The following is a 144,179-nucleotide window of genomic DNA, read 5'->3' on the forward strand; positions in this document are numbered from 1 at the left end:
TGTTGCCAGCTTTAATATGGCATGATTTTTTAAAAAATCCCTCCAGGTTCATATTACATCTGAAAGATCAACACATTTATTATGGCATGAGTTTTCAAAGGCAAAAATCGGCTTCATCGTATGATGTTTTCTACTACACAGTGACTTGTTGTACACTCTATGCATTCATACATATAAACCAAGTATGTCAGAACTTTGTAAGTAGGGTTGCTCAAACACCCTTCATTTGGATTGTATTCTGCTTGCCATTCATGAGCCTAGAGATTATTTTTCATAAAGCAGTTTGGCTATTCATGAGCAGCTTGACTCTTGTTTCTCAGATTAATATTTATGTATTCAAACAGTATAGTACAGCGGACAGTATTTCACATAGGCACATTTGAACATGGGCTAGTGGTGGTCCCAGTTGGAGAATCTGCACCTGACTGCCTGGTTGCTAAATCCAATGAGCAACCCTTCTCCAAGTGAGTAAGGTCAGTTCTTCCTAATGCTTGTAGCCCTTCAATTAGGCCTTCCTATTCATACAAATGGAAGCATTTCATCCTTTGGCTGGAACACAAAGAGTTCTCTCCTACTAACTGTCCACTGTTGCTGGTTTTGGAATATTTGCTGTCATTAAAGAGTGCAGGTCTATCAGTATCATCTGTTCAAGTCCATTTAACAGCAATCTCTGCCTTTCATGCTCTGGTAGATGGGAAGTCTGTCTTCTCACATGAGATTTTGAAGAAGTTCCCCCAGGGCCTTGGCAATCTGTATCCTCCTGATGACTGGGGAAGGCAATGGCAAACCACACCATAACAAAAAGTCTGCCAAGAAAACGTGATGTGATGTCACCTCATGAGTTGGTAATGACTTGGTGCTTGCACAGGGGGCTACCTGTACCTTTAGGACACCCATTGTGCTTCGGTGGTCCCTGCCCCAAGAACTAACTAACCTAAGGCAAGCTCCCTTTGAGCCTTTAGCCACCCGCTGTCTTAGGCTTCCCAATTCCCAGGTTGCTGTTTTACAGGCTTCCCACCCCACCGCCCCCAGTCAGCTGGCTGGTGGGGGGGAAGTCCCGCCTCCACAGCCACCATGTACTTCTAGAACTTCGGCAGGTCCCATTTTAAAATGTGTGTGTCTGTTTCTGTGCCTTTAAAGCTGAGCTGGAACCAGGAAACCGGAAGCACTTCATGGGGAAGGGTCAGTTTGTTTTGCTTTCATTTTCAGAGCAAGTAACCAGACCCAGTAAGTGTGTGTGTGTGTGTGTGTGTGTGTGTGTGTGTGAGAGAGAGAGAGAGAGAGAGAGGGAGGGTTGCTAATCCCCAGGTGGGGACAGGGAATTCTCCGGTTTGGAACCCCCCCTTCCACTTTAGAAAGCTTTAGAAAGTGGGGGGGATGTCTACTGGGCACTCTATTATTCCCTATTGAGAACGATTCCCATAAGGAATAATGGGAAATTGATCTGGGGGTGTCTGGGGCTCTGAGGGGGGTGTTCTTTGAAGTAGAGGCACCAAATTTGCTGCATAGCATCTGATGCCTTTCCTCAGAACACCCTCCAAGTTTCAAAAGTATTGGACCGGGGGGGGGGGCAATTCTATGATCCCCCAAAGAAGGTGCCCCTATCCTTCATTATTTCTAATGGAAGATGGCAAAAACTTCCAAGTTCCTTTGTCAAACTAAGCCACCCTGAGCCTTCTTCGGCAGGGAGGGCAGAATATAAATCAAATAAATAAATAGGCTGGAGAAAAATTGCTGACCAACCCCGAAGTGGCAATCATCATTTCCCTGGATGTGTAAGAAAGTTGTCTCTGTGCAGGCACATATCCCTCCCTCCTACCCCACTGTGAGCTCCTTGACTCCATAATTGTTGGCTCATAGTAGTGGCCAAGAAGAACTGTGGGAGGGAGAGGGGCTTCTCCCTGGAGCACGTGACTGTGAGGCAGCGAAATGGCCCAAATGGCTACAACTGCTGCCCTTCCTGCTTTGTTACTAAGCTAGTTAGAAATCTTTTGGTGGCTGGCCTGTGTGCATGTACAGTCCCATGTGTGCCTGCACAGAGACAACTAGATGAACAACTGTTACAGGTAAGTGCAACACTGTTTTACATATGTGAATATCAGTTTTGGCCTTAAGGTATGAGCACCTGCTGGGGAATAAGCATCTCTTGAACTGGGATCCTGTTGTGATTTATTTCGATACCATGGGACAAGTCAACAAGCTTTTCTGCTATGGTTTCTTTATGTGAAATATGAGAATTTAGGATAGCCTGGATCTGAACTTCCAGGCTGTTAACATGGTGATCGACGTCTCCAGCCTTTAAAAAATTACTGTAAAAGTTGTGGTTCATTCATTTGTAGTGAATGGTGTTAAATGCTACACCAGTCCAGATGAGCCAAGAGAAAAGGCCAGGAGAGCAGGGAAGGGAATGCAATTCAGCTGGGGACAGCTGGGACTTAAGGTGAGGGCCTTTCTCAGTCACAGCAAACTCATTCTGGTTGCTTGAACAGCTGCAAATGGTTGGAGGGGATGTCGAGGAAGACCCAAAGGATGGTTTTTTCAGTGAAATGCACACACCACCACTTGCTTCTTGCCAATGGAAATGGACTAAACCTCTGCACAGGAAACAGCTGGAGACAATATCGGTCAGTAATTCGCTACTCGGTGTCCAGCTATTTCATCAGTGTGAAAGCACAAGAAGAATCACCATAGAGCATAATGGAAGGTTAAAGAGAGAATGATGATAGGGTACTTGGCACTCTTACAGTCTGATTTACTCAAAGGTGAGTTACAGTTATTTTGGTGGACAACTTTCATATAAGTATATTTAGGATTGTTGGCTTTGTGGGCACCAAAAAAGGCCTGCAACCTTTAATATATCTTGTATATGGGAAAGCAGAGGACACATGATCTTTATTCTATTTGAGTGCCAGTTCTTAATATGTATAAATGTCATGTTTTGCACCACTTGATGATTCTCAGTTCAGTGCATGAACTGACTAAAAGAAGAAGAGTTGGTTTTTATACCCTGCTTTTCTCTACCTTAAGGAGTAGCTTACAATTGTCTTCCCTTCCTCTTTGCAACAGGCATCTTGTGGGGGGAGGGGTTTAGAGAGTTCTGAGAGAACAGATGACTGGCCCAAGGTCACCTGGTAGGCTTCATGTGGAAGAGTGGGGGATCAGCCCTAGTTCTCCAGATTAGAGTTTGTCACTCTTAACCACCACACTCTGGCTCCCCAATTGTGTTGACCCAATTTGGTGTAGTGGTTAAGTGTACAGACTCTTATCTGGGAGAACTGGGTTTCATTCCCCGTTCCTCCATATGCACCTGCTGGAATGACCTTGGGTCAGTCATAAATATGTGAGAGCTGTTCTGGAAAGAGCAGTTTCTGTCAGAGGTCTCAGCCCCACCTAACTCACAGGGTATCTTGTTGTGGGGAGGGGAAGGGAAAGGAGATCATAAGCCACTCCTTCAGGTAGTGAAGGGTGGGATATAAATCCAATCTCCTCCCCCCCTTCTTCTTTCTTCTTTTTCCTGTTCTTGTTCTTCTCTTAGAAGCAATGCATATTGAATGAAATAAAAGTTCTATCTGTGGTGTTTGATCTGGAACGGCCCATTGATTTATGTAGATCACCTCAAGCTAATTTTACCATAGAGTTTTTTGCCCAAATGCCCAGAGCATTGCCCTGAAATCCCAGATGTGATGACATTACTTCTGGCTCACATGGGCACTGACATAGACATATTGCTGCGCATTGGATGGATCTCCCTCTTTTTCAGTGTAAGTTCTCCCCTGCTGGCCAGTCAACTGACAATGGGGAGGTGAGGACTGTAAGTGGGGGACTCCCATCTTCACTGGGAGTGGGGTCTGGCAACCCTAGATCCATGTTTACTAGACAGTTTGTGCCAAAGAGCATACTTCCTGTTCCTTTAAAACTTCAACTTGTGCAAAATCAATGAAGGCGATAAGGGCACCTTTGTATTTATGGCTTGAGAAAATGTATAAGTAATGGTTCTCAAGAGGTCGTGCAAACAAAAGGTCTAGCAGAAGAGAAGTGTATACGTCGGCAGTGAATATCAAATATACACAGAACTCACTCATGGGATCCAAGCTCCTGGTTTTGTGTACCAAAAACTGGAAAATATAAGCATTGCTCTTTTGAGAAAAAATGGCAATTGTACATAACCAAAATGGTCACATGTAGTATGCTTTCCCAATAACTGACACAAAAGGACCAGAAATGTGATGCTTGAAGAGGGTTATATAAAAGTGCAGAAATGAGATAACAGAAAGGAAAAGAGGGAGGGGGGGGAAGGGAAAGACAAAACATATAATTTATAAATAAAACGTATTTCTCCATTTGTTGGTTTATAATCCCTTCCATTTTCTCAATCCTAGGGAAAGAAACCCCAAATCACTATTCAGTTCATATCAATTACATTACGTATACATTTTCTCAAGTCATAAATACAAAGGTGCCCATATCGCCTTCAGATTTTTTTTGCCTGTTCTCTGTCAATAGGTTTGTAAGAACGTCCATCTCTGCTGTCTCCAGGAACGTCTCAATTAGTTCAGCTTTTGTTGGTATGTCCATTTTCTTCCAAACTTTCGCATACTGGATTCTGGCTGCAGTTACTAAATATATATACACATGTTTCAAATCCTTATCTCTTATATCTGGCATTATATTCAATAAAAAGAATTCAGGATCAAATGGGATTACAGTGTTATACATTTTTTGTATAATTTCATGCACCATCAACCAATATCTCTTTGCCTTCCTACAGGTCCACCACATGTGGTAAAAAGAGCCCTCTTTATCTTCACATTTCCAGCATAAGTGGGAAACTCCCTTGTACATTTTGGATAGTTTAACTGGCGTTAAGTGCCACCTGAAAAACCTTTTGTATATATTCTCTATGAGTGCTATAGATTTTGTTACCTTTAGATTTGTAGACCATACTTGGTCCCAGTGCTCCAATTGAATAGTATGACCCAAATTCTGTGCCCACTTAATCATCAGTTCATTTACCACCTCATCCTCAATTTTCAGCTATAACAAAAAGGCATACATTTTCCTAATTAATTTTTCATTCTGGCCACAAATAATTTTGTCAAATGGAAGTTGTTCTCTCTCAACCCCTATAATTTTATCCTTTGCATACCTCGAATCTGATTGCACTCTAGTCCACCAGTCTAGATTAATATTCTGCTCTTTCAATTCCTCATTAGTTTTTAATAGTCCCTCACCCTTTAGCAGCTCACCATAGGTTAAAGGCTTTTCCTTCTTTCGTAAATTTGGGTGAGAAACCCAATAAGGGATTTTGTTATATAATTTTACTTTCACTTTTCCCCACACTGACAACAATTAGTTTCTTATAATGTGATTCTTAAAACACCTATGGTTTTCTGCTTTGCGGTACCATAAGAAGGCATGCCACCCGAGTTGCAGGTCATGTTCTTCTAAGACCAGAACTCGTTTGTTTTGGATTTCAATCCAATCTTTCAGCCAGACCATTACACAAGCCCTATAGTACAGCTCAAAATTCGGGAGTCCAATTCCCGCTCTAGCCTTATCATCCTGTAATATTTTAAGCCTTATCCTAGGCTTTTTATTCTGCCAGATAAACTTGGAGACTTTTCTGTTCAGCTCTTGAAAGAATGTGTGTTTCATCGGAATTGGCAATGATTGAAAGAGAAACAACAGTCTTGGTAAGATATTCATTTTGATTGTAGACACTCGATCCAGTAGCAACAAATTTAAACTCATCCAATTACTTAAATCTCTATCAATATCTTTAACCAATTTTAGATAGTTATTTTCCCACAAAGAAATGGTTTTATATGTAAATTGGATCCCCAGATATTTAATTTTCTTCTCAATTTGCAAACAAGATTTCTTTTCCAATTCCATTTTCTGTTCTTTTGTCATATTCTTAATTAACATTTTGGTTTTTTGGTAATTGATTTTCAGTCCTGCTATCTGACCATATGTTTCTAAGGTTTCTTTTCAATTGACCATAGGAGGTCCTCCAAAATCAAGACCAAGTCATCTGTAAAGGCTAAAAGCTTATATTGTTCCCCTCTTATATTAAATCCTTCCCCCTTTTCCTTTCTGTTATCCCAAAAATGCAACTAAACTGTTTAAACCAAAAAAAAAAAATGCAGAAATGAGCAACCATTGAAAAAAGGGATCACTTAAAAAAAAATCATTTATTTATTTATTTTCGGATTGACCAATACATTGGTACGCTTCTGGCCCTGTCAAAGTTTAACCATCAACAGTATACATTACAGAAACCCAGAACAATCTGAAGACAGAGCAGCAAAGGAAATATAAATGACTATCCAAGATGCAAGATGACTGCAGCTTGTGTCAAAACAGTAATCGTAAATCCACTCTTGGGAGAAATGGAAAAATGCATGAGGAAGTTGTGCATAGTTTGGCATGTGTTTTTAAAGCCCTTGTAAGCAAGTCTATGGAAAAACTATCGAGTAAGTGGAAATGTATTGGTTTAACAGAGCACATCTTCAACAAGGTCAGCTAATTAGACTTAATATAACTTTTGGCACACAGAAAGCTCATTCTGTTTCTTATTTATGAGAATTCTTTGCTAGTCTTAATATGTGAGCTCCTTCACAACTAATGGCTAGCACAGGCCCAGCTTTCAAAAGTGGTCAGAGTGAAAGGTTAAGACACTGTTACATTTCCTTTTGCTTAATATGCACAGAACTTTTAATAGGGATAAAAGGGAACATTTTCTGACAAGGGTGTCATTTAATAGGGGTACCAGCTTTTAAATTGGTCCCTTTAGCTGTTCCTTTAATACTAGTTTGATCTTCAGCAATTATCAGGGAGTGTTATTTAGCTCCATGACATGAAAAGTTTCAACTGTTCCTTTTTCTGTATTCAACCGCTATTAAAGGGGCAGGGCATTTTCCCCTCAGCCAGTTGAGAACCTTAAATCAGCAAGATATTATAAGGACCTCACTTTACCTGCTTTCCCTGAGTATTCTTGAAGGAAGTGACAGAGAAGCCCAAAGTACAGACACTTGTGGTCCTTCTCTCCATGGTCACAAGGGCCTAAGGGGTGCTTTCTGGAACATTAATGAAGAAATTGTGCATAGTCCAAAATGTCCTAAATGGCAAACCAGAATATTAACTCCAGCTGAAACAAATGTATGAAGAACAGCCATAAAGTAGACCTAGATTTTAGTCCAGTAGCACCTTAGAGATAACAAAATGTATGGAGTACAAACTTTCAGCTGACTTTGAGACTTATAACAGAATCCAAGAAATATTGATGTCATCAGACCTGAATAACACCAGAATGTTATTAGCGCCAACTGTTTTAATTTTTAAAATTTTTAATTGATTTTATTATAATGATGCACTAACGTGTTAGTCTTTTATTGTTATTATGACTACTGTTGTAAGCTGCTCTGAGCCTGCCTCGGTGGGGAGGGCGGAATATAAATTTAATAAACCTATAAACCTATAAACTTCAAAGGGAGCTTTGACTCTTGGAAGTTTATACTCCAAAAATCTTGTTAGTTTCTAAGGTTCTACTAGATTGAAATCTAGCTCTTCTGCTGATCACTAACCCAGCTGCCCTCCTGAAGCCAAGGAACAATAGGATAACCCTGCATTAATCCCCCATCCTGCAAGTTAAGCAAGATGCATGAAAAAGCTCCAGCATCATCCTATGAACTCTGCGTCCAAAGCAGCAGCTCGTAAGACGAAGCCTATACATCCCAATGCTAATACGACAGGAAAACACATTTCCATCTGCTAAAGCTGGGTCCTAACCCCAGCCCAAGAGCTGAGGCAACAGCTGTCAGCTGCACCAGCATTTCTTGGTCTGCGTATTTATCCCAGCTATGCTATCCAAGAGTCTTGGAGAGGCAGCAATCCAGTTATTCTGTTCCTCCTTCATTCTGGTAAGGTGAGTGTATGGCTGTTGTGGCAGAACACTCTTCATTTGCTAAGTATAGCTCTATTTCGAACCCCTCACTTGTCCCTTTCTAACCTGTAACTTGCCACGTATAACAGACTTGGAGTTCTGCAGGCCATGCGGTGATTTCCAACTTCATGTGCTGCTGCCTCCAGAAAAGCCAATAGGGCAGGGGTGTCAAACTCATTTGTTATGAGGACCGGTTCTGACATAAATGAGACCTTGTTGGACCAGGCCATGTCCGGTTGGGCTGAGCCATGTTGGGCTGGTCCATGTGTGTACCTATTTAAGATTAGGTAGCAGAGATATAAATTTCATAAAGGATACAGACAAACACAATTCAATATTTATTTTTTAAAAACTTAAAACATCCTGAAAATATTAGCATTCGTTGGTCTTAAAGGTGCTTTCTTTGTATTTCTCCCTTAGGATCCAGGGAATTGGGCAAAGGAAGCTCTGGCTCTTTGCTTCCTTCCCCAGGGAACTGGGCAGGGGGAAGAGTCTCAGCCAATAGAAGGAAGAGAGGCTTGGCTAAGTAGCTTTGATGTGCGATTGAGAGAGCCTGGGAAAACAAGCTCTGCCTCCCCGCCCCCTTCTTCCCCAAGAGAGGATCCTCAGCCAATGGAGAGAATAGAGGTTTTGCTCTGTATCTCCTGTGCAATTGATCAAGCCTGGCAAAGCAAGCTGTTATGCAGAAGAGAGAGGGAGAAGGAAGCAGATGACAGTTAGCTGCTCAGGGGCCTGATAGGAGCCCTCTGGGGGCTCGATTTGGGCCCCAGGCCACATGTTTGACACCCCTGAAATAGGGGATATTTCACAACATTGCCAGACTCTGCTTGAGCTTGGGATCTAGGTGAGTCAATCTCTGTCCAGCATGGGATGGTGGTTATTGTGTTAAGACTAAGACCTGGGAGACCCTGGTTAAAAATCTCCATGCTGCCATGAAACTTGCTGGACAATCTTAGCTAGGGTTGCCAAGTCCAATTCAAGAAATATCTGGGGACTTTGGGGGTGGAGCCAGGAGACTTTGGGGGTGGAGCCAGGAGACATTGGGGTGGAGCCAGGAGCAAGGGTGTGACAAGCATAATTGAACTTCAAGGAAGTTCTGGCCATCACATTTAAAGGGCCCACACATCTTTTAAATCCCTTTCCTCCATAGGAAATAATGAAGGATAGGGGCACCTTCTTTTGGGGCTCATAGAATTAGACCCCCTGATCCAATCTTTTTGAAACTTGGGGGGTATTTTGGGGAGAGATACTGGATGCTATGCTGCAAATCTGGTGCCTCTACCTCAAAAAACAGCCCCCCCCAGAGCCCCAGATACCTGCGGATCAATTCTCCATTATTTCCTATGAGAATAAGTCTCCATAGGTAACAATAGAGTTCCCTCCCCCGTTTTCTCTCTCTCACTCACACACACGCTTAACTGTCTCTGGTGCAAGGGGGCAGCTGTGTTGGTCTGAAGCAGTAGAACAAAGCAGGAGTCTCTGGTGCCTCCACAACGAGGTCTGGAAAGTACAGGGGCTATGCTGCTCTTTTACACACACACACACACACTCACTTGTCCAAAATGAAAGCAAAACAAACAGAGGGGCTGCACTCTCACGAGGTCTGCTGTTGCTAACCCTTCCCCATGAAGCACTTCCTGCTCCGATTTAAAGGCACACACACATTTTAAAACCGGACCTGTTTGCAGGTCCTGCCAGAGATCTAGAGGTACATGGTGGGTGTGGGGGAGGGGCTTCCCCCACCGGCCAGCTGGCTGAGGGCGGGGGGGGGGAAGCTTTTAAAACCGGGGAATCCCCTGCTGGGACCTAACAAAGAACAAAGCAGGAGTCTCTGGTGCCACCTCCAGGTAGACACTGGTGATCTTCCAACCAGGTCTGGAAAGTATGGGGACTACGCCACTCTTTTACACTTACACTCACTTGTCCGAAAGGAAAGCAAAACAAACAGAGTGGCTGCACTCTCAGGAGGTCTGCCTTTGGCTCTCTGCCAGGCTACAATTGCAGCTCTTCCTTCCTATAATCAAGCATTTGGAGTGGACTAGCTCAACTTTTCCCATACAGGGTCAGGCAGTCTTACCATTCTTCAAACATACCTCTACACAACAGTGAGACTCATTTCCCACTCACCTGACACCGCTCTCACATTAGTCTTCTCAGCGTGGCTTCCTTCCGATTTCACACTATCTGCCCCAGGACTACAGCAAGCGTTGCCGTTTTCACCCAGCAAACAGAAACTGGCTTTTAGCGGTTTCTGTTTGCTGCACGAAAATGCCAACGTTTGCTGCAGCCCCAAGGCAGATAGTGTGAAATCAGAAGGAAGCCCTGCTTAGAAGACGAACGTGGGAGCGCCATAAGGTGAGTGGGAAATCGGTCTGAGAGTAAGCTGGTATATATCAGTGGTAAGAAAGTAGCCAAAGTAGCTTCTGCTTTAAGTCCTTCAAGACAGAGTACCAGAGAAAGTATCAGTATGAACTTTAATTTACTTTTACCCTTGCCACCACATAAATGAATTTCATTAAAATCTGGACATTTATGGGGAGGCGTGGTGACTGAGCTTCAGGCCAGTTGCATCCCTCCTACGCTCCTGCTATTCCTGCGGAAGATTAGCGACTACTCCCAGATAACACAGCCAAGTTTGGAAAGAACATCAGTCAAGTATGGGAAGGACCAGAGCAAAGAAAGGTACTAAAACCCCTCCCTATAGACCTCCTAGAAAAGGTAAAACTGACTTAGAAGAATCTGAAGATTCTGACTTGGAGGCTTCTCTGTTAGAGGAAATGGCGGCAGGAGGAAGTATCCCTCCCCTAAGCGAACAGACTGAGATACTGCATGCCCTAACAGAGATAAAGAATGAAATTAAGAAAGATATACGGTCTCTTAGTGAAGAGGTTGGACAATTAAAAAAAGAGCTTAGACTTATCAAACAGTCAGTCAAACCAATTAACAAGAAAATGGATGAACTCACTGCAGTATTGAAAACAACTGATAAGAAAGCTGAAGCTGCATATCAGAGGGCAAAAAAAGACAGCAGAGGATTTGAAAGACTTTAAGGATTTTGAGTCATAGGCCAAAAATAAGATCATACTTCAGGAGTTAAAACTGAGAGAAAGAAAGGCCAAGCTTTGTGGAATATCTGTAAATTTTGGAGAGACAGAAAAGCTTAATACAGCTTTAAATAGATGACTGAGTCAGATTCTTCTCACAGAAGGAGAACCAGAGTCTTTCCAAGAGATTGTTACCTCTGCCTTCTGATTAAACATTTCCAAAAAGGCTCCTGACAATGTTTTCCTGGACATCGTTGTTGAATTTAAGCAACTATAGATGAAGAACACACTTTTTAAAATCACCAGAGAAAAATAGGGACTGTGCCTTGAAGACACGATAGTTTTTTTATTTCCTGATATCCCAGCTAAAGTAATGAATGCAAGGAGGAGTCTGAGAGAAACTACGAAGATTCTACATGATAAAGGAATTCAGTATAGGTGGTTACTGCTAGATCATCTAGTGGTCAATACGGAAAATCAAGCTTTTACTGCATATAATGATGAAAAGAAGAAGAATTGCAGATTTATACCCCGCCCTTCTCTCTGAATCAGAGACTCAGAGTGGCTTACAATCTCCTATATCTTCTCCCCCACCAGCAGACACCCTGTGAGGTGGGTGGGGCTGAGAGGACTCTCACAGCAGCTGTCTTTTCAAGGACAACCTTTGCTAGAGCTATGGCTAACCCAAGACCATTCCAGCAGGTGCATGTGAAGGAGTGGGGAATCAAACCCAGTCCTCCCAGATAAGAATCCGCACACTTAACCACTACACCAAACTGGCTCTGGCAAGGAACTAATTGACAGTGTAATTAAACAAAAGTCTGGAAGAGTTTGAATCGGGAAATTATGTTTTTTTTGAGGAGAAGTTGAGAGCAATTAATAGGAGAATATGTATATAGTTAGAAGTTAGCTAAAGATCTGATAAATGGGAATGGAAAATGGAGATTGAATTGTTAAAGCCAATGGATTAGCAAGGAGGTGGTGGGTGTGCCCCCCCCTCCAGACCTCCGACTGTAGAGATTTTTCTGCAGGACCCAGCTTTGGAGGTAACCCTGTTCAGCTTTCTTTTGCAGGCACAAAAGAAGATAGTTAAAGTGTGCAAAGATGTAAGTGCGTGAAATAAGTAGTTTTGGAAACAAAAAGAAAATAATTAGGATTAGAACAAGAATAAGGAAAAGTGGTACGGGGATCGGGTGAAATTGGATATTTATTTATTTATTTAATTTATATCCCGCCCTACCCCACCGAAGCGGGCTCAGAGCGGCTCACAACACAGAGGTTCTAACAATGAAAGTCTAAGTTTAAATACAATAGGAATTTACATAATTAAAACATTAAAAATATTAAAAAACAATAAAATCAGTACATCAATCCAACAGTGTGCTATCTATAACTTCCTTCAGTATTTTGATGGTTTTGGTGCCGGTCAGTTATAGGCCAACCGGAAGAGGACTGTCTTACAGGCCCTGCGGAATTGTCCAATATCCCGCAGGGCCCTGACCTCTTCCGGTAACTGGTTCCACCAGCATGGGGCTGTTATGGAGAAGGCCCTGTCCCTGGTTGACTTCAACTAGGCCTCCTTTGGCCCGGGGATTACAAGCAGATTTTGGGAGCTTGATCGCAGTACTCTCTGGGGAACATATGGGAAGAGACGGTCCCTAAGGTAGGCAGGTCCTAGACCATATAGGGCTTTAAAGGTGATAACCAGCACCTTGTACCGGACTCGGTATATTATTGGCAGCCATTGCAGTTCCCGGAGGCCCGGCTGAATGTGCTCCCATCTAAGGAGCCCTAATAACAGCCGAGCGGTGGCATTCTGCACTAGCTGCAACTTCCGGGTTTGGCACAGGGGCAGCCCCATGTAGAGGGCATTACAGTAATCCAACCTTCAGGTGACCGTAGCATGGATCACTGTTGCTAGATCGTCCCGCTCTAGGAAGGGAGCCAACTGCCTCGCCCGCCTAAGATGAAAAAAAGCGGACTTAGCAGTGGCTGCTACCTGGGCCTCCATAGTTAAGGCAGGCTCAAGTAGTACCCCCAAGCTCCTGACCCTGTGTGCCATTGTCAGTGGCACACTGTCAAGGGCTGGAAGGGGAATTCCCCCCCCCCAGACCACGGCAACCCAAGCAAAGGACCTCTGTCTTCGCTGGATTTAGTTTCCGCCTACTCAGCCTGAGCCATCTAGCCACGGTAAGGAAAGGAAATAAGATAAAGAGGAAGGAGTTTATTTGTTATTAGTATTCAGTTTGATTTGTAGAAGATAAGCAAAAAATGAAATGTTTTTAAATGAGATGTATAAACATGTTGGTATATGTACACTTAATAAAATATTAATTTTTTTAAAAAATCTGGACATTTATTTCCATGTATGGTTTTAAGTCCAACCTAGGCAATAAGATTTGTCTGATATTTATAGTCAGGCAGCAGCAGCAGGGAATTAAGTTCCCAAATGTACCAGGGCCTGATTCAGATTGGGACTGAAGCACCGGGGGGGGGGGGGGGGATGACTTTAAACTCCACCCCCATTTTTCAAAAACTGAAATGTCTGTAGTCATACTCATAAGAACATAAGAGAAGCCATGTTGATTCAGGCCAATGGCCCATCCAGTCCAATACTCTGTATCACACAATGGCCTATACACACACACAAAAAAAAACAACTCTGTGGCTAATAGCCACTGATGGACCTCTGCTCCATGTTTTTATTCAATCCCCTCTTGAAGCTGGCTATGCTTGTAGCCGCCACCACCTCCTGTGGCAGTGAATTCCACATGTTAATCACCCTTTGGGTGAAGAAGTACTTCCTTTTATCCGTTTTAACCTGACTGCTCAGCAATTTCATTGAATGCCCACGAGTTCTTGTATTGTGAGAAAGGGAGAAAAGAACTTCTTTCTCTACTTTTCCCATCCCATGCATTATCTTGTAAACCTCTATCATGTCACCCCACAGTTGACGTTTCTCCAAGCTATAGAGCCCCAAGCGTTTTAACCTTTCTTCATAGGGAAAGTGTTCCAAACCTTTAATCATACTAGCTGCCCTTTTCTGCACTTTTTCCAATGCTATAATATCCTTTTTGAGGTGTGGTGACCAGAATTAGGCTCAAACCAAATTATATGTTTTGCCACATCAGGCTGAGGTTGCCTCGGGGGGCATTATTGGCCTCATGGGGAACTTACAGGCATTGATTATTATTTGTGCAGGGTCATGATGGGGCACATCATGCCCCCTGAGGAAACCTTAGACTGATGTGGCAAAACATATAATCTAGTTTGAGCCTAACAGATGGAATATGACAACAGAGTTTTGGCAAAATAGCAACAGACAACTGGACATTCCTAGAGATAATAAAAATATATTGGTCAAATATGTTTCTTGATGATTAGATTTTTGCAGAAAATGTATTTGTACTTGGTTGTTGATGAAAAATCACTAAAAGCATTAAGATGTGGGTAGTTATGACAGTGCTGTGATCTGGGTGGTGCAGGTCATCATATTGTAGAAGCTAAGCAGAGTCAGCCCTGGTTAGTACTTGAATGGGAGACCACCAAGGGAGTCCAGAGCTGCTATGCAGAAGCAGGCAGTGACAAACCACCTCTGAACATCTCTTGCCTTGAACACCCCACAGAGTCACTCTATGTCTGCAGTGAGTTGATGGCACTTTCCACCAGTTGAGATGGATAATACAACATGGATTCCATATCCTGAGGAAGAATCATAGAGTTGGAAGGTACCTCCAGGATCATCTAGTCCAACCCCCTGCAAAAATATTCAGGGCCAGCTCTGCCACTAGGCAAACTAGGTGATTGCCTAAGGTGCTAACCTTCTGGGGGTACCAAACTGGGTCCCCCCATGAGACTCTGTGACGTTATCAGTGTGTTGGGGGGTGCGAGAAGTTAGCCTTGCCTAGGGTATCAGTCTAGTGCTGACCCTGCAAATACCTTCCTCACACAAATACATTCCAAGTGACTCCTGTGCCATGCCCAGAAGATGGCAAAAACTTCCAGGATCCCTGGCTGAACTGGTCCAGGGAAAAATTGCTGACTGACCCCAAAGTGTCAATCAGCATTTCCCTGGGTGTGTAAGAAAGGACCACAAGAACTAAGCATTGATGCAACTCTTCATGCCCTCGTTCTCATGATCTGCTTAATTCACAGAGTCAGCGTTGCTGTCAGATGGCCATCTAGCTTCTGTTTAAAAACCTCCAAGGAAGGAGAGCCCACCACCTCTCCAGGAAGCCTGTTCCACTGAGGAACAGCTCTAACTGCCAGGAAGTTCTTCCTAATGTTTAGCCAGAAACTCTTTTATAGACTACCTATGAGATTTATTTTTTTGGTTAATTGACTGTATGAGTTATTTAGTCAGGCAATTCTTCCAGTTCTCAGATCCAGTCCCCTGGATGGAACCATCTATATAGTAGAAGAAATAGGGATGTTGATCTAGCATCAGCTTTTTGCTTGCTTCTACTTCCTTATTTATTTCTACACACTCTATGGTGGGAAAGATGTGGGAGTCAGAAATTGGAAACCTGCTAAATGGCTGTACTGTGAAAGCATTATGTTTTTCGCACCTTGATCACATGTCAGCCTTTCAAACAAATCCACCCTGTGGGATTTTCATCAACAAAAACCCACATTTGCCTTCTGCAAGTTGAATGGTCACCTGTAATGAACATGTGCTAATGGCTTCAGGGCTAAATCCCACTGAAACTCCTGATCACAGGCTTGTATTACTGAATGAAAGACTGGCCAGCTCAACACTATCACAGCTATTTTAGGACATCAAACAGCCATGATGGATATCAAGGATCTCTAGCAGTCTGTACAAAGAAAATTGCATACATTTGCAACTGAGATTTAGCTTGGGGTTGTGCAGGAAGGGAAGAGGTAATTTAATCTTTCAATCCCCTTATCTCTCAGTTTTGCTAACGGAAACTGCATGGTTGTACATATTGCTGATGAAAAGGTCTCCCCCCCCCCGGACTAATCTTCCCCCTTTAAAAACTGCTAATAACAGTCCAGAGAGTCCAATTTTCAAGGCTTGAAGAGCTAAATCCCCTCCTCTCTTCCTGCATGGTCCCAATTAAAATTTGCGTGTATTCTAAATTTACTGGAGATCTATGGTCTCTGTTAGAACTTTTACATTTGAAGCAAAGCACATTGAATCCATTGTACCCTGGTTGCTTATCACTACTCATTTATTTTGATTTTTAAACCCCCTCCCCCTTCTTAAATTCTTGGGATCAATTAAAATCCATCTTTATCTCTTATTCATTCCCACAAGGATGCATTGGCAAAATGTAACACACTTAGACCATAGTACGTTTGTTAGGCTTTAATCTGCAACAAGGGTCTTTGTTGTTAGGGTTGCCAGTCCTAGGGTATAATCCCAGGGTATAATGGAGAATTGATCCTTGGGTCTCTGGGTCTCTGGGGAGGCTGTCTTCTGAGGTAGAGGCACCAAATTTTCAGGATAGCATCCAGTGCCTCTCCCCCCAAAAAACTCCAAGTTTCAAAAATATTGGACAAGGGGGTCCAATTCTATGAGTCCCAAAAGAAGGTGCCCCTATCCTTCATTATTTCCAGTGGAGGGAAGGCATTTAAAAGGTGTGCGGTCCCTTTAAATGTGATGGCCATAACTCCCTTTGGAGTTTAGTGCTCCTGGCTCCACCCCAAAGTCTCCTGGCTCCACCCCCAAAGTCCCCAGATATTTCTTAAATTGGACTTGGCAACTCTATTTGTAGTTATGTAAGGTGGGTTAGGCTAGGAGGTAGGGTGATTCTTGCCATCCAGTGAGGTGAGGTGGGAGATGAAGAATTTGGCTATTAGCCCTGTGGCTCTTTGTTAAGCTGCTGTGCTGATAGTGTGGTCTGAATGAAGAACCCTTTCACATCAGAGCAATATTACATGTTGAGATGTTTGCTGATCTTCATCAGTGTAACTCTTGAATTTCCCTTCTTTATATTGACACCACACTGTTGAAATTTAATTTGCAAATTGGCAAGGGGTTCTCTGTAAAATGCATTGTTTGAGTTGTAATGAAATGATACCTAATAACATTACCCAGCAATCCAAGAGTCTTGGGGAGTCATCCTAAATACTTCATGGCCAACAAGCCTGTTCCAAGGATGAGACTATGACTGTTTTCGCACACAGCTCACCTCGCAGTCACAATCCTGTTCCCTCTGCAGCGTCTGTCGGATTTCCCACCATCTGCGCCGGAGTTACAGGAAGTGCCGCAGCTTTTGCATAGCAAACGTAAACCGCTAAAACCCAGTTTACGTTTGCTATGCAAAAGCTGTGGCACTTCCTGTAACTTTGGTGCAGATGGTGGGAAATCCGACCAGATGCTGCGGAGGGAACAGGATTGTGACTGCGAGGTGAGCTGTGTGAGAAAACGGTCTATAAGTAATTGTCTCAATATATACCAGAGGGTGGCACAACCTGTGCTTACATAATTTAGCAACAATGGTTGGTCCTTTTGAAAACTTCAAAAATTCACAAGCAGGGTAAATATTTTAAGCCAGAATGAGAGTAACAAATACTTAGACTTGTCAGCAAACCACAAAGGCAAAAGGGAACTTCAGGCTTGCTTCTTTGATCTGCTTCTGCAATGCAAATGGATGGATGAACTCAGAGGGCTAGATCCTATGACTCCCTTCCACTAAGCAGAATCCTATCCTTTCCTTCCACCAAAGAAAGACTTCCCCCCCCATCACATGAAGCTTTTCTGCATCATAAAAAGTCAGTCCTCACTGCAGCAAGTCTTTCTACTTCGAAAACGATTTAGCAGAAGAGGGATCCAGGTGGGCAGTTGTGTTGGTCTGAAGCAGTAGAACAAAGCAAGAGTCAAGTTGCACTTTTAAGACCAACAAAGTTTTATTCAGAATGTAAGTTTCCATGTAGTAAGGAATGGCAAGCAGTTCTAAATATAGAGAAAGTGAGCAGAGTAGTATGCTGAGTCATGGAAATGTTTTTAGCAGATTAAAAGAATCACAAGTTCCATTCCATACTATTGTCTGATGAAGTGTACTTAGAGCACACAAAAGCTTACATTCTGAATAAAACTTAGTTGGTCTTAAAGGTGCAACTTGACTCTTGCTTAGCAGAAGAGGGTCATAGGATCCAGGTTTGCCAAAAGAAGTCAAAGGTTCCAACCCAGTAAAATTCATTTTGTAGCAGATTCTCCAGCTATTCTCCAACTTTTTTCAGATTCATGGAAAAAGAAGGAGCAGGGTTAAACTCAGAAAGAATAGGGATCCTTCAATGGAAATGTTGAGCTTGTCTTAGAAGTACTGTAGTGCCAAAATGTGCATTGATGGCTAAAAAGAGGTTATACCATGGCAACAACATGCAACCGTCTGGGAGGTGCTGTGGCTCAGTGGCAGAGGATCTGCTTGGCATGCAGAAAGTCCAAGGCTCAACCCCTGGTTTCTCAAATTTAAAAAAAGGACCAGGTGGTAGGTGATGTGAAAGACCTCTACCTGAGAGCTTGAAGAGCTGTTGCTGCCAGTCTGAGTTGACAGTATTGACCTTGGTGACCAAGGATCTGATCCAGTTTAAGGTAGTTTAATGTGTTCATGTGTGTTGAGCCAACCAGCTGTACTCAAGATAGGCATGTGAAGAACTCCATCTGGAAACTTCTTCATATCACATTGAGGATTAATGTAAGACGTGTCTTCATGCCACCTCAATGCTATGGTCTTTGAAGTAAGGAAGGTTATTTAGAGAGCACCATACCAGGGACAACAGGACAGAGAGGCAGTTTATGGGTGACATTGACACCAACATATATTTATCTCAGCCATATTGTTTCTTCCTAGAAAGGTGGCAATTCCTTGGCTATTGCTGGGCCGTTGGCAGCCACAGTCATATTTGAAATGCTCTAAATTTGGGGCTGGGGAATTGCCATGGAATGCAATTACAGTGGTTGGGTATGGGCCAACTTTCCAGTTATTAAACTATTATGTTCACGAAATAACATGCTGCAATCTATTCAGCATGCTGCTAATTCTTTTCATCCAAGAAGATCCTCTAGCAGTGCAGCCCAAAGCACAGTCACACCCTTCGAAATCTATTAACTTCAACTTGGAAGGCTATAACTCTGTGCAGGATTGCACTGTAATTTTAGCATATTTTTAAGATGCTGCACAAGAAAGGGCTGAGTTTTGATGTATACATGGCACCTAACACACACCAAGCCACAGTTTTCTCTATGCATGTGAAAGCAAATTATGGTACATTTAATTGCACCAATCACTATATTACACCACCAAGAAATTGTCATTAACACTTAGTTTGGTGGTGGCATTATCATTGTTGATATAAATGGATGTGTTTTCATGAACACGAGATAGTACTGGATGCCTCTGTCACAAACATACAGGAAATCGGCATTAGTGTTACAATCCTTATTTAAGAATAAATCCAACTAAATGGGAACTTGGTTCTGAGTGACACTCAGGTGTCGTCAGTCCTTGTGTTGTGCACGCATAAAAATCTATCCTTATTTATCTGTCAATTGTTTATTCCTTGCTTTTCTCCCCACTGGGGATGCAAAACTGCTTACAACACCATCCTTCCTTGTCCATTTTCTGATGACAACAACTCTGTAAAATAAATCAGGCTGAGCTAACATGAAGCCTTCATGTTAGCTCGCTTTAATGTCCTTCCTTCTGCTGTGCTGAATAGGAGGTTTAAGAAAATTCCATATTCCAGCAGGTTTTGTGGTTGTGGTTCAAGGGATGTAGAAAATACTGAACATTTTCTCCTGCATTGTACATTTTACTGTGATATTCGTGCCATGTACTTAGATCCTCTTCTTCAAAATCATGAGGGACAATCTGATGGTGGTAAGACTCTCTTCTTATTGTCCTCTCATAACCCTGAGATTATTGTAGGGTTGCCAAGTCCAATTCAAGAAATATCTGGGGACTTTGGGGGTGGAGCCGGGAGACTTTAGGGGTGGAGCCAGGAACAAGGGTGTGACAAACATAATTGAACTCCAAGGGAGTTCTGGCCATCACATTTAAAGGGACAGCACACCTTTTTAATTGTTTTCCTTCCATAGGAAATAATGAAGGATAGGGGTCCCTTCTTTTGGGGCTCATAGAATTGGACCCCCTGGTCCAATCATATTGAAACTTGGGGGGTACTTTGGGGAGAGGCACTAGGTACTATACTAAAATTTTGATGCCTCTACCTCAAAAAACAGTTCCCCCAGAGCCCCTGAAACCTCCAGATGAATTCCCCATTATACCCTATGAGAATCGATCTCCACATAGGGAATAATTAAGTGCTCAGCAGACATTCCTCCCCTCCCCCCCCCCACCGTTTTCTGGCAACTCTGAAGTGAGGGCTTGGCCTCTCTACTCACGAGTTGCAGACAACTTCTCCCAAGTAACACAGACACCCCATCCCAAGAGAAAGCCTTTCCAATCGGAAACTGGAGCCTCCAGAGGCGAGAAAAAATCACATGGTGGCTTTGGGGGTGAGGCTTCCCCCCGCTGGCCAGCTGACTGGGGGTGGGAAGGAGACTGGGAAAGTGGAAGAACCCCTGCCGGGACCTGGAGATTGGCAAGCCAAAATTATTGAGACTGTGGCTAAATATTTGTGCTGTGCTTCTAAGAGGAGAGGAATGTTTCAAATGTTGGGGTAATATATATTTTCTCCCTTGCTGATTGTGCACATCCAGGGCATTCCTGTGCATTCCTAGTCAAAAAAAGCCCTGTTATGGTGTTATACCAATAAATGTTGTTGTTGTAAAATGAGGTTGAGACTGTCACCCATGGAACTTCTCTGGCAAAGCAGGGATTCAAACCCACTTTCCATAGGATCCTCATCCACTGTGACCTATGCAGTGAAAACAAAACCAAGTTAACTTGTTTCATCTTCTTGGCCTACCTAATAAGTCAAAGGCAGTTTTAGCTCAGCAAGGAAACAGATTTGTCAACCTTGGTAGAGCCCCTAATTATAGAATTGTAAGGTTGAAAAAGACAGAAAGACTGTGTATGCAGTCCATGCTTTCTGCTAAATGGAACACAATGCACAAGGCACACAACACATAGAGACAGTGAGGAATAAAACTAGTTCCCTGCCCTAGAACAGGATACTCTGTCAGCCCACAGTCTGTGCACGCATTGCATCTTTACAGATTAGCCACATGGATCCAAATTACAAATATAACCAAGGCCATTTTCTAGAACATTGCAAGTATGAACAGCTGTGGTGTTTCAGGCCAGGGTGGAAGCCACTCTCTAGATATGCCTGGGCATGTTGGGAAATCTTTACAATTATGTGAGATTTATTTCTTTTCTGACTCAGTTTCTTTATTCCTGTTTTTTTGTTTATTCATTTGTTCCTGTATTTTCACATTCCCACTTTCAGGCTGTTCATCCCCAATTGTACTGTGATTGCCATTTTGGTTTTGCTGCGGTTGCAAGAATAAACATTTTGGAAAATGCATGTTGTCTGCCATCTCTGTCTCCCCTATGGTTGCCAGCCTCCAAGTGGGGCTGAAGTTCTCCTAGAATTATATCTAATCTCCAGATGACAGAGATTGGGTCCCCTGGAGAAAATGGCAATTTTGCCTAGGCAGAACAGAGTCTAAAGTCTAGGCAAAACAGAAGGCTTTAGACTTCAGATACATTAGTTGAGATACAATCTTAAATTTAAAAGAAAAAATGAAACCCACAAAAAGCTATTCCCCATCTCACTGTGTTTTGACGACCTTTATGAACAGTATGGGAAGAAGCATGAGAGCTGTCACTTGAGTGGAAAATCCACCAAGCGACAAAATCCACCTTTCCTCTTATGCAAGCAGAAATAGGGATGCCAGCCTCCAGGTGGCGTAGGAAAGAAGCCCAAAGGCATCCACGCAAAAACAACCTCAATTATAGAAAACTTTATATAAATAACTTACTGCATGACCAACAAATCTAATAAATACAGTAACAAAGTACCCCGAAAACACAGTTCTCTCATTCAATACACAGTATATATCTTGATAGCAGAAGTCTGGGGAAAACCTTGCGAAGCCGTGAAGTGGAAGTCCAAGGTTATGGCGATTCTTTCAGCCAGGAAGGTATAGACGACAAGCGACACAGCGTTATTTTGCATTAGCAACACAGCACAATTCCATAATCCTTTCAGCCAGGAAGGTGTATACACGAAAAGCGGAACACTGCTATTTCGTATGAGCAGCACAGCACAATAAAGCAACAGGGAAGCGCATATAGCCCTGTTTCACCTGGGGCTTTAACAAGCTTCACATTTCCTGAATAATTCATACACAGCCATAGCTGAACTTTTTTTGGCAGATTAAACGGCCGTTTGATGGTCAGAATTGGAGATGTGGAAGCCAATTTCCCTTGGACTTGGACTTCCACTTCACGGCTTCGCAAGGTTTTCCCCAGATTTCTACTATCAAGATATATGCTGTGTATTGAATGAGAGAACTGTGTTTTCGGGGTACTTTGTTACTGTATTTATCAGATCTGTTGGTCATGCAGTAAGTTATTTATATAAAGTTTTCCATAATTGAGGTTGTTTTTGCGTGGATGCCTTTGGGCTTCTTTCCTGCTTTACTTTTCCACGTCACTCTTGTGTTTCTCTAGCCTCCAGGTGGGGCCTGGGGATCTCCCAGAATTACAGATCATCTCTAGACTACTAAGGTTAGTTCCCCTAGACAAAATGGATGCTTTGGAAGGAGGACTCTATAGCATTGTACACTGAGGTTCCTGTCCTCCCTAGGCTACACACCCAAATCATCAGTAGTTTTTCAGCCTGGAGATGCCAACTCAAACTCCCACACTCCTGCTACTGGCCAAGGGGGACCTAGCAACCCTAAGCAGAAGTATCTTCCACTCATACAAGGGCATTATTGGATTCAAACCTATGCCTTTAAATTGCTTCAGCACTTCAGGGTTTCTATGGTTTTTTGCTGGTCTTACAGTGCTAATTTGATCCTGTTTTAATGCACAGCTTTCAAAATACTTTTCAGTGTAGGAAGATATTTCTGTATTTCAGGAAGGAGACTGCTGGGCCAGATGCCCAATTGCTCCACTGATTGTCTGTGGAAAGACCGGACAGCTTGTTTCATGACAGACATGTTGCAAAGATCGTCCAAGAAGATGCATTAGCATAAATCCAGTAAACATTGCACGGTTGCTGGAGATAACTTAACATAATCATGCAGAAAACCTCACACGGCTGGATGCTGCAATTGTCCTGCTAATTACACTATGATTTCCTTATGGAGCTGGTAAAATGCAGAAGGAGTCTCAAGCCAACACATGTTCTGGACTGAGGCAAGACAATACAGTTCAGTTCACAGTTTTAATTTTGGTAATTTTATTTGAAAAAATGGATTTTTAAAGGCTTCCTGCATGTTAGCTTTGCCAACCCACAGCAGAAAGTAACAAAGCAATTATGATTAATCAGAAACAAATGGGATATTTCTGTAAGTAACTTAATAACAACCAGAACTATTTGTGTTACCACGTTGCACAGTTGGCCCATCCAAGCTTTTAGGTTTACATTTCTCCAGCACTTTTTTTTTTAAGCTCTCCATTGATTTATTTGCTTTTTAATACAGTACGTGACCCAGTTTGCTTGCCATGAGCTGTTTCTGGGTCATGTTGGTTATTAGACAGATGGATGTTTGACCCTATCCACCCATGTGTAAGAGCTAAAGTGCTACACTGGTGGTTTGAGTAGTTGATTAACTGCATATTCAGTTTTTCCTGAGGGCCTCTCTGGGTCCAAGCGATCAAATGTATATCAAGTTTGGTGTGGGGGATTTGGATCAGGACCATGCTGCACAGGGAGAGAGGGCTCCTGCCTTCCCCGTTGCATGGTTTTCTAACCCTAAAATAGTCTTGTGGTTGTTGTTTGTTCCTTTGGTGGCTCCAGGGCTTTTTTTGTAGCAGGAACTCCTTTGCATATTAGACCACACACCCCTGACGTAGCCAATCCTTCAAGAGCTTACAGGGCTCCTGGTACAAGGCCTACTGTAAGCTCCAGGAGGATTAGCTACATCAGGGGTGTGTGGTCTAATATGCAAAGGAGTTCCTGCTACAAAAAAAGCCCTAGGTGGCTCTGTATGTTGGTCCACGTAGATTTTCCTAGTGGGGCAAATGACCCCCCAAGTCATTTAAGGGTGGGAGCAAGCCTTAAATCCCCTTTGCTTGCATACCAGCCCAAGAAAGACCCAAGTAGGCTTCCCAACCCCCCCGCCCTGGCGGGGGACCCCCAAATTTGCAGCCTCCTCCCCCACTCTCCAAAAATCCGGACACGGAGGAGGGGAGAACATGCGTGTAGGCATCATGTAGTTGTAGAGCTCCTGATCAGTTTGTAAAATGTGTGCCTTTAAGGCTGCGCAGGAAATAGGAAGGGCTTCATTGGAAAGGGTCGGTAATAGTTTCCATGGAGAACGGCCCCTTCCTTTCTTTTGCTTTCATTTTCACAGCAAGTAAAGTTCTGCAGGAAGAAGATCTAGTAAGTATTTGTGTGTGAGAGAGAGGGAGGGGGCAGGGGATTCCCTGGTTTGGAGGCCCTCCCCGCTTTAGAAAGCGTGGGGGGGAGGGAAATGTCTACTGGGCACTCTATTATTCCCTATGGAGAACGATTCCCATAGGGAATAATAGGAAATTGATCTGTGGGTATTGGGGGCTCTGGGGGGGCTATTTTTTGAGGTAAAGGCACCAAATTTTTAGTATAGCATCTAGTGCCTCTCCCCAAAATACCCCCCAAGTTTCAAAACGATTGGACCAGAGGGTCCAATTCTATGTGCCCCAAAAGATGGTGCCCTTATCCTATGGAAGAAAGGCATTTAAAAAGGTGTGCTGTCCCTTTAAATGTGATGGCCAGAACTCCCTTGGAGTTCAATTATGCTTGTCACACCCTTGTTTCTGGCTCCACCCCAATGTCTCCTGGCTCCACCCCCAAAGTCTCCTGGCTCCACCCCCAAAGTCCCCAGATTTTTCTTTAATTGGACTTGGCAACCCTAGACCCAAGGGGCAATATAATATGTAGTTAGGCTCCCAGTCACAGCATGAAACTCACTGGGTTGCCTTGTACAGTCTTCAGTTCCTTGGAAGCAAGAGTGGTAATCAGATCATCTCCATCTAAGTCCATTTTTTTGTTTCTTAAAGGTGACCAGAAAGATTCCTTTGAAAAGCACATGACCTTGGCATATAGGTAACATGATGATCTCCATTTTTTTGTTTTTTAAAAGTGACCAGAAAGATTCCTTTGAGAAGCACATGGCCTTGGCATATAGGTAACATGCTGATCTCCATTTTTTTTTATTCAGAGGTATACTGCCTTTGAACTTGGGTGAATGACAGGATTTATTTAACTAAAAACAGTATTGATTCACTTCAGGTGTTTAAGTGTAATAAGTATTCAATAAATACATAAATTCAGGGCTTTTTTTGAGCAGGAATGCACAGGAACGCAGTTCCGGCTGGCTTGGTGTCAGGGGGTGTGCCCTAATATGCAAATGAGCTCATGCTGGGCTTTTTCTACAATAAAAGCCCTGCGTAAATTTACTTAGTGTATCCTCTGCCTTTCTTTCAATAACTAAATAAACATATAGTAAACATTACTGTTATACATCAAGAAAAAGCATATAACATAAAACCATTCCAAGACATAGTGAGTGTCAGAACCCACTAGGCCAGACCCAGACCCAGAAGAAGAAACATTGGTTTTTATATCCTGCTTTTCTCTACTCGAAGGAGCCTCAAGGCAGCTTACGTTACAATTGCCTTCCCTTCCTTTCCTCACAACAGATACCCTGTGGGGTAGGACTCAGCTGAGGATGCCAAGGATGAACCAGGGTCCATCCTGGAGGATAACTAGGAAGCTTAGGGGACACCTGACATAACATCACTAAAAAAAGAACTCAGAGCTCCCGAATCCTTAGGCTTCTGTCAAAAGACCTGCTCTGCTCATAAAAGCTCTGCTCAAAATGGTGTTGCCAGCATGCAGACTCCAGAGCACCAGTCCCTTGCCTCATAGCATCAGATCCCAGACCACCAGTCCCTCATGGTCACCTTCCACCCAGCAGGCGCAGCAGAGAGGGCAAGACTGTGCGGAGGCAGCACAGCAAGGACAAAAGACCAAGCTACGAAGCTAGATCACTGCCTGAGCACATGTAGTGCTTTGCAGGATCAGGTCTCAATCATGCTCTGGCTGGATGAAGACCAGGAATAGATGGGGCTTCTCCCCTCTAGACTATTTAAAGTTCTGGGCAAAGTATAGAGACTGGGGGGTTCTCCTGCTTCATGTGGCCAGTATGCTTCTGGGTTGGGAGGGTTATGAAGGGGCAGCATCCCAGAAGAAAAATCAAAAAGAAAGATAAGGCCTTTGTATGCTTACAAAAAGTTCTACCAGAGTTTGTGGTGATTCCTAGAGCTAACTGGAAGTGACAAAGGGTAGCATTAGGAATAATCAGAAACTCTGTGGTAAATAGGCAAATTTGAACCATGTGAGGGCTTCCATACAGATAAAAGAAATTGTCTAGCCACACAAATCACAGACATGGCAGCAGTGGAGTGTCATGGAACGATCTCAGAGCTAGGATTCCAGAGAGAAATTCTCAAGCACCCCTGTGTTGTCTACCACCTCTATATCTTTACAGTTTTTTTTAAAAAAAGACACCAGTTCTTTCTGACTAAGCATAGGCTGCTCTGGCACAATAGTATCTCCCTTCCATGCTATTGGAACAGATGCCACTATTGGAACAGATGCCACTAATCATCAAGTTATGGCCATTGGAGAAGAAGAAGAGTGTTTTTTTATATCCTTAAGGAGCCTCAAAGTGACTTGCCTTCCATTCCCCTCCCCACAACATACACCTTGTGAGGGAGATGGAGCTGAGAAAGTACTGAGAAAACTGTGACTGGCCCAAAGTCACCCAGCAGGCTTCATGTGGAGGAGGAGTGGGGAATCAAACCTGGTTTTCCAGATTAGAGTTTGTGCTCTTAACCACTGTGTAACTGCACCTCACTGGCATTCAAGACACTTCATAGGAGAGCTGTCATATTTGCCTTGAACAATTGGAGCCTCACCTCACAGCTTAGTGATTACAAAAAACACATTCAACATTCAAAAATAGTGCTGTTAACTGAAAGTCAGACTTGATTTAGAAGTTACACTGGAGGCAAAAGGGTAGTGAGCAAGGACAGGTGTGATTCAGATGACTGGCACACCATTAGCAGATTCTGAGTCCAAATTGAAAACAAACCATTACTAAGCAGGCTTTCCACAAACTCTAGATTGTGTGACTTGGCCCTAATGCTCTCGAATATAATAATCTCACTCCAAGAAGCAAAGGGAGCAGTCAGATTCAGCCTGCTAGTATCCTTTTAGAGCTGCACCACATCTATCAGCCAGGGATTTATGAGACACATTAAGACACTCAAGTGACATTGCTTGTGATTAACAGGAAGGAAAAGATATGCCTCCATCTTGCAGAATCAGGTCTGTTTCCAATTACAAGACTCTTAAAGTGAGCTCCTAGAGGTGTTAACATGGATATTGTAGCCACAAGCAACTGAAGCCTGGCAGTGAGACAGAATCCCACTAAATGAATGCGGAATCTCATGTTCCTGGTGTTGTATTCCTACAGCCTTTGCTTCACCTAACTCCAGCGATGTGTCTTCCATCTCTTTGGGTGAAAAACTTTGATCATTTCTTAATAGATCTTTAATACATGATTTAGAAAGTTTGGGGATACATAGTCACCAAAGAGCCAACACATGTACAAGTCTTCTTCCAAGGCTGGAGTGGGGTGGGGATGGGATGGGGAATCAGTGCATAGCATTGATTGGCTGGCACATCTGTGAGACACAAAGAAAATTCCCACCCACTTATATACACTGCTGATTGATAGGCCTTTTGCTACCTCTTCTTCCCGTGAGTGGTGATTTAAATGAAGTTTTTAAAAACACAATAAAGTACTGAATTAATATTAGAGTAGATACAGACACTTTGGGTGCTTGGAAGGGAAATAAAGGAGACAGCCAGCCTAAATTGGATTTGGAGACTTTTAATCCAGAGGCTGTATGTTTATCTATTGAGAAACAAAAGCAGGGGAGGCAGAGCTTTGTCCTACATCTGAAAAATTTACTTCCTTTTTGAAGGTGTATCTGTCTTAACTCTTCCACACACAGAGGAAGGCTAATTCATGCTATTGTCTTATGGTCAACTGACTAATTCATTCAAAGGAATAATTATGGTCAGACGCTAATTCATGCTATTGTCTTATGCAGGGGTCATTTTGTAGAAAAGTAGGTGGTGGAGCTCATCCAGGGATTGTTATGCAGCTGCAATACTATTCAATGGACAAGGAGGTGGAACTCTCAGAAGGAGGTGGAACTCACAGAAGGTTCAGGAGCTGTGCTCCTGTGGACTCCCACTGAATCTGAGGCCTGGTCTTATGGTCAAAGGACATTCAAGTTCCATGACAGAAACTCCAGAGGCGTAATTGGAGGGGTGCGGGTGGGAGAGATAGATTAGGGCAATAATCATAGCTAACTTTTCTGTACTGCACCTTTTCCTCATTAGTAATTACCCCATGGCTGCTTTAAGCCTTGATACGAAAACAGGACACCTTTATCTCTTGTGCTTACATATTTCCCTACCGAGGCTTAAATAAGAGGATGGATTTTCAATCACAGAAATAGGGTGGGTGACATTAACCCCTTCCCCTTTCCCAGCATCTTGGCTCTTATTTATTTACCCCCCTCCCTGCTTGCAGGAAAGGGTGGGATATAAATCTAAAAATTAAATTAAATTTAATTTAAAGACCAAATTACGTCTGTGGTGTTCCAGTTAAGAACCAACTCCTTAATAGTAGTTTGACCTTGTGGGTCACCTTAGAATCATAGAGTTGGAAGGGATCTCCAGGGTCATCTAGTCCACCTTGGAGGACTTTGCGGATGGAAAAGCAGGGCACTAATGTTTTAGATATTTAAAAAATGGACCAATTTTGAAAGGACTGACAACTAATACTTTTTAGATTATTACTTTGGTGCATTATAGCTGTTTTCTACACAGAATATACATCGCTAGCAGTGTTCCCTCTAAGCTGAGTTAGTGTGAGCTAGCTTACAGATTTTTAGACTCCAGCTCACACATTTTTGTCTTAGCACAGGAAGGAGGACCCCAGAGTACACTAATTTATGCAGTAACTCACAACTTTAATGCCAGTAGCTCACAACTCTAATACCAGTAGCTCACAAAGTAGAATTTTTGCTCACAGGACTCTGCAGCTTAGAGGGAACATTGATAGCTAGCTATGTGATACTAAACAACTGTTGACTGTATGTGACTGGCATAGCAACAAAAACAGTATCTTATCAGATTTTGTCTCAGGAAGACCCTTTCTGTTAATCAGGGCAATAAAAATGACCCACCTATCAAAATTTGCTATTTTGACCGTTTTTGTTGCACTGACCGACTAAACAGCCTCTTATTAGATATTACCACATGTGGGCATGTTCCATTATCCTAAATGCTTGTAATTGGCTGTATCTGAAAAAGTGAGCAGTAACTCACAAAAGCTCACACCCTGGCACAAATTTCGTCTGTCTGTAAGGTTCTATGGAGCTCTTGTTCTTTTCTGCTGCTACAGACTAACACAGCTATGCATCTTGTTCTTGCTATTAACAGGATGTTTTATAGCATAATAGAGTAAGTTTATAATTGTCTATTGAAAGCAGTTGCTTTACCTGGGAGGAAATTAACTACAGGAATAAGGGAGGGGGTAATTGGTCTTTCTGGTCATGGTAGAGTAAGTCCTAATTGCCTTCTGCAGGGATGCGACACAAGGATACTGCTACATTTCAAATTTGTGTTTCCACCATCTTACTAGGGATGTTCAAACACACACGGGTTTGGTTCACATCCTATTTGCCAGTTGCAAACAGGAAGCTGATTTTTCTGCAAACTGTTAGCTTGTTCAGCAACGTGTTCATGGCTGTTTGGCATATTGCCTTCCTGACAGTCCAGTCCAGTAGAACTGGGCATGCATGTTCCCACACGGCCCAGCTGAGTTCTACTCCCCTTCTTGTTATACTGCTGCTCCCATCAGCAAGAAATTACATTAAAAAGATAACATACAAATCATATAAATCAGCCGTGTGTGTGTTAAATGCCTCAAGTAACTTCCAACTTCTGGCAACCCTATGAATTATTGCCTCCAAAATGTCCTAACATTACAAGTCTTGTTCATGTTTTGCAAACTGAAAGCCATGTCCACCTTGATTATGTCAATCCACCTCATGTTGGGTCTTCCTCTTTTCCTGCTGCCTTCAACTTTTCCTAGCATTATTGTCTTTTCTAGTAACTTTTTCTTTCATAATGTGGAAAAAATAGTCTCAGTTTAGTTATTTTATCTTCTATAAATCAGTCATAAAACTTCTATTTTTTTAAAAAAAAATACTGTTCAGTGTATGTAGTGTCTTTAATGGCTGCCAGCATTCATGCACCGTTTTGATAAAACCTGATGGCATCTTACTCAACAGGCATTTGAGCGATCAATATCATGATTGATGGTTGCAGTTAAACATGAGAGCCAGTTTGGTGTAATGGCTAAGTGTGCAGACTCTTATCTGGGAGAACTGACTTTGATTCCCCACTCCTCCACTTGCACCTGCTGGAATGGCCTTGGGTCAGCCATAGCTCTGGCAGAGGTTGTCCATGAAATGGCAGCTGCTGTGAGAGGCCTCTCAGCCCCACCCTCCCCCCAGAGTGTCTGTTGTGGGGGAGGAAGATAAAGGAGATTGTGAGCCGCTCTGAGACTCCGAGATTCGGAGTGGAGGGTGGGATATAAATCCAATATCATGATAAATACAATGGTCAAAAATGTTCATGGAGAAATTTGTGGCATCCTACGTCTTGCATTTCCATCTGCTTTTGCAAAATGATGGCAGCAGATGCAGGATAGCATAAAGAATGGTATGTTTTGGCTGATAGAACACAAGATTTTCTACTGGGTACCAATTCAGATAGCAAAAAATTTGATGCTACAGCAAACTCACTTGGTGCTGGCAGGCAGCACAAATCTGGACATAGATCACATACTGGTGATACTCAGGACCTTTGACAATAGTCCTCCATATAGTCAGATCAGTAATTTTGTTTATTTTATTTTTGATTAATTGAAATATTTATACTCTCCCTTTCATCTTAGCTTAAGGCAGTGCCTTTCAGAATGAAGGTAAAATAGATTTGTAGAGATTTTCGCCTATTGTAGTAAACCTGTCATCTGGTATCTAGCTGCAATCCATTTACCATTGCGATGAACTACACACTGTAGCTCTGTCTGTTCAGTCCAGATTCTCAGTGTTCTCCTTTGGTCCTGTAAATTAGGCCATATACTTTACTATCCTGGTTTAAATAAAGCAAAGTGCTACTAATTTTCAAGGAAATTGATGACAAGATGGGCCTCAGGACAATGGAGGGAAAACCTGTGCTTTGTAAAACAAAAAACAAAGACATGCAAACATTAGCTTTCCTTCTTCCACCTTCTTAACTTTCCCAGTATAATTCCATTCCAATGTGATTTATATGCTTTCCCATTTGCCACAAATTATGTACATTTGAGAAATCCTTCATTTCCAAAAGCCTACAGAAAGCACCATTAAGCAGGCTGGGAAAGTCTGGACTTGGGTAAGGTACTTGTCCCTTCAACTTGTACTAAAGCAGGATAGAAATGTAGTGTGCAGCTGTCACAAGTTCAATGTTTGGAGGATTTGTCTGCTGCAGCAAGAAAAGTTTCTTAGACCTTGGCATTGATACTTCTTGGAAGATCTTTTCCCTCTGCCTTTCCTAGTTGCCTGCAATATAAGAAGGGCACAGTGCCTGCAGAAACACTGTGTTACATGGATTGGGGAACAAGAAGGCACTGCATGCCAAGCAAATTAGAGGTCAGAGAGCACTCCTCCAGATCTCTTTAATCCCCAGAGTTGGGAGTTTCCAAATCCCAGAGCTGTTTTATTTTGGACCCTCCCTCCCCTTCTTCTGTCTTGCCCAGATTTGGCTGGATTCACTTGGCCAAAAACTATTAACAAGGAGCACTCTCTTTCTTATGCATGTGCGCATGCTTAATATTAATCGACACATGTTGAAGCTAAACTGACCAGCACATAAACATTCTTAACTGTTTGGGTTAAAGCCCAGTGTTCTGGGAGAGTTTTTGTAATGGGTTCTTGAATGCAGAAGGAGGAAACAAAGAGATGGAAAAATGGAGGCGGGGGAAGAAGAGAAGGCACAGGAATAAAACAATAGACAGAAGGAAAGAACAAAAAAAAATTTACTTAATTAGTTCCTTGACAGGAAAAGGAACAACAAAAATCTGATGATTTAGGAGAGAGGCCCAAAGGAGTTTGAAAGCTACTGTGTGGCATTTACCAAATAGCTCATTGAGACAAATGAGTTGGAGGGACAAGGGGAAAATCAGCTTGAATGGGGGGAGTGAGAAAGTCTACGCAAGGTTGAAATAACAAGAATTCCCTTGCAAATCTCATTAGAGGGGCTTAAGCGTATATTTGGGAAGTAAGGGGAGTGGGGCAGCTTTTGGAAATATTTTCTCTGTCAGCCGATTAAAACGACAGTTTCTGCAAAGTTAATGAGGCCCATCTGGATCTCGGCTGTAGTCGGGAGTGTTAAATCAGAAACTATTCCATCAATAGTCAGCTTGGCCCAGTATGAAACATTTGCAGTGAATTGATGGCCAGAATTGGGGATGTGGAAGCCAATTGCCCTGACTTCTTTTCCAGAACTTCCAGAATACATTTGTCATTCTTGCCTTAAAGGGACAGGCTGTCTTTCCCCAGGAATGGCAGGGCACTAGACACGCACGAGCCTGATTTTACAGAACACAGCTTCCAGCAGACAAATAAATATTAGCATTTATGACCATGATAAAAGGCATATTTTAGCCCACTGGTTAATAATAATAGAACATCCTAAAGATGAGCACTCAAAGAGCTAAGATTTATTGGGTATTGTTTGTTTGTTTTGTTTTTGCTGTCAAATTGCAACCGACTTATGAAGACCCTTGTGATGGAACCGGCCTGATTCTGCCTTCAGACCCGGTCCCGTCAACTCCCTATTGAGTCGCCAACTCCTGGAGGGAGCTATTTCTCCTTCGGCCACTTGGGCTCGCTGCCACCACCTGCTCAGTCTAGGGGTTCAGATTGAGAGGAACAGGACTCCCAATCCCCCTCTCCAGCTATGAGGCCAGGCCTCAAGGTCCTCTGCCACCCTGTACTTGGGTGTCACAGAGACCACAGCACTTCTTCGGGGAACCCCTGGAGGATTGGCACCTTACCCAACTGCATGCCTTTTCCCTTCCCCGGGGCCCCCTTCTTAAAGCAGCGTGGTCTAAAACGATTGGGGATCTATGTGGTACAGAGTTTGACTGCCAGCATTCAAAACAGTAAAAAAAAATTAATTAAAAGAGAAAAAGAAAAGAAAAGAAGAACAAAACAAAAACAGTTGCATGTAAAAGGTTAGCACAGCACAGCACCTGCACAGCAAACAGCATGACAAATAAAAGGTGGTTTTAAACGCATCCTACTGTTCCTGGTCTAAACGTGCCCTGCCTTGTGGATGACTTACGTGGTCTGACTGCCTGGGGTCCTCCTCATCCTGAGTAGGCCTCTCCCACAGTCAGGAGTCCACAGACTCACAACCTCTCCTTTCGAAGGCCCGCTGCAAACTGCGTCTCTTCCTGCCTAACTCACATGCCAAGAACAAAAGAACTTCCTGCCGCTCTAGGAGGCTTTCCCCCTACAGTTGCTGGTTTGGCTCTGGAAGGGAGGGGGGACTGAAAGGAGGGCTAGGCCCCAAAGCCTGCTTAGCAGTTTCATGTTCCCTCCCAACTAAGATGGCGTTTCTCCACAACCCTGTAAGGTTTTCAAGGAAATAGATATTCAGAGATGATTTGCCATTGCCTACCTCTGTGTAGTGACCCTCATTTTCCTTGGTGGTCTCCCATCCAAATACTGACCAGGGATGTACTGCCCCGCCTCTTTGATGCTGGAAAATGCCATCACGGCAGTCAACATATAGCAACCCCATAGGGTTTTCAGGGCAAGAGACTTCAGAGGTGGTTTGCCATTGCCTGCCTCTGCGTAGCAACCTAGACTTTCTGGGTAGTCTCCCATCCAGGGCTTTTTTTGAGCAGGAACGCTGGCTTGGTGTCAGGGGGTGTGGCCTAATATACAAATGAGTTCCTGCTGGGCTTTTTCTGCAAAAAAAAGCCTTATGTGAAACAGTGGTGATATACAGGGTGTGTGGCCTAAGATGCACATGAGTTCCTGCTGGGCTTTTTCTACAAAAAGAGCCCTGCTCCCATCCAAGTGGTAACCCAGGCTGATCCTGCTCACTTTCCAAGATCCAATGAGACTGGGCCACCCAGGTTAGGGGCTGGGGTTCCTGCAATTCAGGATTTACCAGCTGATGCATAACTCTGTCTAACGGGACAATATTTCTCCATCAGTTGTAAGGAGTTGCATTGACTTCAGCCAAGAACAGCTTCATTTCTGGCAGTACTCACCAAGCAACTTTGTAAGCCAGGGGAGTATGGAGCATAAGGCAGGATACCACATTCATATATAATGTGAAACCATAATTAAAGCTAAGTGTGGTTAGTAAACCAGCTTCAGATCCTGGTTTTGTGGATCCTATAGAACCATAATTAGCCTGGTGGTAAGGATGATTAACTGACTAAGGATAGTTTAGTTAAACCATGGATTTGTATTACATTCGAACCAACACAATCAGTTTACATAAAGAAAGATGGAAGGTTTTGGTTTTTCTTAATGAAGCTTCAAGAGAGATTTGCTTAATTTTTGTTCCTTTTAAAAATGTGATATAAAGCCTGCATTATCTGGGATGCTTGTTCCCATCGCAAATGGTTTTCCTGCTTCAACTGTGAAAATGTATTTAAACCATTTACATTTTCCTCTGCAATCAAATCTGCTAGGCAAACGTCTTTTAAAAAACCTAAAAGAATGATTTACCAACCATTTATGTATAGTGTAAAGACTGAACTAGATTCAGTGATCAAGGATTTTCCCCACTTTTTTTTAGTCAAAGGCAGCTGTTCAGAGTTCCACATTGGATCAGGACTACATGTTTTTGGCCAGTGAAAAAAAATGCCTTGCAGCATCTATTTGCTAGAAGTGGGAGCAGCAGCTCAGAGAAGAGGGGAGGAAAGGAATGATCAGGTGGAGAACATATTGATAAAAACATTTGGGAAGACCAGGTTTCAGTGCCATGCCCTCCACAACTGCTTTTAAAGGCAACAAGAAAACATGACCTACCTGCATTCTTGTCTAATTACGGTAAACCTGACAGATTTCAAGCCAACATGAGGAACCGCTACTTAGAGTCAGCATGATGTAGTAGTTAGGATGCTGGATGAGGATCTGGGAGATCCAGGTTTGAATCCCCACTCCGCTTTTATAATTTGGTGGGTAACATTGGCCAGTCAGTCTCTCTCAAACTAACCTAAGTAACAGGCTGTTATTGTGGGGATAAAATGGAGGAAGGGAGAATGATAAAAACACATTTTTTCACCACTGCCATCCAAATGTGTTCCGTCTCCACAAAAGTAGGGCACAGTGGCATCATAAGAACATAAGAAGAGCCCAACTGCAGAGCCGGATTAAACCCTGTGGAGGCCCCTAGGCAATTGAAATCTTGGGGGCCCTCCTCACAAATTATCTCCTATTCAACCTATATGTTAATCTGGCCCTGCCTGGCCTTGTACACTCATCTACAAAAAACTCCCACTGAACATAGTTTAGAGCACACGAAAGCTTAAGTTCTGAATAAAACTAAGTTGGTCTTAAAGGTACAATTGACTCCTATTTTGTTCTACTACTTCAGACCAACACGGCTGCCTACTTGGATCTATGAACATAGCAGGATTTACTTTAACAAAAATACACGCAAGCCTCATTTTGGGCAGGAGATCACAGAAGCGGAGCTCCGGAACCTCTAAAATTTATTGTGCTCTTTCTTTCTTAACCCCCCTCCCCAAAAAAACTTGCTTCTGGGCTCCATTGTTCAAACCCCCTCTGAGAATTTTGCTGAACAACTGGACAAACTTTCTAATATTTCCCCCCACAAAAAATGGGAAAATAACCAAAACATACAAAGCAGGCAGATGGAAGTCTTCATCACGCCACTGTAGCCACATAGGAAAAACAAATTTTAAAAGGATGCTTCTTGAATTACAATTGTCATAATAAAACACTGTGTGGATGATGGGCGTAAGATTTTATTATGACAATTGTAATTCAAGAAGCATTTTAGGGTAGATGCTGAGCTGATATAATTCAGTACACCTTCTGGTGTTGTCAGAGGCCTGTAGCATATGCAAATGAGGTGCTAATGAGCTCTGGCACCTTTTTTCTATGAAATGACTCCTGAATATATGCAAAATCAGTCTGTGAATATGACAAGGATGAGAGAAACAGCTTAAATAATAAAAAAATTCTTCATTTAAATATGAAGAAAAACAATCATATTTTAATTGAAAAATTCACCATAATAGTAGTTTACATACAAGGTGGAGGAAAATACTTCCTACTCTTAAGAATATCACAACTATATTTAATTATTCTGTCCGTGAAAAGCATGGCACAGCCAACTTATGGTGACCCCAGAAGAGGAACTTTAAGGACAAGAGAGAAACAGGTGGTTTGCCATTGCCTTCCTCTGCAGAGCCTTCCTTGCTGGTCTCCCATCCAGGTACTGACCCTGTTTACCTTCAGAGAGGAGATCAAGCTATTCAATGTCTCTTTTTCACTCATGTAATGATTATAAAAGCAATACATTGTAAAAGGAAACTAGGCAATTCAACCTGCACAAAATGAAAAACAGCCCATATTGCCTGGAGAATTTCAAAGCCAGAATTCAACCATCTCAGCAAGTGAAGTGCTGGATTAACCAAGCAAACACTGCAATAATGTATAATTCTTTAACATTATACATTTACAAATGTTATTTTACATTTTTCTCACTGCATAATCAGTTGTCTTGTGTTCAGCTTTTAAGTAAGTTAGAGTCAATAACTAGGAAGCTTTAACACATATCAGAAAAATCTAGGTTGGCAGCCGTGTTGGTCTGAAAAAGTTGAACAAAGCAGGAGTCAAGTTGCACCTTTAAGACCAACAAAGTTTTATTCAGAACGTTTTATATCAGAAAACAACTTTTAAGCCTCATTGTGTTGTTTAGAATTAGTAGTGATTAGTGAAATGACAGAGTCCAGAACAGTTTTGTATCAACATGAATTATCCCACTTTCACAACTAACAAATCAACTGCTTGCACTACTAGAGACAATGGAAGAGGTACTAGCCATGCACTCTGAGTGCAGCACAACCACAGCTGGGAACTCAAATGATGCTGATCAGAGCAAGGGCTATTAGGTAAGCTAGGTGATTTTGGTGGTGAGCTCTATCAAGCCTTGACAGGAAAGGTGCCCTGAACTCTGTACAACAGAGCAAAGAGAAACACAGCACTGCTTCCTGTCACTCAGCCCAATCCCACCACACATCCAGAAAAGCAAAGGCACTGCACTCTGTTAAAAAAAACCCGCACAGGATCCTAGAGGATCAGGAGAAATGCGGCACTCCACCATGTTCAGTGGGTCTAGTCTTTTCTTGCCCCTCTGCCAGGCTCTTATCACATTCAGACGGGGAGGGAGGGTGGGAAGAGAGTGAATTGGGAGGGTAGGAAGGCTGAAACTGCAGTGAAGGAAGCGGGGAGAGCAGGCCCGCAGGCAAAAAATTTTGGGTGGAGGGGCCCAGGTGAAAAAAAAAATGGTGGGAGGACCGCAGGGCTTGGCTGCTTCTTCCCAGTTCTGCTTTCGACTTCCACCTGCCCCCAGGTGAGGATCACTTCCCCCTACTACTCAAGAGAAAGCCCATGCCTGCCTGAGCAGCCTGCAGCAGGCCAGAGTCCGACCGTGAGGTGGGGGGGAACAGGGGAATGCTAACAGGGAAGAAGCCCCCCCCCCACCTTGTCACACCTAGTATGTGCATTTGCAGCGCTCCTACAAAACCAGTTACATTGAAAGATCACAAATGACTAATTTTCAGTCTGCTATGGCAGGCAGCTAAAATCCTTGTACTGAAAAATGATGCTTTCCCCCATGAATTGCTTGGCAGTCCACAGAACAGTCAGCCGCTTACAGAAGTGGGATGGACCATTGATGGGCAGGGTTTAGGCTCCTAGCAATCCTCTCCATCTCCCCTCTGCTCAGGCAGTAATATTTGTTACTGCTCTCAGCCCTCTAAGAAGGTTGGGTTGGAACGTGCTATTATAGCAGGGAGGAGCAAGATATCGTGGTGTGTTTCAGTCCTTGGCAAAGTCGCTGTTGTTTTAACTAAGTCGCCAGTGCTGAGTGACAGCCACCAAGCAGTCATGCCATGCTGAGCAGACTTTCATTTGTTGCTGAGGGCTTCAGGAAGGACTCGCCCACCCCCCTTTTAGGATGCAAGTTGTTCAGCCCAATGGGCAACCACTTCCTCCTTCAGCTCATATGCCTTTCCAGATCTTTGCCGCTGCCTCAGAGGCAGAGGACAGTTTGGGAAAGGGCCTGTGGCAGCACGGAGCCCCTGTTCACGTGGGCCCCAAGATGTCTGAGGCATTTGCAGCCTCCAGGTGTTGTCGCTCTCTCTCACTCTCCCCCTCACTCTCTCTTGCTGTCCGTCTTTCTCTCGCTTCCCCCCCCCCCCGTGCGCTGTTGCTCTCTCTCTCTTTCTTGCTCACTCTCTTGCTGTCCCCCCCCTTTTAACTCGGCTTCACCACCTCCGCTCAGCAGACCCTGCTTGGAAAGAAAGTGCGTTGGGTTCCTAGAGGGTGGCTCCAATGGAGGGGCTCTATAGAGGGAAGGCAGGTTTAAACAGAGGGGCCGTGCCCCCCTCCCCATGCCCTAATGTAGCTACGGACCTGGGGGAGAGGCAGTGGCCAAGGAGGGAAAGCATCGAATTGAGAAGGGGGGAGGGGAGAGAGTGCGAATCGGGAGGGTGGGAAGGCTGGAGCTGGAGTGTAAGGAGGAGGTGGTAGAGGAGGGAAAGCAGCAAATTGAGAAGAGGGGGCAGAGAGAAAGCACGGGGAGAGAGTGAATCAGTCTCCAGGACCAGATTAAGTAGAGAGGCAAAGAATTTAATATCCAGACAGAACAAACTGTGTGTGGGGGGGAGCAGGCCTTGGCCCCCTAAAGGCATGGAGGCCCCTAGGTTGGTGCCTACTTGGCCTATTGGGTTAATCTGGTTCTGCCCAACTGGATCAGACCAACGGTCAATCTAGTCCAGCATCCTATCAACACAGCCAGTATCATAATGCCCCTTTATAAATCTATTGTGTGCCCTCATTTGGAATATTGTCTACAGTTCTGGTCACTGCATCTCAAAAAAGATATAGCATTCGAAAAAGGGCAGAAAAGGGCAACTAAAATTATTAAGAGGATAGAACACCTTCACTATGAAGAAAGTTAAATAGGTTAGGACTCTGGCTTTGAGAAACTATGATTGAGGGGTGACATGACAGAGGAGGTTTACAAAATTATGCATGGGATAGAAAAGGTAGAGAAATAAGTACTTTTCTTGCTTTCTCACAATACAAGAACTCATGGGCACTTAAAGAAATTAATGAGCAGTAGGTTTAGATCAGATAAAAGGAAGTACTTCTTCATCAAAGGAGTAATTAACATGTGGAATTCACTGCCACAGGAAGTGGTGGTGGCTACATGCATAGACAGCTTCAAGAGGGAACTGGATAAACATGGAGCATGGAATTAGATAAACATGCTCTGTATTTTTGTTGCTTGGGTGGGCTTCTGGAGTTCTGGCTCCATTGGTGGACCTGCTGATGGCACCTGGGTTTTGGCCACTGTATGACATAGAATGTTGGACTAGATGGGCCATTGCCCTGATCCAACATGGCTTCTTATACGTTCTATGACTATATCCCAGTTTAGATGCCTATAGTTATAGATGCAATTTCTAACTGAAATTTCAATTGCACAAGGTTTTACTCTGTATGATATTTTCATCTTTGGGTAAGTTTTCAGGAAGCTGTTAAACACCTCCAAACAGGCTCTGGAGTGAGCTTTGTTTTTGTACACAGCTGGAGGAGTTCTTGTCTAACATCTGCAAAATGGCGTGGTATGGATTTATTCCCTTAGTGCAGTCCAGAAAAATTGAGGTATTCTAGCCCCATTGAAAGTCATGGGATTCTGCCTCAGACATATGACTTTTTGGAAAATGGCACCCTCTGTTCATTGGTAATGTAATTATTATGCTGAGTAATGCTTTAATCCTCAAGTCTAAGGGCATTTTTAAATGCATAGGGGATGCCTCCAGCTGCTGGATACAAACTCCCAATTCTTTAAGATACTTTGAAGACCTTGTTGGTGGTCTCAGTTTGGAAAGACAAAATTAGCATGGCTTTGATCACTTGCCAGTCTAACTGAAGACTGAACCAAACTGTTTTCCAGTTTTATGCTAGATCTGCTGGTGCTAAATTTCAGGCAATGAAGGGAGGCAAAACCTTCTCAGGGGTGTTGAACTCATTTGTTATGAGGGCCAGATCTGACATAAATGAGATGTTATTCAGCCAGGTCACGTCAGGTTGGGCCAAGTCATGTTGGGCCCAGCCATGTGTGTACCTATTTAAGATTAGGTAGCAGAGATACAAATTTTATAAAGAACACAGACAAACAGAAATATTTATTTTTTAAAAACTTTAAAAAGATGCTTAAAATGTTAGCACTCGTTGGTCTTAAAGAAGCTTTTTTTGTATTTCTTCCGTGGGATCCGGGGAACTGGGCAAAGAAAGCTCTGGCTCTTTCCTTCCTTCCCCAGGGGCTGGGAGAGGGAGCCTCAGTCAATAGAAGGAAGTGAGGCTTGGCTCAGAAGCTTTGCTGTGCAATTGAGAGAGTCTGGCAAAGCCAGCTATTCCTCTCCCCCCTTCCCAAGAGAAGAACCTCAGCCAATGGAGAAAATAGAGGTTTTGCTCTGTAGATCCTGTGCAATTGAGCAAGCCGTGCAAAGCAAGCTGTTATGTAGAAGGAAGCAAGAGAGAGGGAGAAGGAAGCAGATGACAGCCAGTTGCTCGGGGGCCTGATAGGAGCTCTCTGGGGGCCTGATTCAGCCCCCAAACTGCATGTTTGACACCCCTGCCCTAGAAGCTGCTTTATTATGTTTTCCATCACACGATCACCACAGGGACTTGCAGCACAACACTGGCTTCCACTTCCCTATGAACATTCAATTTAGAATTGCTGCAGGGGCCAGATCTGGATCAGGACTGTAGCATGTGTCAAGGAGATCCTCCTGCATCTCCTTTGCACCATTCCCCAAAACTTAAATGGTCTTAGAGGTAGTATTAGCCTGTTGGAGGCTAGAGCTGCATGTAGAAACATTCACTGGAGATTAGAGAATAAGGACTTGAGGAATGGCACTTAGTTTACTTCTCTCAGGCTTTTGCTTTAGGCACTAGGTCCACCACATGGCATTTAAACTGTGGAGTTAAATTATTCCCAGGCTTTTCAGTATTTACGTATGACCATTGAAAGAGATTGAAGCTTTGGGTGTGGATATATTGGTTTTCAAATTAGCCTCAGGAAGCAGTTACCTCTGTGTTGGGCAGGTGTCTGGATGTAGTACTCAAGTGATGGAGGCAGAAAAAGATGAAGGTTAGATGGAGAAGAGGCGGGTTTTCTGGAGGGCACTGTGTTGCCTGCTTGGGGTGAGTCCTTTTGTCAGAAAAGCAAGTGACTAAGATGTTGCCATTTAGCGCAGAAATTATTTTTCCTTCTAAATTCAGCCAATATACTCACCTTACATTGTTCATGCTACATCATTCATGCTGTGGTAACTTCCAGGGCTGACTGTTGCAATGTGTTCTGTGTGGGCTCAGGGTTGGCCCTTCCACTAGGCAAACTAGATGATTACTGTAATGTACTGGGAGACGAGACGTGGTAAAGGCATTGGTCTTTAATCGCTGGTACATTACAGAACTGGGGAACACGCGGCCGGGTCCGCTAATATATACATGCACCCCGGATCAACCCCCCTGCTGGCCAGCCCAATCCTGGCCAGTTAAACTTCCCGCGCTTGGTCTTGATTGGCGGTGACTTTTCCCGCGCTGCGCCAGGTAACCCGAGGACGTCCCGGCTTGCGCGGCGCGGGTGCAGAGTCCGATACTCAACACTCCTCCCCCCTTAGTTTAAACCACATAGTCCCGGAGGTACGCCGGTGCTCTCCGTTCCCGTGTCGATCTCCTCGGGGTCGCTCTTGGTGCGGAGGCTGGTTCCGTTGTGGGCGATGCTGCTTCTGGCTGCGGGATGTTGGGGTCTGTTTCAGGCTCCGGCTCTGGTTCGGTGTCTCTGGGGGCGTCATAAGTGGGTAGTTCATGTATTGGCGAGCGCCCTTCCGGACCTTCGGTTGCCCGCGGTTCCCTATTCCCTACCTCCTCTGTTTCTTCGGGTAGGGTGCGGCGGCGCAGCTGATCTATGTGCCGCCTTAGTACCTGGCCCCCCTCGGTGGTCACCTCGTATGACCTGGAACCTGTCACCCTAAGGACTCTCCCCGCGACCCACTCGGGACCGCTTGCGAAGTTCTTCGCGTATACCGGGTCACCCGGAAAGAACCCCCGCACCGCCTCCCGGACCTCTGGGGACCCGCGGACCTCGGGGGCCCGGTCGGGGTGCAGCCTGTCTAGGCGTGTTGTCAGTTTCCTCCCCATAAGCAGTTCTGCGGGGCTGGATCCCGTTATAGGGTTTGGGGTGATCCTGTTGTGGAACAGGAAGGCTGAGAGGCGGTGGTCCCAATCCCCTTGTACTATTCTCCCCAGTGCTTCCTTGGTGGTCCGCACCATCCGCTCTGCCTGGCCGTTGGTGGCCGGATGGAAGGGTGCGGATCTTATGTGTCGTATGAGGTACCTCTCCGTGAACTCCCGGAATTCCCGGGAGGTGAATGCAGTACCGTTATCCGTCACCAGGGTGTCTGGGATCCCGTGCGTGCATAGGACCCTCCTGAGTGCCCGGACGGCTGCTGCTGTGGAGGTCGAGGCTACTGGAATCACCTCCAGCCATTTTGTGTAGGCATCCACAAGTATAAAAAAGATTTGGCCCTGATACGGGCCTGCAAAATCTAAGTGGAGGCGGGACCATGGTCGCCTGTTAGACTCCCATCTGTGGACCGGGGCTGATGGGGGATCGGGCCGGGATTCTTGGCAGGGTTGGCACCTCCTCACCCACCCCTCTATCTCCTCATCCATGCCCGGCCACCACACATAACTACGGGCCAGGGCTTTCATCCTCACGATGCCCGGGTGGGTCTCGTGGAGGTCTTCCAGCACCTGCTTGCGCAAGGGGGGGGGAACCACCACCCGGCTGCCCCAAAGCACACACCCCTTGTGGGTTGATAGCTCGTCCTTCCTGGACGCGAATGGCCTGAACGCGTCTTCGACTTTGCCTGATGGCCACCCCCTCCCCACCCAGTCCCTGACCCGTGCCAGGATGCGGTCCCTCCCTGTTGCCCGAGCCACCTCCGCCGCGTGCAGGGGGCGCTCGGGGAGCGATTCAATGAGCATTACCCCATGTGCAGGGGCGGGATCCGGTTCTGTCATGGGGAGCGGCAGGCGGCTGAGGGCATCGGCGTGTCCCATGGCTTTACCCGGGCGGTGGACCAGTTCATACGTGTAGGAGTTCAGGAACTGGTTCCACCTCAGGACCCTCTGGGATAGGATTTGGGGGGTCTGACGGTCTGGAGCTAGGAGGCCCAGGAGCGGCTTGTGGTCCGTGGCGATGGTGAAACGCCTACCGTAGAGGTAGTCGTTGAACTTGTGCACCCCCGCCACGATCGCCAAGGCCTCCTTGTCAATTTGAGCGTAGTTCCGCTCCGCTGGAGATAGAGTCCGTGAATAGTACGCGACTGGCACTTCCCTCCCGTCCGGGAGTTGGTGCCCCAAAACCGCTCCTACTCCGTAGGGGGAGGCGTCGCAAGCTAGGATCAGGGGTAGGTTTTCGTCGTAGTGGTGAAGTACCGCGTTAGAGACCAAGAGGTCCTTCACTGCTTGGAACGCCGCGGCTTGGCGTTGGCCCCAGACCCACGGGGCCTGTTTATCCAGCAAACGGTGCAACGGTTCCGCTACGGCGGCTTTGTGCGGTAGGAACGTGTGATAAAAGTTCAACAATCCTAAAAAACTCTGTAGTTCTGCCTTGCATTTGGGCGCAGGAGCCTGGACTATGGCCCTGGTCTTGTCCGCCGTCGGGTGTATCCCCGCCGCGTCCACGGCGAACCCCAGGAACTCCACTCGCGGGACCCCTAACAAACATTTCTCCTTTTTGACTCTCAGCCCCGCCGCTTGGAACCGCCTGAGGACCTCGCGCAGGCGGCAGCAGAACTCTCCTTCATTGGGGGCGGCGATTAAAACGTCGTCAAAGAAGGGTTGAACTCCGGGGATCCCTTTAAGGAGAGAGTCCATTATGCTCTGGAATATCCCCGGAGCCACACTGACCCCGAACTGCAGCCGTTTAACCCTGAACGCGCCCCTGTGGGTCACGATCGTCTGCGCCTCCGCTGTCTTAGCGTCGACCGGCAGTTGCTGGTATGCTTGTGCTAAGTCCAGCTTCCCAAAAACCTTCGCCCCGGCTAGCGCTGCTAGGACGTGGCTGACCACCGGGACTGGGTAGGGGTTGTCTTGTAGCGCCTTATTGATCGTGCACTTGTAGTCAGCGCAGATCCTCACCTCCCCATTGGGTTTGACGGGCGTTACTATGGGGGTTTCCCATTCCGCGTATGTTACCGGTTCTAGGACGCCCTGGGCCGTTAGGCGGTCCAGTTCTGCCTCTATTTTCGGCTTAAGGGCGAACGGGACGCGCCTCGCTTTAAGCCTTATGGGCCTGACCATTGGGTCAATCGGTAGGGTGATGGGCGGACCCTTATAGCTCCCCAAGGACCCATCAAAGACCTCGGGGAACTCTCGGCAGACCCCGTCGAAATTGCTTGCCTGCAAGTGGTCCACCCCCACCAGCTGAATCCCCAGGGGATTGAACCAAGCCAACCCTAGAAGTGTGGTCAGTTGGCGCTTGACCACTAGGATGTCCAGGGGCCCTCTGAAACCCCTTCTTTCCACATGCACCCGGGCCCACCCCACGATGTGTACTGGGTTCTTCTGAAAGTCCCTCAGTACGAAGTCCGCTGGCCTCGTTTGAAGGCGGCGGTGGGGGCATAGTTTCTTGAGGGTTTCCTCCGAAATGATGGAGATGGAGGAACCCGAGTCCACTTCCATGGTGCAGGGGGCGCCCTCGATTAGGACCGACATTTTGACCTTGTCTGGGGCCGATAGGGGCAAGTTCAATACCTGCAGAGTGGTGGATGCCGCCGTGTGGGTGTCCAGGGAGTCGTGATGCGCTGATGGTTGTCGGCGGCTGTTCTTGGCCCGGCAAGCCCGAGCGATGTGGCCCGTCTTTCCGCAGCTGCGGCAGTCCAGGTTGCGGTACGGGCAGTCCCGGCGCTCGTGGGGGTCGCCGCAGCTGGCGCACCTGGGACCGGTGGTGGCGGTGGCCCTCTCCGTCGCTCGCTGTCTAGTGGGGGCCCTTGTGTCCGTTCTTTGGGGCCGCCGGAGTTGAAACGCTTCTTCCTCCGTTCGGTCTTCTGGCTCCGTTTCCCCTTGGTGGACTGCTTCACCTCGTGGCTGGCCGAACGCCTTGGTGGCCCTCTCGAAGGCCGTTGCCTCGTTGAAGGCTTGTTGTAGCGTTAGCTCCTCCTTCGCGAAGAGCTTCTGCTGCAATCGCTCGTCGCGGAGGCCCCAGACGAAACGGTCCCGCAGGGCTTCGTCCCTTTTGTCAAAGTTGCAATTTCCGGCGATCTGCCGAAGGGCCGCCAGGTAGACCGCCGCTGTCTCCCCCGACTTTTGGTCCCTCTTGTGGAAGAGGAATCGGCGGGCGACGATGGACGGTTGGGGTGAAAAGTGGCCCGTGAGGAGCCTCACGACTTCCCGGTAGGTCCTCTCCGTCAGCTTAGCTGGAGCGGAGAGACCTCGTGCGATCTCGAAGGTCTCTTCGCCACAGACGCTCAGCAGGACGTCTCTCTTTCTCTCGTCATCGTCGATCAGGTTCGCCCGCAGGTAGCACTCGACCCTTTCGGTGTAGGTCTCCCATCTCTCGGGGTGCTCCGGGTTGAATTCCGCAAGATGGCCCGTCGTTACGCTCGAGTTCGCCATGGTGGCGGCGGGCTGCCCGATCCTGCAGTCTCTCGCCTTCCTCGTCTCCGGCCGGACCTATCTAGATCCCATCCTCGTCGCCAGTGTAATGTACTGGGAGACGAGACGTGGTAAAGGCATTGGTCTTTAATCGCTGGTACATTACAGAACTGGGGAACATGCGGCCGGGTCCGCTAATATATACATGCACCCCGGATCAACCCCCCTGCTGGCCAGCCCAATCCTGGCCAGTTAAACTTCCCGCGCTTGGTCTTGATTGGCGGTGACTTTTCCCGCGCTGCGCCAGGTAACCCGAGGACGTCCCGGCTTGCGCGGCGCGGGTGCAGAGTCCGATACTCAACAATTACCTAGGGTGCCAGCCTTCTGGGGGCACCAAATTGGGCACCCCTCTTGTGACTCGGTAATTTTATCATGGGGGAGGCACCAGAAGTTAGCCTTGCCTAGGGTGCCAGACAATCTAGGGATGACCCTGTGTGGGCTGCCCTTGCAGATTGCTCAAAAGATGCAATTGGTCCAAAATATGGAAGCTCGGTTATTAGCTGGGGCTAGACCATTTGTGTCTCTTACATCAGTCTTGAAGTCCTTTCATTGGTTGCCTGTTTGTTCCCAGGACAAATTCAGGATGCTGGCTCATACTTTTAAAAGCCTTCTCCACTGATTATGTGCCGGTAGGGCTCTCTCATCCTCTAAAAATCTGTGTGCGAGCTCTGTCATTCTAGTATGATCTACTTCAGGGTTGTCAGACATGTGGCCCAGGGTCTGAATCAGGCCCCCGGAGGGCTCCTATCAGGCCCCCAAGCATCTGGCTGTTATTTGCTTCCTTCTCCCTCTCTCTTGCTTCCTTCTGCATCACAACTTGCCAAGCCCCTCATCCTTCTATTGGCTGAGGCTCCTCCCCCTCCTGGTCCCTTGGGGAAGGAAGGAAAGAGACAGAGCTTCCTTTGCCTATTTCCCTGGGCCGCATGGGAAAGATACAAAGAAAGTACTGCAGAGGAGCTCCTGCTAGGAAAAGAGCCCTGTTTAAGACCAACGAGTTCGAATGTTTTAAGTAGGTTTTATTTAAAATCTGTGTTTGTGTCCTTTATAAAGTTTATATCTCTGCTACCTGGCATTACATTTTATGACACACATGGCGTGGCCCAACAAGGTCTCATTTATGTCAGATCTGGCCCTCATAACAAATGACTTTGACACTCCTGCTCTACTTTCTGTCCCCATCTGCAAGTTTGTAAGAACTGATGCTGCCTGATCTCAGGCATTTGCTGTAACTCCTCTCATATTATGGAACAACCTCAAGACTATTGAGAAGGCTAGGACCCTACTAACCTTTAGAAAGAACTCCAAGAATAGTTGGAGTTGAAATAGCTGTTCAAGAATAGTTAACTAGCAAGGAGGGCACTTCTATATTTTGGACTTTCTCTGTTTAATTATTGTTTTAGCCATTTTGTTGCTGGGATATTAAAAGCCTCTGCATTAATTTGCTTGTGCAGGATTGCCACCTCCAGGTAGACCCTGGTGATCTTCCAGAATTAAAAATGTTTTCTAGACTACAGGTGTTTTTACACTGACAGTTTGTGACTATCACCACATTGGAAACTCACCTTTTATGTTGCCTAAAGTTCTCACAACTGTTTTGCATCGTTGCTGCCCGAAGCAGCTACATTTGTTTTGGTGAGATGAGTTTCGGAGCTGCTGCTGCAACATTTTTCTCGACACTAGTTTTGATCTGGTCTTTTCTCTACAGGCGTTTCAAACTTGTATTGTAGAAGTTTGCATTCATTTTAAAAGACTCCCCCCAAAGCCACAAGGTGCAGTAATTTGCATGAGAACTGACAGCACTTGAAATTTTTACATATCATTGCTTGCTTCATCTAGTAATTTAAATTTGTACTGTTTTTGCAGTGTTGACACGATTTCCAAGCAATCGTATACATTTAACTAAGCACTGGTATTCCGGCTGCCCTCTGATCAGAGACACACACACACCCCAAATTGAAACGCTTAAATGTAAAAGGAAAATAATTAAAACAGAACAGTGGCAGGCGATTTGAAGACTCTAAAACTCTGGATCAAACTGAATGTAAAAACACCCTACAATTATCAGTCCCCCTGGAGAGAATGGCTGCATTGGAGAGTGGGTTTTAGGGCACTGTACCCTGCTAGGTCCTTCCCTTCTCCTCTCTGAAGCCTGCCCTCCCCAGGCTCCATCCCCAAATTTCTAGAACTTTCCAATTCAGAGTTGGCAACCTTTTTGTCAAGTCCTTTTTTTGGGGGGGGGGGGGAAGCTAGATGAAAGCAGAACGTAAGCCTTTTGCCCTCATTTAAATCATTTCTTAATCTCCTGTTTTTAGAACAAATAAACAGCAAGTTAAGGCAAGATTTAAATGTGTCATTGATTACTAGTAAAGTACTTCCCTGTTTATTCATTCTGATTTTATCCAGGTCCCCCTTCTCCTGCAAACAATTCCTACAAAGTTTAAAGGAAAAACTGTTTAAAAAACTCTCATGAGTTTAAATTTTCTTTTTAAAAAATTGCACTGAAAACCTAAGTCTCATGAGAGTTGTGTGATACTCAAAAGCTCACCTCTACTGTTTTAAAAGACTAGCTTGCTCAATTAAAAAAATCTTATCTCCCTGTATAGTTCCCACTGGAATATTCAAACACATGGAGAAACAAAGATACACAGTGACCCACTGGAGGCTGCATTCAATATCAATGATTCACATTTCTCAAAAGCTTCAGAAGAAAGTGATTGGACAGCTTTCATGGACATATGAAGACCACTGTAAAGCCAGGAAGACAAAAAGAAGTGGGGGCTGAATCTTTCCACCTCCAGTTCATCTATTGAGGACGACAAGGTTTCCACGTTCATGCTCAGAACAGTTTTCATCTTAGCTGTTATCACCTCAAATGTTACACCTTTCAAAGAAGTAAACCCTAGCTCAGTGGCAGAGCATCTGCTTTGCATGCAGAAGGTCCCAGGTTCAGTCCTCGGCATCTCCAGTTTGAAAGATCGGGTCCAGATGTGAATGACCTCCACCTGAGACTTGGGATAGCACCTGCCAGTCTGAGTAGACAATACTGATGACCTTGATGAAACAATGGTCTGACTCAGGAAAAGGAAGGTTAATGTGAGGGAATGCACATGTTGAGCTCTGTGCTAAGTAAAACCATTTTATTTCTGTTATGCATGTGGACTCAAGAGAAGACTTGGATATTCCCGCCGGCTCATTTGAGCCAGGCAGACTGAGCTTGGGGACGTGGGAACAAAGGGCTACAGGATCCAAATCCCTGCAGCCCTAGACCAATCACAAGCCCCCACCAGTTTGAATGATCCAATGATGTGCTAGCGCTGGAACCTAGAGATGTATATAAGTTGGGCCTGCAGGCCCAATCGCCAGTCTTGTATTGTAACCTTTACTATGTTATTCCTCATAAAGAGCTTGTATCACTATGTGAGACTCTGCCATGCCTAGAACCCACTATATTATAATTTCCATTTAATATAAAATAAACATTTGCAGTGATGTACTTGCATGTGTGACTCATTCCTGGAATGCCAAATTCTGTTGTGGACTAAAACCATGCCCTTTTCACCATTCTATTTAAAGTGCGGTACAAATATTAACCAAACTTCCTCCTACTCATGGAGTCAAATTGGAACACTGCTTGGCCAATGTGCCTCTTGTCTGAAATTGTGCAACAAATTAACGATGGAGCCAGGCACAAGACTGTGAGGTTTTTGGTCCAGATCCACTAAACTTTGCTGGCTTCTCCTTGGCTGACACTGGAGAAGCCCCCAGCAATTTTGCTCCTTCATTTGCCTGCCTATTTCATTTGCTCCCCACACCGCTACTAGTTTTCCATTGATATATCCAGCATGGAAAGTTCTATTTAAATAAATTTTTCCCTTTGTTTTTGGATGACGGCTCAAACAGCAGAAAAATTCAGAAGTCAGCATCTCCCTTCTAGTTTTCTTTGGAGGAAATGAAACTTAACAAAAGTTTTACTGACTCCATCTTGGAACCGGTGATGGACAGAACAGCCATCATGAATGACGGGGGATTTAGCCTAAAAGAAGAGAGCTATTTTGCTGCCAAACTGTCTTTCAAAGCAATTAGCAGAGCTTATACACTTATATGATCAAAAAGTCTCCCAGTTCTGTGATTAGAAGAACAAACTGTTTTTGGAATAAAGAAGCTGCTGAACTATGTTTTGGTCTAACATGGTCCTTCAGAGAAAACTTATGGACAAGATGATCAGATCAAAGGTCTTTCAAGTCCAGCATCCTGTTGCCTAACAATGACCAGCTTGACATTCTTGGGATGCTCACAATAAAGGCCTAAAGCTCTTATTTTCCCCCAGCATTTGGGCAGTATGCTGTCTCTCAACACAGACATGTTCCATTTAGCAAACATGGCCAATAGACATCAGCAAAGCTATTCTCTGTATAATGCATTCTTAAAGCTCATGACCATCACTTTTTGATCATACCTAAACAAGGCAGGCAGAACAAAGAGGGCATGTTGCTTTTAGCAACATACTTTTTTTGCATTGATGAAGAGTGCTTGTTAAAACTGTGCCAGGTCTTTGGAATAATTTTGGGAAGAGTAAGTACATTCAAATCCAGCACCTCAGGATTTCCCTTGGTGTGTCTGGCAACTGTTGGAGTGGCCTTTGCTTTGATCACTGTTCTAGAACTAACCTGACCTGTTTGCATAATATAACTTGTACATGTAAGCGTTCATGAGGAAGCTTCACCCTGGAAAATACAGATGCTAAGCCCATTCACTGACAGGCTCCTTCAGAGGCCCAGAGCTGCCTGGGCCACTTTTAGCTTTTGAGGCTCCTACTAAAATAAAAATATGAAGGATGCCACAGCTCATAGTATGTAGCATAGAGATAATGATTGGAGAAGATCAGGCCAGGTAAATGGAAGTAATAACAGACCAGGGATTTTTTTGAGCAGGAACACACAAGAACATAGTTCCAGCTACCTGGGCATCAGAGGGTGTGACCTAATAGGCAAATGAGTTCCTGCTGGGCTTTTGCTACAAAAAAGCTCTGTACAAAACAATGGTGATGTCAGGGGGTGTGGCCTAATATGCAAATTAATTCCTGCTGTTTCCCTTTCATGCTGTTTCCCTTTCATAGAATCATAGAGTTGGAAGGGATCCCCAGGGCCATCTAGTCCAACCCTAGTCCAAATTTCTTACTCTTCTTCCAGCCAAAGTGATGCTGGTAACCAACAACTCATCAGGCTATAAAATCCTGCCACTATATGCTAGGTCAGTTATGAAAAAAACAGCAGTTGAGAGAGCAGACCTAGCATGTATCACTGAGACTGGGCTGGGGGAGCAGGACGGGTTAACCTCTCCCAGTTGTCTCCCCTGGCCTGGGTTCCCCATCAGCATAGGTCTGTTGGACGAGAAGATAGTGTTGATGTAGTCTGTTAAGGATTCAGTCTGTACCCCATTCAGGGCCCTAGGTTTATATATTTAGATTTATATCCCGCCCTTCTCACCGAAGTGTTTGAAGATGTGTAGGTGATATTTGGATTTAGAGACAGGATCGGGATTCTATTGGTATGTTGTCCACCCCACTACACTACCCACAGTACTGCTGCTTGAGCTGACAGAGATGGTCACTGGGCTGGTGTTGAATTGATGACAGTTTCTTTGTCATGGACAGATCACTATTTGTTCAGGATTAAGCTTAAAGGGACATGCAGGGGTTGAGGATCTATTAAAAGGCTCTGCCCCCAGCCAGATGGATCTAAATGGCTTTCTGATGGTTCTGGTGGGATTTTCCTGTTGATATGGCTGGTGTTTCTGTCAGTGCCCTAGCTGACGTCTGGAATGAGGAAATGACCCAGGAGGTTGATACTTTCACTCCCAGGTACCATTTCTTGAGTATTAGAGCCAAGGAAGCCCATTGGTTTACTGAAGGCTGCAGGCAATGAATAGGTGTCATGATCCTGGGCCTAGTGAGGCCTGCAGGCCCCAGGGAAGCCTGCTTATGAGTACTGGGAAGAGCCTACATTTCCCAGGATCCCCTCTATCCCTTTGATTGGGTGGCAAGGGGGTTGGAGAGAAACTGATCTAGAGAGGGGTGGTGCCTGGGAGAAGAAGATAAAAGGGCCAAGCCCAGGAAGGGAGCGTTCTTTTTCCTAGGAGGCAGAGCTGAGGAAGAGTCGCTGCCAGGAAGAGACCCTTGCCCTGTGAGGAAGTGTGAGTAGGCCCAAGTCTGACTGACAGTTTAGGGGCACTAAGTTCAGAAGCGTTAGGGCATTTGGTTATTTTTCCCTTCACCCCTTTTAGAAGATGATGAAGAAGAAGATATTGGATTTATATCCCACCCTCCACTGTTTTATGCACCTTGTTTGTTATATTTAGGCTTGCCAATCCCCCGGCCTGGGCGGGGGACCCCCCGATTTGGAGCCTCCTTCCCCGCTCGCCAAAAATCCGGAAGCAGGGGAAAAATGGCGTCCCTTCCCTTCCCACCCAGCCCCGAATGCAGCAGCTTCTCCTCACCCCTTCCCTATCCACCCAGCCACGATCACATCAGCTTCTCCTTGCCCCTTCTCTTCCCACTCAGCCCCATCACAGCAGCGTCTCCTCAGCCCTTCCCTTCCCACCCAGCCCCATCGCAGTAGCGTCTCCTCTCCCCTTCCCTTTTCACCCAGCCCCATCGCAGCAGCTTCTTGCCCCTTCCCATCCCCTCCCACCCAGCCCCATCGCAGCAGCATCTCGTCGCCCCTTCCCACCCAGCCCCATTGCAGCAGCTTCTCCTCGCTCCTTCCCTTCCCACCCAGCCCCATCGCAGCAGCGTCTCCTCGCCCCTTCCCACCCAGCCCCATCGCAAAGCTTCTCCTCGTCCCTTCCGTTCCCACCCAGCCCCATCGCAGCAGCTTCTCCTCACCCCTTCCCTTCCCACCCAGCCCCATCGCAGCAGTGTCTCCTTGCCCCTTCCCACCCAGCCCCATCGCAGCAGCTTCTCCTCACCCCTTCCCTTCCCACCCCGCCCAAGATCACAGCAGCTTCTCCTCGCCCCTTCCCTTCCTGCCCAGCCCCATTGCAGTAGCGTCTCCTCGCCCCTTCCCTTCCCTTCCCACTTAGCCCCATCACAGCAGCGTCTCCTCACCCCTTCCCTTCCCACCCAGCCCCATCGCAGTAGTGTCTCCTCTTCCCTTGCCTTCCCACCCAGCCCCATTGCAGCAGCTTCTTGCCCCTTCCCACCCAGCCCCATCGCAGCAGCTTCTCCTCGCCCCTTCCCTTCCCCTCCCACCTAGCCCTATCGCAGCAGTTTCTCTTTGCCCCTTCCCTTCCCCTTAGGCTTCCCAATCCCCAGGTCCCAGCCGGGGATTCGGGGTTTTACAGGCTTTCCCCTGCCAGCTGGCTGGCGGGGGAAACCCCTCCCCCACACCCACCATGTAGTTCTAGATCTTGGGCAGGACCTGCAAATAGGTATCGTTTTAAAATGTGTGTGTGTGCCTTTAAATTGGAGCAGGAAGTACTTCATGGTGAAGGGTTAGCAACAGCAGACCTCGTGAGAGTGCAGCTGCTCTGTTTGTTTTGCTTTCCTTTCGGACAAGTGAGTGTGTGTGTAAAAGAGCAGCTTAGCCCCTGTACTTTCCAGACCTGGTTGGAAGATCACCAGGGTCTGCCTAGAGGTGGCACCAGAGATTCCTGCTTTGTTCTACTGCTTCAGACCAACACAGCTGCCCGCTTGCACCAGAGACAGTTAAGTGTGTGTGTGAGTGAGACAGAGAAAACGGGGGGAGGAGAGGGAACTCTATTATTCCCTATGAAGACTTATTCTCATAGGAAATAATGGAAAATTGATCCGCGGGTATCTGGGGCTCTGGGGGGGCTGTTTTGAGGTTGAGGCACCAGATTTGCAGCATAGCATCCAGTACCTCTCCCAAAAATACCCCCCAAGTTTCAAAAAGATTGGACCAGGCGATCCAATTCTAAGAGCCCCAAAAGAAGGTGTCCCTATCCTTCATTATTTCCTATGGAGGGAAGGGATTTAAAAGATGTGTGGTCCCTTTAAATGTGATGGCCAGAGCTCCCTTGAAGTTTATTTATTTATTTTTATTTATTTTATGACTTATGTCCCGCCCTTCCCAACAAGTGGCTCAGGGCGGCTCACAACACAAGAATCTGACATAAATACATTTTAAGCATAAAAACATTTAAATTTTAAACATTAAATCATTTAAAACATTTAAAACATTTAGAACATTGGGGTTAGCAGACATCTAATGTAACTACACTCAGTATCTTGTATCAGCTAGTCATAGGCCAGCCGGAAGAGGGTTGTCTTACAGGCCCTGCGGAACTGGGCGAGGTCCCGCAGGGCCCTCACCTCTTCCGGCAGCTGGTTCCACCAGGAGGGGGCCGTAACAGAAAAGGCCTGGTCCCTTGTAGATTTTAAGCGGGCTTCCTTTGGCCCGGGGATAACCAGGAAATTTTGAGTTCCTGATCTCAGTACTCTCTGGGGAACATGTGGGGAGAGACAGTCCTTCAGGTAGGCAGGTCCTAGGCCATATAGGGCTTTAAAGGTAATAACCAGCACCTTGTACCGGACTCGGTAAGCTATCGGCAGGCAGTGCAGATCCCGGAGTCCCGGCCGGATGTGCTCCCTTCTTGGGAGCCCTAGCAACAACCGGGCCGCGGCATTCTGCACCAGCTGCAGCTTTCGGGTTCGGCACAAAGGCAGCCCCAAGTAGAGAGCATTACAGTAGTCCAACCTCGAGGTGACCGTGGCATGGATCACTGTTGCTAGATCGTCGCGTTCCAGGAAGGGGGCCAACTGCCTTGCCCGCCTAAGATGAAAGAATGCGGACTTGGCAGTGGCTGCTATCTGAGCCTCCATCGTTAAGGAGGACTCCAATAGTACCCCCAGGCTCTTGACCTTGTCCGCCGCTATCAGCGGCGCACCCTCAAAAGCTGGTAGGGGGATTTCCCTCCCTGGGCCCCGACGACCCAAGCAAAGAACCTCTGTCTTCGCCGGATTTAGCTTCAGCCCGCTCAGCCTGAGCCACCCAGCCACTTCCTGTAAGTTCAATTATGGTTGTCACACCCAAGTTCAATCATAAGTTCAATTATGGTTGTCACACCCTTGCTCCTGGCTCCGCCCCAAAGTCTCCCGGCTCCACCCCCAAAGTCCCCAGATATTTCTTGAATCGGACTTGGCAACCCTAGTTATATTGCACTGACCTTTAAATAAACCTTTCCCCCCTGTTGTTAACTCTGCCTGGTCCTCATGCCCATTATTTGGCCTAAGCTAAGGGAGGTCTGGAAGGGCTTGGGAGGGTACTCTGGGCCTTCTCAAGGGAGACCCTTAACCTAGAGCGGTGGCAGCAATTGGTAAGGCCTCCCTGAGTCATGACAATAGGTTGTGGGAATAGCTAGCATGACAGTGGAGGAAGACTTGGGACAAATCTGATAAGACATGGGAGAAAGCTCACCTGAAAGCATAATCCTTGATAATGGTGCGAGTTATGAGGCATAGCTGAGTGAGCAGGGGAGACTGCGAGGAAGGTGGCCATCGATGGCAGTATGATGTCAGTTCTAGGAAAAACTGGAAGTTACGTCAGTTAGGAATTGCTAAAAATCATTTTTTAAGACCCCCCCCCTCTTTTAAAAGGTTTTTTTTCCTAAATGGGATAAGAAAAACGGGAGCTGGAGGCACAGAACTCTCTGCTCCCATCGGGGAGGAAGGGGGCTGGAAACCCTGAATAGTGGCAAAGAAATCACTTTCCCCTGTGCCTACAGTGTAGGACAGTGGAGCTGTTTGGGCTGATCAAAGGCCTGTTGGGATTAGTCCTGCTGGAGGAGGTAAACTGTTTGGTGGCCTGCTGTGATTGGTTTGTTTGTTTATACATTCAACCTATAGACCACCTTCCTTTGTGTACAATTCTCAGGGCAGTGAACAACAGTTACAGTAAACTACATTCAATAGAATTAAAACAATTAATAACAGTAGACAATACAACAATTTCAGAACAAATAAACCACATTATCACTCGCCCACGGAGGGGGCGGGGAGAGAAACGAGAGGCCAGGCAAGGTGGAAACTTGCTGTCTTCAACTAAATGTCTGGCAGAACATCTCTGCCTTACGGGCCTTGCAGAACTGCATTAGATCCCACAGGGCATGAATGTCACTTGGCAGAGAGTTCCACCAACTCAGAGCTAGGGCTGAAAAAGCACTTTGCACATAATATCGCTTGCATCTGTCCTGTGCTCTGCGGACTGGCCTAGTCAGATCTCTGCTGGAATAGTGCTTTTGACTTGGAAGGTGTCAAAAGGAACTGGAGCTGGAGCACAGGCTTGCACCTAGTGCTGCTTGTACGCTGCACAGCTCAGCTCCTCTCTGCATTAGCCCTTAAATCCTCCTCTGGCTTAGGGCCCACAGCTGTGGAGTCAGCCCAGAGTCTCTGCCTCCCACATGCTCATTGACTTCTCCATCCTAGAGGCATGCCTTCTGTAATGTACTGAGAACCGAGACGGTTTGAAGGCAACATAGTTTATTCAGTAGCACATTACAAGAGGGAGAACACGCGGGCCGGGCCCCGCTTATATACAGTACCCGGAACAGCCCCCTCATCCGACCAGGCCAATCCTGGTTGGTCAAAATTCCTGCCACAGGTCTTGATGGGTGGGGCGACTGGCGAGCTCCATCCGGGGACCCAGGGGGTCGCCTTCAGTAGCGATCGCCATGCGGCCCGGTAACTTATGTTCGATACATAACACCTTCCCTAGACAGCATCAGCCTCTAGCAACCAGTATCTCTCCAGCTGATGCCTTTCTGGTTGGACTCTCACAGTGGGGCAAGTCTTCTCTTGGTGCACCCTGCTGGCTCCCGAATTCCCCTTGATCACTGTCAGCCCTTCTGTGCCACACAGTTATTTATATATTATGGTATCTATACCCCACCTTTCCCATGTAGCTCAATGCAGTTTATGATTTCAAGATTAAAAGCATATAAAATACAACAAAATCTTATTAAATCTCCCCAAGGAAATGCCTACACCTTAACTCCCATTAAAAGCTCCCATAAGGGCCTTACAGTGCCCCCTAAAAACAGCTAAAGACTGCTCATCTCCTCTGGAAGCAACTATAGAGAAGGAGCAAACTTTAGCTGATGCGACCGGGGCCACCTGAAGCGGGGGAACAACTAGAAAGTGGCAACTAGAAGGCTACATATTTAAACAGGGCTTTGTGCAGTTGCTTTTTTTAAATCCACATTTTGTTCCAACAAGGCAACCAAAATTCTTCACTAACAGAAGATTAATTTTATGATCTGTATAAACCACACAATCAGTCTGGTGTTCTGTCTAAAGTTTTAATTTTACAAAAATGTTCCTTTGGGAAACTTAACTATCTTCTTTTAGGAAATGAAAATGTTAGAGTGATGCTTTTTCAGCTGCCATTGTCACTCCAAGGATTTGAGATATTTTTAAACCTTTCCTTCCTTCCATTTGCAAAGGGAGCCATGCCCCTCTCTTTCAGAGGATGGATCCATGAGTCCCCCAGTCTCCACACGGCAGGCCACCCAGCCAACAAGCCCCCAACCCAATTCATTGCTGGCCTAATTCTGTTTGACTTGGTCCTGTGTTGAGCAAGAATGTTAATGAGCCCCTAAGAAAGAAGGCTATGGGAAAACTAGGCAGAGGAAGAGCCGTACAAAAATAATCCTAAGCATAATTATTTCATTTTCATATTCTTCCTGCTGGCTCTGACCAAAAGAATTCACGTTAGAGGTCAGCACCTTGTGGAGGCGACACCAGGAAGTCACTGGGTCCTTTGGTTCAGGGCAGTCAATTGACATGCCTGTCTGTCGGGGTCTCTGGTAAGCCTGTTATGCAGTGTGTAGAGATATGGTGGGGAAGGAGCAAAGTGCTTGCATAGGCAAATTAAACTTGACAAATGCTAAAGAATTCTTCCATTGTGGGAAGTTTTCCAGACTCTCTGGCATTCCAAGTTTAATGCATGCTGAAAGACCCAGTAATAACAAGCAATGGCTTTATTGGCAGTTCCAATGAGTCCCACTTTGGCCTATTCCATGGTTATATGTCCCCAACAGTAGCAGAAAGGTAGGTGAAAAATAAGGAACACATTGGTCTAAGCCTCTTTAAGTAACTGGAGACCCCCCAAAAATCACAATAACTTTGGTTTATTGGCATCCATGCTAAAGATCGGTGGAGTCACTAATGGAGGAAAGCAGCCTCTACAAAAGCCAAGGTAACCAATTTGTGGCTGCATCTGGATTTCACATCACTAGAGAGCCTATAACTCTCTTGTTCCTGGTCCTGGAGTAGGCTTTCCATGATACTGCTTACAGGGTAAATAAATGGCCCCTTCTGTCTGGATGTGTGAACAGCTAGCTAAAAAGATGATGATGAAAATGGTGAATAAGAATACTACGTCCATGTGGCCTTATTGTTCAACAGATCTCTCAACTCAACTCAAGTGATTTTTTTGTTTTAGTTTTTGTTTCCCTGGAACTGGATGGGCACAACCAAGATTTTGGGAAGCAGCCAGTATGAAAGAATTTGTCAGGTGACTTCTTCATACAAAAGAGAATCATGATGAATGTGGAGAAGGGGCTTCAACCATTCCACTGAGCTGTTTTCCCAAGCAGAGACAGCCATTCCTCCAAAATGAAACAAACTGGGACAACCCATGTGTCCCCGAGGATACACATGGGTTTGCCCCAAAGGCTCCCAAGCTGGAACTGTTTCAGGCTAGGAAAGTGGTACAGTGCAGAAAGGTGAAGCCCTTTCTCCATGTGTACTGTAGTCCTGATCTGAATCAGACAACATACCTGTAACTCGTGTATTTGTGGTAGTATCTGTAGCAGAATGGGGACTTCAGACACACCCGCATACTCTGTGATGTGTCTAAGTTGCATTGGTTCTCTTCAACTCCGTGAAAAATCAGAGGACTTCCCATAAATTTAGCAGGTTGGTACCAATAAGAAATTCAAATAATCAGTACTAGATCTTCTTTTCTCTTTTTGTTACATAGTCATAATTTTAACAATAATTAAAATGATAATTCATTTGAATACAATAGACAGTATCTTGGAACTGGACATACAGGAAATGAGTTCCTGTTTGGCCATGAAAGTGATTGTGAAGTTTGGGACAAGTGATTGTCTCTCACAGGACAAATCAAAGTCACAGGAGACATAAACTGGAAAGGTCCCTGAACTGTGAAAAAGGTTGCAAAAATTATAATAATATAATGGTGTCTCGCAAATTGTTGCTTATTTAATACATTTACTTAGGGCATGCTACATGCTATAAAATGACTCTGTAAGAATAGGATTGACTTCAACCAGCTTTTCCTACAGTGAAAAAGGGAACAGTAGTCCCCTTTGATTACCTCAAAAGGCTATGTTGGGGTTCATGAGATCTGCATGGACAAAAGCCATGTGGGAAAGAAACTAGTAAGGAGGAGAATAGGTCAAGGTGGAGCAAAAATGTTTACTGGACCCAGTCTGTATTCCTGGCTGCATCCCTGTATCAGCTGAAAACTTGACAACTTCTCCCCTACAGTCTTTATTCTCCCTGAACTGTCATCCACCCTTTTTCTCAAGCTACCACCAGTTTGGCTTCACTACAGATTTCTCTAGTAATCGTTAGATGTGATGCTGAAATCAATGTGCATTGACTTTTATAGTGCATCAGTACATATTGAAGAGATTAAGTACAATTTGTCCCAACACAATCCATTTTCCAAGTATTTTCTGGGATGTGATAGTGTGCTCACACACAGTTTGAAGCATGTGCAGGAAGTGATCCAGCACATCAAAATTATACACTGGTTATTGGAATGAGTCCACAATCCTAGGAACATCCAGTATTCCATGAATTCAGATTTTATAAAATTCAGCCAGGACAGTGCTCCGAGCTGAATTAACTGTATGAATGGTACCATTAAAGTAAAAATTCAGGCAGGACAGAAAAAAGATCAAGTTTGGAGATGTCCCAGACAATGAGAAGGACTTGAAATACCAGGTCTCCATATCTTTGGGCTTAAAGAGCTGCTTGCATTCCAGAGCTTTTCTTTGGTTGCCCAGGCAGGACCAGCAACACTGGTCAGCCAGCCAGGATAGCAGCGGAGGAAGGGAGTCAACCTACCCACTATGACAGCCAAGGAGGACTCCCAGACTTGCAGCCTGCAGCCCTAGAACCGTGGCCTGTCGGGAAGGACTCGCCCATGCGCTGGGGGGTGGGAAATGCTCCAACATCAGTTAAATATCGTGGTTGCTGAAATAAACATCCAGTCACCAGGGCTATCAGGGAATCGACTACTGGAATATGAGACTTCATATTCAGTAATAAAAATAGATATTGTTTTTTCTTTATTATAGATCCAGTCAGAATACCTTCTCCAGCTGATGATGGCCCTGCATGTGCTAAAAACCCAGTAATTAAAATATTTAGCCATGCTGAAAGTGGGTGACATGTATCGAAGTGAACTGGATTTTCCATGTTAATAAAATCATGTTTTAAAATTCTGACTATGCTAATTTTTCTGGTATTGTTATTGCATGTCATTACATTTCTATACAATCAGCACATTTGGTTTTCTGGACTTTGACAGTCAACCAAATATTCAGGATCACTATGATCACTCAGGCAATTTAAAACATTTTCTTGCATATATTTTTGAAAGATCATTTAATAGTTACAATAGATCCAAGTAGGCAGCCGTGTCAGTCTGAAGTAGTAGAACAAAATAGGAGTCAATTGCACCTTTAAGACCAACTTAGTTTTATTCAGAACTAAGTTGGTCTTAAAGGTGCAATTGACTTCTAACAGTTACAATGACACATTTGTTGGGAACAGGGTATGCAACAGTATAATAATAATAATAACAATAACAACAACATCTTAACAATAATATTTTCTCCTTTGACCTATTTTATGCCTTTCGCTTGCAGTTTCTGGGCATCCAGCCTTAGTTCTGGTAAAGGTTCCAAACTATGGATCCAATTTCCTTTACTATTGGCTTTGCATTCAGAGTAAAAGGGCCCCGTTGCTGGTATACACTGTTTCTCTGCCCAGCAGTGCTGGAGCAGCAACTGATAGATAGCCTGCTGTCCTATAATGATGCAATTCCATAGGTCTAAACCATACATGATCTTGTCTGGATCTCTGTCTGCCTTTACTTGCGGAGCACTTAGCAACCAACAGATGATAGATGCTAAGAGCATATTTCTTTTCATTTCTCCACTTACCTGTCTGGTGCTTTCCCATTTTTCCATTCCCCTCCCCACATAATGCTAATAGCAGATTCATTAGTCGTCTTCTGTCTGCAAAATTTATACAGAGGGGGAGGGGTAGAGAAAGACAGAGAGAGAGAGATTGAATCCTTGATCATGTCAAAGCTCCTGGCAGTATTCCCACTGACATCCATAAAATGCCATCTGTTCCTTAATCCTCACTCAAATCCAATATTAAATCTTGGTCAGGTTAATCATTCCCAAGTGTGTTGGGCATAAAGCAAAATGACTGTACTTACTTAGGTGAGTAGCTACGGACTGGGGGAAAGGGATGATGAGACCAGATATCGGGGAAGTTTGGAAGAAGCCAGACTGTGATGCTGCTTCTGAGTTTTTCATAAGTTTGTCTGAAGACAAGCTCCCTCAGAGTGTGCCAGAGGATCAAAAAGGCTGGGACTGATCTCTTGATTCTGAAGTCAAACACCTCTCCCTTGTGCGCTGGGGCTAGGGCTGGGCAGAGCATCTGCTTGGCATGCAAAAAGTCTCAGGTTCAAATCATATCATCAGGAAAGGATCAAGTAGTAGGTGATGAGACTCACTGCCAGTCTGAGTAGACAATATTGATTCAGTATATTGAATCAATATACTGATTCAGTATAAAGCAGTTTCTTGTGCTGCCCTTCTCTGTAATGCACAGAAAACGTGGGAGGGCTAACTACCCATTTTGTAGTGAGCAGGACTTTTTTGGTAGAAAAATCCCAGTAGGAACTCATTTGCATATTAAGCCACACCCCCTGACACCAAGCCAGCTGGAACTGTGTTCCTGCTCAAAAAAAAGCCCTGGTAGTGAGCATCCAGGAGGGCACATTGTTGTAGCCATAATTAAACTGATAGTTGCCACTAGTCACCTGGCATTAATTTTTCTACGATCCCACCCTCACCTGGCCAACACTAAACAGTTGTGACATAACTCAAAGGGTGATTAACGTGGAATTCACTGCCACAGGAGGTGGTGGCGGCTACAAGCATAGCCAGCTTCAAGAGGGGATTGGATAAAAATATGGAGCAGAGGTCCATCAGTAGCTATTAGCCACAGTGTGTGTGTGTATTGGACTGGATGGGCCATTGGCCTGATCCAACATGGCTTCTCTTATGTTCTTATGACTCCAGTGCTGAGTATAGGCTTTCTGGCAGTGCTTCTGTGCTTTTAACAACCACCTGACAAATGAAAATTCTGCAAGGGTAACTTTCTGCCATCATTGCATCTGCATTCAGAGAGGGATGATTTGCTGCTCAGATCAGGGTAAATAACAGTCAATTATGGCTGGGAACTTCCAGACTTTTCACATTTTTATCCCATCCTTCCTTGAAGGACTGGAATTACAACCAAGCTCTAGACAACAGAGGAGACAAATACAGAAAATGGCTGCTTTGAAGGCTGAGTTCTTTGACATTATAACCCTCCCCAAACCACATCCTCCCCAGGTTCACTCCCCAATCTCCAGAAATTTCCCATCCCAAAGTTGGCAACTCGAGCTTCATTAGCAGTCACATCAGTCTTGGGGAAAACATACAAGCATTTCCCCGTGTGGAAAGCACCCCTTTGCCCAAGATCTTGAAGGTGAGGGTCCTGTGCTACATTTACCAGCTAATCTGATTCAGTGCAATGCTGCTTCATAGGTTCATGCAAAAGTTAAATTAAGATGCCAAAGCAGGTTTGTCTTCTGGATGGGGCACCATGGTTTATCTTTTCTTCCAGTCTCCAGTGGTTTGGCAGAGAAAGGGGAAGCAGCACAGTCTTGCAGACAGTAGAATTTATACCCTTCCATTTGGCTGCACTTAAGGAAAGTTGTAACTCCAGACTGCTAGAATAGGTTGGAAGGAGGGAGGGTAACTGTATACCCCTACTATTTACACAAAATAGAATTTTTTATGGGGTGATCCAAACTCTCTGTAGGAAAAGTCTGGAGAAAAGTAAAGCAATCACAGAACAACACATACTAATGCATGTGAAATAGTAGTATGTAACCTACAAAAACAAAACAGTTATTGTATTCTAGTAAAATGTCCATGAAATATGTGACAGGTGTGAATGTGGAAGATGGAGGATGGGTGCATAAGACATGTCTTGAGCACTGTTTAGAGGCACGGACTCCATCAGTCACCGCACTGTCCTACAATGAAGTCATTCACTTTTCTCAAGAGAAGCCATTCACGTTTCTCAAGAGAAGGGACTAAGGTTGCCTACTACCTGGAGGGGGGATGTCCTGTCCCTGAATAGAAGGTTAATGAGTTTTGATTCAACTCTGTGCCACAAAAGGCTTCAGCTGCCCATTTCTATACATTTCTACTAAAGAGACTGGACATTTTTCTCCAAGCTGTTCGCAACTTCAGAAATTAATAGCAACTGCCATTTATTTATATGGGAGAAAGCAAATGGTTACAATTAGAGATGCTGCTGAGAAAGCAATTAACTGTGCCTATAGTTAGTGGCAGGTTTGTCAAACACATTTTGGAATACAGGCTGTTTACTTTTCTCTGTAGATAAGACCAAATAGTGGCTTCCCCGGGCCATCTTGCCCTGACCTGGATCTTATCAGATATTCTAAGCCAAGCAGAGTCTGCCCAGTTAGTACTTGGATGGGAGACCACCAAGGAAATCCAGGATTGCTACACAGAGGCAGGCAACATTAAACTACCTCTGAACATTTCTTGCCTTGAAAACCCTATGGGGTCACCATAAATCAGCTTTGACTCTATGGCATTTTCCACCACTAGGGCCATCTTGGGATAATGGTGCAGGGGCTTAAGCCCTGGAAACCGCAATCTTGACCCAAATTGTGTTCTTACCTCCATGGGAATTAGTTTCCAAGCGTCTTAGTTGACAATGCACATGGGGGACATGAGAATTTTGTAACATATGAATAGACCAGGGCAGGCACAAGGAAAACGGATAAAAGGAAGTACTTTGTCACCCAAAGGGTGATTAACGTGGAATTCACTGCCACAGGAGGTGGCGGCAGCTACAAGCATAGCCAGCTTTAAGTGGGGATTGGATAAAAATATGGAGCAGAGGTCCATCAATGGCTATTAGTCACAGTATGTATGTATGTGTGTGTGTATATATATATATATATATATATATACCGTATATATATATATACACACACACACATATTGGCAACTGTGTGACACAGAGTGTTGGACTGGATGAGCCATTGGCCTGATACAACATGGCTTCTCTTATGTTCTTATGAAATTGGATGCATCAGACTAGGTACCTGCCAGCCATGCTGCAGTGAGGCAGAAGATGCCACCCACATTACTTAGGCTGCAGTGAGAAGCTGATGCCCACCCTCCTCCCCTTGTGGTGATGGGCAATGGGCTGTGACAGAGCCCACCCTTCCTCACCGATGGACACAGGGTGAGGGTTGCCAGCTGGCAGCCTGACATGAGGAGCTAGAGGGCAGTGACAGGAGCACCAGTGTTGTGCCAGTGTCAATTCAGGTTTTGAGCCATGACATCATGATGCCAGGGCAACACTCTTGAATTGTAGACCATCACCCTAATGCAAAGACATAACTTCCAGTTTAGCACCAGAAGTGATGGAGGAGGAGGAACAGGAGGAGGAGGAGGAGAAGACAATGACTAGGTTTTTATGCCCCACTTTTTTCTACTGTAAGGAGTCTCAAAGGGCTTACAATCACTTTCCCTTCTTCTCCCCACAACTGGTTTTTTGTGAGGTAGGTGGGGCTGAAAGAATTCTGAGTGAGAGAACTGTAACCCAGAAGGCTTCATGTGGAGGAGTGGGGAATCAAACCCAGTTCTCCAGATTAGAGTCTGCCACACTTAAACACTACAATGTTCTGGCACAACGTAGGCATCCCCCCCATATCCTCCCCCTGTGAAGTGCTGGTGGGGACCAGGGAAATTGCTGGGAAGTCTGCTGCTGTAGACCTGACCCCTCCTCCCCCCACATACCCAGTAGGATGAGGCCTAGTGGCAGGCTACAGCAGTGTCTGCCCTCAATTCTCTCTTCTTATTATAGAACCTCCTCCTGTGCAGTAGCCTATTTTATTTTTGGAGGCCCCCTGACCTCGATATAGTTGAACAGATCCAGGGTAGAAAATCACACCGAACCACTCACACTCCTTTTGCTTGTACTTTTGTGGTGTAGTTTTAGTCATGCTGGTTTCAGTGCACAAAAGTTCACATCTCACCCCTTCCTTTTTTTTCATTTACAACCATGTAACCCCAGGGAGGCCAGAGGAGTTGGCACAACTGTGAACAGAAGCCTGGCCTGAAAACATCCACCAGCGCTTGATCTTTCTTGAACATGATTAATCCTTGGAAAAGACTAGCTGACATAGGCATCAATAACTACAGTAACTTGTTATGGCTGCCTCATTCCAGGAGGATTATATGCCTGAGCACTCTTTAAAACATCTAATGAATGTCATTTTGTTTTTATTTTCAGTGTTCATGCAAGTGAAGGGCTAATAGAGGTGCCTAGGATCATGGTGTGAGCAGGCAGGCATAGTACAACGCTTCCCACAGGAAACCTGGCCAGTATATCTCAGCCTTGACCTGAAATACCCTCCCACTGCTCAGTTTCAGGGCCCTCACACAGGTCTCCTGCTACACCTCTGCCGAGTCCAGAACAATGCAAGTTGGTGTGTGGATCAGGAGATTCCAAATTTCCCCCCCCTTCTGAACCCCCTCACAAATAGGGTTACTGGCTCCCAGCAACACAGTCTACCCGGTACTTTTTTATCCCAATTCTTTCTCCAAGGAGCTCAGAGCAGGAGCTCTCTCTCACTGTTCTCCCGTCTTTGTGTTATCAAGTAGCTCATTAGGTATGTTAGGCAGAGAGACGGTGACTGGCCCAGAGTCACCCAGTGAGATTTGTGGCAGAATGGGTATTGAAACCCAGGTCACTTCAACCCTTGCCTGGCAAAAGGACGTGTGTCTTTTCATGTCAAGCAGAGCCCCGCTTTGGGGAGAAGAAAATATTTGAGGCATCTCACAATAAAGTAAAACCCACAATACAAAATAAAAGTCATAATAAAGCAATACATCACCTAAAGAATAAAACAGCCAGCATAGAGACAGAGAGTTTTTTCTCCAGAGTAAACCATCTGTGCTTGATATGAATGTGAATAAACTAGAGTGATTTGGGACCTAATAGACTGTGGACAACTTACCAATCTCTCCATGAGGAAGGTTGACTGAAATGTCCTGACCAGCTAGCAAGTGATGTCAGAGGCGGTTTTGGGGTGTCCAGTATAAGATTCTGGCATTGAACATCAGTTATAAATGAGAGATGACACTGCGCAGGCACTTTATTGAACTGGATGAGTTTATTCATTTATTACCATACAGGAAATCATTGCATCTTGATGATTCAATTAATTGTATGAACTGGCTGTTGATTCATCATTTTTGTACAAATTGATTATCTATTACAAATATATTGTGAAAAGTGTGTTAGTTGTCTTATCGCAGTCTATTTTTGTATAAGTCATTATTGTTCTGTGGTTCTCTCTTTTTTGTCAGCATAAGAGATACCAGCTTCAGATTGGAAAATTCCTGGAGATTTGATATGGAGCTTGGGGAGATACTTCAGCAGGGTATAATACCATAGAATTCACCCTCCAAAGCAGCCATTATTTCCCCTGGGGGAGCTTGTCTTTACAGTCTGAAGATCAGCTGTAATTCTGGGAGATCTCCAGGCACTATCTAGAGGTTGGCAACCAAAAGCCAGCATCATTCTAAATCAATAGCATACATCATGCTTGTCAGACATATCAAGAGGTTTTCTAAGAAAAAAAATGGAACTGGGTAAGAAGTGGAGTTTATACTTATTTAGAAGTTTATACTCCACTTTTCTCTCTTGTGGTGGCCCAAAGTGTCTTATAGCATCGTACCCCCTCCTCCTTTTATCCTCACAACAATTCTGTGAGGTATGTTAAGTTGAGAATCTGAGGTCACCCAGCAAACTTCCATGGCCGAGTGGGGATCCTAGACTGACACTTTCACCACACCATGCTGATGGGATGTGTGCGTGTTAAATCATCTGTGAGCTGTTAACAGCAGATCTGTACATTTTTCTTCCATGTGTGCATGTACGGTTAGACATATCTCTGAATAGATATGCAAATATGCAAATACCTGTATATACTCACACAGAAAAACACACGGCATGCATTCCTCTCTTGACTACTGAATAACTAGAACTTTGTTCTGAGGATGAGACTGGTAGGAACCTGAAGACCAAGATGAAGACTAAGACATTTTTATACTTGAGAATGAAAAAATTATTTAAAAGTGTTCAGTTTTACTTTCTGCCTTGTATTGGGATGGCCTTCTTTTGCCCCAGGCAACCCTTTAGACAGGGTTTTTTATAGAAAAAGCCTAGCAGGAACTCATTTGCATATTAGGCCACACACCCTGACATCACCATTGTTTGGCATAGGGCTTTTTTGTAGCAAAAGCCCAGCAGAAACTCATTTGCATATTAGGCCACACACCCTGACAACAAGCCAGGCGGAACTGCGTTCCTGTGTGTTCCTGTTCAAAAACCCCCCTGCCCCCGCTTTTAGAACAATAAAAAGGGAAATGAATAAAATCCCAGTCATTTTGCTGCAGTAATCATTCATCAAACTGATGCTCCAAGCTCAGCCAAGACTTCTCCTTGCTTTTCTCTGACACTGACCTTCACAGACCTTGGTGTGTAATTCTGCAAACACCCTCAGAGCATAATGAAAGCAACACGTACTGACAGATATCTCCTGGAATTGACTGCAAGAGCCAAGTGCTGGGAAGGGATCACACACAGGCCCAGTCTTTGCATAGACTGCCACACACTGTGGAATCCAGACTTCCACCATTCATCATTCCACCTCCTTTCCAATATCCTCCAGGTGATAGGTGCTTACTTTCTATGCTATTTTCAGCAAAGATTAATCTTCAGACCAGGAAAAGGTGAAAAGGTGTTGTGTGAATCCTTATTTTATGAATTTAGAAAAAAAAAATCATGCTTCTTCTTAAGAGAAGCTGCCCAGGGCAGCTTACAAAATAAAACATTACAAAAACACAAAACAATAAAATTATTAATTTTATTATTAATTTTATTATTAATGAAAATCCAGCCAGGAGAAACTCAAGGAGAAGGACATTCCATAAGTGAGATGTGTGTGTTTGTTAAGTGCCATCATCTCACTTTCAGCTTAGGGTAACCTTATGAATTGCTGACCTCCAGAACATCCTATCGTTAACAGACTTGCTCAGCTCTTGTGGACTAAGGGTTGTGGTTTCCTTTATAGAGTCAATCTATCTCATGTTGGGTCTTCCTTTTTTCCTGTTACCTTCAACTTTTCCTAGCTTTATTGTCTTTTTTGTTGTCTTCTCATAAGGTGACCAAGTTACAGTAGCCTTAGTTCAGTCATTGTAGCTTTTAGGAAGAGTTAAAGAATGTAAGAACATTAAGCGTTCTGGCTTGATTTGATCTAGAACTCACGTTTGTGCCTTTTTGGCAGTCCATGGGATTGGTACACTGTCCTCCAACACCATGTTTTCAAATGGTGAAGTGTTGCTACTAAAGAAGCCCTGTCGATGGTCACCAACTGCCTCACTTTTGAAGGCAGAACACAGAGCAGATCTTAAGTACCAGACTGGACAACATGGGAGGAGGCAGTCCTCTAGTTATTTGCTTCCTTATATCTCCGAGTTATGAACTTTGTTCTTCACACTGCCTGATACTCCCACAAGCATCTCTCATTCTTTGATCATGCAACTTATTTTAATAACCCAAGTCTAAAGCCAACATATTTTTCACTCAGTGATTCTATTATCATTGCTTTTGGTGCCAGTCTGCTGTAGGAAGCATTCGTTAAGCTGCTTTGTCAAGATTATTCCTAGAGGGTAAAAGAGCTGCACTGCTAGAGTCTGGATGATGAATCTTGATCAGTTCCAAAGGCCACTTCTGCTGAGGGCCAAATTTCAGACAGCTTGATCTATAGGCATCATGTTATTTCAGCACTATACATCAAACCCAACAGGGACTCAAAGTAGCTTACAACATCATTCTCATATCCTCTTTTTTATCTTCACAACAACAGCCCTGTGAGGCTGAAAAGCAATAACTGACCCAAGGTCATCTAGAAAGGTCATCTTGGTGTGGAAGCCACCCCAGTGAACAGTGCATCCATTAGTGAAATGGTGAAGATTCATTTAGAAATAACAGTTGATGCAATGCTAAACAGAATTACACTTTTCTAAACCTGCTGTGTCCAGAACAGAACTCTGTATACTATTACATTGCTATAAGGTCTACAGAGAGAGGAAAGGAGGAAAACATATGAATGAAACATTGTATCTATGATCATCTCTGCTCCAAGAATCTCTGTAATAATTTGTAGTATGAAATTTAAAATGCCATCCTAAGCAGTGTTGCACCCTTTAAAGTCAATTGAATTCAATGGCCTTAGGATGGTACTACTCTTGGCTGCTGCTTACTGATAAGATCCATTTATGGACCTCCCAGCATTTCATCTAGTTTGGTCTTAAGACAACATTGAAAATTTGGGTCTGAATCCCAAAGTCAAGGTCAATTCACATATTGCAAAGTCTGCTATACATAACTGCTCTATGCAGACTTTCAGTCAGAAGTATATTGTAAGATCCATGCTTGGAAGTTGGAACAAAATTTCCATGTGCTTATGGGCCTGATTCAGGTCTGGGCCATTATACATGGCCAAAGGAGGCAGAAATCTTCCCTCTGTACCATTTTTCTGATCTGAAATGCCTCCAAGAAGCCACTATTGGTCCCACTGGGAAACATCACAGATACTGATGATTACATATAAGTTTCCCCAGTTTCCATGTTTGGCCCATTTATTCCTCAGAATTAAATTCTGAGTACAGATGCTCAAATGCCTGTTGGTTTGGCTCATGTAAGTTGGTTTGCAACTGGCAAACAGGGAGTGATTTTTCACTGATTGGTCACGGTGCTTATTGACATATTTGCTACTGTTTGACAGGTTACTTCACTGCATTTCTTCTTAAAGCATCAATAAACACAATCAGTTTTTCCTGCAACTGTGGCCAGCACCTTCTGTTCCATTCCACAGAGGACTTTTTGAGGACCTTTAAAAATAGTAATTGCCAGGGCTTTTTTTCTAGCAGGAGCTCCTCTGCATATTAGGCCATGCCCCCTTGATGTAGTCTTGGAGCTTAGCTTACAGTAGGCCCTGTACTGTACTTGGAGGATTGGCTACATCAGGAGAGCATGGCCTAATATGCAGAGGAGCTCCTGCTAGAAAAAGAGCCCTGGTAATTGCTATTTTGAAAGTGTGTGCTAATGTTCTAATGATCTACTGACACAATCTGTATTCCCAGCTTTCATTTCAACACTTTCTCCCTTATAACTCTGCAAGGAACAAGTCTATAAATTTAGTGGTATTAAAACTATAAAGGTGATAATTCCGAGATCATGGAAAAGATTGTAAGAACACTAGTGGCCGAAGTCAGACGCACATAAACTGATAAGATGGGCATGGATGAAAGCCAGATGCATATCGGATTTTATGCGGTTGTCCAAACATCAGCATCTGGCAATGGTCGTTGGCTCATTCGTGTCCCGACTAGGACGCGGACTTTTTTGATAGTACATTAAATCCGGACCAAGAATGCTTCTGACGACTCCCACGTGTACTTTCTATGTTTCAACGCTCCATTGTAGCCGACTCATCGCAAGCGCACATCCGCTTCCCTGCGAGAGCCCACTCCAAATGATATCATTGTGCCAGCAATTGTTGACTCAGCCTTCCAACCTTCTGAGGTTGGTAAAATGAGTACCTAGCTTGCTGGGGGGGAAGTGTAATGACCAGGGAAGGCAATGGCAAACCATCCCGTAAAAGGTCTGCCGTGAAAACTTTGTGAAAGCAGCATCACCCCAGAGTTGAAAAAGACTGGTGCTTGCACAGGAAACCTTTCCCAAATGGGGGGAGGGGAGGCAGATTGCCCACCTTTGCTGTCTCCCTGCCAGGCAGGGAGATGGCAAAGGCAGTTCCCGGGTTTCCCAACCCCCCTTTAAACACCTAGGTGGGGTGTTTAAATGTTAGGAAAAGGCAGATCGCCCACCTTTGCCTTCTCCCCGCCAGGCAGAGAGATGGCAAAGAGAGTTCCCGTGCTCCCTCCCCCATTTAAACACCCTGGCGAGGTGTTCATTTTTTGTGGCAGTCTGGCAGTCTACGTTGTTTGATGCCCATTCCGGCCTGTTCCGACCCATTCTGGCTTTTACCCTGTCCCATTTAAAGGGGGGGGGGAGGAAGATGACCCACCTTTGCCATCTTCCGACCAGGCTGAGACACAGCAAAGAGAGTTGCCGTGCTCCCCCCCCCCATTTAAACACCACAGCGGGGTGTTTAAATGGGGGCGGGGAGGAAGATCACCCACCTTTGCTGTCTCCCCGCCAGGCGGAGAGACAGCAAAGAGAACTCCCGAGCTTCCCCTCCCTGGCCGGGTGTTTAAATTGGGGGGGAGGGCAGATCGCCCACCTTTGCTGGCACTTTTTTTTTTTTTTTTAAAGCCAAGCATGATATCCCACGGTACTGCGCTTGCGCAAGTGTGGAATGCCATCTCAAAAAATGAAGTCCGGTTGAGACCTCTGATCAACCAACGACGGGACCAACGTTGCTTAGAACTGAAGGATGGAGGGATGTCTGATCAGGAAATTCATTGTAAAAAAGCTGCAGGGTATAATAGCGACGGGTCAGGGATGGATTTAATGGTGAGTGTGACCGCGGCCTAGTGAATGCTTTTACAATAGCAATTTAAGAAAAGAACACGCCATCAAGTTGCAACTGAACCATGGTGACTCCTTGCACTGGACTTTCTAGACAAGAGACAAACAGAGATGATTTGCCATTGCCTTCACAAGGAGAAAGGAGTTTGAAGATAAAACACAAAGTGAATTATTTAAAGTTTACTTATTGCAATTGAATAAAAGTAATTTTAAACTGAGCAGAATGATAATTTATGATTGGTTATAGAAAGGAATTTATCTAAAACACTACTTCTGTACAAGAGATAATTAGTACCTGTGTTCTTTTGGATGTCTGAGCCCCTGAAATATTAATTGTAGAATCAGGGCTTTTTTTGTAGCTTGAACTCCTTTGCAATCCTCCAAGAGTTTACAGTAGGCCCTGTAATAAGAGCCTGTAAACTCTTGGAAGACTGACTGCATCAGGGAGGCGTAGCCTAATATACAAAGGAGTTCCTGCTACAAAAAAAAAGCCCTGTGTAGAATTTTGTGTTTTGTGCTATATTAAAAAGAAAGAAAAAACTTATTAGTGAATTTTTGGTGCAATTCTTAGCAGAGCTATTCTAATCTAAGTTTATGGATTCTATCTTGTGTCTTAGTATAAATTAAATATCAAAACAATACTGACCAGTATATCTCATAATCGGCAGTAAATACATTTCTGAATTTCCTGAAAGCTGAATCTACAGGAGTTTTATTTCATTTATCTTACTTACTTTACTTTACTTTATTCGATTTACTTTATTTATATCATACTTTCTTCCCAATGGGGACCCAAATCAGCAAATATCATCCTTCTTTCCTCCATTTTATCCTCACAACAGCCCTGTGAAGTAGGTTAGGCTGAGAGTATATGACTGGTCAAGTTTACCCAGGATGTTTCCATGGCACTGGTGGGGATTCAAACCTGGGTTTTCCAGACTTTAGTCCAACACTATAATCACTGAACCATGCTAGTTCTCATAATCAGAGTGATGGGAATTCATAATGGGGATTATGAATAATAAGTATCTATCCCAATCATATGTGATATAAGGGAGGATTGAAGCAAGCCCTTTCTCAGATAATACTGCTCACTTGCTGTAGTCCCATCTCCATGTTTACTTGGGAGTAGGTTGTTTGAGCTCTCTGCTCATGACCTGAGTTCGATCATGGTGGAAGCTGGGTTCAGGTAGCTGGCTCAAGATTGACTCAGCCTTCCATCCTTCCGAGGTTACTGGCAGGAAAGCGTAGATGACTGGGAAAGGCAATGGCAAACCACCCCGTAAAAAGTCTGCCGTGAAAACATTGTTAAAGCAACGTCACCCCAGAGTCAGAAATGACTGGTGCTTGCACAGGGGACTACCTTTACCTTTTTAAAGTTTGTTTGAAAGCACCACAGCCTGCATCAGACAGAAAGTTGTAGAACTAGCTATCTTTCTTAGGTGTTAATCTCTTCATGAAACCTCAGGGTGCCTCCATATGAGGTGGGGGGAGGGATTCCATGGAGTTATGTTGCTGGCATGATTGTCAGTTCACACTTGCAACAAAGATCCCATTATTTGTGTTGTTTTCCTTTTTGCACTAGATGCTCATTAGACCACCCCTTCCCCTATGTCAGACCACTGTTGTGATTCTCCACCCACCTTTTTTTCAGTGCTGCAATCCCATGGGGTTTTCAAGGCAAGAGACATTTGGAAGTGGTTTGCCATTGCTTCGCTCTGTGTAGCAGCCCTGGACTTCCTTGGTGGTCTCCCATCCAAGTACTAACAAAGCCAACCCTATGATTATTTCTAGATTTAACAATATCAGGCTACTCTGGGCTATTGAAGGCAGGGCTTTCAACCCTTGCCTCCATTCCCTGGATTAATTCCTGTCAATGATGGGGCAACATTTTGGCAATGGAGAAAATCTCCCTCCCCTTCCTGATTAATGAAGGAATTTGTTCCTCGCTAGGGTGGGCAGGCAATGGGGCCAGTAAACACCCCCCCCCCACACACATGAATTAGTTCTCTGATAGGTTACAGCTACATTTCAGCTCTGGGAGATCAAATTCTCCTCTTCCTCTTCAAATAGGGGAAATTCCTTTTCATTTAAACCAAAGGCACAACAGACACAACAGTGACATAGTAGGAAAGATCTTTTTCTTTTTTGCTTAATTTTTTAAAAATGTGTTTCTTTTAAGAGGAAAAAAAATTACTGTCCACAGTTGGAGCATGCATGCAGAGGGATGTCATGTGGAAGGAGGATAAACACACACACACACACAAATCCTGCACAAGTCAGGTGGCTGAAATGAGGAAAATTCTACTTGTGAAAGCAGCTCTGGAGCTACAGTCAAGTGAGTGGATTTTGGCATGTTAAATGGTGAACATTTGAGTCAGAAATACGTGACTTTTTCTGCACTGGCATTCATAAAGGGATACTAGTTTATATCCTTTCTGAATTTTTTCCCTTGCCACATCACACATTGGGAAATGCATTCTATATGCATTCTCAGACTTTGTCACAGTTGAGTTTCTCTTATTCAGAAAAGAAACTGTTGGAACCTCTTTCTGCTAAGATCATTTCCAACCAGAGACATTTGCAAGCATCAGACTTGGTGAATTCAGTGCACCTGATAGCCTCAAATCATCACTGTGCTGATCACTGCTTGGCCATGAAGAGTTCATCTTAAGTGCAAAGCATGTGTTCTGCAGGATCAGCAACAGCAATCTGTGCTAGTTGGTACCTCTTTCTAAAAGCACATTTGGGCAAACTAGTATGGGGTCAATCAAGGGCAGATCTAAAAAAAAAGGTAGTCCCCTGTGCAAGCACCAGTCGTTTCCGACTCTGGGGTGAGGTCACATCATGACGTTTTCACAGCAGACTTTTTACGGGGTGGTTTGCCTTCCCCAGTCATCTACACTTTCCCCCCAGCAAGCTGGGGACTCATTTGACCGACCTCAGAAGGATGGAAGGCTGAGTCAACCTTGAGCTGGCTACCTGAACCAGCTTCCGCTGGGATCAAACTCAGATCATGAGCAGAGCTTTGGACTGCAGCTTTAACACTCTGCGCCATGGGGCTGTAAGGGGCAGATCTACAATGAAACGAATTAATCTTAAGCTTCAGGGGGCCTAATCCTGGAGGGGCCCTGAAACAACTTAAAAAAAAAAAAAGACTGCATTTTTCAACAAAATTGATGTTTTTAGAAGTATTTGTTATTAAAATAAGGCTATTTTAGTGATAGAATAATAAGCCAATGGGTTGAAGTACTTAATATTAACTTTAGAATATGCTTTAATACCCATTTCATATGGCCTTAAAGGGCTGGAACACTTTCCCTATGAAGAAAGGTTGAAACACTTGGGACTCTTTAGCTTGGAGAAACGTCGACTGCGGGGTGACATGATAGAGGTTTACAAGATAATGCATGGGATGGAGAAAGTAGAGAAAGAAGTACTTTTCTCCCTTTCTCACAATACAAGAACTCGTGAGCATCCGATGAAATTGCTGAGCAGACAGGTTAAAACGGATAAAAGGAAGTACTTCTTCACCCAAAGAGTGATTAAGAAGAAGAAGAAGATATTGGATTTATATCCCGCCCTCCACTCCGAAGAGTCTCAGAGCGGCTCACAATCTCCTTTACCTTCCTCCCCCACAACAGACACCCTGTGAGGTGGATGGGGCTGGAGAGGGCTCTCACAGCAGCAGTGGAATTCACTGCCACAGGAGGTGGGGGCGGCCACAAGCATAGCCACCTTCAAGAGGGGTTTAGATAAATATATGGAGCATAGGTCCATCAGTGGCTATTAGCCACAGTGTGTATGTGTGTGTGTGTGTGTGTGTGTGTATATATATATATATAAACTTTTTTTGCCACTGTGTGACACACAGTGCTGGACTGGATGGTCCATTAGCCTGATCTAACATGGCTTCTCTTATGTTCTTATGGCCTCTAAATGTCCCTGTAATGGGTCAGATTACAAAATTTTCTCAGGTTGCTTGCAGCACCTGAATCTCCAGTTATATGGGCTCACTGAGCTTGCCAGAATTTATTCATAGACTACATTTCAGCAGCTAGATCCTTGTTCCCGCCAGGAGAGGGGGATCCCCTAGTTTGGTGGGCCCCAACCCATCGGCAGGGAGGAGGCCACCGGGGGGGGGATCCCTGCCCCTCAAAGAGCCCATCGCTGTGTGGTGCGATAATGTCACCCAGAAGTGACGTATTGTGCTGGGCTTGTCACGTGGGTTGCTCTAGGAATTCTCTTGAAACGCTATGGTTTCATGCAGGGATGCTCTAGCAACTTGGGGGAAAACTCTATGGTACTATAGAACACCCCCCCATTGCTAGAGTGTCCCAACACAAAACGATAGAGTTTCAAGCGAATTCCTAGAGTGCCTGTACTATGTGCGTGGTGAGGTATGTCACTTCCGGGTGACACCATCATGCTGTGCATGCAAGAAAAGGTACCCCTGGCAGCTGTGGGAGACTTGGCAACCCTAATCCTTGAAGTGAGTTTGACATGTGATATAACCCAGTACAGCAATTTTAATCAAAATCTGATATGTAGTGGTTAATTTTTTTTAAAAAATGTGGTGATCTGCCATGGAACAATCCCACTGAAGAAGATAACAGTGGTTACCCAGACCTCATTGCTTGTGGGAAGGGGCTCATTGTATGCCCCTTTTTCAAGGGCATCACCTCATTCTCTGCCATTTGGACCTTGAGGTCCTTGCAAGGGCAGCATGTCCCCATGGACCTTGCTGGATATTGCCCTATTGTTGCTGGTTGAGAAGGGCCCCTCATAACAGTTCAAGCTTCAGGGCCCCAAAAATATAGATCTACCACTGGGGCCAATCAGAACAAAGGGGACTATTTGTGTCCTGCCTGTCCAGGGAACTGTGGGTCCACTCAAGGTAGTATATACTGCAAAATTAGAAGAACATTTTGAAAGGTTCTCCTGAGCTTGTAGAAGGGAGAGAATAGAAAACCAGTTGCTTTAGAGAAAAATTAGCCAGGACAGTGTGTATCGAGATCAAAAGAAAAGACAGGAAGAGTAATGATTATGAAGTTATTGGCTTGCTTTGTGGGAATAAAAGGCAACTAGATCTGGAATGGGTGGCCCAGCAGGATCAAACAGCTTTACAGTCAAAATGAATTTGGGCAGACCTTTGAATTCTTTCCCAAGGTTTTGGAATGGTTCCTTTTTCAGGGCTTGTTCTCCTTTAAGCTGTGTAGCAAATATGGATTCTTATGTGTTTCCAGCTTCACGCCACCTGAGTCACAGCTGTCTTCAAGAGCCTTTTAAGCCCCTTCAACAAGTACCAAGCTGCTTATCTTGGAGTGGAATATTTGAAAAGTTTACACCCTCCTGCCAAGAGCATTTGTGCTGCCCGGTTTTTCTTAATCCAGCACTTAGGTCAGCGCTATGGCTAATATTTCAAGTACTGGTTCCCCCTCCTTTCTGCTCTTCTGAACCCATTTTTGTTCGTCCTGATGATCTAACCCTGCCGCAATACAGACGAGAAGCCAAAGGCTGTTAGTAATTGCTTCCCCACTCGTCTTAAGTGTGCCATTTTACCATCATCCTGATTCAGGACTGTGCATTTAAAAAGACATTTCTCTCCCAAGATTGAAACAATGGTGACATCAGGAGGTGTGACCTAATATGCAAATGAGTTCCTTCTGGGCTTTTTTTTACAAAAAAAGCCATAGCCAGGAGGCAATGAAGACCTCTGCCTCTTATGCCCCTTTGTTGGCTGTCCAGAAGAACTAGTTGGCCACTGTGTGAGACAGGATGCTGGACTAGATGGACCATTGGTCTGATCCAGCAGGGCTCTTTTATGTTCTTATGTTGCCAGCAATGTGGCAACATCACTTCTGTCATATACCAGAAGTAACATCATCTAATAACAGAGATTCACCACAATGTTGGGACATGATGATGTCACTTCCAATACACACCAGGAGCAATGTTCCCTCTAAGCTGCAGAGTCTTGTGAGCAAAAATTCTACTTTGTGAGCTACTGGCATTAAAATTGAGGCTAAAAATCTGTGAGCTAGCTCATGCTAACTGAGCTTAGAGGGAACACTGACCAGGAGTGACATCGCCACATCACTACCAGCATAGCCTGGGTTTCATCCCACTCCAGGTAAATCTCCCTATACCTTGCCAGCTACAAGGAGGCAACTCTAATCTAGGCCAGTATCCTCATTCCAATGGTGGTCATCCTATAGCATCCGAGAAGTCCACATAGAGGACACAAAGACAACAGCCTTACACAGCTGTCCCTTTGTGGGGAGATCTGACAACTCCAGATGTATGGCAATTTATGCGCTATTAGCAGCCAAGTTAAGAAGAGGTAGCCAGTCTTTTGTCTATCCAAAAGGGGGTGATCAGATTATCCTCCTAAGAAAAAATAAAAAAGGTTGAAGCATGTGTCCTTTTGAAAGATTTAAAATTAAAAATAAAAATGGTGGGATAAGGCATAAACATGAACAAGCATGGTTAAGTCAGCGCAATCTCATTGGCTTCATTTCAGGATCTCTGTCTCACTCAGAAAAACAGACACTTTTTTCTATGCAAGAGTTTCCCACTGCATCAACAATTTTAAGCAGCAAGGTGGATCCCACAGAAGAGCATCCTGGCCCTACACAGTTAACTGTCCCCCCAAACTGAAGACATAGTTACCAGACTCAATCAAGTTGAAGGCTGAAGTGATTCTGTCAGAAGTCAATCTGGAAATTTTTTGAGGCCTAGAAAGGCTAAGGCAGCCTAAATGTCACGAGCTCTCCACTGCTGTTTATCAGTAGTTTTCAAAAATAAACACCCATAAAACATGGAGATTCCCTTTAGCAAGCATGGCTGGTAGCCATGGGGAGACCTGTTCCTCATGACCAGGTGTCATTTTGTAGAAAAATAGATGGTGTAGTTCATCCAGGGATTGTTATGCAGCTGCACCTATTGTTCAATGGAGAATGTGAGAAGGAGGCGGAACTCTCAGAAAAGTTCAGGAGCTACACTCCTGTGAACTCCTGCTGAATCTGAGGCCTGCTCATGACTTTGTATAATCCCCACGATCATATCTTGTGGCAGCAAATTCCATAAGTTAATCATGCATTTTGTGAAGAAACACTTTTCCCTGTCTGTTTTGAATTTACTGCCCATCATTTTCATTGGGTGACCTGAGTTCTAGGGTTATGAGAAAGAGCAACACCCCCCCCAACCCCCCCCCACACTAGAAACGTTTGTATAGCAGAGAAAATGCTACAGGCTTTGCCTGCTGTTTCAGGAGTAATTCATCTGTCCAGTCTTCAAGTAGCCCCCAGGCCACATTCATATTGCCAGGGCAACACCTGCACCGTCCTCCAAGAGGCACACAAGCTGCCCAGTGAATACTACTGGAGAGGTCTTTATCCTCCAAGCTTCTTTGATGTCATTTATAGTACCTTGTGGCAGATGCTTGTGAGTGTTCAGTAGGTAGTAGAATCAAGAGTGAGGTGAAATCCATAGCAGTGTTTTACTCAGAAGTATGAGGCTTGTTCAGCAAGGTAAATGAGACATGTTGCTGGACCCAGACTTTATTATTATCTGCAGATAGATCAGGGCTTTTTTGAGCAGGAATGCACAGGAACACAGTTCTGGCTGGCTTAGTGTCAGGAGGTCTGACCTAATATGTAAATGAGTTCCTGATGGGCTTTTTCCTACAAAAAAGTGCCCTGAGACAGATTATTTACTCTTCAGCCAAATAAATGTGCTTATAAGATGTAAAACAAAGTTCGAGTCCAGCGGCACCTTTAAGACTAACAAGGTTCGGCCCCTTCCCAGCCAAGCCAGCTTGCCGGCGCTCAGGCTGGGGGCCGTCTTTGCCCCCTCGGAAGGAGGGAGGAGCAACCATCACCTGATATACGGGTCTTGGCTTGGGCGCGGCGTCGGGGCTATATAAGCCCCGGCCCCCGCCCTTAATCACGCAGTTCGTTTTTGCTCTCTGAACCAAGAGCCACGTGCGGGTCGCGGTGCAGGACGAGGCCTGATCACGGCGAGGGACTGCGCTTCCTGGGCGCGTGCGGCGGCCCTTTGGCGCTGGCGGCGGCGAGGACACGTGCGGCGGCTGCTGGCGCTAGCGAGGCTGGCGTCTTGTTGTGTGCTGGGTGAAGTGCATGACCTGGGGCGGTTGGCGGCCGGGAGGCCAGAGCGGGAAAGCGCGCGCGGCGGCCATTTGCGTACACCGGGCCCCTTGGCCTCCTAGGGGCCGACTTTCGGGAGATAATTTTGGGGAGCAGTAAGCTTCTACCACTGTTTCTTGCCCCTCGGAGACGAGCGAGGCGCGCAGCGGCCCCTTTCAGCGGGCGGTTCGCAAGCGAGGGCCAGTTTAAGGCGATTGCCTTCCTTTGAGCTGCAAGGACGCTATAAGAGCAGGCAGCAGCCATTTTGGGCTCATTTGAGGCTTGAGCTGCACCTTTGGTACTTTGGTTGGATTTGAGGGGCCCTGGTGGGTGGCTGATAATTTGTTCACCCCCCCCCCCACAGGCCGGGCAGCCTGAGCCCACCTTCCCTGGTATAGGTGGCAACGCGGTACTAGGGCTTGTTTTATCCAGCACCCCCCCTCCCCTCCCCTTTGGGTGCAGGGAGCCTGTGGCCCCAGGGCAGCTGCTTTGGGCTGGACTGGGCCTTTTGCCTTTGGATTGGGTAACCGGGGGACGCTCCACTATTGTAGCTCTTCTGCCACTACGCCATTGGGTGGTAGGTGGGCGCAGTGGGAGCCTTTGAGTGATTGGGGGCGGCAGATACTGTTATTTTACAGCCTTGTGCCTAGAGAAGTACATAGGATGGCACCCAAGAAAGGGCAGGGCAAGTCCAAGGGCAAGCAGCCCGCCCACCCACCGCGTGGGCGGGGTCAGCAAGGGACTCCTGCTGAGGAGCCTGGGCAAGGGGAGCGGGTGAGGCTTGCCATCATGAATCAGCTGGATGCCTTGGAACAGGACAGGGTAGCCAGGGGCACTCCCATTTGGGAGGGGCGTCGCCGTGCCTCCGGCCGGTCGGCATAGCTGACTTTTGAGTCAGAAGTGCTGGCACGTTTATCTGCATTGCAGGGTGGGCCACCTGAGCCTGAATCACCGCTGGAACCGGACCAGGAGGAGGATCCACAGGAAGGCCCATCAGGTGTGGCAATGAGTGGCGGCGCATCTGGTAGTGGTGTGCAGCAGACCCCGGGAGGGGCTGGAGTTTTCCCGGGTGATGGTGGTAAGCCCCCTCTTCCGCCACTTCAAGGGTGGCCGTGGGGTCCTATTCAAATGCCCCCCCCACCGGTGTCAGGAGGGGTGGCATGGGGTGCCGGGCAGGTTGGAGTTGTTGAGCAGTCGGGTCCTGGCCAGCCGTGGGAGCTAGCCCGCTGACCGGTCCAGTTTTCTCCCCAGTGGGCCAACAGGCATGTGCTGTGGCGCCGCCTGCTGTCCCTGCCTCTCCGTTCACCCCTGGCATTTTGCCTTGGGGTGGTCATCAGTATGCCCAATTTCAGGGGGCATGGCCGGCGGCCCAGGGTGGTGGGTGGTTTTACCCCCCGAACCCTTATGCTAGCATTCCTTTCCACATCCTCCCTTATGGCAATACCTCTTTGCCTTTGGGGGATCATTTGACAGCTGCTACACGTGAGAAAATTCTCCGCGGGGAGTATGTGGACGTGTTCAGCCTCCTTTTCAGGGAGCTCGAAAAGAAAAGTAAAGACGAGCTCGATGAAAAGGAGAAGGAGAAATTGAAACGCAGAAAGGTCGATAGGTCTTGGGCGAATTGGTTGCCCGGATTTTTGATTTACGCCGGGGTCATTGCTAGAGCGCAGCCGGCTCGGGCGGCGGCCCTTTTCCAGTATATAGACATTGTCTATCGGGCGTATACGGACTTCGTCAGTGCAGCATGGCTGCAATATGATGAGGCCTTCCATATGAAGGCCGCCGTCAACCCGGGGATGCCCTGGGACCAAATCAACCAGCAGCTGTGGCTGCAGTTGATGTCCCTGGCAAAACCAAATGCCGGAGACAGGTCCGACAGTGGCCATCTAGTGCAGAAGTTGCAACAACAACAGTCTTCCACAGGGCCCCGCGTTACTGCGGGCCAGCCGGTTCAAATCCGGCTGTTATGTTGGGAGTTCGCATCTAAGGGTGTGTGCCCCAGAAAACCCTGTAAGTTTCGACATGAGTGCCCACTCTGCAGCGGGGCCCACGCACTTTCTGCCTGTAGTAGATCAAAGCCCAGAGCGGGCGGTAAGCGCCCCGGTAGCGGTGGCGGCGGCCAGCAACCCCCTGGAAAAGGGGCCCAGCCCCATCAGCCTGACGGCACTCAATAGGTTATTGAGTAAATATCCGTGTAAGGCGGACCGCCGGTACCTCCGGGACGGGTTTACCTCGGGGTTTCGTATTCCATATCAGGGGACAAGGGCCCCCTTTTTAGCTCCTAATCTCCGTTCGGTTGTTGGGCTCGAGCATGTGGTCCGGGCCAAAATAGCTAAAGAGTGTCAGGAGGGTAGGGTCCTCGGACCTTTTGATGCACCGCCGGTGCCCACGTTGAGGGTATCCCCTTTGGGTGTTGTACCCAAGAAGGCAGCTGGTGAATATCGTATTATTCACCACCTGTCTTACCCCAGGGGAGCATCGGTGAACGACGCCATCCCCGAGGAGCTATGCTCGGTGCGCTATACTTCCTTTGACCAGGCGGTCAAAGTAGTACGGGGTTGCGGGGTTGGGGCTGAGATGGCGAAATGCGACATCAAGTCAGCATTTCGCCTCTTGCCTGTACACCCCGATGATTTTGAGCTTTTGGGTTTTTCCTTCGAAGGAAAATTTTATATGGATCGGGCGTTGCCGATGGGTTGTTCGATATCCTGTGCTGCGTTTGAGCGTTTCAGTTCCTTCTTGGAATTGGTGCTCAGGGACAGGACGGGAATTAGTGATACGGCGCATTACCTGGACGACTTCCTTTTCGTCGGTCCAGCGGGGTCAGACCAATGCGCTAGGTTGTTGAACTCCTTTCAGGAATTAGCCCTCGAACTCGGGGTGCCGTTGGCACAAGAAAAGACCGAGGGGCCCAGCACGGTGCTCACCTTTTTGGGCATTGAGCTGGACACTCTGCAGCAGACGTCCCGTTTGCCGGAAAACAAGGTCACTGACCTTAAGGTCCGGTTGGCCACCTTGAGGGGGCAGCGGAAGGTTTCGCTGATGGAATTACAGCAGGTTGTGGGCCACCTTAACTTTGCTTGCAAAGTGGTGGCCCCGGGCAGGGCATTTTTGAGGCGTCTTTGTGACGCTATGGGCCGGTTACGCCTCCCCCACCACCGGGTCCGCGTTACCGCAGGAATGCGGGCGGACTTGGAGGTCTGGGAGGAGTTTTTGGAGTTTTTCAATGGTGTTTCTTTCTGGAGGGAGGACCTGAAGATTGAAGCAGAGCTTCAGATCTCTTCAGATGCGTCCGGAGCCAGCGGGTTTGGTGTATATTTTAGGGGACATTGGTGCGCGGAGCAATGGCCCACGGAATGGTTGGACAGCGGGCTCTGTAGAGACTTGACATTTTTGGAATTTTTCTCCATTTTGGTGGCCGTTTGGCTTTGGGGGGAGCAGCTTGCCAACCATTCGGTCCTGTTTTGGTGCAATAACATGGCGGTTGTACATGTTATCAATTCTTTGTCCTCTAAGTCAGTGTTGGTGATGAATTTGGTGAGGTCTTTTACCCTGTGCTGCCTTTGGTTGAATATTTTATTCCTGGCAAGACACATACCGGGTGTATGCAACGGGGTGGCAGATGCTCTATCTTGCCAACAGATGGTGCATTTTCGGCAACTGGCCCCAGAAGCAGATCCATGGCCGGCGAAAATGCCCGCGGACCTCTGGCGTCTTGGGAAAAGGAAGCCGGTAGGGCCATTCAGCTGGCGTTAGCTCCTAGTACTAGGAGGGCGTACGATAGAGCTGTCGCTCAATTTCGGGATTTTAGGGGTGCCGTTGCACTGCCGGATTGCTGGCCGATTCCAGCGGTGCACATCATGCAGTTCAGCATGCACCAGAAGGAGAGAGGCTTGGGGCTGAAGGCTATCAGGGGCCAGCTAGCAGCACTGGCTTTTGTTAGCAAAGCCCATGGTTTCCCTGAGCACACGGGTGATTTTAGGGTTAGGAAGATGCTGGAGGGCTGGGCCCGGGAGTGGGTCCAGCGAGTAGACGCCAGACAACCCATATCCCCGTCTGTCCTTAAGGGGTTGTTTGGGGGTTGGCCCAGTGTTTGTTCTTCCCCTTTTGAGGCTTCGTTGTTTCACGCAGCCTCGCTGTTGGCCTTTTTTGGGGCCTTGCGGGTAAGCGAACTGGTAGTACAGTCTAAGGCTGATACTTCTGGGAGGGCGCTCCAGTTCGGGGACGTTAAAATTGCACAGAGTCAGCTTGTTCTGACAATTCGGCGGTCCAAGACTGATCAGAGGCACAGGGGATCCGTCATCACGATTGGCATATGCTCTTTGCAGGAATTATGTCCGGTAAGGGCCGTTCGCCATTATGTTCAGCTTCGGGGAGAGGTTGGGGGTCCGTTTCTTTGGCATGATGATGGCTCCCCTCTCACCAAATATCAGTTCTGGACGGTAACAAGTAGGGCCCTAGCTAGGCTGGGTTTGAAGGGCGTCAAATTTGGGACGCATTCATTCCGGATTGGGGCGGCCTCCATAGCTGCTTCAATGGGTTACATGCCCTCCGCCATCCGGCACATTGGCCAATGACGGTCAGCAGCTTACAAAACTTATGTGCGTCCACTGGTCACCTAAGGGGCAGGTGGTGGGTGTTGTTGGGTTGCTATGTTGTTATCATCTGCTGACAGTTGTTTGTCTTTTCAGGTGCTGGGGCTCGTGGTGAGAGACGTCGTATTCTCATCTGCGGGCACAGCATGGTTTTCTGGGCTGCCCATTTCGCCAGACGGTCTCCAGTGGGCACCCAGCTTGGCCTCAGTGCGTGGGCTACTGTGGAGTGGCTGGGTCGTCGGGGGCTGCGTTGGCCCGGGATTATGCCCCTATTGTTTAGGGAATGGAAGGCACCACCTCCACACATTCTAGTCGTCCATTTGGAAGGGAACGACTTGGGGCTGCTGCGTGGGAAGGCTCTCTCCCAGCAGGCGCTGGCTGACCTCCGCGAAATTCAGCGGAGGTGGCCTGGGGTTATTCTGGTGTGGTCGGCAATTCTGCCGCGTAGGGTGTGGAGGTATGCCATTTCACCGGGTGGTGTTGAACGCGCTAGGCGCAAGGCCAATAGGGCCATTCAGAAAGCTATGGAGGAGGGATTAGCAATCTTTCTCCCGCATCCGGCCATACGGGTAGAGCAGGCAGACCTGTATCGGCCGGATGGTGTTCATCTTTCTGAGTTGGGCAACCGGGCCTTTTTAGATGAGATACGGCAGGGTTTGCGGCTGGCTCTGGGCCATCCGTTGGGGCGCTAATGCCTAAGCAGAGGCTTGGCATTGGCGGTGGCTGGAGGAGGTTTGGCCACAGGGTTTTTCAGGGGAGCACCTACGGCCTAGCACCATTGGTGCAGTGGTCTGTATGAACCATAGATGGGCTACACAGCTCAGTGCGGAGAATGCAGATCACAGGGAGCCTCACCTGGGCGGATCTTTCCATGGGGATTGATGCTAGCCCAGGTGGTGAATGGCTGGAGGCCTGGCTGCTCAGCTACAACCCGAATACGGCGGGCTTGTGCTGGGGGCAGGGTGGCTCGCCCTTTGGACAAGGCGGGGTCAGGGGTTGACCCCAGGGCTTGTCTGGTTCAGGTTTTCACCCCTGCCAGTTTACAGTTAATTAATTGTTTAATAAAGCGGCCCGGTTTTAAAACCCAACACTCGTGTCTGCCTCTTCATTCCGACTGGGGGGGCAAAGTTTTATTCAAGGTATAAGCTTTTGAGCGTACACACACACCTTCAGATACACTGAAATGGAAGTTACCAGTCCATACATATTGGCAGAGGGTGAGCGACAGATTAGCATACAATATAATGAAGATGTTTAACCAGGGCTTTTTTTGTAGAAAAAGCCCAGCAGGAATTCATTTTCATATTAGGCCACATCCCTGGACATCACCATTGTTTAACACAGGGCTTTTGTGTAGACAAGGCCCAGCAGGGACTCATTTGCATATTAGGCCACACGCCCTGACACCAAGCCAGCCAGAACTGTGTTCCTGCACATTCCTGCTAAAAACAAACAAACCCCGTGTTTAACAGATGCAAGGACCAAGATTCAGTGAGAGATGCAGAAAGGACAAACTAGAAAATACACATTTGAATGATTGGCTTAACCGGAGACATGGAGCTGCTGCCTCCCCAAGCCTCCATCTCTTACCTGACAACTAAACATGCCAATTGATGGCATTGCACAGCATGCTATCCCACTCCCTTCCTCAAATCATTGGCTGTTGGCCATGGAGGCGGGACAATGTTCAGTACAATGCGTATTGTAACCTTGGGTTGACAGCTGTTTTGGGGACATCCCTGGGATGAACTCTGTCTCTCTAGTGACTTGACCTTCTTTCTGTAAGCAGGTCTGTCTGCAGGCTGTCTGCAGAGATTCAACCCAAAGTAAGCCCTTTGGGGCAACTCCTTTCTGACCCTCATTTATTACACAGCCCTGGAGTGACTCCAGCTTTTTCTATTAATTTGGGATTTCTTTGCTGCTGCTTATACTCAGCCTCATATTTCAAATTCCTCCTGAGTGTATCTGGTTTTCATTTAAACATACTGGAGGGTTCTTTTGAAAGAAAGAAAGAAAAAGTTTTAAAAATATAATAACAGGAATGGGTTTTTTTTTTTAAAAAAAAAAAGCTAATAAATGGAACGTGCAAGTCCGGTTATTCAGACTCATCCGGTGCTCGTCAGTTATGCCCGTCCACTTGTTTATACTGGCAAGACAAACATAAAGTATCATTGGATATAGTAATCATTCTTGTAGGATATGTATATAATATGCACACACATTGTCAGGAACTGCAAAGATTCCATGAGTTATGAAGTCTTCATTGTATAAGGAATAAACATGGTGAGCAATAATCCTGGAAGCAATCAAAATGCCTCTTCTTCAGTGATTGTAAAGCCCCTGGGTTCAGCAGCACAAGAAGACAATCCAGAATTGTTGGGATTTGGTCACAATAATTAAAAAAAAAAAACCTTTTAGAGAGATAGTACACTCCCATTATGAAGCCATGGACAGAGTTCAGCAGATGATCAAGAGGACAGAGAAATATGATTCTTGGCATTTTAAGCCAGTATTATTGGAACTAATCCATAAATGGAAATGTTGGATTCATGCTGGATGGGATCAGAAATTATTGTTGAACATCTATATCTTGAAGAGCCACTTAAAATTAATGTGTTAGATACCCATGGCCAAGCACATACAGATAGTGGTTTTTTAGTTTGTCTGAGTTTTAGAATCGCTCTTTCATTTCACTTATCATCATACAAAAGGAAGGGAAGTATGGAGATAATTTAGTCCAGTTGAGGTAGGGAGTTTTGAGAATGGGGCAAGGGGTGGAAGTGGTATTGTATGTTATGTTGACATTGTGTCCAGATGAAAACATGGATATGGCATCTGCCTTCCAACCAACACTCTGGAAACTCAGCAAAAAACTGCACTTAGGATACACTGGACCCAACAGCACCTTTTAAGTAAAAAACGAAGTGTCTTGGAAGCTAAGCAGGATCAGTACTTGGATAGGAGACCACTAAGGAAGACTCTGTGGAGGAAGGCAATGGCTTCTCACTTGCCTAGAAAGCTCCTTGCTGGAGTCACCATAAATCGGCTGTGACTTAACATACCCACAAGTAAAATGTCTAATTATTGACACTGCAGCTTACAAGACGCATCTCTTAAACATATGCTTTGGTCCTGTCCAGTTCTTCAATCTTTTGAGGAAGAATACTTTACTCATATCAATTTTGTATTAGAATATTCATTGATGTTTGAGGATGCCTACATAAAGCTAGTTGGGTGACCTCAGTTCAGACACAGTTCTCTCAGAATTTCTCAGCCCCACCCACCTCAGAGGGTGTCAGTTGTGGGGAGAGGAAGGGAAACTGATGGTAAGCCACTCTGAGACTCCTTTGGGTACTGAAGAGTGGGGTATAAAACCAACTCTTCTGCTTCTGCTTCTCCTCCTCTTTTAAACTATCTACCTTCCCCCTGGAGACCGATAGTCAACAAAAATGGACACTTCATGCCCTTACTGTTGCTATATGTCTTATATTACAACACTAGAAAGATAAATGGCCACCTCCAGTAATCCAGTGGGTTGAGGACATTATAGCTTTATCAACATTTGAATGTATGGCATATGGACAATTATGTATGGACTTGTTTTTAGATATTTGGAAACCTTATCTGGAGACTTGCCACCATTGCTGTTATATTTTGTTACAGTTTTTATTTTTTTCGTTTGGGGTAATTAAAAAATTAATTAAAAGTAAACACACACACATACACACACCACCCTGGGAACTAAATGGTATTACCAGATTCACAGTGGAAAGGACATCGCAGCATTGTAGTGACACCTATTTCCTGAGCTTTTTTTGTTGAAAAGGCCTAGCAGGAACCATTTGCATATTAGGCCACACCCCTTGATGTCACCATTGTTTCACACCAGGTTTTTTTGTAGAAAAAGCCCATATTAGGCCACACCCCTGATGCCAAGCTAGCCAGAGTTCCTGTGTGTTCCTGCTCCAAAAAAAGAGTTCTTCCAATTTCCCTCCCATTTCTCTCTCCTGATAAACAACTAGAGCTGCCAGGTCAGAGGTCTCCCACCATAGCAGGAGACACAGTAGACCTAGTTCTTTGGCTGCTTCCATTAAGTTCACACCTATGGCCATTCCCAGTCTTTAATAACTAAAAATAGGAAGGAGATAAACACAAGGCTGATATGCTGTGTAGCTGGCAACGTTTCTCCCCAACAGTTCTTCTCCTTGTTCATAGGGTTGCCAAGTCCTCTTCATCCCCCAGCAGGGGATAGTCGTGCGTATGCTGTGCACCACGCAACAAAATGATGTCACCTAGAAGTGACATCATCAAAATGGTGGTACCCATGCGGGGCTGCTCTAGGTGTTTCCGGGAAAACTCTATGGTTTTCCCGGATGCTCTAGCCATTTGAGAGGTTAAAACTCTATGGCACCTATTGTACCATAGAGTTTTACCTCCCAAATGGCTAGAGCATCCAGGAAAACCATAGAGTTTTCCTGGAAATGCCTAGAGCGGCCCCACATGAGCACCACCATTTTGATGATGTCACTTCCGGGTGACGTCATCGTGCTAGCAACATGGGAGGAGGTTCCCCCCACTGGCCCAATGTGGGCTGGCGGGTTCAGAACCTCCCGGGCAGGAGATTCCCCGCCCGGATTGGGGGGTTGGCAGCCCTACTTGTTCATACTCTGCCTCTGCTGTGAACTTACTGGGAGATCTGAGGGAGACACTAATATGAGAATACTGACCTACATTATAGACCTGTTACAAGGTTTACTGAGAAATAGGTGAGCTGCTTGGAGCATAAATGTTGGAGACAAGCCACCATGCTTGCAGCCAAAAGACTGCAGGAACTGCAGTTGGGTGACCTCAGTTCAGACACAGTTCTCTCAGAATTTCTCAGCCCCACCCACCTCAGAGGGTGTCAGTTGTGGGGAGAGGAACTGGTTGAGAGGAAATGTGGAATTTGTTGATGCAGAAATAATATTCACAGAGGCTGTTAGAACAAGAGCAAATGAGCCATGTGATGTGACATATACTAAATGGAGCGACATAGAGGTGGCTGTTAGGGATGTTTAACTGGAGATTGCTAGAAACTATTCTGATGGGAAGTTCTGGGAACAAAATAGCAGCAGAAAAAACTATGATTTCTGCTTCTTGGGCATATTAAGATTCTAGAATGCATCCCTTAGCATTGAGAACTCTGGCCACACCTTCTTCAAGATTTACAGTCCTGATTTTGCATTTAGGTTAACTATAATCTAAATTACCACCTACCCAAAGGAGATTTGCTGTTAATTTTTATGTGTCATATTTTTTCAATGCACACAAATTTCCAGTTCTTGGCTCTAAGGCTGAAGTAGAAAAAATAGAATCAGGACACATATGTATGCATGCACACGCATGCAGGTGTGTACACAGGATTAAAAACTGTAATTACTACAGGCCTTGAATTCAGCAGGAGCTCACAGAAGCATAGCTCCTGAACCTTTCTAATGCCCCCCTCCTCCTCACCTACCTACCTTGTCCAGTGAATAGTAGGTATAGCTGCATAACAATCCCTGGATGAGCTCCACCACCTATTTTTCCACAAAACGACCCCTGAATTACTGTATCCTTTTAAAACAAGACTATAGGAGATGAGGAGTCAATGGCTTTTCCCAGGCTAATTCTCTCTCTCTCCCCCCCCCCCTTTATTTGGGTGGGGGGATCCAAATAAAAATACCTAAGAGGCAAGAACAGAGTAAGAACTAAGAACATCAGAAAACAAGGCTGCACAAATGAAAAAGGATTGTGTCTAAGAGACCTCTGAGAAAATGTATTTTGTGTTCTCAGGATGCAATGCAAGCCTGTGATCAACTCTCATCCCCCTAATGAAGAAACTACATCCTATCCATCCTCCCACCCACCACTATATTTCAGCCTGGGGGGAAAAAATCTACCATTCCCTTAGTATTTACAAAGAGGCCCAACTATCTGATTTCTCAGCTCCAAGATATTTTACACCCTTTAGAACAGTTAATTTTAAAGGGAAATTAAACAGGAATGAGATAAAGTTTATCGTGAGAAATTGTCTGGAAACCCTCTGGAAAGAGAAAAGCATATTTTACGAGCATTAAAAATATCAAAGTTAAACATAAAATCATAGCTAAGAAAGAGGAAATTAGTTTGAATTTATATGCTAGCAGCGAGGAAGATTAATCATTCTACATTTCATTGTGCGCTGAGCCACTGAAAAGATTTAGACTAGTTGTGTTGGTCTGGAGTTTAGAGAGCTCTTGTATGTATGTTACTCCTCTTTGCTTAAGATGTGAAACACAGACACATGTCTGCACATTTGAGGAGGCCTCCATTTGAATTCAAATGGCAAAGGGGAGAGGAGAGCTTATTAGAAGTCTAAACTGATGCAACTTTCACTTCTTGCGAGAAACTTCCACAGACATTATGCTAGGCTGGACAAGACACTTTCGGGGATTATTAAAATTCTATTGATTTAAAGGAATAAATTCAATGATGATGCAAACATACATTTAGAATAAAAATTCTAATTTGGAGCCACACCAAAAAAAATCCACTCTACAATCAAATTAGTCTCTTATGGAGCTGTACTGGAGACCTATCCTGTAGAGACTAATGGGGTGCCCTCTAAGTGACCCCCACTTCCTCTACCAGTATTTATAGCTGTTTACAGTGGCTAAATCTAACTTACATTTACAATAAAAGCTGGAAGTCTTGTAACTTTCTTATAAGCCCCAGTTTCAGATTTTTTATGAGAAACCCTAAATCACAAAACTTGCTATGAAAATTTTAATATTAGCAGTTTTGATATCAGAAGTTATGATATCTAAAAATACTTCAATTATTTGCTGGTAAGCTGGCACCAGTCTTTTAGAGAGGTTTTTAAGGGGAAGAACCAAACCAGAAATCTGATTGTAGAGTCCTATCCAGTAAAATCAACCATGCAAAACTGAATGCTCATAAAAACGCATTACATTTCCACAAAATATGTGAAGGTTGTGTTCTAATTATTTTTTAAAAATCTGGAATCTGCTCCCAGATTTATATATTCAGCAAAGTCCTACATACATCTATTCAGAAATTGGTTTCACCAGGGCTTTTTTTTGTAGAAAAAGCCCAGTAGAAACTAATTTGCATATTAGGCCACACTCTGTGACCCTAAGCCAGCTGGAACTCCATTCCTGTGCGTTCCTGTTCAAAAAAAAGCCCTGAGTTTCACCAATATCAGTGGGACTTATTGCAAAGTAACTGTGCAATATTGTTTCCTTATTGAAACTGAGACTCCTCCATTGTGAAGTTCAGTAAAAACGCAATAAAGAAGTATAGAGAAGGAAAGTCTGTTTGGAATGTCAAAACTTCTGATGTTTCAGATTTTTTCCTAATATTGCATTTAAATTTTCTACAAACGCACTCAACTTCATCATCTTAGCATATCTAAAAGATGGTTACAATTTATATATATCCTACAGTTCTGTAAATAAGAGGTAGTTAAAAACATCTAATGAGAGCGAGGATTTGTATATACAAACTGAGGATAAAGGATAAACATTGACTTTGCCATTTTGTATCACCCACCAGCTTGAACCACACATAAATATGTTCATGAAATAATAAGATTTTTACCTCTTACAAGTAATCTCATCCAAATGTGAATTGGCAAAGGAGAATAGAAATGCATTTTTGCACATGTTTATTATATTTGTATCACATCTTTCAACTTATTCTATAGTAGGGTAGAATAAGAATTGTTCCATACTTCACAGAAAAACAGAATTCTCTCCAAGCTTGCTGGTTATACCGCAAATGTTTACTCCAAGTCTGGCTAAAACAGGTTAGCTGGAAAAGACTGGATTCAATCAGAATTTTGTTTTCATAACTTAAATGTTAAGTAGTGTTCTCTGAAGAAGAACGTACGTGTTTGAAATGCATCAGGAAATTTAGAGATCAGTTTGGCAATAATTCTTCTCGGCTCATTGATTTTCTCTTTTTCATTATTGTGAAGCTTACTGCTAGGCACGTTTACTCGAAAATTCCACTATGGCTTAATCCCAAGTGACTGTACGTAGGACTGTGATCTTTTAAAAAAATTCAAAAAGATTGTGCAATAGCATGTATCGGATACTGCCTGCAACATGAAAAGACACACACATCAGCTTCCATCCTCACACATATGGAATTCTTATCCTTTTCAAAAAAACTTTTTTTATTTACTACTGTCCTTAGTGCCCCAGAAAGCCACTTTGAGCTGATGTCAATAGGATTGCCAGGTAGGAGCAGAGGAACCCCCCCCCCCCGTTTTTGTGGCTCCTGTGGAGGGAAGCCCCACCCCCAACAGCCACAACCTGGCATGATGTCCCCAATGAGATGATGTCAAGTGGAAGTGATATCATGTTGGGGACGTTGCATAGCAACCATCTGGTATTTTGCCCAAAATACCAGAGCGTTGCCATGCAATGCTGCTCCCACCCCCACTCTCTCCCACCTCCTGCTGGTGAGAGAAGGGGCCCTGGCAACCCTATATATAAATGAAGAATATTCCAAAATAAATAAAAAGCACAAGCATTCCAAAAAAAGCAAAAATAAATAAATAAAATGTCTACATCTTGCTATATCAATAATTTAGATGCCACCAGCTTTTCCACTGGTAGAAAAGGAAGGAGAAGTTTTTGACCAACAAAAAGTCAGTGCTGAAGATCATGGGACCTACATGGACAAAAGTTACGCAGTATAGGTGTTATAATGAGGAGGGAAATCAGGTAAGATCAAAGAGAAAAGCTGGTAAAATCCAAGTCGATGTCAATACCTCCCCCCTTTGAACAATGTCCACTGATCCCCAGATTTGTGCAGATAAGTATAGGAAGAAAATAGTAAGAAGATTCAGGGATGTAAAAAAATAAGGCCCTTGGGTTGAAACTGGCCTATCGAGGGGCCTTTTCCAGCCCATGAGCAACTAATCATCTTTATTGCCAGAATACAAAGGCTGTGTGTTATGTCCCTGTATACTGTCCTAGAACTATTGAGTAATGGGCAGTGGAAGTGGGAGGGAAATACTATAAGGAAAGACTTTAAGAGTGTTACTGTTTTAAGCATGTTTGTATTTTTAATGAAAAATAATAGTTACCGTAGCTTAGTCTACCTGTGTCCTTTATAAAGCTTATATCTCCAGTACGTAGCAGTACATTTTATGGCATGCCTGGCCCAACAAACAACATTTATGTCAGATCCATCTAGGCTTGCCAATTTCCAGGTGGGTTTGGCAAGTCTACGGGATTAACACGGAGAGATTGATAGTAGGCTTGCCAATCCCCAGGTCCCAGTGGGGGTTCTCCCACATTCCCAGGCTCCTTCCCACCCCCAGTCAGCTGGTCAGCGGGGGGAAAGCCCCGCCCCCACAGCCACCATGTGACTTTCCACCTCCGAAGGCTTCAGTCTCCTATTGGAAAGGTTTCCTCTTGGGATGGTGTGTGTGTTACTTCGAAAAAGTTGGCAGCAACTTGTGAGTAGAGATGTCAATCCCTCACTTCAGAGTTGTCAGAAAGGGGGTGGGGAAGGGAGGGAAGGAAATGTCTGCTGGGCACTTCATTATTCCTTATGTGGAGATCAATTCTTATAGGGTATAATGGAGAATTAATCTGGAGGTATCGGGGGCTCCGGGGGGCTGTTTTTTGAGGTAGAGGCACCAAATTTTCAGTATAGCATCTAGTGCCTCTCCCAAAATACCCTCCAAGTTTCAAAATGATTGGACCAGGGGATCCAATTCTATGAGCCTCAAAAGAAGGTGACCCTACATTATTTCCTATGGAAGGAAGGCATTTAAAAAGGTGTGCTGTCCCTTTAAATGTGATGGCCAGAACTCCCTTGGAGTTCAATTATGCTTGTCACACCCTTGCTCCTGGCTCCACCCCAATGTGTACTGGCTCCACCCCCAAAGTCTCCTGGCTCCACCCCCAAAGTCCCTAGATATTTCTTGAATTGGACTTGGCAACCCTAGTTAATAGCCTGGAGAAAACTGTGTGTAATGCAATTAAACACACAACCACACTTATAGTTCACAACTGATTCTTCATTTCACGTATCATTTGAATCCAACAAAGATTGCAACCAATTCCACAATGATAATATAACAAATAAGTTAAATGCTATAATTCACAAAATTGCAACAACACTTGCTCCAAAATATAATGATGAGAGTCCACGAAGCTGAAGAGCTAAGCTCTGTCAGTAACCAAAAAGCATTGGCCAATTTCTTCTACAGCGAATGTTGATTAACACAGAAGTAGTTGTTTCATGACATGCTTTTGGTAAACTCACGTGTTTCGGGCACCCTTCATCTGACACAATTTATTTAATAAGAACATAAGAGAAGCCATGTTGGATCAGGCCAATGGCCCATCCAGTCCAACACTCTGTGTCACAACGTGGCCAAAAAACGTGCACACACATGCACACACACACTGTGGCTAATAGCCACTGATGGACCTCTGCTCCATATTTTTATCTAACCCCCTCTTGAAGCTGGCTATGCTTGTAGCTGCTACCACCTCCTGTGGCAGTGAATTCCACATGTTAATCACCCTTTGGGTGAAGAAGTACCTCTTTTTATCCGTTCCAACCTGACTGCTCAGCAATTTCATTGAATGCCCACGAGTTCTTGTGTTGTGAGAAAGGGAGAAAAGTACTTCTTTCTCTACCTTCCCCATCCCATGCATAATCTTGTAAACCTTTATCGTGTCACCCTGCAGTCGACGTTTCTCCAAGCTAAAGAGCCCCAAGCGTTTTAATCTTTCTTCATAGGGAAAGTGTTCCAAACCTTTAATCATTCGAGTTGCCCTTTTCTGCACTTTTTCTAATGCTAAAATATCCTTTTTGAGGTGCGGTGACCAGAATTGCACACAGTATTCCAAATGAGACTGCACTGGAATCTGGAACCAATGCTCAATGAATGCTGGCACGTTAATCTGAATCAGTTTTTTTCTGCATCCCAGAGAACCGTTAATGGAGGAAAGGCATTTAAAAGATATGTGCTCCCTTTAAATGTGATGGCCAGAACCCCCTTTGAAGTTCAATTATGCTTGTCACAACCTTGCTCCTGGCACTACCCCCAAAGTCCCCAGATATTTCTTGAATTGGACCTGGCAATCCTAGATCCACCCCTCATAACAAATGAGTTCAACATCTCTGATCTATACAGTAGAATATGTATCCTCTCTGCAGCATGTATGAAATACGGATAGGTGATCAGCAGGGGCAATTGTGGGATGCCATCTTGTAAGATCAGTAGGGTCGCCAATACCAAGTTGGGAATACTTGGTGATTTGGAGGTGGAGGTGGAGCCTGAGGAGGGCAGGGTTTGGGGTATTATGCTGTAGAGTCCACCTTCCAAAGCAGCCATTTTCTCCAGGTAAACTGATCTCTGTCACCTGGAGATCAGTTGTAATACTGGAAGTTCTCCAGTCACCACCTGGAGGTTGGCAGCCCTAAAGATCTGAATGTGTGTCCCTCTCCTGTTTCTCTCTGTCCTGTTACAGTATTGAAAGACTGGCATTAAAAGACTAACCTGCTAAACACCAGCTCAGGATGTTCTGCATACCTTTCATATTTTGCTTGTTCTTTATACTGTGTTTTATTTAAATTTATTATATCCTATGTGTACTTCTTTGTAAGTCACTCTGTAAGTCACTGGCAAAATAAGCTTTAAGGATAGCCCTGACAGCATTATATAAAACAAAAGACACAAACCTCACTGGTCTGAAATCTCTACTTATTTCCACTAACTGATCATGAGTTTCATTAAAAGTTGGTTGTAGGGATTTCTATTGATCTGCTAGATTGACTAACAATGTTATCTTAAATCCATTCAGTGCTTAGAGTGACCACTCTGTTATTGAATGGAGATTATTTTAATCAGTAAAAGCAGACTTTGGAGGGCATAATTGTTATTTTGGAGGCTTTTTGGTTTGCAATATCAATTTGGGTTGCCAGCCTCCAGGTGGGGCCGGGAGATCTCCCACTTTTACAACTGATCTCCAGCTGGCAGAGATCAGCTCCCCTGGAGAAAACGGTTGCTTTGAAGGGTGGACTCTATGACATTGTACTCTGAGGCCCCTCCCTTCCCCAAACCCACTCTCTCCCAGCTCCACCCCCAAAGTCTCCAGGTATTTTCCAACACAGATCTGGTAACCCTAATATCAATACAATAGGGAATTGAAAAGAAACAATTAATTGATGGCTTTTCAACAAACAGTGGAATTTTGCTTATTAAATTACAAATTGATATCATAATTTCTTCAGGCTCTCAAAATTCACTATTATTGAGGGGTAATATGAAAATTATTTAGCCAATTAATCCAATCTCTTCAGCATCAGGGTTTCTGTATGAGAAAAGAATCAAATACCTGGGTGTTCTTATTTCGAATAAGCGTAGCAATTTAAAAACAGATAATTATGATAAACTACTCAAAGAAATTTAAAAAGACTTGGAAAAATGGCATGACTTGAACCTATCTTTAATAGGAAGAATAGCCTTAATAAAGATGAATACCCTTCTAACTGTGTAAGATTTATACTAATATGTCTAACAAATGTTGGAAATGTACTAAACAAGTAGGTTCTTTTTATCATATGTGGTGGACATGTGAGATGGTGAAGGGCTATTGGAAAATGGTTCATGAAACACTACAGAAAATTATGAAGACACAGATCCAATTCAAACCAGAACTATTTTTATTGAATATATTTCCTGAGGACTACTCCAAAGAAATGAGACATTTGTTGGCACATTTCAACACAGCAGCTAGGATTCTCTTGGCACAGAGATGGAAATTGCAGGAAATTCCCACGAAAACGGACTTGGTGGGAAAAATTCTGGAAACAGCAGAGCTGGATTTTTTGTCCCAGCTGTTGGCTGGGAAATCTAAGGATGAAGCAAGAAAATATTGGATGAAATTCTATTCTAAACAATTCTAAATGCCTGGTTAGACATTTAAGACTCTTAAGATTCTTTGGTGTGAACTTATTTCTCCTTTTTTCCTGTATTTCACATTACAAAATTGCCTTTATTGGAATTGTCAAACTTAATAGGTATCTTAACTAAAAGATTCATAATGTAAAATATCAAAATGTTGATGAAGTTTAGTTTAGAGGTAATAATATGTGACAATTTATGTATTTTAAGAAAGTATTGCAGATGTAGGCTTGTATTTTTTGAAAGTAACTTTCTGCAGAACAAGGTTAATATGTATTCTGTTTTCTATTCCCCCTATTCCCTGCCCTTACTTTTTTCTTTCTGAAACTAATAAAACTTTTTAAAATTAAAAAAAGAAAATTATTTAGTCAATTATAAGGCTGTTGGTCATTTTCGCACTTACCTTATTCCGGAGTGACGTCCCTCTTCACCGCGCAGCGTCTGCACGGATTTTGCACTACTTGCTCCGCTGAACCTGGAAGTCCCGTGGCTTTTGCGTCGCAAATGTAAACTGGTTTTTGGCGGTTTACATTTGCGACGCAAAAGCCGCGGGACTTCCGGGTTCTGCGGAGCAAGTAGTGCGAAATCTGCGCAGACACTGTGCGGTGAAGAGGGACGTCGCTCCGGAATAAGGTAAGTATGAAAACGACCTGTTGACTCATCATCTAATTTTTAACTGGTTGACAGGCCCTATCAACCAGAAAGGCTTTGAAGAACTTTTCGATAACTGTTTTTTATAAGGTGTTGCTAATCACATATGGTTTCCCTGACAATGAAAACATACAATGAGTGGAAATAAGTTGGGATTTCAGAACAGTGAAGTTTGTGTAATGAATTTTCTTTGTTTGATCTGAGAGTGTCAAGACTGTCCTTAAAGCTTTGCCAGCGAGATAGGGTTGCCAAGTCCAATTCAAGAAATATCTGGGGACTTTGGGGGTGGAGCCAGGAGACATTGGGGTGGAGCCAAAAGCAAAGGTGTGACAAGCAATAATTGAACTTCAAGGGAGTTCTGGCCATCACACTTAAAGGGACTGCACATCTTTTTAAATGCCTTCCTTCCATAGGAAATAATGGATAGGGGCACCTTCTTTTGGTGCTCATAGAATTGGACCCCCTGGTTCAATCTTTTTGAAACTTGGGAGGTATTTTGAGGAGAGGCACTAGATGCTATACTGAAAATTTGGTGCCTATATCTCAAAAAGCAGCCTCCCCAGAGCCCCTGATACCCGCGGATCAATTCCCCATCATTCCCTATGGGAATCGTTCATGGAGGTGCATGATGGCTATGGGGGAGGGGCTTCCCCCGCCGGCCAGCTGGCTGGGGGAGGGGGGAAGTTTGTAAAACCGGGGGATCCCCCTCTGGGACCTGGGGATTGGGAAGCCTACAGCGAGATGTCCCTGCTCTACCTTTATTTGTGCTTCCTTCCAAAAGTATGGAGCTGGCCCACAGTCTTCTAACTTAAACTGCCTTACAGATGAAAGATTTCCCATACCAAATCCATCTCTTCAAAAACCTTACTCGGGTTGTTTCTGTACCGCCCTTTTTACTGAGATGTATGTTTTTCATTTTGTAGCGAATAACCAGGAACATCATCTCTCCCCAGCTGGGATTTTGCTGTATTGAGATGACTCCGTTACCTGTTTTAATAAATACAATTGCATCTCAGCGTGAGCTTTTGCCAAGGGAACAAAAGGCAGCCCACCAAAATGAAATGAGGGGCAGGAACTGCCTCCCCAGTTCTGCCCCAGGAGAGCCCTCGTAGGACCGGCAGTGCCTATAAGTCAGCTCATCTGGAGAGAAGAACGCAAGGCCTCTCTGAAGGGCTAGGCGGATATAACAGCAATTTATAAAGTTATGTTTCCAGATCTTTTTTATAGCCTTCAAATAATACCACACTAAAAAAAAATGAGGATAGGAAAAGCAATATAGAGCCCAAAGCATTTAATCCTTCCACTCTTTCCCAGGCCATAAAACAAACCTAGGGATTCTTTCCACTCTCTGACTTGCAGGGTCGACATCCTTCTAGATGAAGAGAATGTATATCTTCAAACAGGCCGAAACTGCTATACTACTGTGTAACCCATATTATTTTCACTTTAACATATTATTTTACATTTATGAAAAGTTTTAGAACTTAGGGCCTAGAAAGCAAAAGGTCACAAAGCATAGGCAGTTAGCATGGTTGCCAACCTCCAGGTGGCACCTGGCAATCTCCTGATATTACAGTTGATTTCCAGACAGCCAAGATCAGCTCTCCTGAAGAAAATGGCCACTTTGGATGTTGGACTCTATGACATTATATGTTGTTGAAGTCTCCCCTCTCCAACCACTTTCTACCGGCTCCACCCCTCAAATCTCCAGGTATTTCCTAGAACCATAGAGTTGAGAGGAACCTCCAGGGATTTAGTCCAACCCCCAGCACAATACAGGAGATTCACAAGTACCTCCCCCTACACACACCTCCAGTGACTCCTGCTCCAAGTCCAGAAGATGGCAAAAAAAAAAACAAACCCAACAACCCAACCTTCCAGGATCCGTGGCCAAACTGGTCTGAGAAAAATTGCTGCCTGATCCCAAAGTGGCATTCCGCATTTCCTTGGATGTGTAAGAAAGGGACACAAATCTAAGCACTGGTGCAATCTTCCTGCCCTCCTTCTCATGATCTGCCTAAATACATAGAATCAGCATTGCTGTCAGGTGGCCATCTAGCCTCTTTCCCAACCCAGAACTGAAAACCCTAGCAGTTTGTAAAGTTGCTCCCATATTATCAACTGCAAGAGCCCCACCTCCTCAGTCAACCTGGCTTGCAGCAGGAGAAAGAAGGCTTGATTTAAGGAACTGGTAATTTATTTGCAGGTTTATAATGGGTGGGCCCAACCAGGGAGAAACTGCATATCAGAATTTTCCCCTTAGGGGATATTATAAAGAAAGGGTTTGTCAAGGTGGTAGTTGACTTGTGGGTAAATATGTGGTTTAAACCACTTTTCCCTGAGTCAGTCTGGCCTACAGTAAGAGAAAGAAGGCTTAGAGTCTGACTGCGGGAACTGCTAATTTCTTTGCAGGCTCAATCAAGACAGAGGCTGATTCCACACTAACCTTGCTTCGTGCCAGGCTTCTGTTTCTCTCCGGAACAAGCTAGCGATTTTGCACCAGCTGCTCTGCACTGCCATTTTCTGCTGGGGCAACTTGTGATTTGCTGCGCTGCAGGGTAAACCTGCAAATCGTGGGTTGCCCCGGCACAAAATGGCGATGTGGAGCAGCTGGTGCAAAATCACTAGCTTGCTCCAGAGAGAAACTGAAGCCTGGAGTGGAGCAAGGTTAATGCAGAATCAGCCAGAGAAGTAAAGCATCAAGAGCAACAACCCTGCACTTCCTGAAGTTAGTATTTTGGACTTTCTCTTTTCTTGGTGTTACTGGGCAGTTTGCTAGGATTAGGGTTGCCAAATTCAATTCAAGAAATATCTGGGGACTTTGCGGGGGGGGGGGGGGGGAGCCAGGAGCAAGGTTGTGACAAGCATAATTGAACTCCAAAGGGAGTTCTGGCCATCATATTTAAAGAGACTGCACACCTTTTAAATGCCTTCCCTCCTTTGGAAATAATGGATAGAGGCACCTTCTTTTGGGGCTCATAGAATTGGACCAGTCTTTTTGAAATTTGGTGGGTGTTTTGAGAAGAGGCACCAGATGCTATGCTGAAGATCTGGTGCCTCTGCCTCAAAAAAGACCACCACCCCCCCCCCCCAGAGCCCGAGATACCCACAGATCAATTCTCCATTATACTCTATGGGAATTGGTCCCCATAGGAAATAACAAAGTGCCCAGCAGACATTTCCCTCCCCCTCCCTACTTTCTGATGACCCTGAAGTGGGGGGAGGGCCTCTGAACCAGGGGATCCCCTGCCCCCACCTGGGGGTTGGCAACCCTAGCTAAGATTTGTCTTTGCTCCAAGAGCCCTTTCTGAAGGGTACCGAAGATCCTGTCTCTGCAAATGCTGCTATGTTCATGGCCGTTATAAATCAGTTTTACCTGTAGTTGTAAAGTTGCTGGATTTGTGGTAAATGTTTGTTACCTTAAAAACTAACACCTTGAATATTTTCTTTTCAAAGAAGTTTCAATTGTTTGCCAAGCCACAAGAGTGCACTCATTTATTGGCTTGAATCCCCCTCCTCAACTCTCCAATTGGAAAATGTAATTTAGGAGACCGATCTATGTAGCCAGGATTCTTCTGGGTTACATAAAGGGGGAAAATGGCACCTGGACAAGTGCCCCTCAGTGGGGGGCTCCTGGGTCCGTTCCATGATGTTCCTGCATGTGTACAAGGCACACACACTGCAATGACATCATCTGGAAGTGATGTCATAATGACAGGCACATCATGCACAGATGCTCTAGCATTTTTGCCAAAACTCTATGGTAACTGTAGAGTTTTTAACAAAATGCTAGTGCATCTGTCCATGACGTGCCCGGCATTATGACATCACTTCTGACTGATGTCATTGCTCCAACTTTTTGTTGGAAATATGTATCTGTTTTGTATGTCCTTTGCAATGTTCTAAAGTTCCAGTCATTGTAAGGTTAACACTGTGCCTGATTCCCTATTGTCTGCATGACCTAGGAAGAAGATACTGACTGCTGTCAATCAAGGTCTAGAAGCAGGAAAACCTGTTTCATTTGTTTGGTCAGTTAGTCAGGTGACTTCCTTTGTTCAGGCAGAGAGTTCAAGAAGAAGGAGGAAACAGTCTCCATTAAGCACATGATCTTCTAGTGTAAGCATGTAGTTCTATAGTGTTTGTTATTTTCACCTCCCAGTACTCTTTCCCTATAGAAATAAAAATGTTTTTGCTTTTTCATGTTAAATGCCTCTCAATGATTATTTGATCCAGTGATCCATCGCACTCTTTGAGATAAAGAAATAGAATTTCAAACAGAAATCCCTAACAAAATTGATAGCAGAGCAGATGGTTCTTGGTTTTTACCATCAAGCTGGTAGTTTATAGCATGGGCTGTTTTTTGATCTATAAATGATTTTTTAATATGGATTTCCTTTTAGAGGATTTAGAAAGCAATAGAAAGCAAGCTGCAATGCTGTGCAGTCAAGCCTCAATTTTAAAATAGTGTCTTTTCTTTTCTCTTGCCATTACTGAGAGCATTCTGACTTAAATGAGCTTTGAATTCAGATTGTCTCGATCGGGAAACGTTGCTACTTTTGTCTAAAAGCCTCAGATCTAAAATAGCGCCATAGAATGGTTTTAAAGTTGATATATGTAAATTATGGTTTTATATGTTTTATGGATTGATTGTATTTTATGATGTTGTGAGCCGCCCTGAGTCCGCTTCCGGAGAGGGCGGGATATAAATGGAAAGTAATAAATAAATAATAAATAAATAGATGTGCTAGAAAGAGAATTTTTGGAGCCTTTTTAACCCTTTTTCTGTGGATTACATCAGGGACCTTGGAAGAGCCTTGCTGCAGCCACGTGCACGCATATTCAGCCGCCTTTTCTCTCCAGTGAGGAAGGAAGAATCTTTAACCCTGTCCTGCCTGAATGCTGTGAAAAATGTCGAACCCAGAGAGAGGAGCCACTGGATCTTCTGTTTCCACGTCTTCAGGAACAGCCACTGCAAATCTTGGTTTTGGTACCAGGAGTAACCTACCAGTGATAGGATTTAGTACCCTGAAGTAAACTAAGAATAATTTCTCATTCTGGCTCTCGCTCATAATGCAAAGACTTGAGATTTATGGAGGTGAAAGAGTTTTGTCTGAAAATCCCCCTGAGAATGAGCAAGAAAAATCAAATTTTAAAAGGCTAGATGGTTTTGCAAAAAACTCTCATTTTAGAATCTCTTGAGGCATATGAAATTCCTGAATTGCACACTCTTAAAACTATAAAAGAAATGCTTGAATGCCTTAAAGATAAATATAACAAAACTCCTATAAGCACTGTTCATGATTTAAAGGGCAGAATATTTGGTTTTCAAGTGCAAGAAGGGGAGAATGTGACTTAACGTCTGAAGGAACTTATGTGCATGCAATCCAGACTACAGGAGCTTGGTGAACCTATTGCAGAACGAGACTTAATCTCAACTATATTAAAAGCTCTACCCAGTACTTACAAGCCATTTAAGATTATTTTGAGACTCCAAACAGATTTGAGTCTCGAAGGCCTGTTAAATGCTATCAAGGAGGAAGCAGCCTCCAGATCTGGGGTCAAGGACACTGAACTGTCTCATTCTATGTCTGCTTTAAGCCTAAACCACAGTACAGGAATAAGTCAAGAAGCGATATAATATGCCATAGATGTGGGCAAAAAGGCCATATCACAAGATATTGTAATAATTGTAATGCTGCTACTGAACAAAGGAATAGCAATGTTAAAGCACATGTTTCAAATGAGGGAACACGGGCGCCATCTCGTGACCATAGAAATAATAGCAGCCAGAAATTTTTAAATCAGAAATTTTCCAAGCCACATGGCCCAAGTGGAAACAAAGAAAAGAACAGAGAAAGTGCTATGCATGTTAATAATGTAAATTTTATTGGTGAAAGAGGAAGATTTTTGATTGATAGTGGATCGTCTACGCATATTTGTCAATACAAGGGCATGTTCTCAGAGTTGGATGAAAGTCAGAGACCTGAAATGATAGATGCCAACCAGAAACCTTTACAAGTTTGTGGTGTGGGTGAGATCAAAATGAAATTGCTTACTACTGATGGAGATTTAATGCCACTAAGACTGAAAAATGTAGCTTATGCACCTGAATCAATTGAGAATTTACTTTTGAGCCAAGTGCTTATAAGAAATAATTATGCTGTATATCTTGATAAAGGAGATGATGGTGAAATTATTCAGAAGAATTCTGGAATTAGTTTTAAACTGGATGAAAGAAATGGAGCTCGTTATATTATGGACTTAAGTGAAAGGTCAGATGCTGTTGATATTGTGGAAAAGACTGTTTGCCAGACTGAAGGCAAAAGTGTGACCATAGGAGATATGTTTATGCTTGGCATATAAAGTTAGACACCAGGCTGTCTCTTCCTTTGAGAACGCACGCATAGCTGGTCTTGAGGACAAAAGGAGATTGAGGAAGAATCGCACTGCTACAGCACCAACCCCAAATCAGACTTTTCCCTGCAGCCACTGTGGACGGATCTGCCTGTCCCGCATTGGTCTTGTCAGCCACCAGCGAGCTTGCAGCAGACGTGGACTACTGCACCCTTCTTAAATCTTCGTTCGCGAAGTCAAGCCGAGAGAGAGATAAAGTTAGCACATAGAAGCATGCAGAGTGTAGAGAAGTTGCTAAAGGATTGTGGACTTGATGTGCATTGTGATAAATCCAAAGAAAGATGTGATGTTTGTCTGAGAGCAAAAGGAACTATACCTTGCTTCAGTGGAAAAAGCAGTGTGCATAATGAAAGCATTTTGGAAACAATATTCAATGATGTTGTTGAGCCTATAAAAGCTTCAATTGGAAGAAATAAATTTTTCTCAGTATTCACAGAGACAAAGACAAAATATAGCACTGTCTATATGCTCAAATCAAAAGATGAGACTCTTGATAAATTTAAGTAATATGTTGCCATGGTTAAAAACAGATTTGGGCATGCACCTCAAAGTTTGCTGACAGATGGAGGTGGTGAATATAGCAATAATGAGTGTAAGAAGTTTCTGAAAGCAGAAGGGATTGAACACAAAGTGATTGTCCCATACATTCCACAGCAGAATGGGAGTGCAGAAAGACTTAATCGTGTGTTACAGGAAATGACCAGAGCAATGCTCATGCATTCTGGATTATCTAAAGGCCTGTGGGCTGAAGCTGTAAATACAGCAGTGTATATTCACAATAGAATACCTTCAAAAGTAACAGGAATTACTTCGTTCCAGGCTTGGTTTGGCAAGAAGCCAGGACTTAAGCATATCAAAACTTTTGGAGCAAAAGCCTATGCATATGTTCCTAGAGAAAATAGAGGGAAGTTTGATGCAAGGACTGAGATTGGATTCATAGTAGGATATCCCTCAGTGGGAAAAGGCTACAGAGTCTACGATCCAAAGCTGAATAAGACCAAATATTGTAATGTTGTGTTTGTGGATGACAGTGATTTGCCTAGAGCACCCTGTGTACCTGAATCTGATCCTGATGTTACTGATGATTCTTCTGAAGATTGGTATAGTTGGTTACCTGTAGCGACCACCGGTGAACTGGCAGATCTACCTTCTGAAGACTCTACTGAACCACAAGGGGAAATGGGAACTGCACCACAGGGAGCAACAGATGATCAGAAAGGAGCACAAAAGGGCAACCACCACAGAAATATGGATATTGTGACACTGTGAGATCTATAGAGACTGTGAAACCTAAAGAGGAACCCAAGAGCTGGAAACAAGTGTGTGATTTACCTAATGAAGAAAAGGAGAAATGGATTCAAGCAATGCAAGAAGAGATATTATCCATTTATGAAAAAGATGTATGGACTCTTACAAAACTACTTGCAGGAAGAAAGCCTGCTGGATGCAAATGGGTCTACAAAATAAAGTACAAAGATGATAGAACTATAGAGCCTGCTTCGGCGGGGAGGGCAGTATACAAATTAAAAATTATTATTATTATTATTGTTGTTGTTGTTGTTGTTACAAAGCAAGGCTAGTAGCCAAAGGATATGCACTAGAATTTGGAACTGATTATTGAGACTTTTGCACCAGTTATCAATAGTGCTACACTTAAAACACTACTGAGTGTGGCATCATCTAGAAATATGCTCGTAGAGCACCTAGACATTAAGACAGCATTTCTTAATGGTGAACTATCAGAGGAAATCTATATGGAAATACCTGAAGGTTTTCAAGTCCCTGGCAAAAAGAACTGTGTTTTCAAACTCAGCAAAGGACTGTATGGTTTGAAACGAGCCGCAAAAAGCTGGTATGACAAAATAACTGGACTACTACTGTAACAACCTACACTCCCCTCAGCTTGAGGCAGAGCAAGGTGTTTTCTTTACAGTGATAGACAAGGCAACACTACTCAAAGATAAGCAAAAATATTACTTTATTGAGCTGGCAGGCAGTTTTAGAACAGACTGGTGAAACAAACAACAACGTTATAAAATATAACTAATTAATACGACTTACATCACACCATAATCACCAGCCGGTAAGCTTTTGCCAAGAAAACAGTAGTAAAAAAGCGGTTTTGGGAAACAGTATAAATCCCTCTCAGCTGGCTAATGACAAACCAAAAATGGGCATCCAGGAAGAACCAATCAACCCAAGCTGGCTTTCCTAGTGCAGCTGAGAGTGACCATTAATTAGAAGGAGATTAGAACAACTCCTTCCAAGGTCACACATAACCAAAACACTGCTGGAAGAATAAAAATTGGCAAGCAGCCCAGAAATCAAAAGCTCTATCTATCTATCTATCTATCTATCTATCTATCTATCTATCTATCTGTCTGTCTGTCTGTCTGTCTGTCTGTCTGTCTGTCTGTCTGTCTGTCTGTCAAATTAGATTTTTAAAATCCACAATACCCTTTAAGAGAGATCTTCATTACAATTACAGCAACAAGTATTTGAACAAGGGAAAGCTAAACCCTGCATATACACTAGACTTAAAGATGGAGAATATCAATACATTCTGGTTTATGTTGACAATTTGGTTGTGAGCTGCAAGAACATAGAGGACATTAAAGGCATTGTTGAAAAGCTGAACAAAGAGATCGAAGTCAAAAGTCTTGGAGATATTGAACACTACCTAGGAATACAGACTGAGAGACCTGAGGATGGAACCTTTCAACTGTGTCAAAGATGAAAGGTTATGGACTTTATAGAATCTCTTGGCATGAGACTGTAAAGAATCTAAGATACCTCTTGAACCTGCATACCTGAGAGCTCAGGGTGGTCAACCACTTAAAGACATTGGGGAGTACAGAGAAGCTATAGGAAACCTCCTGTACCTGAGTAAAACTATGAGACCTGATATTACAGCTGCTGTCGGAATACTGAGCAGAAAAGTAAGTTCGCCTAATCACCATGATTGGAATGCAGTAAAGAAACTTGCCAGATACTTAAAAGGGATTATGGACTTAAGACTGATCATTGAACCTTCTGAGAATCCCAGACTAGTTGGATATATGGATGCCAACTATGCAGAAGAATCGTGCAATTACAGATCAACCAGTGGATATTTGTTCTACGGAAATGGACTTGTAGAATGGACTAGCAGAAAACAGACTATAGTTACACAATCTACAGCAGAAGCTGAGTGTGTGTCAGCAGCCAGTGCCTGCAGTGAACTTGAATGGATTTTTCATCTGCTGAAAGACTTCAAGATAAAGGAACCTGTACCTATTGTAATGTTTGAAGATAATCAGGCTTGTATTGCTATATGTAAAGGAGAAAGTAGAACAGCCAGAAGTAGATCTATTGGTATTAAATGTGAGCTAGTGAAAGATCTACATCAGAAGGGACTGATTAAGATGGAATATTGTTGTACAAAAGCTATGGTAGCTGATATACTTACAAAGCCATTACCTTGTGCTAGATTTGAACGTTTATGTAAAATGATGAATCTAGTTGATGTGAATGTTACAGTGAATAATGAGTAATGACTTTTGAATGCATAATGACTTGCACATTAGGCACTGAGAAGGGGTGTTGGAAATATGTATATGTTTTGTACGTCCTTTGCAATGTTCTAAAGTTCCAGTCATTATAGGGTTAACACTGTGCCTGATTCCTTATTGTCTGCATGACCTAGGAAGAAGATACTGACTGCTGCCAATCAAGGTCTAGAAGCGGGAAAACCTGTTTTATTTGTTTGGTTAGTCAGGTGGCTTCCTTTGCTCAGCTAGAGTTCAAGAAGAAGGAGGAAATAGTCTCCATTAAGCACATGATCTTCTAGTGTAAGCATGTAGTTCTATAGTGTTTGTTATTTTCACCGCCCAGTACCCTTTCCCTGTAGAAATAAAAATGTTTTTGCTTTTTCATGTTAAATGCCTCTCAATGATTATTTGATCCAGTGATCCATCCCACAGTTTGAGATAAAAAATATAATTTCAAACAGAAATCCCTAATGCTTTTGACGTGGGAGAGGACTGTTCGGGATGGGACCTCTCCTGCTGGCCAGCTAGTGGCAGATTGGAGCTCCCCAAATTAAGGGAAGCCTTGCCTAGACTGGGGAGACTGTCAATCCTACGAACAGAGACAGCATCATCCTGTGGTATGTTGATATTGTAAGTATCTTCTTTAATGTAATTGCTCAATAACAATAATAATAATAATTGTATAAATATACTTCTGTGATAGCAATGGACCAGTTTGCTCTGGACTGCTCAGTTAGGCTGAGTGGGATTCATCTTGAAATCACTGATAATGAGTTAATGAATACTTTGAATGAATATGGTGTTGTAACCAAGTTTAAAAGGGTTTTAGTTTCAATGCACCTGGGCGTTGCATTATATGAACATGTTAAAAGGTGTGCAGTTGAAATGCTAAAAGTCTGAATGTAAACAGTTTCAATTAAGCTGCAGTACTGCAGTCCAAGCTCCCTGCTCACAACCTAAGTTTGATCCTGGCAGAAGCTGGATTCAGGTAGTCGGCTCAAGGTTGGCTCAACCTTCCATCCTTCCAAAGTCAGTAAAATGAGTACCCAGCTTGCTGGGAGAAAAGTGTAGATGACTGGGGAAAGCAATGGCAAACCACCCTGTAAAAAAGTCTGCCGTGAAAACGTTGTGTTCCGACCAGAGTCGGAAACGACTGGTGCTTGCACAGGGGACTACCTATACCTTTTAGACTGTAATATCAGATAGGAAACTGGTCAGTCACTAAACCAACAGCTAGTATTTTACCCTCCAAAGCTGCCATTTTCTCTGGGTGAACTGATTTCTGTAATCTGTAGATAAAATGTAATTCTGGGAGATCTTCAGGCCCCACCATGACCTGTATTGTTTTTAAAAATTGGGAAACCCAGAAGGAATAGGGCAGACAAAATATGAATATCATTGCAAGCTAGACTTTCTTTCTAAATCCCCCAACCTCCCTCTTCTATAGTGAAAATATGACATAGGCCAAAAAATAAATTCACTATGTTGATCATTTTAATATCTTTCCCTTGGGGGGTGAGGGAATCCTGAGTGATTCCACTCTATATAGAGACACAACACAAGACAATGGAATTGGTGCACCTATTCCAGAAGGGTGATTAACTCAAAAGCGACACGTGCAGCTATTGGCTCTCTTTCATACAATATCCCGATGCAGGCTGTGTAAAAGGCTATTTATACTCTCTGACTCAGTACTGGGAAGTTTGCTCTGATGTGCTGCCAAGGACCTCTAAAGTAGCCCAACCAAATAGATAGAGGAGGGCCTTGATGATCCTGTTTATCTAACCCTCACACATCCAACACTCTCTTGCCCAAAACACAGTCATATCCTCCAAGAAATGTACATGAATTCAGTCTGGAGAAGTAGCTGGCTAGATTTCTCTTAACTGTTGGCTCAGAGTTTTGTTGTTGGACCTTGGCCATGGTGCAGAGGTGGGTGGAGTGACTGATTCTGCACAGGGCAAGCTGAAGCAATGGAACGTAAGGCTTCTGCAGTTTTAATGGCTGTGTAGAATAAAGAGTATTGGCAGGTGGTTCAGCTTGTCATGCAAGACTAAGAAAAATCCCTCTTCTTGTATATCTTTTGAACTCTGTCTGACGTACTAGCTCTAACCAATCATTCTAGCTGTGCAAAAACACTCTGGGTCTTTCCTTCAGCACAATACTAATGAACCGCCTGATTGCTTAATAATTAGTTTGCACTATGGTTGCTAACCTCCATGTGAGGCCTGGAGATCTCTCAGAATTACAGTTGACCTCCAGAGATCAATTCCTTTAGAGAAAATGGCTGCTTTGGAGGGTGGACTGTGGACCCTTTGAGGTCCATCTCTCCTCTCCAAACTTCTCCAGGTTCCACCCCCCCAAATCTCATGGAATTTGCCAGCCTGGAGTTGGCAACCATAGCTTGCCCCTAAAATCAAACTGGAGTTTTGTGGCACTTTTGATGACTAATAGACCTATTGAACCATAAGATTTTGTGAGCTAGGGGGGTCTGGCAGTCTGGAATTACAACTGACCTCCATAGTACAGAAAATTTTCCTGGAAAAAATGGCACCTTTGGACTGCAGATTTTATGGCGCCAAACTCTGCCTTCCCCACACATTGCCAGCCTGGGTGTGCCTGGAGATCTATTTGTACTGCAACTGATCTCTAGAGATTAATTTCCCCCATAGAAAATGGCTGCTTTGGAGAGTGGACTCTACAACATGATACCCCAATGAGATCCCTCCCCTCTTCAAGCTCCACCCTCCCTAGGCTCCGCCCCTAAATCTGCAGAAAGTTTTCAACCTGGAGTTGGCAGCTGTGTCTCTCAGGAACTGCCACCAAATCTCTAGGAATTTCTCAAGCCAGAGTTGGCAGCCCTATCATGGGCTAATCTCATCAAATGCATGAAGTGAAACCTCAGTCTGCAGAATATATGCACACGCACACCAAATTAACATCAAGTTTTTAGCATCAGGATGAAGTTAGATGGTTTTAATGTATATGGTTTTAAATGTATGATTTATAATATGTATGTATGACTTATAATGTTGTTTTAATTGCTGATGTGTTTTATACTATGTTATGCTATGTGAGCTGCCCTGAGTCTGCCTCAGCAGAGAGGGCGGAATACAAATTAAATATTATTATTATTATATAGTGTGAATCCTAACACATTTTTGTGCCCTTTGTCTTAACTTTTTTGTTTTTGACTCCCCCACATGTTTTTTTTTCCCCCATGGTTCTTTTGAGACCACTACTCCAATGTTTTCTGGAAGCTGATTTTGAATCAGTTTTCTCGTCATGCACAATGTTTCTGTTGGTTTCTTTGTCCTGCCCACTCCCATCCATCTCCAACCCACTTTTCAATGGTTGGACTTTTGAGGTCAAACCAATCCCTCTTCTTTCCTCCACTCAAGAAGAGTGATTTTTTTTATTGCTACATTGCTGGAGCATTGTAATAATAAGATTAGCATGTTCACTAATTCCCAGCTTTCATTTTTTAAATGTAAGTACCTAGTTTTTTCCCTGACAGAGATATAAAAGGGGGGGATGGAATCTCCACAAGGGAAGAAGCTAGAGACTTACTTTTTTAAAATGAAAGCTGAGAATTCAGAGAACATACTAAACCTATTACGATGTTTCAGCAATATATCAATATTTTAGGGCCATTTTTAAAAGAGGATCTGTGATACCACTGATTATGACAGCACCTTCCCTTGAAAGTCTTCATTATTGAAGGCAGGTGCAAAAGAAAATAAACTGACTCCACATTACAACTGTAAAAATGCAAAGAGAGGGCAGACATGCAGAAGCACTGTGTCCAAACTCATTCCATTATTTGTGGATCGACTGCAAAAGAAAAAAAAAATCAGGAATAAGTTGAGAGTGTGGGAAAGCCTCCAAGTAAAAATATTGCTTTTTACAGACTATGTTTAAAACTTGTAGTAACTGTTATTTTACTGTAATTTATTTATTTATTTGATTAATTTATATCCTCTTCCCACCTTTATAGCATAAGCAGCCTGAATGCTCCATTTTACCCTCATCAGGGCTTGAAAACTAAGCAGGGTTGGCCACAACAAGTATTGGATGGGAAATGACCAGGAGTTGCTATGCCAAGAAAGGGAATTGCAAACCATCTCTGCACATCTCTTGCCTGGAATGACCTATGGTTGGAATTACCATGAGTCAGTTGTGACTTGATGGTACATTCTCTGTGTGTGTATGGCATAAAATTACCAAAATAACCAGGTCAAAAATCATAAGGACAACACCTCTACTTTCTCTGCGCAATCTAAGCCTGGCCTCCATGCTCACATCTTTCTGCTCATTAAAACCACACCCCTTCCCCAAAGCTGATCCCTAGGAACTGTTCACGATGTGAATATTCATACTTTGATCTCAGGGTTCCCTGCAACCACCTCTCCAGCCTCAGACTTACTGACAGGAGAAATCCTGTTCATTTGAATGACCTTCAAGGGAAACGTAACTTGCCTGTACAGCTAGAGGCGTGCAGAAAGGGGGGGGGGGGGGAAGGAGACAGCCTTTCCCCTGCAGTTTCCCCCCATACCCTGATCAAGAGTAAACATTGTTCCTTTCACAAAGGAGTGTATTGTATCAGAGGAGGGATCAAGACAGAGGGAAAGAGTCCTATGTGTAAAGGGAAAACGGGATGTGAATATAAATTCTGTAAATATTTTCTTTAAGTCACCCAGCGCAATCCCAGGAAATAGATCTAGTTTCGCAGAGGGGAAAGGCAATCCACATTCCAGTTACCACAGGTTTCTTCTTAACCATTAAACTGAGCCTGGGGCTACTTCAGACATTCAGTTTTCCTATTCAGATCTGAAAACTCAAGAAGGGAAGCAGCAACAAAACAGTTACTGGCATGCACCTTTATAATGTGGGGATGGTTAAATTTGTGCCCAAAGGCTTCTTTCACACATGAGGTTTAAATATATTTTGTGTCCCTTTCCCACAAAATGCTGGAAATAAAAGCAAATGCAAAATCTACACCAATCGGAAATATTTGATTTTTTAAAACCATCCTCTTCTGTTTTCTGTCCTGCATTAACACATAAGTAGCATGACCAGCTCCTTTCACCCGTTTCATGTTAATACTTATGCTATGCTTCAGTTCTTTCTGGTGGTTCCAGACTTCTAAAATCCTAATGCATTGGTTATTGAATGTCCCAATGTTTACTCTTGATGAGGGTGTGGAAAACTGCAGGGGAAAGGCTCTCCCCCCCCCCCCCCACTTTCTGCACACCTCTAGCTGTACATGCAAGTTACCTTTCCCTTGAAGGTACTTCAGATGCGCTCTGGAGTCCCTGTGAGATAGAACTCAAAGTTGAACTTGTGGATCTTCTGACAAAAATCTGTAATCTTTCATTGAAATCTGCCTCCGTTCCTGAGGACTGGAAGGTAGCAAATGTCACCCCCATCTTTAAAAAGGGTTCCAGAGGAGATCCGGGAAATTACAGGCCAGTCAGTCTGACTTCAATACCGGGAAAGTTGGTAGAAACCATTATCAAGGACAGAATGAGTAGGCACATTGATGAACACGGGTTATTGAGGAAGACTCAGCATGGGTTCTGTAAGGGAAGATCTTGCCTCACTAACCTGTTACATTTCTTTGAGGGGGTGAACAAACATGTGGACAAAGGAGACCCGATAGATGTTGTTTACCTTGACTTCCAGAAAGCTTTTGATAAAGTTCCTCATCAAAGGCTCCTTAGAAAGCTTGAGAGTCATGGAGTAAAAGGACAGGTCCTCTTGTGGATCAAAAACTGGCTGAGTAATAGGAAGCAGAGAGTGAGTATAAATGGGCAGTCTTCGCAATGGAGGATGGTAAGCAGTGGGGTGCCGCAGGGCTCGATACTGGGTCCCATGCTCTTTAACTTGTTCATAAATGATTTAGAGTTGGGAGTGAGCAGTGAAGTGGCCAAGTTTGCAGATGACACTAAATTGTTCAGGGTAGTGAGAACCAGAGAGGATTGTGAGGAACTCCAAAGGGACCTGTTGAGGCTGGGTGAGTGGGCGTCAACGTGGCAGATGCAGTTCAGTGTGGCCAAGTGCAAAGTAGTGCACATTGGGGCCAAGAATCCCAGATACAAATACAAGTTGATGGGGTGTGAACTGGCAGAAACTGACCAAGAGAAAGATCTTGGGGTCGTGGTAGATAACTCACTGAAAATATCAAGACAGTGTGCGTTTGCAATAAAAAAGGCCAACGCCATGCTGGGAATTATTAGGAAGGGAATTGAAAACTAATCAGCCAGTATCTTAATGCCCCTGTATAAATCGATGGTGCGGTCTCATTTGGAGTACTGTGTGCAGTTCTGGTCGCCGCACCTCAAAAAGGATATTATAGCATTGGAGAAAGTCCAGAAAAGGGTAACCAAAATGATTAAAGGGCTGGAACACTTTCCCTATGAAGAAAGGTTGAAACGCTTGGGACTCTTTAGCTTGGAGAAACGTCGACTGCGGGGTGACATGATAGAGGTTTACAAGATAATGCATGGGATGGAGAAAGTAGAGAAAAAGGTACTTTTCTCCCTTTCTCACAATACAAGAACTCATGGGCATTCGACGAAATTGCTGAGCAGACAGGTTAAAACGGATAAAAGGAAGTACTTCTTCACCCAAAGGGTGATTAACGTGGAATTCACTGCCACAGGAGGTGGTGGAGGCCACAAGCATGGCCACCTTCAAGAGGGGTTTAGATAAAAATATGGAACAGAGGTCCATCAGTGGCTATTAGCTACAGTGTGTGTGTATATATATATATATATAAAAACAAATTTTGGCCACTGTGTGACACAGAGTGTTGGACTGGATGGGCCATTGGCCTGATCCAACATGGTTTCTCTTATGTTCTTATAAATAACATAAATAAAAATAGATAAATTTTAGTTCCTTCTGTTATGTATATCAGGGACAATGTACATGCACTGGTATGCACAATTTTATGGCCGATATGATCATCACATGGTGTTGGGCATGCATGTTCCCAAGGCTTAGTCCCCACTGCATAAGGATATTAATAAAAAACCAGAGATATCAAAAAAAAGGCAAAAGGTGCCTTTAGTGATAAAATTGAAAAAGCCATGGACTAACTTACCTTTTCTACAAGACAAAAGCTCTGTTCAGGCATTCAGTATAACTTCAGTGAACATGTATAAGGGCTTTTTCCACATTCAATGCGTGTAAAATAAAAATGTGCAGAAGAAAAGTAGGATCGTAGCAGCAGGCTCCAAGTTTATTGAAAGGCCTGTAGAGAGGCTTCCCATACATAGGATCGATGTATGCTGTCACATCTAGTTTGGTCCTCAGTCTACGTGTGTAATGTACTGGGGTCGGCGCAGTAAGAGACCAGAGTCGGAGAGTGATTTCAGTAAGCTTTACTTCAGGAACACACACACAACATACTGAACTCTGTTCAAACTTCCCGCTCCTTTATACAATTCTTGCCCCCTTCTGATTGGTCCTTAACTATCTACATGGATTGGCTATTTACAGGGCCCTAAGGGCTTATTAGGGTACAGTATGAGCCTGGATGTTGATTGGCTACTTATGTTTCAATCCTTCCCCTGATTGGGCACGCTTAGGCCTTCTCTGGAACCCTGGTGTGGAGTTCAAGCTCTGGCTTGTTCGGCTTCCCTCCAAAAGTAACAGTTCTCCCATTTGAGCCTAGGACACAACAACGTGTATATAGGCATGTAGCTTTTTCAGTGCAATCAGGAATTTTCAAGGTGCAGAATGATCACTGTGTGTAGGATTACAGATCTTCCAATATATGCATGTACTCTTAGCTTAGAGCGGAGCATGCCACTGCAGTCCTGCTCAGTCTCCATGAATGTTAATTGTATGTGTTTTGAATGTATGAAAGGGTCTTTGCAAAGGCCTAAGGTCTTGCCAGATGACCCCAGCCTCACATTCCAAACATTCATGTTTGTTTTGAGTCTATGATTCTACACTAAGCTCCAGTACATGTAATATCTTAAAATCTTACCTTCACCTTCTGCAGTTGTATAATGTAGTGTAGTCCTTGGTGGCATTTCATAGAAATTATGTAAGGAAAAATAAATCAAAATCTGGAACATATGAGGCTGAGGGCCAAACTAGTATTTAAAAATGTTGTGATGGTTAATCTTGATCAAACTCACAGTACGTTTGGCTGAGGCACTCTTGTGCCCCCTCCCCCCAAACTTTTAAACAGCCCTTTAAAATGATGGCGATGTCCATGGATTGGGCCTGTGGATACTGTCACATCAAGCTTGGCCCTGAGTGTAACAAATCAGATGTCCCAGTCTGAGAAAACCTTCAAGTTGCTCACTCTCAAACACTGCCCAGATGCAGTTTCATTTTTCATTTAGGTTTCTTACAGTTTCTCTGGGTCTGGGTGGGCCAATTGCACTTAGACCACAACGTTTCTTGAGGTCTACTATTCCATCTGATAGAAGCCATGAGGCAGAGTTGTGGTAGTGTAAGAGGTATACCACATCATTAAAATTTGCCTGTTCTTGCTAGAGCCAAATCATTTTTTGATCATACGCTTCAAGTTACAAATTCCAGCATCTGCCAAGGTCTGCCAGATGGCTTTCATTATAAAGACAAAAAAGTGGTGCCAGTTTCTGGTTTTTTGTTTTTTTTTAAACCCAGGCAAAAAGTACCTTTAATGTGGTAAATAACTCTATACCTACTTATTTAGAGATGGGGTCATAAACAAGGCCAGCCACCAATTCATTATCACGTGTTCTCATAAATGTCCAATGTACCTGTATTTCTTACCCACATAAACGAAGGCTTGGATGAGGGATGAGCTTATGTTTACACTACACGCAGCCTGTTTACGCTGCAAGAGTAGGGTGAAGTGGGATTCTTCTCATGGGTCAGCTATTTGCTATGACTCCTAAATGTACAAAACTATTTCACATTAAGTCAGACCACTGATCCATTGATCATCATCATCAGCTCTCTAGGATCTCAGTCTGATCTCAGATGAGAAAATTTTTTTTGCCAACACCAGCTACCTGAGATCTCTTGACTAGAGCTGCCAGGGACTCTGGGACTTTCTGAACAGAAAGAACAAGCTCTTCCCAGTTTTAAATAATGAATGATAATTGTTAGAAAAAATGAAAGCAATTTCTGTACTAGGTCTAAATGCAATTTCTGTAATAGGCCAGCGGGGGAAGCCCCACTCCCCCACCAACAGCCACAATGTGCCTTTAGATCTCAGGCAGGTTCAGAAGCATGCAACTGCTACTGTTTTGGTAGGGGTATGTGTGCCTTTAAATCTCAGAGAGACTGAAGCTGGGGGGGAGGGAACCACTGGTGTGTGTGTGTGTGTGTGTGAGAGAGAGAGAGAGAGAGAGAGACCAATCCTTCTGTTTGTTTTGCATTCCTTTCAGAAGCTGTTTGTATAGTAAAACGGATAAAAAGGTTTAACTAGAACCTGAGTATGGGATAGAGGAAAACTCCACCCTCTAGACCCCTCTCTTCATAAGTTGGTTGAAATACAGCAGATTATTACATTCAGCAACTCCAGTGAGTAAAGCTATCTATACCACTGTTTCCCATTTGCAGGGTCGGGACCCGGTACTGGGCCACGGAAGCCTCACTACCGGGTCACAAGAAAAGCCAAAGCTAGCCCTACCCCCAGCAAAGCATGACCTCTGCTCTGCTGCCTTCCTTCCAACATCTCTCTGTTGTGCAGAGAAAAACTAGCCTTGAAGAATGACACAGGCTGAAAAGCCTGAGCTCCATTTGGCTTCCTTCCTTGCCCCATCTCTGTGTTGTACAGAGAAAAGCTAGCCTTGAAGACTGACACAGGCTGCAAAGCCTGAGCTCTGTTTGGTTTCCTTCCTTCCCCTGTCTCTGTGCTATGCAGAGAGGAGCTGGGCTGCCTCTCCTTCCTTCTCCTCCTCTCCCAGTGTTTGAGAGAAAAGCTGGCATCCACTGGCACTTTAGATCCATGAAGTGTTCTTCAAGGTATGAGCTTTCATGTGCCTTGCAGTATGTTCTTTTGGGGAGATTTCCCGGGAGGCCTGGGCAGCAAAGAGGGGGTCTGTGTTTTTTTCAGCTGGGAGGAGTAGGGAGTGGGCATTCCAGTAGCTATTTTTTTTTACCAAATGACCCCCAGGGCAGAATTGTTGCTGGCTGGGGTAATCTTATGGTGAGTAAGGCTTTTTTCCCCTTTGTCCCCCCTTGTTTCTTTTTCCATCTGCAAAGGATGCTCTGTCTGTATTCTGGGTGCTGGGGTTGGGAGGAAGCAACAGTGGGAGGGCTTCTAGGGCCCTGGCCCCACTGGTGGACATTCTGGTGCTTTTTGGGCATTGTATGAGAGAATTTTGGACTGGATAGTCCACTGGTCTGATCCAGCATGGCTTCTCTTATGTTCTTTATTCCCATGTCTTTCTTTTCTTTTCCTTTCCTTCCATTTCATTCTTTCCCTTTCTTTTTTTCCTTCCATTTTTGCTGGATGAAACTTTTCTGTTCATCATACTGTTGTTGCAGACATAGGAGCTCTGTCAATGAAAAATTGGCACCCCCAGTTGTAGCCAGCTGGCCTTTCTATGAGATTTCTGTTAGTGAGTGAGAGTGAGAGGTGTGGGGCAGAAAGAGATTATTGGAGATTACTGCTGTATATCTCAACAGCACTGGAAGTGATGGTACTATGAACTTGGCACCATTTTACTGGTCCTGCTTTTAACAGCTGTCTGACACCAAAATTAAACTCCTCCTGTAGATATTAAAAAGGATGAAAGAAGTTCACTGGCTAAATATCTGCACAACAGGTTGCTTTTAAAGGCATGGGAAACACAACCAGTAAAAAGCTGCAAGCCCCTCATAAATATCCTTTTTGAAATAACTGCAGAAAAGCTTGTATGAACTTCATATAACTTGAAATTAATTCATTAATTGCAGTACAATTCTCTGCTAACTTTCACAGCAATTTTCCAGTGTTTCAGCCAAGGAAAAGTATGAAAAATAGCTGTCAAAAGATTTTCTTGAAGCCAAGCAAGCTTGGTTGTAGCTTGAGGAAAGGTTCCAGTAGTAGCAACTGGCCTACTAAATGTGTCAGCATATTTTGAGGTACAGCAGCTGCCAGGGCCCAGTGTGTGTGGTACACCATGCTGGCATTCCTGATGGCAATGGCAACAGCACTTCCAACTGCATACACTGGCCAGTGCTGTTGAGGAAGGGGTGTGTAGGTGGTGCAGGCAATTGAACATGGGCATTAGGAGTGCTTGCAAGCTGGAGAAGAACACACAAACAGGTGCATGCAGGTGAGGGTGGAAAGAGAGGACCCTGGGAATGTATGAAAAAGTTGCAGACCACCCACTTTCCACCCCCATTTTGGCTCAGCATGAGTTTCAGAAAGATTTTTCTGAAAACGAAGTTACTTCAGAAGAAGAGGCAGGTTTGGGGGAAAAGGAAGTGACATCACAGGAAAAGGTGGAGTTTTGGTTTCGGTGAAGTTTTGGTTCAGTGTGCCCTGGAAGTGACATCACTTGGCCCTTGACCTGAAAGTGACACCACAGGAAATGACATAATTTCTGTCTCCCGGCTCCACCCCCAAAGTCTCTTGGCTCCACTCCTGAATTTTAGTGGGCCACCAAGGAGAAGTGTAAGAATAACCGGGCCATGGGAAAGAAAAGTTTGGGAAACCGTGATCTATACTATTCCCCCAGGGAGATCACAGAAGTGTGGGTATGCAAACTGTTTATTTTGGCTGCTTTGTGAGTGTGTGTGTGCGCAAGTTGACTTTCATTTTAGTGGAAGTACAGCTGCTGTGGAATTATGGGAAGGTCTCCTGGCTCCATCCCAAAGTCCCCAGACATTTCCTGAGTTGGACCTGGCAACCCTAAATAGGTATAAATTCATTTGTTTGAAAATCTTTATTATTTTTCTTTGTGTATCATCAATATATCTAACTCTCAACATAGCACAATCTGTGGATACTTAAATTCAGAGATTGAGGCTATGACAGACAAGCCAGATCTATAAACAAAGCCCCTAAAAAGGAAAGCCCCTAAAAAAATTGGGGGTGAACCTCCGCAAATAATGGACACAACCAAGGCTCTTTTTCTAGCAGGAGCTCCTCTGCATGTTAGGCCATGCCCCCTGATACAGCCAATCCTCCTGGAGCTTACAGTAGACCCTGTACTAAAAGCCCTCTAAGCTCTTGGAGGATTGGCTACATCAGGGGGCGTGGCCTAATATGCAGAGGAGCTCCTGCTAGAAAAAGAGCCCTGGACACAACACCTGTAGTTTTAAAATGGGGTGGGGAACGTCAGGCCCGAGGGCCATTTACGGACCTCGAGATCACTTGGTCTGGCCGTTGGGGCTTGCTGGGCTGAGCCCCCCCCCCCCTCTCATGGGCATTGTGAAGGACTGCTGCTGGGATATTTGGGTGCCTTTAAAGGTCTGCTGGGAGCAGCTGAAGAGAGGGAGGGTGGGGTGGCAGGTATAGGAGCCAGCTACCACCTGTTCAATTTGCACATTATTATCCCAGATGGTGTGGCCTAATATGCTAATGAGTCTGTGACCTAATATGCTAATATTAGGGGATGTGGTCTAATATGCCTGGACCTTGGCATTTGCCTAGGGCGGCGGGTCGGTGTGTGTGTGTGTGTGCTGAATTAGGCTCTCCCCACGTGACTTCAAATAAAAAAACAATTATTTGCATTACTTTTGCCGGCCTGAATCGTTCTCCCTTGATGGAGCACTGTTTTTGAACATATGAACGTATGAAACTACCTTATACTGAATCAGACCCTTGGCCCATCAAAGTCAGTATTGTCTACTCAGACTGGCAGCAGCTCTCCAGAGTCTCAAGCTGAGGTTTTTCAAGCCTACAGGCCTAGACCCTTTTAATTGGAGATGCCGGGGATTGAATCTGGGACTTTCTGCTTACCAAGCAGCTGCTCTACCACTGAGCCACTGTCCCTCCCCTAAAGTTGATAATTTTGTATGGCCTTGAATGATGTTATAAATATCCAAATGGCCCTTGGCAGATAAAAGGTTCCCTACCCGTTTTAAGAAATTAATGCCGTCAATGGCAGTTGCTAGGCAACCATAACAGTTGCCATCCTTCTAATCTTGGTTTCTATCAGTAAAAAGTCAGGGGGAGGGCCCTTTCCAGGCTCTTTTTCACTTTTGAAGGTGGACTCATGGGGCCAGGCCTAGCTACAACCACTGGATAACATGTAACTTACATAATTAACCCTGGCCTGGCTGCTTGCTATTGTTCATTGGCAGCAATCCTACAAAAGCTAGTGTGGTGTAGTGGTTAGAATTTTGGACTAGGATCTTGAAGAGCTAGGTTTGAACCCCATTCTGCCATAGTTGCTGGCTGACATTGTGCCAGTTACATACTTTCAGACTAGCCCTACCTCACAGGGTTGTTAGGATAAAACAGAGGAGAAGATAATGATGTAAGCTGTTCTGGGTCCATATTGTAGAGAAAGGCAGGGTATAAGTGAAGTAAATAAAGCTGAAGATGGAGAGGCAGATAAAAGGTTGATTGTTAGGTGGGAAGGAGAAGGAGAAGTAGGGAAAGGAGAAGATATAGGGGCTTGCCAGGAGGAGAAAGAAGAAACAGTGTGGGGAGAGGGATACGAGGGAAGGTGAGGTTCCCTCATAAATCATTGTGAGTTTCCCACTCCACAACTGGGCCCAATCTAGGTCAGCAGCTGGCCCCACTCAACTGAGCCCAGCATTGGCCTAGCCCAGTATCTTGAGTGGTCCTTTAAACTTTGCTGAAAATCTTGCCTCATCCCCAAATAAATCTTTTTGTTTTCCTACACAACATGAAATAGCACTCTGTGAGGTCAATTGGGTGAAAAAGAGAAGATAAAATAAAAACTACATATTTAGATGAGGGTACTAGATATCTAGATGTTCTGACAGCAAAAAGTCCATATGATCATCCCTGGAAGTTGGGTTGCCACTGCCAGCTCTGGGTTGGGAAATACCTGGAGACTTTGAGGGTAGAGAATGGAGAGGGCATGGTTTGGGAGGGGAGGCACCTTGACAGAGTTTCCCCAAATGTTTAATAAGCTTTTTATAAATGATGGCAGGGGGGCAGAGTCCATTCTCCAAAGCAGCCATTTTCTCCAGGAAAACTGATCTTGGTTGCCCAGAGATCAGTTGTAATAGTGGGAGATCTCTAGGTTTCACCTGAAGGTTGGCAAGTCTACCCGGGAGAAATGGGTACCGGTGAAGTTGCTTGCTTAAAAAAAAAAAAAAAAAAAAGCTCAGTAAATACAGCATGCCCAGATCTATAAAATAGATGAGGCAAAATTTCAGAGGATATGACATATATGTTATTTCACAGATGAGGAGCTGAGGGACCAAGTGATTTAGACAAAGATATATACACCAAAAAAATGTATAGCAAAGCCACAATAAGAAAGTCCTGTGACATAGTTCTATCTTTGACCCCATTGCCTTTATTTTACCACCTTCGCTTTGCTCCCCAGTTTCTCAGCTATTGTCCCCCTGGGTTTCCATAGAAATAACCAGTTCAACGGAACGACAGAGAGTAGTTGGAGCAGGGTGTGGAATACACAATGAGCTGTCTTCTGGGGGAGTTCCCAGCACCATCAATGGTAGAAGGCTGGGATAGATGGCTCATTGGCCTGTTCCAGTCTGACAGTCTAAGAGCTGAGAAAAAAGGATTAAGAAAAATGCTTGATTTAAATTTTTCTTTCTGTCTGTTACACATTCTTTTTAGTTTTCTGGCAACAAGTGAAACAATTGTGTCTAGAATCCACTGATTCTTCCCTTAATCACTGGGGTTTTTTTCCCCTGGCACTCACACAATAGCTGGGGATGATGTTTCCTTATGCCTGTTTTCCTGTCCAAAGTATAAATATGCAGTTTCTTGTCCCCACCACATCCCTAGTAATTGCTTTGCATATCTTCACCTGATCCTGAGGCATTTGGTTAAAAATTGTGATCCAGATTATCATATGCAAAATAATAGCTTCTCCCCCTGTCCCAAGCACCACAAGAACTTGGCTCCCTTAGATGCTGTTAACATTACATGCTTCCAAATTAATTTACATGGCTTCTTGTGGATGATTGCAGCATAGAATTGCCAACTCCAGCTTGGAAAATTCTTGGAGGGCAATGACTACAGAGGATGGAGTCTCTGAAGGGGGAAAAACTCAGTGGAGATGTGGACCCAATCTAGAGCTTCCATTTTGCCTAGACTCTATAGCAGGGGTGGCCAAACTGTGGCTTGGAAGCCACATGTGGCTCTTTCATACATATTGTGTGGCTCTCAAAGCCCCTCCCCCCTTGCTCTGTCAGCTGGCTCAGAGAAGGCATTTCACTCTTTAACTCACTTCTCCAAGCCAAGCCAGCAAGCAGCTTGGAGAATGCACTTAAAGTTGCTTTCTTTCTACTTCTCCCTTCCTGACCCATCTATTTGCCTGCCTGCCCTCAAACAACTGACATTAATCTATTATGGCTCTCAAGCAACTGACATTTATTCTATGTGGCTCTTATGCTGAGCAAGTTTGGCTACCCCTGCTCTACAGTATATCATGGAGTCTGCCTTTAGAAGCTGCTGTTTCCTCTGAAGAAACTGATCTCTCTACTCTGGAAAGCAGTTGTAATTTCAGGAGAAATCCAGACCCCATCTAGTTAACTTTAGGGTCGCCAACTCTGATTTGGGAAATTTCTGAAGATTTGGGAGTGCAGCCTGGGGAGGATGAGGCTTGGAGAATGGAAGGATCTCTGGGGTGTAATGCCATATATTCCACCCTCCAAATAGGGCTGCCAAGCCCCCAGTCCAGTTGGGGGTTCCCCTGCCTGAGAGGTTCCCAACCTGCTGGCCCAACCCCGCCCCCCCTGGCAAGTCATCAGCGCGATGACGTCACCCGGAAGTGATGTCATAGTGCCAGCGACAACACGCACCAGCACCTTTAGATGTTTCTGGAAAAACTCTATGGTACAATAGGTACCATAGAGTTTTTTCCTCCCAGATGGCCAGAATGATACCATAGAGTTTTCCCAGAAATGCCTAGAGCAGCCGTGCAAGGTGTTGCTGGCGTGATGATGTCACTTCTGGGTGATGTCATTGTGTCGCACGTGCGCTTTGTGCACACGTGAAAGTCCCCCGCCGGAGGAGGCAAGGAACTTGGCAACCCTAACTCCAAAGCAGGCATTTTCTCCAGGTGAACTGATCTCTAGAGTCTGGAGATTGGTTGTAATTTCGGGAGTTCTCCATGCCCCACTCGGAAGCTGGAAGCAGGGAGGGCCTGATCCATGCTGGAAGAAGTGTGGCGCAGGCAACTTTGCAACCTCTGGACCTGACTGTGTTTCAAATAATGGTATCAGGGTCTCCGTGAAGATGTGATGAAGCCTGTGTCTCTCTCATTGCCTACTTATTTTATGTTAACTAGAATGAGGGACAGTGAAGAAGGGAGGGGGAACACTAGCTGTCATGAGACCCCCTGAACCTGAAATGTGCACTTCATGGAAATTACAAGACTCTCATAATTCTAAAATAATCTGAAATAAATTGGATTCATTTTAAAACATCTTGCAGACATATTACTAAAATGCATCTCCTTTTCCCAGATTAATTTAGAATCAACTGCAGGAGGCTTTTATACACCACAAATATACACTGAGTGTGTTTTGAAGGATAACACAGAATAGTGGGGAGGAATAAAGTATTAGTAAGGAAATAGTTGGCAGATCAGGAAGCAACCCAAGTCAAACATAGATCAGCAGTCAGGTACTGTATGGAGCATACCAGATGTTTCCAAAATACACACATTTTGCCATCCCTGGTTTTGATGGCCCTCTGTAGGCCATGTTAATGAGTTGAAAGCTGTGTGGTTCTTCCATGATGCAAGATTCAAGAAGAGACATGGAAGCAATGTTCACATATGTGAAGGGGTACCATGTAGAAAGAAAAGAAAAATAAAACTAGTTATAGTTAGAACCAGTGTAGTGTAGTGGTTATAATCTCAGACGAAGGCCAGAGAAATCAGGGTTCAAACACTCACCCTGTCATGAAGCACATTGGTTAATCTTGGGCCATCTACTGGACTGTTGGGAGAATAAAAGATCAAAGAATCAGTATGTTGCCCTGAGTTTCTTTGAGGAAGGATCCAATGAAAATCTAATATATTTATTTGTTTGGTGATGGGAAGTGTCCTCAAGTCACAGATAATTTATGGCAACCTGGGAGTGTTTTCAAGCAAGACACATTCAGAGGTGGTTTGCCATTGCCTGTACCAACTATGGATTTCCTTGGTGGTCTCCCATCCAGTTATGAACCAGGGCTGACTTTGCTTAGTGGCCAAGATCTGACAGGTTTTGGCTAACCTGGGTCATCAGAGCATTTGTTTGTTTAGGGTAATTATGTATCCTGTTTTTCACCAGTCAAGAATCAAAGCAAGTCATAGGCTTTCCTTTGGCTGTGACAAAAAGAACCCAGACATTAATTTGATATATTCAGGTGGGTAACTGTGTTGGTCTGAAGGTCACCTCCATGCTTGAGAGGAGATTAATGGCAGGGTCTCAGTTAATTACCCTTAGTGTTCCACAATTGATACATCTACCCATCAATCTCCAAATCTGACATATCTATTTCCTTCACTATGTTTCCCCCTCCTCCTGGAATTAAGCTCAAGCAAATGGTAATTCCTGTTTGGTCCTTGAGTCTGTAAAACATCTTCATTAAACTGGAATTAAACTGCTAATTTACTGCTCACCCTCTACCTATATGTATGGACTGGTAATTTCCATTTAATTGTATCTAAAGAAGCTTGCATGCACACAAAAGCTTATACCTTGAATAAAACTTCGTTGGTTTTTTTTTCCATTAACAATTAAAATCTACGGTGAACATTAATACAAGTTATCTGCCACATAATTCTATCAATCTACTATACTGTTCATCCACAATATACAATAGAAAATTTTTCTGTAGTGTATCGGACTCAAGCCAATAAAGACCTATGCCTTCACCACGTCTCGTCTCCCAGTACATTACATTTTCTATAATTAATACACACATATACTAACCAAGAGTCATTTTCTATTCTGAATCTTATTATCTTGTATCACCCATTTCCTCTACACCATTCAGTTCCCCAATTTCATCTTATCCTAATCATCATACTAACAATCCTTAACTTTGCTGGTTTTAAAGGTGCCACTGTTCTCCAACTTTGTTCCATTAATTTGATATGATAGTGTAGATATTCTCCCACCCACAGAAATGATATCACTAGAACAAAAATCAACACGCCTCAAGAGTCTTAGAAAACATTCAGATAATCATGGTTGCTATTTTTAAAGCAGGCTATAAAACTAGATCTTCTGCAAAATATGTTGAAGCAAAGCAGCTTCATTAAAGTACGCTGTAAATCATCAATACAACTCAAAGCGCAGTCCCAAGCAATGTTACCACACTTCTAAGCCCATTGGCTTCAATGAACTTAGAAGAGTGTGCTTTGGACTGCCCCATTTGAAGACATATGGACATTTTTTCCTTATGAAGGAAAAGATTTGGGTTTTCAAATGAAATTTAAATGTATGACATTGGTTGACAACCACTGGACATATTTCAATTGAAACTTAGTACAAAAAAGATTATTTTTTTCCTGGTGGAATGAACCAACAGATTGTTTTTGGATATAGTTTAATTATTCCACATTTGCATTATAGCCTCCTTAAAAGGTTCCAGCTGATGAGATCAAGGCTTTACTGACAGTGGATGGCTTTGTCTACGGGCTTTGAAGGGTTTAAAACTTGTTTTGATGGGATTCCAGTGATGATGCCAAAGCTTATGTCATTTGTTGTAGCTGTTGTTATCCTCAGTACTTATTAAATCACATAGCCCCTTTCCTAATTTGTGTAGCAGACTGCTGGGTTTGTCATAACACAGCAACATTCTGAATTAAATGAAATCTACATGGGATCTCATTTTTTGTATCCATCTCATGGGGTGGTGTTACAGAGCATTACAGCAGTTTGCATGGGACCATCAAACAATTATTCAGATCATGAAATTTAATCACATATCTATGGAAAGAACTGAGAGAGCACAGCAATTATGGACAACACAGAACACAATCAGAGCCCAAGCGCTTTCCCCTTCCCATCCTACAGAATTTGCTCGGTGGGGCGGGGGGAGGCACTGTGTCTAGAGATGTTTAGGAGCCACTGCAAGATTATTTATTTGATAGGATTTTTAATGGGTGTAGACTGCAGGCATTGGGGGGGGTGTATTTTGGTTTTCTTATTGCATCTTATTGCTGCCCTGAGCCCATTAGGGGAGGGCGGGATATAAATCTGATAAAATAAAAAAATAAAATTTTAAATTCCAAACAATTGTGGTAGAACGTAACCTGACTATTGTGTGATTAAAATTGATGTGAATTCAGCATTCAGTTTCTGGAAAGTTAGCTTCTCCCTCTAAAAGTAATTCTTCTGGGTCTGGTCAGGAATCCCTCCAGTTTCTTGAGAGAAAAGGAAAAGATCCAGAAATCTGTCCAGCTTCTTTAAAGAAGAAGAAAAGATAATTGCTTTCTTCTGCTTCCATGCTGTTCCCTCTTACTTCAATGTCTCCCTCTTTTTTTATCTTTCTGCCATATGCCTCCCAAGGTGAAATGATTCAGGGAACAGCTGTGTCTTAGTGGCAGAACATCTGCTTTGCATGCACAGGGTCCCATGTTTAGTTCCCAGCATCTGCTTTTAAAAGGACCAGGTAGTGGTGATGCTAAAGACCTCCATCTGAGTCCCAGGATAGCTACAGCCAGTCATAGATAATACTGGCCTTGATGAACCAGTGTTTGAGTCAGTTAATGGGAGCTTCGTGAGAGTGTGTGTGCGTGTGCGTGTGTTCTGACAAAAATCTGTAATCTTTCATTGAAATCTGCCTCCATTCCTGAGGACTGGAAGGTAGCAAATGTCACCCCCATCTTTAAAAAGGGTTCCAGAGGAGATCCGGGAAATTATAGGCCAGTCAATACCAGGAAAGTTGGTAGAAACCATTATCAAGGAGAGAATGAGTAGGCACATTGATGGACACAGGTTATTGAGGAAGACTCAGCATGGGTTCTGTAAGGGAAGATCTTGACTCACTAACCTGTTACATTTCTTTGAGGGGGTGAACAAACATGTGGACAAAGGAGACCCAATAGATGTTGTTTACCTTGACTTCCAGAAAGCTTTTGATAACGTTCCTCATCAAAGGCTCCTTAGAAAGCTCAAGAGTCATGGAGTAAAAGGACAGGTCCTCTTGTAGATCAAAAACTGGCTGATTAATAGGAAGCAGAGAGTGAGTATAAATGGGCAGTCTTTGCAGTGGAGGATGGTAAGCAGTGGGGTGCTGCAGGGCTCAGTACTGGGTCCCATGCTCTTTAACTTGTTCATAAATGATTTAGAGTTGGGAGTGAGCAGTGAAGTGGCCAAGTTTGCAGATGACACTAAATTGTTCAGGGTGGTGAGAACCAGAGAGGATTGTGAGGCACTCCAAAGGGATCTGTTGAGGCTGGGCGAGTGGGCATCAATGTGGCAGATGAGGTTCAATGTGGCCAAGTGCAAAGTAATGCCCATTGGGGCCAAGAATCCCAGCTACAAATACAAGTTGATGGGGTGTGAACTGGCAGAGACTGACCAAGAGAGAGATCTTGGGGTCGTGGTAGATAACTCACTGAAAATATCAAGGCAGTGTGTGATTGCAATAAAGAAGGCCAACGCCATGCTGGGAATTATTAGGAAGGGAACTGATAACAAATCAGCCAGTATCATAATGCCCCTGTGTAAATCGATGGTGCGGTCTCAATTGGAGTACTGTGTGCAGTTCTGGTCGCCGCACCTCAAAAAGGATATTATAGCATTGGAGAAAGTCCAGAAAAGGGCAACTAGAATGATTAAAGGGTTGGAACACTTTCCCTATGAAGAAAGGTTGAAACGCTTGGGACTCTTTAGCTTGGAGAAACGTTGACTGCGGGGTGACATGATAGAGGTTTACAAGATAATGCATGGGATGGAAAAAGTAGAGAAAGAAGTACTTTTCTCCCTTTCTCACAATACAAGAACTCGTGGGCATTTGATGAAATTGCTGAACAGTCAGGTTAAAACGCATAAAAGGAAGTACTTCTTCACCCAAAGGGTGATTAACACATGGAATTCACTGCCACAGGAGGTGGTGGCGGCTACAAGCATAGACAGCTTCAAGAGGGGATTGGATAAAAATATGGAGCACCGGTCCATCAGTGGCTATTAGCCACAGTGTGCGTATGTGTGTGTGTATGTATATACTGTGTGATACAGAATGTTGGACTGGATGGGCCATTGGCCTGATCCAACATGGCTTATCTTATGTTCTTATGTTCATGTATGTCACACTTACCTTTTTCTCAACTCCCACACTGTAGGAGTAGTCCAAGCTACAGGAAATAAACCCTTTACTTTCATGGTTTCAAATCATGACTCCGTGAAAGGAGTAGGCATAGAAGGGGAAATTTAACTTTTTACACTGGTGGTCAAATTATACATGATGCTCAGTTGCAGGGCTTTTTTTTTAGCAGGAATTCCTTTGCATATTAGGCCACTCACCCCAGATGTAGCCAATTGTCCTGGAGCTTATGGTTTACCCTGTTCTAAGAGCCCTGTGAGCTCTTGGAGGATTGGCTACATCAGGGGTATGTGGCATAATGTGCAAAGGAGTTCCTGCTACAAAAAAAGCCATGTGTAATGAATTTCCTCAAAGAGTTTCTGTTAAAGCAACTGTAGGAAGCTGCAGTAAAGAAAGGAAGATGGAATAGTTTACCTCTGAGCTTTTTTTTTTTTGCATCAGAAAGGGAAATTCCTATTATCTGTATTTTTCTCCCTGCAGAGTGAAGACCTTCATGGGGGGTGATTTTTGATGTGAAATAGGACCTTTGGGGTCTCGGCTACCATCATTCCTTCCATGGTTGTATGAATTAGGTCCAAGGATGCATTCTGTCCACCAGAACTCTGTTGTCATACAGGGACAAGCTTGGAAAAATGGATTCATATGACTAGGGATATTTGTGTGTATGTGTGTGGTAGTAGGGGTTCCGTCACAAGGTAAACATCCATATGGATCCCATTCTTCTTAATGGTTCGATACATATTTTGGTTCCAGGCCAACATGAGTACAACAGATGTGATTTTTTTTTAAGCTTGCTGAACTTGTAATGACCTGAGATTGGAAATTACACTGAACCACTTACAAGTCAAGATGAAGATACATGTAGGAAGGTTCTGTCATAAGAGGTGACTAGGAAAAGCCACCTTATCATGGGGGGAAACTAATAAAAAAATTGTGTGATTCAATTCTCAAATAATTAGGAGATCGTATGAACATATTAAATCAAGGCCTTGTTTACACATAGAGTACAGTGAGGTGGCAAAATAGGCCATATTACTTCAGAATGCAGGTGTCACATTTTTTATTCTTCCATTCATGCAAATTTTAATAATGACATCAGATTGAAAGGTGACATACTTACATTTGGACTTACGTTCTATTATTCTAATGAGGTGTCAGTTTTCTCTTTACAAGGATTTGTTAATATGAGGGAACACCAAAAAATTAGTGGCACAGTCTACTGAACCCCATCAGTCTGTCACAATCTAGTGTGTTTGTAGACCAGGCCTAACACACACAAAGCTGGTTAGCTGTACATCTAGAACAATATAACGGCAAATTGAAAAGGGGAAATCATCTGAGCTATGACATTTTCATAGCTAGAAGGCCTTTTGAGAGTGCCTGTTCATCTGTCACAAGGACAGGATTAATTAAACCAAGGGGGGTGGTTTTTTTAAAACTTAGAAGACTTCCAATGAAGAAAATGTACTAAATTCTGAAAAAATGTCTGTATGCTCACAAAAATAAGTTGTGACCTTTGGAGGTCTGGGGACCTCCGAAGAATCATGAGAGGGAGGGCAATTTTGAAATCTCTTTATCCCCAAAATCTCCTCAACCAGGATTCCCATTTTCCTGCATATTTGGTGAGCCTCCTGAGTATATAGCCATCATCATCCATTATAATATGGATTTGTAGCCATCATCCATACACAGACCAGTTGTTTTACTATTAGATATAAGGATGGATTTAACCAGGAGGTGCTATTGTGAAGTACACTGTATGGACTGTGTCTTCGTACTATCTTCAGAATGCACCATTGTGGTGAAGTGGGTAGAGTGTTCAATTAAGACCAGGGAGATGGGTTCAAATTCCTACTTGCTGTGAACTTACCTTATGGGATGACTTTTGGCATGTCATTTTCTCTCAGCCTAACCTACCTCATAGGATTGTCGTGAGAACAAAATGGAGGAGGGTAGAACCATGTATGCCACCCTGAGCTCCTTGGAGGGAGGGTGAGATAAAAATGCACTAGCATAAGATAGCTGTTCACTTTGTAGAGACCTGATAGTGTACATTTTTTTCTGAAGTACTGAGAATGATGACCCTGGAGGTCCCTTCTAACTCTATGATGCTATGAGGTGATACATGCTATTTTTATGCTGAATTCCCCAGAAGCTGCTCATTCACTTTAATGAAAGTAGTTATGATCTGTAAGCATCATTGCGGCCTGGTGCATATTTGGTACCAGTTTTCCCCTACTATAATAGCTGACCATATTCTGGAAAACGGTAGTCTGACCAGCACATGGCATCAAATGACCATAGTAATAAGGTCTTCCAATTAAATTGCTTGGCAGTAGGCTCAAGAAAGACAATAGAAAGTAATGCAATCCATAATTGATTTACAGAACCCACAATCAGAAAGTGTGAGGATGGCAATTGTTTTGAATGGCTTTTAAACTGAATAAGATAAACTCAGGTTGGACAGGAGAGTGGTAATTAGCCCTGATAGCTCAGCAGAGTCTCCATTATTGAGAAGCAGCATACCTCCCAGAACCATATACTGGGGACACACATGAAGCTGAACAGTCAGTATTGGCTACTCAGAATGCCAGTGACTCTCCAGGGTCTCAGGCAGAGGTCTTTCTCATTGCCTGTGCCCTGGTCCTTTTAAATGGAGCTTGCTGGGGATTGAACCAGGGACCTTCTGCCTTTCCAAGCAGATGCTCTTCCACTGAGCCACACCCCCTTCCCAAGGGGAGGAACAACCCCAGGGAAGTCCTGCTGCCTTTATATTCTGCTCATGAGATGTCCAGAGGCATCTGGCTGGCCACTGTTCAAATAAGAATGCTGGCCAGACAGATGTTTGCTCTGATCCAGTTAGGCTGCTCATATCTGATTTTTATGACTATATCACATGAGAGAAAGGGAAAGAGAGAGTTGGGATCCTGAACAGAATCAAGAATTAGGCAGAGATATAAAAAAGCATTTCTCCCAGAAGCTGTAGCAGATGAGAATCTCGGCTGCCAGGAAAACTTTTTTTCTATGTATGTGAGTGAAGAGCATTGTGAACTTGGAGAGTGTATTTGTGGGGGCTGCATTTCAGAGCAGGTTTGGAAAGGAGTGGGTGAGGAAGGGAGACAGCTTCCCGATCTGTAAACTGATAAAGTAAGCAGCTGAGTGTAACTGGAGCTGGCTTGCCTGCTCTTTCTTTCATTTATCTTCTGGCTAGTTAGGGTTGTTGGGTAGTTTGCAATTTAGTTACAGAGCTGGTCAAGGGGTGTTGAGAGCTACCTAGGACGGTCAGATACATACATCATTCAATATGTCATGTTAATTCTTACGCTTTGCTTCAGTTCTGTTTTTAGACAGGTTGGTTGTACAACCCTAGTCCTTATTGCACTGTTTATTGAACATCCCATCGGTCAATTGTATCGACTTACTCTGTGTAATTGGCCTTGAGTCCAAGTGAGAAAGGCAGTTGATAAATAACATAAATAAACAATTTTATTCTCACAAAAAACCTGTGAGATAGGTTAGGCTGAAAGAGAGTAACTGGCCCAAGGTCACCAGTTTGGTGTAGTGGTTAAGTGTGTGGACTCTTATCTAGGAGAACTGGGTTTGATTCCCCACTCCTCCACTTGCACCTGGTGGGATGGTCTTGGGTCAGCCATAGCTCTGGCAGAGGTTATCCTTGAAAGGGCAGCTGCTGTGAGAGTCCTCTCAGCCCCACCCACCTCACAGGGTGTCTGTTGTGGGGGAGGAAGATAAAGAAGATTGTGAGCCGCTCTGAGACTCTGAGATTCTTAGTGGAGGGCAGGATATAAATCCAGTATCTTCTTCTTCTTCTTCACCCAGGAAGAAGAAGATTGGATTTATACCACACTCTTCACTACCCAAGTCAAGAGCCCCGTGGTGCAGAGTGTTAAAGCTGCAGTACTGCAATCCTAAGTTCTGCTCACGACCTGAGTTCAATCCCCAGTGGAAGCTGGGTTTTCAGGTAGCCGGCTCGAGGTTGACTCAGCCTTCCATCTTTCCAAGGTCGGTAAAACGAGTACCCAGCTTGCTGGGGGGAAAGTGTAGATGACTGGAGAAGGCAATGGCAAACCACCCTGTAAAAAGTCTGCCGTGAAAACGTGAAAGCAACATCACCCCATAGTTGTAAATGACTTGCATAGGGGACCTTTCCTTTCCTTCACTACCCAAAGGAGTCTCAGAGCAGTTTACAATCTCCTTTCCCTTCCCCTCCCCACAACAGACACCCTCTGAGGTAGGGGAGGCTGAGGGAGCTCTGACAGAAACTGGCTGACCTAAAGTCATACCAAAACGTACAGGTGAATGAATGGAGAATCACACTTGGTTCTCCCAGATTAGAGTCCACACACTTAACCATTATACCAAATTGATTACGGCAGAATAGGGGCTTGAGCCTGCCATCTCCCAAATTCTAATCCAACACCATAACCACTGTACCACAGATACTGTTGCTTATTGACTGACTGGTAGATTAAGAAATGGCTTCTGTGATATGTGACAGCATCACAGCTGAATGGGAAAGCCTTTCCTTTGTATCCTTTCCTTGCTTCAAGTGTTAGCCTTTTATACTGAAGCTGTGAAGTAGCTTAAAGTGAAAGAAAGTGATTTATTTGTGGTCCATGCAGTGCTTTTGTAGATGTAAAGGGTTTGACTGTAGGTCTCATGTGGCCCCATACTAAAAGTCTATTTGTTACATTTGTAGCCTGCCTTATTCCAAAGGCTTTGGGGTATTGGAAATGATGAATAATGTCCTAATAAAACTCTTCAAAGTGTTTACAGTTTTGGAGGAGGATTTTACAGCCTGTGCAAGTGCCCATTTTAACATTACAGGCTGCACTGTCAGGCAACCGTGGTTGTGTATTCAGCAGGTGACCCTTTCCTCAGTAATGTCAATGCCGCTCTAGGCACCCTGCCAGTGGGTGGGAAAAGAATCCGCAAGTAGGCTACAGAAAATGGTGCAAGCACTTAGAGGAGAGAGAAGAGAAAGAACAAGAGATTGGATTTATACCCTTCCCTTCACTCAGAATGGCTTACACTCTCCTTTCCCTTCCTCTCCCCTCAACAGACACCCTGTGAGGCAGGTGGGGCTGAAAAAGCTCTGAGAGAACTACTCTTGAGAGAACAGCTCCGAGAGAACTGTGGCTTGCCCAAGCTCACACCAGCAGCTGCACATGGAATAGCAGAGAATCATACCCAGTTCTCCCAGATTAGACTGTGCTCCTAACCACCACATCACACTGGCTCCCCAAATTTAGGGATCCCTTCTTTGATACAGTTATCTGAAAGTTCTTGAACAAACTGTTTGACCAATGCTATCTTTGCACTGGATTTTTAAAAAGTGTATTCTGGAATTTATAATACCAAGTTTATGGCTTCCTTGTTGGAAAGAGGGCAGAAGTTATGTTTGGAGATATAGACAAAGTACTGGTAGGCTGTCCAGCATGGAATTCAGCAGAACTCTGTCTGCCTTTTGGACAATTTGATAAGCAGGTTAGGGTGGCAGTCAAGGGTATCAGTGTATACTCACAGCTTCGTACACATAGCCTGCTTTTGTGCATGAATAGCGAAAGAGCATTCATGTGCTATGACTCCTCAGAATCCGGTTCAATAAAGAACTCCCTGCACTCCTTATTCCTGGCACAAGTCCATGGCAGCCTTTCATTTGAATTTCAGCGCACGTCCCACAAAAAGGCATTTCCCCATGTCGTATTCAACATTTCCTGCAGAGCCAAAAGGTCCAGTGATTGTTTGGGGATGGAGGGTGGGGGCATGGGGCACAGATCAGAAGTGATGTGGCTTGGCACTTGGCAAGGCTTTCTGGGACAGTTTGTACAGGGCCTTCTGGTACAATGGTTGTGTCTCGCCATCGCGGTCCATCTCTCATTTTTCATGAGCGAGGAATTCAACCGAAAAGTAAACAGGAAAAATGTGACATCTCACGTCTTGTAACTATCTAGTATGTTATTTAGAACATTTCACCCTAGTGCTAGAAATGCTGCACAGAGCATTGCATAGAGTAGATTTATATATCCTTGGTACTGGATTAAAATCTGTGCAAATGGCAAATAGTGCATAGTTGCTTTTTGGTGTAGTGGTTAAGTGCATGGATTCTTATCTGGGAGAACAAAGTTTGGTCCCCCTCTCCTCCTCATGCATCTGCTGATGTGACCTTGAGTCGGTCACAAGTTCTCACAGAGCTGTTCTTCTTAAGAGCAGTTTCTGTTAGAGCTCTCTCAGCTCCACTTACTTCACAGAGTGTCTTTTGTGGAGAGAGGAAGGGAAGGAGATTGTAAGCTGCTCTGAGACTCCTTTGGGTAGTGAAGGGCAGGATGTAAATCCAACTTCTTCTCCTCAATGAATCTCCTTTTGACATCATCAATGGCTTCTGCCAAGATGGAATATGAGTCATGAAAATGAATTCTGTGATGTGCCTTTATACTCAAAGGATCCTAGGAGATATTCAGCATGCCTTAACACAGTTTGGATGCACACTGACATCTGAGCTAAGTAGTGATCACTCTCTGGTCATTCTCTACATACTGCAGTCTTTGGCACCCCATTGTTTCTCACCTAGGGTACCAGCTCTGGGTTGGGAGGTGGAGCTTGAGGAAGACAGGGTTTGGGGAGGGATGGGACTTCAATGGGACATAAAACCATATGGTATTATACCATATCAATGGAGCATGGTATCACATGGTATTGTATCATATCAATGGGGCATAATACTTTCCAATGTGGCCATTTTCTCCAGATGAACAGATCTCTGCTGCCTGGAGATCAGTTGTATTCCCAGGAGATCTCCAACCATGAATCTTACTGCTGATACACTTGTTTGTACAGGCCACAAGCCAAGTCAGAATGAAATGTACTTAGTGCCCATATGTGGTTTGTGGTGATGTGTATGGTGCACATAATGCAGATTGGGATGTTCAGCCTACAGGGGATGCGGTGGCATTAACCACTTGAGTGATTTAGGATACTCCCACATCTCAACTTGGGTTCACATTGCCCTTCCATTTCTCATTCCACTTTGCAGAGAATAGGAATGGCACAATAAATTAGGATGAAGGGTATTAAAGCAAATACATAACCAAAGGATCAAGGACTCCACTCAAAGCATACTCATAGTGATGTTTATGGAGAAAAGCCCAGTTCAAAAAATGGGAACATCAGACAGTACAAAATGAAGAATGTTCCTTGAAGACAGAAAGCCAGAGCCAAGGCGTAAGCTGTCCTTTAAGTGACAGCCGACCAACTTGGCATTTCAAAGCAATGTCTTAATTACTGGGCCTTCCTCCACAACACATTCTGGGGACATTTGCAGCTCTTTATAAAGGAGCCTTCTCTACGTCTCTGTAGATCAGCAGCCTGGAGTTGAGCAAGAGCTGCCGAAACAGTGAGGATATTGTTTCCTTCTCAGCTTAAGCAGGCTTGGCTTCGTCAGCTGCAAAATTACCTAGAGGATAACTAAACAAACCAGAGACAAACACTTCTTTAAAGCAGCAATTTCCCCTGCCTGCCACATGTGTTCACGCTGTTTTTCTTTCTGTTTTTTTCCCTTCTCTCCCCCCCCCCCCCCCCATCACTCTTTCAAAGACTAAAAGCATTTGTGGTGTCCCCAGGAAAGAAAAAGGGAACTTTCAGGGAATGCTTAGCAATCGTTGCATCGACACATATTTTTTTTGAATGACCCAGAACTTTCAGAGTGTTTTGAGAAAAAAAATAGCTGAACCCAACCTAAAAGCTTCTTTATGTTGGTGATAGAGAACAAGTTTCTGTGATGCACAGTTGGCATGCTGAAATTGAGGGAGTATGCCTGTATGCCAGTAATATTTGACATTTCTGTAATAGTTTGTGCCCAAAATGACTCACATATACAGTAAGTCTCACAACAGCCTTGCACAATGGGCCAGCATTATCATCCTCAAATTGCACATGGTAGACTGACACTCAGAGAGAGAGAGAGAGAGAGAGAAGATTGTCTAAGGGGAAACTGCATGTGACATTGGGGGTCTATGACTGTATCTTGCCAATGTCTGAATTTTTGCTTTAAAAAGAAACCAGGAGTGAAATATGTATCTTCCCCCATACAATTAATATTAATTAGGGAGTTGGGTGGGCATTTTCAGTGGAGGAAATGGCATGGGAAACAGCTTTTAAGGCAACATGGCAGATCAGGAGATCCAAGCATGGATCTTCCATGTCATGTGTAGCCTGGGTAACTTAATTTAACAAAGGGGAACTCCATGAGACTGTGTGGCCTATCAAGACATGAACTGCTTCATTATGTTTAAACAAGAATCATAGGGCATGGGACAACCACACTTCTGCAGCCCTTTTGCCACTGACCCCAAAACTGCACAAGCTATTAACCTTGTGTCTTTCCAAGATCATATAGATCACCTGCATACTGGATAATCAGTGACACAGAGCACATTGCAAAGGTGGTTTGAACATAGAGTGTGGAAGCCAATCCAAAATTCATACTTGCACAGAGTATTGTCGCTATCGAGACAGAAAGCTTTTCTGTATCTGAATGTTTTCTCCTCTGTGACTACAATTTTGTGCTGTTGCAAAGATATTTATGGCCAATCTGAGCCAGATCCCAAGTTTGGCGGATTCCTTAGACCAGGAAATTCCTTGCGCATTGGGAACGTCTCCAAGATTCAACCTAAATTATTGTGCTGAGGGAAATATCAAGTCCTCATTTTCTTTTTTTGGTCTGTTTGTGTGTCAATTGGACCACAGAGAGCATGTATTTCTGGACAGGAGGAAAATGGATTGAAAGAAACAAAAGGAAGGTTGAAAGCAGATGTGCTACCTAAAGGAAGAACTGCTTGCAAGGAAAAGTCAGTAAATCTATCAATGAGCCCTAAGGGACACATTCAGAAGGAAGTTTAATTCTTCCACTAGAAGGTGCAAGATCCTTTCACGCATAGCTTTTTTCTTTTGCCAGGTATGTTGAAGAAGAACTTGAAAAACCAAGAGAGATCTTCATCCATCAGGACTTTCTTTTCCATATCCCTTCTTCTACAGTCTTTCCAGGAATATTGTCCATATGTTCTGCTCTACTGATTTCTAAAATTAACCCCTCTACTAACTGCCCCACCCCTTTCGACTTCGATGCCAAATAGGCCTTTTCTCCTCTTCCCTAACTTCTTTCTATGTTACCTAGGATATTCAAAATATTTCCATCATTCTGCACCAATCTGATGAGTCTGATGCCTAAATCAAAATGAAACATGTATATTCCCCATTTTTACTCAGCGATACATAGTCTCACTGAGTGCAGTATGTTGCAGTCCCCCAGAAGAGAGAATAGGATTGCAGCTTTACGATGCAGTTCTGAGAAGACTTAAACCCTTTTACATCCTTTGAAGTCAATGGCCCTGGAAGGGTATAAGTCTGCTTAGGAGTGTACTGCTAGTTCCTTGTTTTGTATTGACCCGGCCAACCCCTGCAGGCAAGGATTACCCCAACACATGGCGGTCCTGTGATGCAGTGAACTGGTAGATTCAACCATTTTGGAATCACCATCCATGAGTTTCTAATTTTCCTCTAAAGAAGTTCCTCATGCCTTGAAAGGAGCTAACCTAAGGCAGGTTATACTATTTTATTGAATAGGGCTCACTCCTGGAAAAGTATTCTTAGGATTGCGGCATAAATTTGTTAAATCTGACTTCCTGACCAACACAGGTCTACACAGGTCTTCTAGCAATTGTTGGTGTGAACCTGTTCTTCAGTTTATGGACTTTGGTCGATTCTATGAAATGGAATGTGGCTACTCACTAAGAAGATTATCACCTAAGAATGTCAAAAGGCTCAAATTTTTATTGCTCTCTTTCTTTCCCCTCCCCCATACCTATCTGCTTTGTGGTCTCCCACCAACCATTTGGCTTTGTTATTTGGGAATTAGTCCCTCCTTCTAGCTATGGCTGTATTCAGAGTGTCACCAACCACATAGTAGCCACTTCAAGGTTCTGGCTGTGTGTCATCTCTAACTGTGGGTGGAGGGCTAGGTGTCTGTAGCTCCCAGCAGTGTTATGTGCGCACTTCCTTGTTTTTCTGGATCAGCTGAAGGATCAGCATAACACACTCAGGTTTCTTTGAGACTAGAGAGAGCTGGTATGGATGGACTTGGTTTCAGCAGAGTAGCATCTGCATTCTTGCTCTGCAGCAAAACTCACTGGGTGACCTTAGACTAGTCCTCTGTCTTGGGGTGGATCCCATTGATCTGTTCTACTAGGAATAATGGAACAAGGAGCTTTCCCCTGATACAAGAAGTTTCTTGCATCAGGAAAAGGTTTACTGTGCCTGAGAAAAGCATCGTAACTATTGGGACAGATCTGTTGAATCCAGACCTTCATTTATCCTTCTTTAAAGAGTTGTTGTAGAACAATCACTATATATGCTTCCCTGTGCTCCTTTGACAAAGGACAGGATCCCAGTATTTACAGGTGATTGTATGCATGGTCATACCACCATTTGGTAAATTCTTCTTAAGATTATTTAAGCAGAGAATGATGGAAGGAAAGTGAGACGAGATATGGTTGATTCCTGTATCACTACACAAATGTCCCTTTCTTGCCCTCTACCACCCATCAGCCAGGCAATGTTTGCATGACATAGAAGACAGAACCAAATAATTTGGGGCTTCTAGAATCCAAACATTACCAAAACTGTAATGTACTGAGTGACGAGACGTGTTGAAGGCAACATGCTTTACTAGCGAGTACATCACAAGGCAAGGCAACGCAGGCCAGGTCCTGATTATATACATACCCCAGAACAACCTCAGTCTGGCCAGGTCTAATCCTGGCCAGTTAAACTTTCCGCCACAGATCTTGATTGGCAGAGCGTATTTGCAGAGCTACATCCGGGGACCAGTGGACGTCCACTGGTCACCTCCGTAGCGTCCGCTGTGTTGTAATTTCAGGACTGAAATGCAAGACACAACACTCCTCCCCCCCTAGTTCAAGACACAAAGTCTTTCAAGTAGGCTGGCACCCTGCGTTCCTGGGTCGACCTCCTCGGGGTTATTTGGGGAGTTGGAGCGGCCGCCGTGGCTGGCAGGGCGGCTGGTTCCTCGTGGTAGGGTAACGCCGGAAAAGGGCTGTCCATCACCTGTTGCTGTTCCGGAATCTCCTCTCGGGGGGGGGTGCTCCCTCCGCTGCGGTGCTCTTCTGCCTGCATAGTCGGTGCGGCCAGCATAGGCTGGGCAGCTTGCGGGCATACGTGCTCGAAATTTTGCGTTCATATCTGCTGCACCCCCACTATTTGAATACCCAGCGGTCAAAACCAAGCCAGCCCCAGTAATGTGGTGAGCTGGAGTTTGACCACGAGAATGTCCAGCTTGCCCTTAAAGTTCTTAAACTCTACGCTTACAGTGGCCCAACCCAATATCTGTACAGGGTTTTTTTGGAAGTCCCGCAGTATGAAGTCCGCCGGTCACAGCTGGGGCCGGCCACGGGGACAAAGTTTTCGTAGAGACTCCTCCGAAATTATGGAGATGGAGGAGCCTGAGTCCAGCCCCATTAGGCATGGAGCGCCCTCGATGAGGACCGACACCCTGACCTTATCTGGGGTGGTGAGGGGTGGGTGAACTAGCATCTGCGGGTGGCCTTGGCCTGGCAAGCCCATGCTATGTGGTCCACTCTTCCACAGTTCCTGCAGTCCACGTTGCGATAGGGGCAGTCTCAGTGCTTGTGTGGATCCCCACAGCTGGCGCACTTGGTGTTGGCTGGTCTCTCTGCCGCTCGTGGCTGAGTGGGTGCTCTCGGCCCCATTCCTGGTTGGCGACGTAGCTGGTTTGCCTCCTCCTCCTCTGGGTTGCCTGGTGCCATCTGCGCCTGGTGGACGGCTTCCACTTGCGGGTTGTTGTAAGCTTTGGTTGCTCTCTCAAACACGGTGGCTTCATTGAAGGCGAGTTGGAGGGTGAGCTCTTCCTTTGTGAATAGCTTTTGCTGCAGTCTTTCATCTCGGAGGCCTCAGATGAAGCGATCCCTCAGGGCTTCATCCAGTTGGTCGAAGCTGCAGTTCCCCGCAATTTGGCAGAGGGCGGCCAGGTAGACGGCGGCTGTCTCTCCCGCCCCTTGATCCCTCTTGTGGAAGATGAATCGGTGGGCGATGATGGAAGGCTGTGGCAAGAAGTGCTTTACTTGCGAGTATATCACAAGGTGAGGCAACGCGGGCCGGGTCCCGATTATATACATACCCCGGAACAACCCTCAGTCTGGCCAGGTCCAATCCTAGCCAGTTAAACTTCCCACCACAGATCTTGATTGGCGGAGCATATTTGCGGAGCTACATCCGGGGACCAGTGCACTTCCACTGGTCACCTCCATAGCGTCCGCTGTGTTGTAATTTCGGTACTGAAATGCAAGACACAACAAAAACAATGTGGGAAGAAGCTATGGAGAAGCATTGTATGGAAAGAGGGTGTGAACCTGTGTACCAAGTATGTATTGGATGGTACCTGCACCACAGCACAGCTGGACATATTACATAAATTGCCAGGCAATTTTTTTGCTCACTTCTTTGGGCCGTTTTTCTTCAAAGGCTGTACAACATCCCACTGAAATACTTTTCTGAAAGCCTATCAGAGCACAAAATCATTCCCAACAGCTAGTCTCTGAAAACAATTCAGGTTATTTTACATGGTTTTAATAAACATCTCACCCAGGAACATGCATCTCCCAAACTGTGGAGCATTGGTCTAGCTTCATGCAGTCCTCCATTTTGCATAGAGTTTGACCGGACTTTGGGGAGGGGGGAAACCATGGGGGACTTTGGCAGGGCCCCCACTCCTCCTCAAAAGCCAATGGGCAATTTCAGTCTATTGAAACTAATTTCCTGCCTTGGTGACACAATCCCTAAACTGAACCTTTGGCACAGGAGAAATGAAAAGATATGTTTGAACTGCAAGGTGCTGAGATTGGGTTGAAGTATTTAAATGGTATGGAAACAAGTGGATGATTTCTATAGTGAATGACATCATATTTTCCTGCTGGAAGGCAGCCACTTCTTGGTTCTAACATCTTACAGGAAAGCTTTGGCTGGAGCACAGAACAGAGAGTAGGTCTGTTTAAAAAAAAAACCTTGTCCCATATTGCACCTGGCTCAGGGAAGGGCAATATTTACTTTAGCCAGGTAATTGCAAGGATGAAGAACAGAGCTTTTATGGTTTGTATCCGTAAAGCTCCAGTTCAATTTCCTGAACAATCAAGAGCTCCATTTCATAAGTGCTAGAAGAAGGGGTACCAGAGAGCTGTGAACACCCTATCCCAATCCCTCATTACTCAATGCAAAATTAATTTTTGGTGCTCAGGTTTGCTCTTTAATAAATAAGATGTATGGGGCACAAACTCTTCCTACCTGGCACATGTTCACACAATGAAATAGGCATGTTGAACAGGTGCGATACCAACCTTAAGGGGAGGGGACATAGAGTTCCCCTGGAGTTGCAGCTGATCTCATGACTGCAGCAATCAGTTTCCCAGGAGGAGATGGCAGCTTTGGAGGGTGGGCTCTGGCATCATATCCTAGCTGAGCTCTTGATCTGTAGTCTGCCTAGGGTCTTGATCTATAGTCTGCCAATTGGGGCAGGGGATCCCCTGGTTTGGAGAACCACCCCCCTCTTCAGGGTCATCAGAAAGCAGGGGGGCGGAGTCTGCTGCACACTCCATTATTCCATATGGGGACCAATCTCCTTGGGGTATAATGGAGAATTGATCTATGGGTATCTGGGGCTCCGGGGGATTGTTTTTTTGAGTTAGAGGCGCCAAATTTTCAGCATAGCATCTGGTGCCTCTCCTCAAAAAACCCCAAGTTTCAAAAACAGGGTCCAATTCTGTGAGCCCTAAAAAAGGTGCCCCTATCCTCCATTATTTCCAATGGAAGAGAGGCATTTAAAAGGAACAGGGTCCCTTTAAATGTGATGGCCAGAACTCCCTTGGGAGTTCCATTGTGCTTGCTCCTGGCTCCACCCCCATTCTCCTGGCTCTACCCGCAAAGTTCCCAGATATTTCCTGAGTTGGACCTGGCAACCCTACTTTGCCCCCTCCAGGCCTCAGCCCCAAACATTCAGGAATTTCTCTAGTTGGGGTTGGTCATCTTAGTTGAAGGACCATGCTGGCTTTGATGCATCTTGATTTGGGTACGTGCCAAGATGTTCAA

This window comes from Heteronotia binoei, chromosome 2, assembly GCF_032191835.1.
Source record: "Heteronotia binoei isolate CCM8104 ecotype False Entrance Well chromosome 2, APGP_CSIRO_Hbin_v1, whole genome shotgun sequence".
NCBI classification, from domain to species: domain Eukaryota; kingdom Metazoa; phylum Chordata; class Lepidosauria; order Squamata; family Gekkonidae; genus Heteronotia; species Heteronotia binoei.